Source organism: Carcharhinus amblyrhynchos, chromosome X (assembly GCF_965287045.1).
Source record: "Carcharhinus amblyrhynchos chromosome X, sCarAmb.v2.hapA, whole genome shotgun sequence".
NCBI lineage: Eukaryota > Metazoa > Chordata > Chondrichthyes > Carcharhiniformes > Carcharhinidae > Carcharhinus > Carcharhinus amblyrhynchos.
Genome location: NC_137359.1, coordinates 4,939,979 through 5,084,157, shown reverse-complemented (window position 1 = coordinate 5,084,157; position 144,179 = coordinate 4,939,979). Strand labels below are relative to the sequence as shown.

The 144,179-nt window shown below is 43.2% G+C and overlaps 2 protein-coding genes across 6 annotated transcripts; one reads left to right on the top strand and one right to left on the bottom strand.

Annotated features, from left to right (window-relative positions):
• Positions 1-64,617: 64,617 nt before the first annotated feature.
• cdk4 (cyclin dependent kinase 4) lies at positions 64,618-112,918 on the top strand. 5 transcript variants are annotated; one of them, XM_080218123.1, is made up of 8 exons: positions 64,618-64,850; positions 81,960-82,217; positions 85,581-85,716; positions 87,477-87,644; positions 88,128-88,237; positions 91,701-91,751; positions 92,389-92,524; positions 93,585-101,344. In XM_080218123.1, the coding sequence occupies exons 2-8, from the start codon at positions 82,000-82,002 to the stop codon at positions 93,672-93,674; spliced, it is 909 nt and encodes a 302-aa protein (XP_080074249.1). In that variant the 5' UTR covers positions 64,618-64,850; positions 81,960-81,999; the 3' UTR covers positions 93,675-101,344. The 5 variants fall into 5 exon arrangements, with proteins under 5 accessions (XP_080074249.1, XP_080074252.1, XP_080074253.1 ...); XM_080218125.1 differs by lacking the exon at positions 64,618-64,850 and adding an exon at positions 65,930-66,243; XM_080218124.1 differs by lacking the exon at positions 64,618-64,850 and adding an exon at positions 66,282-67,639.
• LOC145362067 (tetraspanin-31-like) lies at positions 101,276-119,032 on the bottom strand. Its single transcript, XM_080218128.1, has 6 exons — positions 117,876-119,032; positions 112,927-113,094; positions 111,799-111,879; positions 106,531-106,671; positions 105,494-105,601; positions 101,276-105,146 (listed from the first exon to the last, which is right to left on the bottom strand). The coding sequence occupies exons 1-6, from the start codon at positions 117,936-117,938 to the stop codon at positions 105,072-105,074; spliced, it is 636 nt and encodes a 211-aa protein (XP_080074254.1). The 5' UTR covers positions 117,939-119,032; the 3' UTR covers positions 101,276-105,071.
• Positions 119,033-144,179: the final 25,147 nt, after the last annotated feature.

The following is a 144,179-nucleotide window of genomic DNA, read 5'->3' as shown; positions in this document are numbered from 1 at the left end:
ACCTAAGATTTAGACTCCATTGCCAAAGCCAGGAGAAAGGCAAAGCATTTCATAGTTAATGACAGCCTTCTGAAGGCGAGCTAAATATTGCAAATTTGGTGTGACGCTTGATGATACTCTTCGAGATAGGTTGGTATGTGGACTCTGGAATGAAGCTATTCAAAGAAACCTGCTCACTGAAGGAACATTGACCTTGAAATCAGCAGTAGATATTGCAATGTCAGTGGAGCTGGCTGCAAAAGAGGCTTGACTGATAGGAGCTGGGGCAAAGATCCACAAAATGGAGACCACTAGAAAAAATCCATAAAACTACAAGCATGTCACTGGGGTTGCAGGATCATTGATATCTAAGAAAATCCATCATCAAAAACTAAAGCATCTGCCATTGAAACCATCAAATGTTATCCTACAGACATACACAGAAGAGGTTGTCACTAAAAGGATATATTAGAATAAAAGTGGAAGTGAATGCACAGTCAGTAGAGTTGCCTCTTCATGTTGACTATGGGAACTTTCCTGCTTTATTCGGTAGACCATGGTTGGGAAAAAATAAACTCAACTGGGGAGCTGGAAATCAAATGGTCAATAACAAGACTGACCTGTAACAAAGTACATTTGAAAATACACTGGACTCAATGACAGGAGTTGAATCCAACTCAAAATTAAGCCAAACACTACGCCAAAATATCTAAATGAATAGTACCATAGGCCATCAGACCAAAAGTCAAAGAAGAACTAGAACAATTAGTCCAAACGGGAGTCATTGAACCAGTTACTACAAGTGATTGGGTGACATCAATAGTGCCTGTACTAAAACCTGATGGCTCAGTAAGAATATGTGGAGATTTCAAGACAACGATTCACCCAGTATTGTGCACTGCTCAATATCCACTACCATTAATTGAAGACTTATTTGCTGGACTATCTGGAGGTCAGAAATTCAGTAAAATAGATCTATCATAAACATACTTACAAATTAATGTGGCTGAAAGTTTACAACCGCTACTCACTATCATGACACACAAAGGTGTGTTTTGATATTGGAGACTGCCATTTGGGATAACGTGCACACCTGCTCTATTTCATAGATGTGGCGATGCCAGTGTTAGACTGGGGTAAACACAGTAAGAAGTCTCACAACACCAGGTTAAAGTCCAACAGGTTTATTTGGTAGTAAAAGTCACTAGCTTTCAGTGCGCTGCTCCTTCGTCAGGTAAGTATACAGAACTCCCACTTACCTAATGAAGGGGCAGCGCTCTGAAAGCTAGTGGCTTTTGCTACCAAATAAACCCATCGGTCTTTAACCTGGTGTTGTGAGACTTCTTACTACTTCAGAGATCCATGGATCAAATTCGAATGGGCAAAATGGGGTACAGTATTATGTAGATGATATGCACATCACAGGTTCAAGTGTAGAAGAGCACTTGAAGAACCTGGAAGCTAAATTGGAACATCTGTCAAACATAGGCTGCAATCTTACCATTTCGCCCCACCAGCCGATGGCAAGCTGGTATGATCGTGAAAGTGCTGAGAAATCAGGTTTACGTCCGATTTCTCGCCTCTCACGATCTTACCAAGACTGGATATGTGGCAAGACTTGATTTCAACATTTATATTCAATTTAAATCAGAATATTACAAATGAGCCCGGGATGCAATCATCTGGGATTACTTGCCTCTGTGGCCTCACTGGTGAAGGTCCTCACCAGCGAGGATCACACATGGTCCCCATCAACAAGGACCAGATGTGATGGCCTCACCGGGTGGATCAGAGGACATTGAGGCCCCCCCCTCCCCCCACCCTCTGGGAGGTCAAGGGCAGAAGGGCAGTATAAGCCTGGCACCCTGGCACCCACTGGGCACAGAGCAGTGCCAAGATGGCAGGGCCTGAGCAGGATGAGACCAACTGAGGGGGGTGCTTATAGGGGATGGGGTGATCAGGGGGAGCACTGCCTACTCTGCAACTGTGATCAGGTGGGGCGGGGATGCTGCACGCTCAGCAACTGTGATCGGGGTGGGAGGAAGCTGCACACCCTGCAAATGCAATTGGGGGGGAAGCTGCAGACTCTGCAACCACACTGAGTGGGGGGGGAGGGAAACGCTGCACACTCTGCAACCGCGATCAGGTGGGAGGGAGGGGGAATGATACACACACTGCAAACGTAACCAGGGGGATGCTACATGCTCTGCAACTGCGATTGGTGGGTGGTGGGGGGGGGGGGACATTGTGCGCTCTGCAACTGCGATTGACGGGATGCTCTATACCCGGTAATTAGCCAGTCTGCACCCGGGAGGAGTGGCAATCGGCCATTGAGGCCAGCAGTATCTGGGGGAGGCAGCGATTGATAGATCTCTTTGTTCACAGAATTCAGAGATCTGCACATGCGCAATGGTGCCCTCTGCTGCAATCTGCTGCCTTTCCGTGAACTTAGCCCTCTCCCCCTGCAGATGGGAAACAGATCTTGCAGTTTTATTTTCACAGAGATAAGATTCGATTTTTTACTCACCCAGTAAAACAGCACAATTCTCTCTCGTTTTCATGCTCTTTCAGCACTTACTTTTTTTTTGGTAAGATCATCCCCATAATGTTCAGGTCAAAATGGAAAAGCGTAACTTTCAATACATCCATAAACCACTTGGGTCGCATCATTGATAAAGATGACTTGCGTAAGGAATCAAAAAAAATGGTGAGTGTCTGGAACAAGCTGCCAGAGGTAGTAGTAGAAGCAGATACAATTTTGTCTTTTAAAAAGTGTTACATAGGTAAGTTGGCAACGCTATTAAAGCCATTACACACTTTGCAATGTGTCAAACTGGAATGGCACTGAAAAAAAGGTGAAAGAGTGTACAAAGAGGTAAAAGAAATCTTAAAGAAGTCAGAACAGTTGGTCCACTTCAATCCTAAGCTTAAATTACCTATTTGGCTTGCAACGCATCACCCTTTGAGGTAGGCACAGTCGCTTCGCACATAATGCCCTTGGGAGAAGAGCAACTGAAAGCCTTCACTTCACATATTCTTACTGGCACAGAAACAAATTGCACTCATCTGGAAAAAGAAGCTTTGAGTATTATGTTTGGAGTAAGAAAATTTCATCACAACATTTATGGGCCTCATTTTAAACTTTTGATGGATCATTGACTGTTGATGACAATCTTCAGGCTGTATAAAGATATTTCTTCTTTAGCAGGGCATAGGTTTAAGGTGAGAGGGAAGAGGTATAAAAGGGCCAATTTTTTCACACAGCAGGTGGTGAGTGTCTGGAACAAGCTGCCAGAGGTAGTGGTAGAAGCAGATACAATTTTGTCTTTTAAAAAGTGTTACATAGGTAAGTTGGCTATAGAGGGATATGGGCCAAATGTGGGCAATTGGGACTAGCTTAGTCATTAAAAAAAAGGCATGGACAAGTTGGGCCAAAGGACCTGTTTCCATGCTGTAGACCTCTGACTCTATGACTCTATGAGCAATTAGTACGTTACACAGATGGGCTGGAATTCTCCCAAACTAATTCTAAGTGTCGAATTCACGTGGAAGCTGAAGTAATTTACACTGTCTTTTTCAGTGGGAGTTCAGAGAAGAATCTCCCACATTCTGTGCACTTCAGAGGCCACTAACGTATATATCATCAAAAACCAGTGGGTGGGGCCTATCCCCGCTGGACAGGCTGAAATCAGCGTGCTGAATGGGTCACTGCATGTGCACTGATCTGTCAGCGCTGAGATTGGCACACGCATGTAGCCCCGCACTGACAGCCTCCTGATTGCTGGCCAGCTCGATCACTGGCCAGCCTTGCAGCCCACTCCCCCCCCCCCAATCATTGGTCCTCCATCCTCCTACGGCCCAATCACTGCAACGCCCCCACTCCCCCACAACCATTCCCGGGCCCAGTCCCAACCTCCCCTCCCAGCCTGCCCCGATCTCCAGCCACCCCCCCGACAGTTAACCACGTCCTCCGCAGTGCCAACTGCCCCAGCAGGCTGACCCTCCTCCCCACCCCAGCCTGCCCCAATTGCTGGCCTCCTTTCCTCTTCAACCAATCCTGACTGCAGAGAGGCACCCCCACCGATCACTCCCTAAGCCCCACCACCATCAGGCACTGCCCCATGTCCGTTGGGCAATGCAAGGATGCCCTGGGCATTGGCACTTTGCCCCTTGGGCAATGCTGGGGGCACAGGCTGGAAGTGCTAGGGTGCCAATGCCCAGGTGCAACCCCCCAGCACCCGACTCTTTGGGGAGCCCCAATTGCCCCCCCCCCCCTTCACTCCAGCGGGGTCAGGTCAACAGCTCCCCGCAAGCGGGAAGCTACTATAATACCCGTTGGAGTGAACCACTCTATCGCGGGGAGGGAGAGACTAGCAAGCCCAGCGACTTCAGTCTCGGGCCCACTAATTGCATGTAACTCACATGCAAAATAAGATTAAAATTACTTCTGCGCTTCCCTTCCAATTTCTGGCAAGAAGCAGACAAGAGAGAAATCCAGCGCTGGGAGATGCTATTGTGATGGGAACATGTGTGCAAATCCCGCATATTGCGCGCTGTGAGATTCTCCCAGCCTGCTAAAAATTAGTGCAGTGGGATGGGAGAATCCCGGCCATGATCTTTGATATTATTGGCACACACCTACAGTATTGAATATCATCAATCAGAACAACATGCAAATATTGATGCTTTGACAAGATTGTCATTACAAATCAAACAAGAACTTCAAGAAAATTTCATCAACATTCTATATTTCTCACAAGTGAATATTGTACCTTTGACTTCATCTCAACTTCAGAGATGCACAAGAGCCGATCCAGTGATAGGATATGGTCCTAAAAGGAATGATGACAGAAGTATATTGTAAGAACCCAGACCTCAAGCCTCACATCACAAGCAGACTTGAGTTGACAGTCCAGAGCAGAGTTTTATGATGGGGAATCCGAGTGATTATTCCTCTGAGCCTCTGTGGAAGAATCCTTGAACACGAGGGACATCCAGGTAGAGTAAGAATGAAGGAACTGCCATGTAGCTATTTTTGGTGGCCAGGATTAGATGCACAAATTGAAAAGCGACTGGGGCAATGTCAGTCCTGTGCAAAACTAAGAAACACTGCACCACTACAAACCTTACATCTGTGGGAATGGCCAAAACAGCCATGGCAGAGGGTACACATCAATTATACTGGTCCAATAGAAGGACAGGTGTCCCTAGTAATTGTAGATGCACATTCTAAATGACCGGAACTAGTGATCATGAAATTCACAACCGCAGAACAGACTATTGAGAAGCTGAATGAAATACTTGCTAGATTTGGTAGACCTGAGCAAATCATAAGTGACAATAGGACACAGTTCACTTTAGAGGAGTCTGAAGACTACTTGAAAGGAAATGGTGTCCAACACATCAAGTCGGCTCCGTACCATCGATCTACAGATAGATTGGCCAAACGACTCATCCAGTCACTCAAACACTCAATCAAGGCATCATAGGACCAAGGTACATTATCAAGACAAATAAACAGCTTCTTGATATCAAACAGGAACACTGCACACACAACACAGAGTTTACCAGTGATGCTGCTTTTAAAAAGAAAGCTAAGAACAAAGTTTGACCTTTTGATACCACCTGATATTTCAGAGTGTTGAACAACACCAAAGAACACAGATTGCTTGGAGGGAACAGAACTCTAAAAAGAGAATATTTACTCAGGGGAATGAGAACTAGCAAGAAGCTGCAGTATTAGTGAAAAATGCTATTCTGGCGTTATCCTAGCAAAAACAGGTCCAATATTGTACACAGTACAGATGGATGATGACAGAGTTCGGTGACATCATACTGACCAGATACTAGCCTCAGAGAGTGAAATCACTAAAGCTTAACAAGAAATACTTATATTGGAAATGCTAAGTAATGATGCTTTTGAACAGAGACTAACCACAGAGACAAAACCAGATTCTGTTTCTGAAGAATCTTCAACACCAAAATAGTGTCACATGAGGAATTACCAACAGAAGGAAAACAGGACACTTCAAAGGTCTTGAGTAGCCAAATTCCAGAGTGTCGAGTACAACCTAAAAGAAATAGATGTCCACCTGAGAGATTGTCTTATTAATTCTATACATGGGAAATAATGATGCAAAATAATATATCTAATGTTTAATTGGGTCTGTTGTTGGAACATTAAGAAAAGTTGTCATTTGCGGACTAAAGACATGAAGTATTTAAAATGGTTGCATTTGTGCTGGTATAACATCACTTGACTTGTAGTGACGTAAGCAGAGGGATTCATAGGGTTTTGAGGCTCTTCCATCTTGAACCTGGATAAACCTGCATTGTGTTTGACTTAAACACACAGTGTGGCACCTCATTACTTTTCTCTTCGCTGTAATTCCCAGTCAATTTGTAATAGTGCTGCACCTCTGTCTGTAGATGTGGGTGTGATAACCACCATGAGGTCCAGGGGAAATCATTGATTGATCTCCGAGATGCTTGCTGAGTTTGAGTTCCCCTGGTAACAGGCAGTGGTCTGCCCATCTGAAACTCGTTAACTGAGTCTTTTATAAGGCAGGGCCAGGATTGAGCCTGCTGAACTGTAGTCCCAGGCAGGGACTAGTGTATGTACACCATGGTAGTAGTTTTACTTTGCATTCTGGAATAAACTATGTTCCTTTCCAGTCAGGCTTCCTGAGTCATTGCATTGGCAATGAGGAACAAGAAATATTTCGAATAGCCTTGCCTTTCAATGAACCCGGTATGACAGTGACGGGGAGATATTGAAAATGCTGCTGTTTGGGAAACTGAAAATTTATAATGCAGGTGTGGCGGATTGGTCCCAGTATGCCAAAAGAATGAGATATTTCTTCCAGGCAAACAGGAGAGAAGGGGGCAACTAGCAAAAAGTCACCCTCCTGACTGCTTGTGGGGCCCCAACTCCCAGTATCATAAATAGTTTAACCTACCTGGCAGCCCCAAATTCAAAATCTTTTGACAAATTGGTAGATATGGTATCGGACCACTACAACCCTAAACCACTGGTTGTATTGCTATACTACAGATTTAACACGGCAACTAAACTCTCTGGGGAACCAGTCACTGAATTCTTGATGCGACTGTGAAAATTGGTGGAACCCCCTGAGTATGGGTCAGCATTTCCAGAAATATTAAGGAATGGTTTAATATGTGGAATTAATAATATTGTGACCCAAAGGAAACTACTGACTGAATCAACTCTGGGCCTCAAGAAAGCCATTGAGCTGGTCCTTCCCTGTGAACCGTGGAAAAAGGGGCCCAAGAGCTTCAGGGTCCCACAGATGGTCCCATCCTCAGCCTTGGATGATCCCTATATCGCAGAACCAAGTCCCAAGCAGATAACGCTGGCATCTCCCATTTGCTGCGAAGAAAGGGTGATTGAAGTTGGAGGCCACGAGATTCCAGAACTAGATAGGGAGTCTCTCCACTATACAGTGAGGAGCAAGCACATCTATGCTGCACCCGTAATCGCAGGGTCTTCTAAACAGGCAAAACCTGTACTGCCCAGGCCAAAGGGCAAAGCCACCTCAGAACAGTGTGTTACAAATTAACCAGCCTGAGAATGAGGAATTGATGCAGCTAAACTGCATTGCCGCACCTAAAGTGACTCCAATCCAGATTAAACTCCATGTAAATGGCCATCCCCTAGACATGGAGGTGGACACAGGAGCTGCTGTATCTATTATTGGGGAGCAAACCTTTAGGCAACTCCAATTGGGCATCTTGCCTTTAACTGCGGGACACCAAGGCTAGATTGGGGGCATACACTGGAGAGCTTTACGTATTGTTGGGACCATTGTAACCTTAGTTACACACGGGCAGCAGACAACCCAACTACCCCTAATAGTGGTACAACAACCAGGGCTCAGCCTCTTGGGAAGGGACTAGCTACAGAAAATCTGCCTGGATTGGCAACAGATCTTTAAAATGGATACTGGCAATTTATACAAAGTCATTGGAAAGTATCCCCAGGTGTTCTAAAGAGGGCTTGAGAAGATTGGAGGTTCTGGGGCCAAGGTCTACATGGACCCAGAGGCAGAACCTGAATATTTCAAGACATGATCGGTCCCCTGTGCCCTGTGTGCCAAAGTAGAGGCTGAATTGGAATGTCTAGAGGAACATGGCATTATATACCCAGTATAATTTGCTGAATGGGCCACGCCAGTATTCCCAGTTTTAAAACCTGACAGTTCGGTCCATCTCTGCGGGGATTTTAAATTGACAGTCAACAGAGCCTCCCAATTAGACAAATACCCTATGCCACACATAGAAAACTTGTATGTAAAGCTGGCTGTGGGTGAAATATCTTCCAACTTAGACATGAGTGATGCCTACCTCTAATTGGAGCTTGAAGTATCATCTAGAAAGAATGTTACCATAAATACTCACAAAGGCCTGTTTGAGTACACTCGTTTGCCCTTTGAGGTGTCTTCAGCTTGCATCATTTTTCAAAGAGTGATGGAGAACATCCTTCAAGGGATGCCCAGAGCGGCAGGCTCTCTGGATGACATTTTAATCTCAGGAACTACTGCAAAGGAACTTTTGGCTTTACGGCTTTTTTCTGATGCTGGCATCCAATTAAAAAGGGAAAAATGTATGTTCCAGGTCACCGAGGTAACATACCTCAGGTACAGAATTGACAAGGATGGATTACACCCTGTTGAAGAGAAAGTGAAGGCCACAAAAGGGGCTCCAACTCCAAAAAGCACAACGGAGTTGAAGCTTTTCCCAGGTCTCATAAGCTACTACGGAAAATTATCCTGAACTTGGCAACCCTACCGACATCCCTCCACATACTGTTAAAAGAAAATCAGAATTGGTCGTGACAGATGCCACAAGAGAAAGCTTTTGCAAACATCAAGCAATAATCACTGTCAACAAATATACTAGCCCATTATGACCCCTTGACACCACTCATTGGGTAGGATTTTACGGCCTCGCACGTCCTGAAACCATAAAATCCTGCCCAAGGTCAACGGACCTTTCCATTGTGCCCCATGCCTGCTCTGATTCCTGTGGCAGGTGGGGTGGTAAAATTCTGGCCATTGTAACCTGCGATGCCTCCCCCTATCAGTTAGGAATGGTATGTTCACACCGGTTGGCATGATGGAACAGAATGTTGTATCACATATGCGTCACGAACCCTGGTGGATACAGAGGGGAGATATGCCCAGATCAAAAAGGAAAGTTTGCCATTCTGTCACAGTGAGAAAGCTCCACCATTACATCTACAGTCAGTACTTCACCAGAGAGACTGATCACAAACCCCTGTTGAGCCTCTTCAAAGAAGAAAAGGTGATTTCTCTCATTGCATCAGCCTGGTTCCAATTATGGGCACTGATATTAAGTGCTGATGAATATACCTTAGAACATCATCCAGGGAGACGTATAGATGTTTTGAGTCTCCTGCCGCTACCCACCAGTCTAACTTCTCCTCCGAAGATGAATGAAGTTTTCATGACCCTGAACTTCATGGACCAGTATCCGCCAACCAAATCCAGGTCTGGACTCAAAAGGATCCTACACTGGCGAAACCACATCACATTGTCTTAAGTGGTAAGCTATAAGTGCATCTTATGGAGGATTTGAAACCTTATCTCTCTAAAGATCAGGAAGTATAGAAGACAGCATCATTTTTGTGGGGCGCCTGGGTGCTTGTCCTGTATCCAGCCCAGCGACCAATACTTCAAGAGTTGCACAATGGCCACCCAGGAATTTCTCTGCGGTGAAAATGCTCACAAGGAGCTTGGTCTGGTGACAACAATGATGTCAATGATATGGCAGAAACAATGATATCAAAAACCTTGTCAAGTGGTGCAAAACCTGCCAGGAAAACCTGAAGACCCCACTAGCAGTGTCGTTGCATCCTTGGGAATGGCTGGGGAGACCCTGGGTGTGAGTACATGCAAACTTCGCTGGGGCATTTATAGGCTCCATGTTTTTAATTCTCATCGACGCTCATTCAAAATGGATCGACATGCACCAGATGGCCTCTACTACCTCTTACAATACCATAGAGAAACCCTGTCAGTCTTTTAGTACGCATGGTGTATCTGAAGTTCTTGTGACAGTCAACGGGACCCCACTTAGCAGTGGGGAGATTCAGACCTTCATAAGTATGAAGGGAATAAGACACATCTGCACGGCACCTTACCACCTGTCCTCAAATGGCCTGGCTGAGTGGGCAGTCCAAACACTCAAAAGTGACATGAAGAATCGAACTACAGGCTCTCTAGAAACAAAACTCATATGCTTCCTTTTTAAATATAGTACTATGCCGCATATGACAACGGGAATAGCTCCAGCGGAGCTATTGATATGCTGACGTCTTCAGACTCGGCTGAGCCTGACGTTCACAAATTTGGCTGGCAATGTTGAGTTAAAACAAGAAGCCCAGTAAAAAGGCCATGATGGTCAGAGACAAGATAAAGACTTCAAACCGAGAGATACGTTCCACGTGAGGAACGTCAACGACAGTTCTCCATGGATCCCAGGAATAATTCTCGAGAAAACAGGACCAGTGTCTAATAAGGTAAAAACCAGGGAGATTCCTTAAAGAAGCATGTGGATTACTTCCATCACAGGGATCCCTCCACAGAGGCAACTGTTTCTAAGAACATGCCACCATCAGAGTCCTTCACACTGGCCTATGGACGGGAAACTCTGCCCTCTGAAAATTCACAAGTCAGTCCCCTGAGCGATGAAGATTCTGGCTCGGACATGGACACAGAGGTGGCGGACACTCAGCCAAAGGTTGCACCAAGTTCGAACCCACTGTAGTGGCCCTTTGATGCTCTTCGCAGAAAAGGTGTTTACCTATCCATTACATGTTCCCCCCCACAACTGGATCCTACAAGCAATGGAGATGAGCCCATGGGCAAAGAGATGGAGAAGGCCCCAGCGTTGTGGGAGCAAGGAGGAGTCCTCGGACCTGGGGGTTGGGGTCAGAGGGTGTAGGTGACAGGTAACAGTAACCCTTGGTAACAGGCAGCTGGAACTCATTACCTGAGCCTTTCATAGGGAGCACTGGTATCTACACCATGGTACTTTGCATTCTGTGATAAACTATGTTCCTTTCCAGTAGGGCTTCTGAATCATTATGGTGGGTATGTTGCATAAAACATTTCTCACTCAATTGTTCTGTTAACATCCCTCTATAAATTTCAGATTCTCATTGGGGCATAGTAGATCTAAGTAAATATCGAATCAGCAGGCATCTCTATGATTTTAATAGTACTGTATTTAAACCATGTTGTATCTGCCCTTGGAGTATTCGAGATTGACACCAAGTACAAAAAAGGAAAGTCAGGAATGTCGCCCCGATCCTGGTCAGAATACAATTTCACCAGAAAAATCAAGAAAATGGTTTTGAATGCTGGACAAAAGACACTTGGTGCATTGTTGGAGAAACTCAAAAGAGAATCCATTTCCACTCCAGCCTCCTATGCAGTTGCTGTGATGAGATTACCCATTTTGTGCCAAATTATGGACAATCCTGTTCTGTGAACTCAGATCTTGTGGGACCTTGGCTGTGAATGAGACTGTCTGGTTCCATTTCACTTTGGACCTCAGTGAGCTGTTGGGGTAGATTTTTATCCTCTCTGTCAAAATTGATTGGATCTCAGGTCCCAGAGTGGTAAGAGCTGACTTTAGTTCATTGCACCATGACAGCAACTTCCTGAGGGAATCGCCGTTTCCTAAGTTTTAATTACATGGGGGGGCTGGGATTCTGCTTCTGAGGTCTCGAGATGTATTTTGGAATTGTGCATTATGGGGGAATAAACCATGGGTTAATACTCAAAGCTTAAAAAGAAAGTTGAAATGTATGTTTTCACACAAAAGATAGAGTTTATCATGATTAGTGTTATTGAAGCCAAATCTGATCATTTAAGCAAGAATTAAAGAGACCCTTGAAAAAGAACAAAATATACAAAAGTACAGTGAAAGATCAGGGAATGGGATTAGTGTGATGGACTGAGTGCCTCCTTCCAAGCTGAAAATGTACAATCCAAGGATCCCATGATACTATGTGAAGAAAACATAAGAACATAATAACATAAGAAATAGGAGCAGGAGTGGGCCATCTAGCCCTTCGAGCCGCCCCGCCATTCAATAAGATCATGGCTGATCTGAAGTGGATCAGTTCCACTTTCCCGCTCTGTCCCCTTAATTCCCTTGTCTATCATAAACCTATCTACCCGTGACTTAAATATATTCAGTGAGGTAGCCTCCACCACTTCAACGGGCAGAGAATTCTGCAGATTCACCACCCTTTGAGTGAAGAAGTTCCTCCTCAAGTCCGATCTAAACTGCACCCCCCTTATCTTGAGGCTGTGCCCTCTAGTCCTGCTATCCTTTCTAAGCGGGAAGAATCTCTCCACCTCTACCCTATCCATCCCCTTCATTATCTTATACGTCTCTATAAGATCCCCCCTCATCCTTCTAAACTCCAGCGAGTACAGACCCAGTCTATTTAGTCTCTCTTCATAGTCCAATCCCCTCATCTCCGGGATCAGCCTAGTGAACCTTCTCTGCACTCCCTCCAAGGCCAAAATATCTTTGCGCAAGTGCGGCGACCAAAACTGCACACAGTACTCCAGCTGCGGCCTCACCAGTGCCCTGTACAGTTGCAGCAAGACCTCCCTGCTTTTATATTCTATTCCCCTCGCTATAAAGGCCAGCATTCCATTCGCCTTCTTGATCACCTGCTGCACCTGCAGACTGGGTTTTTGCAACTCATGCACAAGGACCCCCAGGTCCCTCTGCACCGTAGCATGCTGCAGCTTTTCGCCCTTTAAATAATAATCCCTCCTACTATTATTTCTGCCAAAGTGGATAACCTCACACTTGCTGACATTGTACTCCATCTGCCAGGTCCTCGCCCACTCGCTCAGCCTATCCAGATCTCTCTGCAGACTTTCCACACCCTCTGCGCAATTTGCTTTTCCACTTATGTTTGTGTCATCAGCAAATTTCGTCACCCTACACTCAGCCCCCTCCCCCAGATCATCTATATAAATGGTAAACAGCTGAGGCCCCAGCACCGATCCCTGGGGCACTCCACTAGTCACCAACCGCCAATCAGAATAGCACCCATTGATTCCAACTCTCTGCCTCCTATTAGACAACCAATCCTCAATCCACGGTAACACCTTATCCCCAACTCCATGCACCCTAACCTTCTGAAGCAACCTTTTGCGAGGCACTTTATCAAATGCCTTTTGAAAATCTAGAAACACCACATCTACTGGTTCCCCTCTGTCTACCGCACTAGTCACATCCTCATAGAAATCCAATAAATTCGTCAAACACGACTTCCCCTTAACGAATCCGTGCTGCATCTGCTCTATCAAACCATTCCTTTCCAGGTGCCTCGCTATTCTTTGATGACGGATTCAAGCATTTTTCCAACTACAGACATTAAACTAACTGGCCTATAATTCCCTGCCTTTTGTCTGCTACCTTTTTTAAACAGCGGTGTAACATTAGCCATTTTCCAATTTTCCGGCACTTCTCCGGAATACAGCAAATTTTGGTAAATAATCACAAAGGCATCCACTATCACCTCTGCCATTTCCTTCAGAACCCTGGGATGCATTCCATTCGGTCCTGGGGACTTGTCCACCATCAGTCCCGTTAGTCTATCAAGCACTACCTCTCTAGTGACAGTAATCACATTCAGGCCCTCAACTCCTACCATCCTTCTATCTTTAATATCCAGCAAACTATTTGCGTCCTCCTCCGTGAAGACCGAGGCAAAAAACTTATTTAAGGCCTCAGCCATTTCCTCATCTCCCACTACTAAATCCCCCCTCTCATCCTCTTAGGGTCCAACATTCACTCTAGCCAGCCTCCTCCTCTTTATATATTTGTAAAAACTCTTACTGTCCTTTTTTATATTAAAAAAAAGTCCCAGAGTCCTGGCCAAGCTTCCTCCCTCAACCAACACCCCAGAAAGTAGATTGCCTGTTCATTCATTTCATTGCTGACTGTCACATCTGCCTAAAAAAACAGCTACTGCACACCAAAATAATTTGTTGTCTATGAAGTACCTTCTAAGAGACATGATGAGACCCAATGTAATTGCCACTTCCTTTTTTCCTCTGATTAAATAAAAAAACAGCCTGCTTGATCAGCACCCCATTCACTACCTTAAATATTCACTCCCTCCATCAACGATGCACAGTGGCAGCAGTGTGTACCATTTACAAGATGACCTACCTACAGCAACTCGTGAAGTTTCTTTCAAGTGCACCTTCCAAACCCACGACCTTTACATCCTTGAAGGACAAGAGCATCAGATGCATGAGAACACCACCAGCTACAGATTCCTCCTCCAATTCGCACACCAGCCTGACTTGAAATTATATCACCGTTCCTTCACTGGATCAAAATCTTGGAAGTCCTTCCGTAACAGCACTGTGGGTTACCTACAGCACATAGGCTGCAGCAGTTCAAGAAAGCAATTTACCACAACCTTCTCAAGGGCAATTAGGAATGGGCACTAAATACTGGTCTAGCCACTGATTCTCACGTGCCATGAATGATTTTTTTAAAATCCAGAAAAACAAGGTAGTTTGGAGGAGCAAGGCTTCTTGTTGGGACATGGGATTACCAGCGATCTCAGATGTGGAACTAGGCCATAAAGGGTGAGGATGAAGATTTGGAAGTTGATATGCTAGAGAACAGGGAACCACTGAAGATTGGAAAGGAAAGTGGGAAATGCATATGCAAAACCTACTGCCTTATGACTGGCCCATCATTGGCCTAGTGATGATGCCAAGCTGTTCTAGTTCTTCTCCTCCTCCAAAAAGTCTTTGCAAAACACATTTTCTCCTTTAAAGCAGGAGGCAATGAGGGTTAATACACCCTTTTAATTCCAGCAGACATCTCAAAGCACTGGAGAAATACCACCAGTGGTGCCTTTGCAAGACCCTCCATATCTGATGAGAAGAAAGACAGCTCAACAGCAGCATCCTCTCCCAAGCCACTGGGCACATTGCCCAGTATCGAGGTACAAATCATTCAAAACCAGCTCCACTGGGTGAGACATGTCATTCGTATGCCCGACACTAGACTTCTGAATCAGTTGCTCTACATGGAATTCCCAGGATGACACTGGAAAAGCTTTAGGGATGTCCTCAAAGCATCCCTGGAGAGATCAAACATTCCCGCCAACCATGGGGGACCCTGGTCTTTAACCAACCAAAATGGAGAAGGCTGAATCAGAAAGGAGCTGAACAGATTGAGAAACTTAATCAGGATTGTGCAGAGGCACGTTAAGGCATCAGAGAGGGTACACAAACCTCCAAACAACTAACCTACCCAACCCACTAAGCACCACCTACATGTGGCAGAGTCTGCAGACCGCACATTGGGCTCACCAGCCATTTCAGAACCATCAAACCAGAGTGGAAGCAAATCATCCTCAATCCCAAGGGACAGCCTGAGAAGAAGATTCTGCACACTGTGCAGAAAAGCAGATGAAAATCACCTGTGACTGAGGCACAATTATAGTAATTAGTTATAAAATGTTATTTGTTGCTTCTGTACATTTATTTTAAGCTCAATGAATGAAGTGGTAATAAATGCACTGGAGTCTAGACACAGCACCTCTGCTGTGAATAATGTGCCTAATTACAATATGTGTTGCCCAGCTGTCCCAAAGTACGTGGGTGGAAATGTATTGCTGTGTAGATTCTTTTTAAAGTGTTTAAAGTAGAGTTGATGTTCAAAATGCCCAAACAGCTATTCATTAGGAAAATGTAGGAATAGCTGTTCTAGCAGCAACAGAACCAAATAGAAATGAATATTAAATATGAGCAAAAGGATCTCATGGTTTAGCTGATAGATACATTGCCCAGGTTGGAACTGAAGCTTGAAGTGCAGGGAGGGCCCAATTCATAGAAATCCTACAGTGCAGAAAGAGGCTATTCAGCCCATCAAGTCTGCACCAACCACAATCCCACCCAAGCCCTACCCCCATTATCTCTGCACATTTACCCACTAATCCCTCTAACCTATGTATCTCAGGACACTAGGGGCAATTTTAGCATGGCCAATCAACCTAACCGACATATCTTTGGACTGTGGGAGGAAACCAGAGCACCCAGAGGAAACCCACGAAGACATGAGGAGAATGTGCAAACTCCACACAGATAGAGACCCAAGCCAGGAATCGAACCAGGTCCCTGGAGCTGTGAAGCAGCAGTGCTAACCACTGTGCTGCCGTGCCGCCCTAATTCCTGGTCCATTGCCTATTAGCTCCTGTTGTCATGGAACCACTTTGGCTCCCTGTTCAGCAACATCTCAAGTTTATAATTCTCACCCTTCTTTTCAAGTCCCTCCATGACCTGCCCCCTCCCTATCCCTGTAATCTCCTCCAGCCTTATAACCCTATTAGATTTCAGCAATCCTCCATTTTGAACCTCTTGAGCATCTCAGATTTCTATTGCTGCACCGTTGACAGTCGTGCCTTCAGCTGCCTGGACCCCTAAGCTCTGGAATTCCTTCCCTAAACCTCTCTCTCCTCCTCCGCGGTAGACAGAGGGGAACCGGTGGATGTGGTGTTTCTCGATTTTCAAAAGGCGTTTCATAAGGTGCCTCATAAAAGGTTGCTTCAGAAGGTTAGGGTGCATGGAGTTGGGGGTAGGGTGTTAGCGTGGATAGAGGATTGGCTGTCTAATAGGAGGCAGAGAGTTGGTATCAATGGGTGCTATTCTGATTGGCGGTTGGTGACTAGTGGAGTGCCCCAGAGATCGGTGCTGGGGCCTCAGCTATTTACCATTTATATAGATGATCTGGAGGAGGGGGCTGAGTGTAAGGTGACAAAACTTGCTGATGACACAAACATAAGTGGAAAAGCAAATTGCGCAGAGGGTGTGGAAAGTCTGCAGAGGGATCTGGATAGGCTGAGTGAGTGGGCGAGGACCTGGCAGATGGAGTACAATGTTAGCAAGTGTGAGGTTATCCACTTTGGCAGAAATAATAGTAGGAGGGATTACTATTTAAAGGGTGAAATGCTGCAGCATGCAACGGTGCAGAGGGACCTGGGGGTCCTTGTGCATGAGTTGCAAAAACCCAGTCTGCAGGTGCAGCTGGTGATCAAGAAGGCAAATGGGATGTTGGCCTTTATAGCGAGGGGGATAGAATATAAAAGCAGGGAGGTCTTGCTGCAACTGTACAGGGCACTGGTGAGGCCGCAGCTGCAGTTTTGGTCGCCGCACTTGCGCAAGGATATTTTGGACTTGGAGGGAGTGCAGAGGAGGTTCACTAGGCTGATATCAGAGATGAGGGGGTTGGACCATGAAGAGAGACTAAATAGACTGGATCTGTACTCGTTGGAGTTTAGAAGGATGAGGGGGGATCTTATAGAGACGTATAAGATAATGAAATGGATGGATAGGGTAGAGGTAGAGAGATTCTTCCCATTTAGAAAGGATAGCAGGACCAGAGGGCACAGCCTCAAGATAAGGGGGGGGCCAGTTTAGAACGGAGTTGAGGAGGAACTTCTTCACTCAAAGGGTGGTGAATCTGTGGAATTCTCTGCCCGTTAAAGTGGTGGAGGCTACCTCGCCGAATATATTTAAGTCACGGGTAGATAGGTTTTTGACAGACAAGGGAATTAAGGGTTACGGGGAGAGAGCGGGAAAGTGGAACTGATCCACTTCAGATCAGCCATGATCTTATTGAATGGCGGGGCAGGCTCGAAGGGCTAGATGGCCTACTCCTGCTCCTATTTCTTATGTTCTTATGTTTAAGACACTGCCTTAAACGATCTCTTTGACCAAGCTTTTGGTCACCTGTTTTAAAATCTCCTTATCTGCCTCTGTATCAAATTTTCTTTGCTAATCACTTTCATGAGGCATCTCGGGATGTTGTACTATGTGAAAGGTGCCATATGTGACAATTGTTGACATTGTTGATGCATTATTGATCCCAATGGGGCGGTGGTGACTATACAGTGATGGTCAGAATTGTGTCCGCCATTCTGGTACTCTGCCTTTGATTGCGCCATTTGCAGAATTAGAGAACAGGGCCTGCAAGAGCAGGCTTTTTCTGATGTGGTGTGCAAGCATATCCATGGTGCCCCCACCAAAGACCCACAGAAACACTAGCGGTAGCTGGTTGGCATGGAAAAGTAGGAGGGATGGCAAGGCAATCTGAGTGGCAATGTGAACTCATGACAAAGGGGGTTTCCTCAACCAATCCCACCTCACAGTCAATTAACAATGCACTTGGAGTAAAGATAGATTTAAAAACTTTGTTAATAAATTTTAATTTGATGTGCCAGTAAGATACAGTGAGTCAAAATTCCCACAACCTTCTCCCTGCTATGCTCATGTCTGGTATCACAATGCATTCCACTTTCCTTTGTTTTGAGATTTAGTTGAAATACTGAGGTGAGGGAAGCCACATGATGACTAAACCAAATGTAGTCTTTGGTTCCAGCATTGATAAATTGATGCATGACAACGTGCCATGGACATGAATCCAATAAAGCGATCAAGACAGACATAAATCAGTCAACAACAGTACACAAGATGGAGCACAGCAATTTCAAAACCAAACAGGGAGAGAGGGAAGCAAAGACACAGAGAAAAGAAATTACTGACAATCTCTTGTAAAATCTCTTTTAACACTGCACCAAGATGACCTCTAGAAAGTTGCTCAGCTGTAGCCCAGGTGAGAATAGAACTACAATGAAAACTGTTGCCATGCAAGAGATTGTAAAAGGGTCCCTCAAATCTCCTTGAACCATCTCTTCAACCATACCCACATACCAGGCTCTGCCCCTGTTCTGGATGGACATGTCTAGCCTAATCCCAGAATACTTCAGGACATGGCCCTGAAAATAGTAGATCTATTGGTGGTTATTTTCCAAAATTGGATTCTTGACTGGTTCCTATAGATTGGAGGGTAGCTAATGTAAGTCCACTATTCAAAAAGGGAAGTGGAGTGAAAACAGGGAACTACAGACCAGTGAGCTTAACATCAGTATTAGGGAAGTTGCTAGAGTCTATTACCAAGGATTTCATAACTTGGAAGGCAGTGATAGAATCAGACAAAGTCAGCATGGATTTACAAAAGGGAAATCATGCTTGACAAATCGATTGGAATTCTTTGAGGATGTAACAAGTAGAGTTGACCGAGGAGAACCAGTGGATGTGGTTTATTTAGACTTTCAGAACGCTTTTGACAAGGTCTCATATACATACTCCTATGTAAAGTTAAAGCACATGGGATTGCAGATAATGTCTTGAGATGGATAGAAAGCTGGTTAGCAGATAGGAAGCAAAAAGTTGGCATAAATGTGTCTTTTTCTGATTGGTATTCAGTGAGTGACTAGTGGGGTTCTGCAGGGATCTGTGCTAGGGCCCGAACTGTTCACATTATATATTAATGATTTGGAAGAGGAATTGAATATATTTTTTCCAACTTTGTTGATGATATAAAGTTAGGTGGGAGGGTGAGCTGTGAGGAGGATGCAGAGATGCTTCAGTGATTTGGACAGGCTGAGGTGTGGGTATCTACATGGCAGATGCAGTATAATGTGGATAAATGTGAGATTATCCACTTTGATAGCAATAATAGGAAGACAGATTATTACTTAATGGGTGTAAGTTGAGAGTCATGGATACTCAGCGAGACCTTGGTGTCCTTGTGCATCAGTCGCTGAAATTAAGTGTGCAGGTACAGCAGGCAATAAAGAAGGCAAATGGTATGTTGGCCTTCATAGCAAGAAAATTTGAGTTTAGGGAGAGGGATGTTTTGTTGCAATTGTATAGGGTGTTGGTGAGGTGTTGGTGGAGTTATTGTGCCGTTTTGGTGTCCTTATCTGAGGAAGGATGTCCTTGCTATAGAGAGAGTACAGTGAAGGTTTACCAGGCCAATTCCTGGGATGGCAGGTCTGTCATATGAGGAGAGACCAAGTTGGTTAGGGTTATATTCACTGGAGTTTCGAAGAGTGAGAGGGGATCTCATAGAAACTTATAAAATTCTAACAGGGTTAGACAGGGTGGATTCAGAAAGAATGGTGGGGGAGTCCAGAATTAGGGGTCATAGTTTGAGGATAAGGGGTAAACTTATAAAATTCTAACAGGGTTAGACAAGGTAGATTCAGAAAGAATGTTCCCCATGGTGGGGAGAGTCCAGAACTAGGGGTCATAGTTTGAGGATGAGGGGTAAACCTTTTAGAACTGAGGTGAGGAGAAATTTCTTCACCCAGAGGGTAGTGAATGTGTGGAATTCATAATCACAGAATGTAGTTGAGGCCAAAACGTCTGATTTCAAAAATAAATTAGACATACCTTAGAGATAAAGAGATCAAGGGATATGAGAGGAAGGGGAAATCAGGATATTGAATTCGATGATCAGCCATGATCAGAATGAATGGTGGAGCAGGCTTAAAGGGCCAGATGGCCTATTCCTGCTTCTAGTTTCTATATGTTTCTAATAAGAAAGGCTTCTGTTGTACCAGGCTATTGGCATACACTTAATTCCATGGAATTCCATAGTTATTGCTATAGATGCTTGTACCAGTTAAGCTAACTAACCCTAATCCTGACTCATTTACCTTTGATGTGGAGAGGCCGGCATTTACCTTTGCCATTTCTGAATGAGATCAAAGCTTTAGGAAAGGATTGTTTGACATAAGAAAAGGTTGTTAAAGAACATTTTTAAAGAACAACCTACATCACGGCAAAGCCACATAATGTTATTTTAATTTGCACTTACAATGGTTATTGGGAGTGATCAGAAGGATCTGCTCAAAGTTGTCCTGTTACAGTCATCTTTGAAACAGATCGTATGAGTATATTCAAGTCTGTACAGATCTAATTACATCAGCCGTCTTTTATACAGATCTAATCAAATGGGTATATTCAATTCTGTACAGATCTAATCACGTTCCTCAATACAATGGATTTCCTACCTTGTTACCCATTAGGTCTTTACCAGATTACAATTACACCCATAATTAGATTATTTATGTGGTTGGAGCTTTTTTTCCCCAGAGCATTCCATTCTTTCTGTGCCTTCATTTTATTCAAGTCATGCTATCCTCTCTAACCCTTGTCAAGCCATGCTAACCCATATTTTCTGAGTTAATCCTTTACTTATAATCTACTTTCTCGAAGTAAACTAGTCACATTGAATAGGAGGGAGAGAAATATCTGTCTTTGTCCATGAAAACTCACTGCAAAGGAATAATTGGAAGAAATTCTGTGAGTTAAAATAACCTTTTCCTTGTTTTCTCAATCCTGAAGGTGTTGTACTCTGGAGTTACATCAAGTCTATAGGTCATTCAGCCCCTCTGCTCTGTGCTGATGTTTTTGCTCCACATGAGCCCCCTCCCACCTCCCACTTCATCTCACTGCCCATCACCATCTCTTTCTATTTCTCTCTTCCTCATGAGTTTATCCCTTAAATGTATCAACACCATTCACCTCAACCACAGTGGAACAAGTCCCACCTTCTCACTACTCTCTGTGTAAAGAAGTTTCTCATGAATTCCCCTATTGGATTTGTTGATGGCCATTTTATGTTTATGGCTCTTAATTTTGTTCTTTCCACAAATGAAAATATCTTTTATACACTTACCTTATCAAACCCCTTCATTATTGTACTACATTAAAGTAAAAGTAAAGTTTATTTATTAGTCTCAAGTAGGCTTACATTAACACTGCACTGAAGTTACTGTAAAAATCCCCGAGTCGCCACACTCCGGCACCTGTTCGGGTACATGGAAGGAGCATTTAGCATGGCCAATACACCTAACTAGCACGTCTTTCGGATGTGGGAGGAAACCAGAGCACCCGGAGGAAACCCACACAGACACGGGGAGAACACGCAAACTCCACAAAGATAGTGACCCAAGCTGGGAATTGAACCGGGTACCTGGCACTGTGAGACAGTAGTGCTAACCACTGTGCCACTGTGCCCTGAGCCTTCTTTTTTTTCAAGAAAAGAGCCCAGTCTGCTCCACCTTTCAGTACATTGCAGAAGCACTTGTTGCATTGGCACATTAGATTACATGAGAACAGAGGGATTTCAATCCTCCTAGAAGTCACAATACAACGATAATTTTTAAAAGTTCATTCATGGAAGGTAGGCATCACTGACTGGGCCAGCATTTGTTGCTCATTCCAAATTGCCATTGAACTGAGGAGCTTGTTTGGCCAATTTAGAAGGCTTTTTTTGAAGAGTCAACCACACTGCTGTAGCTCTGGATTCACACGTAGTCCAGACCAGGTAAGGACGACAGATTTTCTTCCCTGAAAGGGGATTAGTGAACCAAATAAGTCTTTATGACAATCGACAGTGGTTTCATGGTAATCATTTGCCTTTTAACTCCAGATCTTTATTGAATTCAAATTTTACCATTTGCAGTGTTGGGATTCAAACCGGGGTCCCAGAACATTAACCAAAGTCCGGTGACAATACCACCATGCCATGCCTCCCCTAATGAAGCTGCTAACTAATTATACTGATCAATTGCTATCAGTTAGTCTACAACAGATCCGGGCATGAAGTGGGAAAAACCCCAGTGGTGGAGAGCTTTGGGTATCATAGGTCCAAAGTGACCTGATCTCCCCAAGCATGCTACATTCACCACATGTCATGTCACAAATTGTTCATACTGGATCCAAAAAGAGTGATTTGTTAACAACACAGACTCAATATCTCAAGTCCTGCAATGATTTTTCTCATGAAGGCATGGAACAACATTGAGTAGGACATCCTCAACTGGGCCGAATCTAACATGCCTACATGCATGTCAATCCTGGCTGATCTTTCATTCTTCTTCACCTGAGGTAACTGAGATCCATCAAAGAACCTCAACTGCAGCCCTGGCTGAAAATGACTAACTCTGCAAAGAGCAGGGATTGAACTTGGAGCTTTCTGCTCTTTTTGACTGGGTACCACGGCAAGCAGCACAAAGCCTCTGAAGAAGTTGTGAATGGGCTTTCTTATTAGTTTGTGCTGGACCCTGTTAAGTAGCTTCCGAGACTGGAGAGCAATGAAGAAGAAAGTGTTTCAGCGGAATGAAGGACTGTGTAGGTCAATGAGAGCAATATCATCACTTTATTAATTTCCCACAACTCATGACTAATCACCTGAAGCATCATTTCACATCCTTCATTGCATGCATTTCACCTACCAATTAACGCTCCCAATACTAAAAGCACTTCATTTATTTTTCACAAATCACATTTCCAAAGGGACACAAATCTCAGCAGCATGCTTTAAAAATGAAATACGAGGGTCTTCTTTTGAGTCGAGATGAACCAGGGTTTTGTATTTGTGTCGAGATGAACCAGGGTTTTGTATTTGAGTCGAGATGAACCAGGGTTTTGTATTTATGTCGAGATGAACCAGCGTTTTGTATTTGTGTCGAGGTGAACCAGCGTTTTGTATTTGTGTCGAGGTGAACCAGGGTTTTGTATTTGAGTCGAGGTGAACCAGGGTTTTGTATTTGAGTCGAGGTGAAACAGTGTTTTGTATTTGTGTCGAGGTGAACCAGGGTTTTGTATTTGAGTCGAGGTGAACCAGGGTTTTGTATTTCTGTCAAGGTGAACCAGGGTTTTGTATTTGTGTCGAGATGAACCAGGGTTTTGTATTTGAGTCGAGGTGAACCAGGGTTTTGTATTTGTGTCGAGGTGAACCAGGGTTTTGGATATGTGTCGAGATGAACCAGGGTTTTGTAGTTGAATCGAGGTGAACCAGTGTTTTGTATTTGAGTCGAGGTGAACCAGGGTTTTGTATTTGTGTCGAGGTGAACCAGGGTTTTGTATTTGTGTCGAGGTGAACCAGGGTTTTGTATTTGAGTCGAGGTGAACCAGGGTTTTGTATTTGTGTCGAGGTGAACCAGGGTTTTGTATTTGAGTCGAGGTGAACCAGGGTTTTGTATTTGAGTCGAGGTGAACCTGGGTTTTGTATTTGATTCGAGATGAACCAGGGTTTTGTATTTGAGTCGAGATGAACCAGGGTTTTGTATTTGTGTCGAGATGAACTAGGGTTTTGTATTTGAGTCGAGGTGAACCAGGGTTTTGTATTTGTGTCGAGATGAACCAGGGTTTTGTATTTAAGTCGAGATGAACCAGGGTTTTGTATCTGAGTCGATGTGAACCAGGGTTTTGTATTTGAGTCGAGGTGAACCAGGGTTTTGTATTTGAGTCGAGATGAACCAGGGTTTTGCATTTGAGTCGAGGTGAACCAGGGTTTTGTATTTGTGTCGAGGTGAACCAGGGTTTTGTATTTGAGTCGAGGTGAACCAGGGTTTTGTATTTGAGTCGAGGTGAACCACGGTTTTGTATTTGAGTCGAGGTGAACCAGGGTTTTGTATTTGAGTCGAGGTGAACCAGGGTTTTGTATTTGTGTCGAGGTGAACCAGGGTTTTGTATTTGAGTCGAGGTGAACCAGGGTTTTGTATTTGAGTCGAGGTGAACCAGGGTTTTGTATTTGTGTCGAGATGAACCAGGGTATTGTATTTGAGTCGAGGTGAACCAGGGTTTTGTATTTGAGTCGAGGTGAACCAGGGTTTTGTATTTGAGTCGAGGTGAACCAGGGTTTTGTATTTGAGTCGAGGGGAACCAGGGTTTTGTATTTGAGTCGAGGTGAACCAGGGTTTTGTATTTGAGTCGAGGTGAACCAGGGTTTTGTATTTGTGTCGAGGTGAACCAGGGTTTTGTATTTGGGTCGAGGTGAACCAGGGTTTTGTATTTGTGTCGAGGTGAACCAGGGTTTTGTATTTGTGTCGAGGTGAACCAGGGTTTTGTATTTGTGTCGAGGTGAACCAGGGTTTTGTATTTGATTCGAGATGAACCAGGGTTTTGTATTTGAGTCGAGATGAACCAGGGTTTTGTATTTGTGTCGAGATGAACCAGGGTTTTGTATTTGAGTCGAGGTGAACCAGGGTTTTGGATTTGTGTCGAGATGAACCAGGGTTTTGTAGTTGAGTCGAGGTGAACCAGTGTTTTGTATTTGAGTCGAGGTGAACCAGGGTTTTGTATTTGTGTCGAGGTGAACCAGGGTTTTGTATTTGTGTCGAGATGAACCAGGGTTTTGTATTTGAGTCGAGGTGAACCAGGGTTTTGTATTTGAGTCGAGGTGAACCAGGGTTTTGTATTTGAGTCGAGGTGAACCAGGGTTTTGTATTTGTGTCAAGGTGAACCAGGGTTTTGTATTTGAGTCGAGGTGAACCAGGGTTTTGTATTTGAGTCGAGGTGAACCAGGGTTTTGTATTTGTGTCGAAGTGAACCAGGGTTTTGTATTTGAGTCGAGGTGAACCAGGGTTTTGTATTGGTGTCGAGGTGAACCAGGGTTTGTATTTGAGTCGAGGTGAACCAGGGTTTTGTATTTGAGTCGAGGTGAACCAGGGTTTTGTATTTGAGTCGAGGTGAACCAGGGTTTTGTATTTGTGTCGAGGTGAACCAGGGTTTTGTATTTGAGTCGAGGTGAACCAGGGTTTTGTATTTGAGTCGAGGTGAACCAGGGTTTTGTATTTGTGTCGAGGTGAACCAGGGTTTTGTATTTGAGTCGAGATGAACCAGGGTTTTGTATTTGAGTCGAGATGAACCAGGGTTTTGTATTTGAGTCGAGGTGAACCAGGGTTTTGTATTTGTGTCGAGGTGAACCAGGGTTTTGTATTTGTGTCGAGATGAACCAGGGTTTTGTATTTGTGTCGAGATGAACCAGGGTTTTGTATTTGAGTCGAGGTGAACCAGGGTTTTGTATTTGAGTCGAGGTGAACCAGGGTTTTGTATTTGAGTCGAGATGAACCAGGGTTTTGTATTTGAGTCGAGATGAACCAGGGTTTTGTATTTGTGTCGAGGTGAACCAGGGTTTTGTATTTGTGTCGAGGTGAACCAGGGTTTTGTATTTGAGTCGAGGTGAACCAGGGTTTTGTATTTGAGTCGAGGTGAACCAGCGTTTTGTATTTGAGTCGAGGTGAACCAGGGTTTTGTGTTTGAGTAGAGATGAACCAGGGTTTTGCATTTGAGTCGAGATGAACCAGGGTTTTGTATTTGAGTCGAGGTGAACCAGGGTTTTGTATTTGTGTCGAGGTGAACCAGGGTTTTGTATTTGTTCGAGGTGAACCTGGGTTTTGTATTTGAGTCGAGGTGAACCAGGGTTTTGTGTTTGAGTAGAGATGAACCAGGGTTTGGCATTTGAGTCGAGATGAACCAGGGTTTTGTATTTGAGTCGAGGTGAACCAGGGTTTTGTATTTGTGTCGAGGTGAACCAGGGTTTTGTATTTGAGTCGAGGTGAACCTGGGTTTTGTATTTGAGTCGAGGTGAACCAGGGTTTTGTGTTTGAGTAGAGATGAACCAGGGTTTGGCATTTGAGTCGAGATGAACCAGGGTTTTGTATTTGAGTCGAGGTGAACCAGGGTTTTGCATTTGTGTCGAGGTGAACCAGGGTTTTGTATTTGTTCGAGGTGAACCAGGGTTTTGTACTTGTGTCGAGGTGAACCAGGGTTTTGTATTTGAGTCGAGGTGAACCAGGGTTTTGCATTTGTGTCGAGGTGAACCAGGGTTTTGTATTTGTTCGAGGTGAACCAGGGTTTTGTATTTGAGTCGAGGTGAACCAGGGTTTTGTGTTTGAGTAGAGATGAACCAGGGTTTGGCATTTGAGTCGAGATGAACCAGGGTTTTGTATTTGAGTCGAGGTGAACCAGGGTTTTGTATTTGTGTCGAGGTGAACCAGGGTTTTGTATTTGAGTCGAGGTGAACCTGGGTTTTGTATTTGAGTCGAGGTGAACCAGGGTTTTGTGTTTGAGTAGAGATGAACCAGGGTTTGGCATTTGAGTCGAGATGAACCAGGGTTTTGTATTTGAGTCGAGGTGAACCAGGGTTTTGCATTTGTGTCGAGGTGAACCAGGGTTTTGTATTTGTTCGAGGTGAACCAGGGTTTTGTATTTGAGTTGAGGTGAACCAGGGTTTTGTATTTGTGTCGAGGTGAACCAGGGTTTTGTATTTGAGTCGAGGTGAACCACGGTATTGTATTTGTGTCGAGGTGAACCAGGGTTTTGTATTTGTGTCGAGGTGAACCAGGGTTTTGTATTTGTCTTGAGGTGAACCAGGGTTTTGTATTTGTGTCGAGGTGATCCAGGGTTTTGTATTTGTGTCGAGGTGAACCAGGGTTTTGTATTTGTGACGAGCTGAACCAGGGTTTTGTATTTGTGTCGAGATGAACCAGGGTTTTGTATTTGAGTCGAGGTGAACCAGGGTTTTGTATTTGAGTCGAGGTGAACCAGGGTTTTGTATTTGAGTCGAGATGAACCAGGGTTTTGTATTTGAGTCGAGATGAACCAGGGTTTTGTATTTGTGTCGAGGTGAACCAGGGTTTTGTATTTGTGTCGAGGTGAACCAGGGTTTTGTATTTGAGTCGAGGTGAACCAGGGTTTTGTATTTGAGTCGAGGTGAACCAGCGTTTTGTATTTGAGTCGAGGTGAACCAGGGTTTTGTGTTTGAGTAGAGATGAACCAGGGTTTTGCATTTGAGTCGAGATGAACCAGGGTTTTGTATTTGAGTCGAGGTGAACCAGGGTTTTGTATTTGTGTCGAGGTGAACCAGGGTTTTGTATTTGTTCGAGGTGAACCTGGGTTTTGTATTTGAGTCGAGGTGAACCAGGGTTTTGTGTTTGAGTAGAGATGAACCAGGGTTTGGCATTTGAGTCGAGATGAACCAGGGTTTTGTATTTGAGTCGAGGTGAACCAGGGTTTTGTATTTGTGTCGAGGTGAACCAGGGTTTTGTATTTGAGTCGAGGTGAACCTGGGTTTTGTATTTGAGTCGAGGTGAACCAGGGTTTTGTGTTTGAGTAGAGATGAACCAGGGTTTGGCATTTGAGTCGAGATGAACCAGGGTTTTGTATTTGAGTCGAGGTGAACCAGGGTTTTGCATTTGTGTCGAGGTGAACCAGGGTTTTGTATTTGTTCGAGGTGAACCAGGGTTTTGTACTTGTGTCGAGGTGAACCAGGGTTTTGTATTTGAGTCGAGGTGAACCAGGGTTTTGCATTTGTGTCGAGGTGAACCAGGGTTTTGTATTTGTTCGAGGTGAACCAGGGTTTTGTATTTGAGTCGAGGTGAACCAGGGTTTTGTGTTTGAGTAGAGATGAACCAGGGTTTGGCATTTGAGTCGAGATGAACCAGGGTTTTGTATTTGAGTCGAGGTGAACCAGGGTTTTGTATTTGTGTCGAGGTGAACCAGGGTTTTGTATTTGAGTCGAGGTGAACCTGGGTTTTGTATTTGAGTCGAGGTGAACCAGGGTTTTGTGTTTGAGTAGAGATGAACCAGGGTTTGGCATTTGAGTCGAGATGAACCAGGGTTTTGTATTTGAGTCGAGGTGAACCAGGGTTTTGCATTTGTGTCGAGGTGAACCAGGGTTTTGTATTTGTTCGAGGTGAACCAGGGTTTTGTATTTGAGTTGAGGTGAACCAGGGTTTTGTATTTGTGTCGAGGTGAACCAGGGTTTTGTATTTGAGTCGAGGTGAACCACGGTATTGTATTTGTGTCGAGGTGAACCAGGGTTTTGTATTTGTGTCGAGGTGAACCAGGGTTTTGTATTTGTCTTGAGGTGAACCAGGGTTTTGTATTTGTGTCGAGGTGATCCAGGGTTTTGTATTTGTGTCGAGGTGAACCAGGGTTTTGTATTTGTGACGAGCTGAACCAGGATTTTGTATTTGTGTCGTGATGAACATGGGTTTTGTATTTGAGTCGAGGTGAACCAGGGTTTTGTATTTGTGTCGAGGTGAACCAGGGTTTTGTATTTGAGTCGAGGTGAACCAGGATTTTGTTTTGGAGTCGAGGAGAACCAGGGTTTTGTATTTGTGTCGAAGTGAACCAGGGTTTTGTCTTAGAGTCGAGATGAACCAGGATTTTGTATTTGAGTGGAGGTGAACCAGGGTTTTGTATTTGTGTCGACGTGAACCAGGGTTTTGTATTTGAGTCGAGGTGAACCAGGGTTTTGTATTTGTGTCGAGGTGAACCAGGGTTTTGTATTTGAGTCGAGATGAACCAGGGTTTTGTATTTGAGTCGAGGTGAACCAGGGTTTTGTATTTGAGTCGAGGTGAACCAGGGTTTTGTATTTGTGTCGAGATGAACCAGGGTTTTGTATTTGTCTCGAAGTGAACCAGGGTTTTGTATTTGTGTCGAGGTGAACCAGGGTTTTGTATTTGTGTCGAGGTGAACCAGGGTTGTGTATTTGAGTCGAGGTGAACCAGGGTTTTGTATTTGAGTCGAGGTGAACCAGGTTTTTGTATTTCTGTCGAGGTGAACCAGGGTTTTGTATTTGAGTCGTGGCGAACCAGCGTTTTGTATTTGTGTCGAGATGAACCAGGGTTTTGTATTTGAGTCGAGATGAACCAGGATTTTGTATTTGAGTCGAGGTGAACCAGGGTTTTGTATTTGTGTCGAGGTGAACAAGGGTTTTGTATTTGTGTCGAGGTGAACCAGGGTTTTGTATTTGTGTCGAGATGAACCAGGGTTTTGTACTTGAGTTGAGATGAACCAGGATTTTGTATTTGAGTCGAGGTGAACCAGGGTTTTGTATTTGAGTCGAGGTGAACCAGGGTTTTGTATTTGAGTCGAGGTGAACCAGGGTTTTGTATTTGAGTCGAGGTGAACCAGGGTTTTGTATTTGAGTCGAGGTGAACCAGGGTTTTGTATTTGTGTCGAGGTGAATCAGGGTTTTGTATTTGAGTCGAGGTGAACCAGGGTATTGTATTTGAGTCGACGTGAACCAGGGTTTTGTATTTGAGTCGAGGTGAACCAGGGTATTGTATTTGAGTCGAGGTGAACCAGGGTATTGTATTTGAGTCGAGGTGAACCAGGGTTTTGTATTTGAGTCAAGGTGAACCAGGGCTTTGTATTTGAGTCGAGGTGAACCAGGGTTTTGTATTTGAGTCGAGGTGAACCAGGGTTTTGTATTGGAGTCGAGGTGAACCAGGGTTTTGTATTTGAGTCGAGATGAACCAGGGTTTTGTATTTGTGATGAGGTGAACCAGGATTTTGTATTTGAGTCGAGGTGAACCAGTGTTTTGTATTTGAGTCGAGGTGAACCACGGTTTTGTATTTCAGTCGAGGTGAACCAGGGTTTTGTTTTTGTGTCGAGATGAACCAGCGTTTTGTATTTGAGTCGAGATGACCCAGCGTTTTGTATTTGTGTCGAGATGAACCAGGGTTTTGTTTTTGAGTCGAGATGAACCAGGATTTTGTATTTGAGTCGAGGTGAACCAGGGTTTTGTATTTGAGTCGAGGGGAACCAGGGTTTTGTAGTTGAGTCGAGGTGAACAAGCGTTTTGTATTTGAGTCGAGATGAACCAGGGTTTTGTATTTCAGTCGAGATGAACCAGGGTTTTGTATTTGAGTCGAGATGAACCAGGGTGTTGTATTTGAGTCGATGTGAACCAAGGTTTTGTATTTGGGTCGAGGTGAACCAGGGTTTTGTATTTGAGTCGAGGTAAACCAGGGTTTTGTATTTGTGTCGAGGTGAACCAGGGTTTTGTATTTGAGTCGAGGTGAACCAGGGTTTTGTATTTGTGTCGAGGTGAACCAGGGTTTTGTATTTGTGTCGAGATGAACCAGCGTTTTGTATTTGTGTCGAGGTGAACCAGGGTTTTGTATTTGAGTCGAGGTTAACCAGGGTTTTGTATTTGAGTCGAGGTGAACCAGGGTTTTGTATCTGAGTCGATGTGAACCAGGGTTTTGTATCTGAGTCGATGTGAACCAGGGTTTTGTATTTGTGTCGAGGTGAACCAGTGTTTTGTATTTGAGTCGAGGTGAACCAGGGTTTTGTATTTGTGTCGAAGTGAACCAGGGTTTTGTATTTGAGTCGAGGTGAACCAGGGTTTTGTATTTGAGTCGAGGTGAACCAGGGTTTTGTAGTTGAGTCGAGGTGAACCAGGGTTTTGTATTTGTGTCGAGGTGAACCAGGGTTTTGTATTTGTGTCGAGATGAACCAGGGTTTTGTATTTGTGTCGAGATGAACCAGGGTTTTGTATTTGAGTCGAGGTGAACCAGGGTTTTGTATTTGAGTCGAGGTGAACCAGGGTTTTGTATTTGAGTCGAGATGAACCAGGGTTTTGTATTTGAGTCGAGATGAACCAGGGTTTTGTATTTGTGTCGAGGTGAACCAGGGTTTTGTATTTGTGTCGAGGTGAACCAGGGTTTTGTATTTGAGTCGAGGTGAACCAGGGTTTTGTATTTGAGTCGAGGTGAACCAGCGTTTTGTATTTGAGTCGAGGTGAACCAGGGTTTTGTGTTTGAGTAGAGATGAACCAGGGTTTTGCATTTGAGTCGAGATGAACCAGGGTTTTGTATTTGAGTCGAGGTGAACCAGGGTTTTGCATTTGTGTCGAGGTGAACCAGGGTTTTGTATTTGTTCGAGGTGAACCTGGGTTTTGTATTTGAGTCGAGGTGAACCAGGGTTTTGTATTTGAGTCGAGGTGAACCAGGGTTTTGTATTTGAGTAGAGATGAACCAGGGTTTGGCATTTGAGTCGAGATGAACGAGGGATTTGTATTTGAGTCGAGGTGAACCAGGGTTTTGTATTTGTGTCGAGGTGAACCAGGGTTTTGTATTTGAGTCGAGGTGAACCTGGGTTTTGTATTTGAGTCGAGGTGAACCAGGGTTTTGTGTTTGAGTAGAGATGAACCAGGGTTTGGCATTTGAGTCGAGATGAACCAGGGTTTTGTATTTGAGTCGAGGTGAACCAGGGTTTTGCATTTGTGTCGAGGTGAACCAGGGTTTTGTATTTGTTCGAGGTGAACCAGGGTTTTGTACTTGTGTCGAGGTGAACCAGGGTTTTGTATTTGAGTCGAGGTGAACCAGGGTTTTGTATTTGAGTCGAGGTGAACCACGGTATTGTATTTGTGTCGAGGTGAACCAGGGTTTTGTATTTGAGTCGAGGTGATCCAGGGTTTTGTATTTGTGTCGAGGTGAACCAGGGTTTTGTATTTGTGACGAGCTGAACCAGGATTTTGTATTTGTGTCGTGATGAACATGGGTTTTGTATTTGAGTCGAGGTGAACCAGGGTTTTGTATTTGTGTCGAGGTGAACCAGGGTTTTGTATTTGAGTCGAGATGAACCAGGGTTTTTTATTTGAGTCGAGGTGAACCAGGGTTTGTATTTGAGTCGAGGTGAATCAGGGTTTTGTATTTGAGTCGAGGTGAACCAGGGTTTTGTATTTGAGTCGAGGTCAACCAGGGTTTTGTATTTGTGTCGAGGTGAACCAGGGGTTTGTATTTGTGTCGAGATGCACCAGGGTTTTGTATTTGAGTCGAGATGAACCAGGGTTTTGTATTTGTGTCGAGGTGAAGCAGGGTTTTGTATTTGAGTCGAGGTGAACCAGGGTTTTGTATTTGTGACGAGGTGAACCAGGATTTTGTATTTGAGTCGAGGTGAACCAGTGTTTTGTATTTGAGTCGAGGCGAACCACGGTTTTGTATTTGTGACGAGGTGAACCAGGATTTTGTTTTGGAGTCGAGGAGAACCAGGGTTTTGTATTTGTGTCGAAGTGAACCAGGGTTTTGTCTTAGAGTCGAGATGAACCAGGGTTTTGTATTTGAGTGGAGGTGAACCAGGGTTTTGTATTTGTGTCGAGGTGAACCAGGGTTTTGTATTTGAGTCGAGGTGAACCAGGGTTTTGTATTTGTGTCGAGGTGAACCAGGGTTTTGTATTTGAGTCGAGATGAACCAGGGTTTTGTATTTGTGTCGAGATGAACCAGGGTTTTGTATTTGTGTCGAGATGAACCAGGGTTTTGTATTTGAGTCGAGGTGAACCAGGGTTTTGGATTTGTGTCGAGATGAACCAGGGTTTTGTAGTTGAGTCGAGGTGAACCAGTGTTTTGTATTTGAGTCGAGGTGAACCAGGGTTTTGTATTTGTGTCGAGGTGAACCAGGGTTTTGTATTTGTGTCGAGATGAACCAGGGTTTTGTATTTGAGTCGAGGTGAACCAGGGTTTTGTATTTGAGTCGAGGTGAACCAGGGTTTTGTATTTGAGTCGAGGTGAACCAGGGTTTTGTATTTGTGTCAAGGTGAACCAGGGTTTTGTATTTGAGTCGAGGTGAACCAGGGTTTTGTATTTGAGTCGAGGTGAACCAGGGTTTTGTATTTGTGTCGAAGTGAACCAGGGTTTTGTATTTGAGTCGAGGTGAACCAGGGTTTTGTATTGGTGTCGAGGTGAACCAGGGTTTGTATTTGAGTCGAGGTGAACCAGGGTTTTGTATTTGAGTTGAGGTGAACCAGGGTTTTGTATTTGAGTCGAGGTGAACCAGGGTTTTGTATTTGTGTCGAGGTGAACCAGGGTTTTGTATTTGAGTCGAGGTGAACCAGGGTTTTGTATTTGAGTCGAGGTGAACCAGGGTTTTGTATTTGTGTCGAGGTGAACCAGGGTTTTGTATTTGAGTCGAGATGAACCAGGGTTTTGTATTTGAGTCGAGATGAACCAGGGTTTTGTATTTGAGTCGAGGTGAACCAGGGTTTTGTATTTGTGTCGAGGTGAACCAGGGTTTTGTATTTGTGTCGAGATGAACCAGGGTTTTGTATTTGTGTCGAGATGAACCAGGGTTTTGTATTTGAGTCGAGGTGAACCAGGGTTTTGTATTTGAGTCGAGGTGAACCAGGGTTTTGTATTTGAGTCGAGATGAACCAGGGTTTTGTATTTGAGTCGAGATGAACCAGGGTTTTGTATTTGTGTCGAGGTGAACCAGGGTTTTGTATTTGTGTCGAGGTGAACCAGGGTTTTGTATTTGAGTCGAGGTGAACCAGGGTTTTGTATTTGAGTCGAGGTGAACCAGCGTTTTGTATTTGAGTCGAGGTGAACCAGGGTTTTGTGTTTGAGTAGAGATGAACCAGGGTTTTGCATTTGAGTCGAGATGAACCAGGGTTTTGTATTTGAGTCGAGGTGAACCAGGGTTTTGCATTTGTGTCGAGGTGAACCAGGGTTTTGTATTTGTTCGAGGTGAACCTGGGTTTTGTATTTGAGTCGAGGTGAACCAGGGTTTTGTGTTTGAGTAGAGATGAACCAGGGTTTGGCATTTGAGTCGAGATGAACCAGGGTTTTGTATTTGAGTCGAGGTGAACCAGGGTTTTGTATTTGTGTCGAGGTGAACCAGGGTTTTGTATTTGAGTCGAGGTGAACCTGGGTTTTGTATTTGAGTCGAGGTGAACCAGGGTTTTGTGTTTGAGTAGAGATGAACCAGGGTTTGGCATTTGAGTCGAGATGAACCAGGGTTTTGTATTTGAGTCGAGGTGAACCAGGGTTTTGCATTTGTGTCGAGGTGAACCAGGGTTTTGTATTTGTTCGAGGTGAACCAGGGTTTTGTACTTGTGTCGAGGTGAACCAGGGTTTTGTATTTGAGTCGAGGTGAACCAGGGTTTTGCATTTGTGTCGAGGTGAACCAGGGTTTTGTATTTGTTCGAGGTGAACCAGGGTTTTGTATTTGAGTCGAGGTGAACCAGGGTTTTGTGTTTGAGTAGAGATGAACCAGGGTTTGGCATTTGAGTCGAGATGAACCAGGGTTTTGTATTTGAGTCGAGGTGAACCAGGGTTTTGTATTTGTGTCGAGGTGAACCAGGGTTTTGTATTTGAGTCGAGGTGAACCTGGGTTTTGTATTTGAGTCGAGGTGAACCAGGGTTTTGTGTTTGAGTAGAGATGAACCAGGGTTTGGCATTTGAGTCGAGATGAACCAGGGTTTTGTATTTGAGTCGAGGTGAACCAGGGTTTTGCATTTGTGTCGAGGTGAACCAGGGTTTTGTATTTGTTCGAGGTGAACCAGGGTTTTGTATTTGAGTTGAGGTGAACCAGGGTTTTGTATTTGTGTCGAGGTGAACCAGGGTTTTGTATTTGTGTCGAGGTGAACCAGGGTTTTGTATTTGAGTCGAGGTGAACCACGGTATTGTATTTGTGTCGAGGTGAACCAGGGTTTTGTATTTGTGTCGAGGTGAACCAGGGTTTTGTATTTGTCTTGAGGTGAACCAGGGTTTTGTATTTGTGTCGAGGTGATCCAGGGTTTTGTATTTGTGTCGAGGTGAACCAGGGTTTTGTATTTGTGACGAGCTGAACCAGGATTTTGTATTTGTGTCGTGATGAACATGGGTTTTGTATTTGAGTCGAGGTGAACCAGGGTTTTGTATTTGTGTCGAGGTGAACCAGGGTTTTGTATTTGAGTCGAGGTGAACCAGGATTTTGTTTTGGAGTCGAGGAGAACCAGGGTTTTGTATTTGTGTCGAAGTGAACCAGGGTTTTGTCTTAGAGTCGAGATGAACCAGGATTTTGTATTTGAGTGGAAGTGAACCAGGGTTTTGTATTTGTGTCGACGTGAACCAGGGTTTTGTATTTGAGTCGAGGTGAACCAGGGTTTTGTATTTGTGTCGAGGTGAACCAGGGTTTTGTATTTGAGTCGAGATGAACCAGGGTTTTGTATTTGAGTCGAGGTGAACCAGGGTTTTGTATTTGAGTCGAGGTGAACCAGGGTTTTGTATTTGTGTCGAGATGAACCAGGGTTTTGTATTTGTCTCGAAGTGAACCAGGGTTTTGTATTTGTGTCGAGGTGAACCAGGGTTTTGTATTTGTGTCGAGGTGAACCAGGGTTGTGTATTTGAGTCGAGGTGAACCAGGGTTTTGTATTTGAGTCGAGGTGAACCAGGGTTTTGTATTTGTGTCGAGGTGAACCAGGGTTTTGTATTTGAGTCGTGGCGAACCAGCGTTTTGTATTTGTGTCGAGATGAACCAGGGTTTTGTATTTGAGTCGAGATGAACCAGGATTTTGTATTTGAGTCGAGGTGAACCAGGGTTTTGTATTTGTGTCGAGGTGAACAAGGGTTTTGTATTTGTGTCGAGGTGAACCAGGGTTTTGTATTTGTGTCGAGATGAACCAGGGTTTTGTACTTGAGTTGAGATGAACCAGGATTTTGTATTTGAGTCGAGGTGAACCAGGGTTTTGTATTTGAGTCGAGGTGAACCAGGGTTTTGTAATTGAGTCGAGGGGAACCAGGGTTTTGTATTTGTGTCGAGGTGAACCAGGGTTTTGTATTTGAGTCGAGGTGAACCAGGGTTTTGTATTTGAGTCGAGGTGAACCAGGGTTTTGTATTTGTGTCGAGGTGAACCAGGGTTTTGTATTTGAGTCGAGGTGAACCAGGGTTTTGTATTTGAGTCGAGGTGAACCAGGGTTTTGTATTTGTGTCGAGGTGAATCAGGGTTTTGTATTTGAGTCGAGGTGAACCAGGGTATTGTATTTGAGTCGACGTGAACCAGGGTTTTGTATTTGAGTCGAGGTGAACCAGGGTATTGTATTTGAGTCGAGGTGAACCAGGGTATTGTATTTGAGTCGAGGTGAACCAGGGTTTTGTATGTGAGTCAAGGTGAACCAGGGCTTTGTATTTGAGTCGAGGTGAACCAGGGTTTTGTATTTGAGTCGAGGTGAACCAGGGTTTTGTATTGGAGTCGAGGTGAACCAGGGTTTTGTATTTGAGTCGAGGTGAACCAGGGTTTTCTATTTGTGTCGAGGTGAACCAGGGTTTTGTATTTGAGTCGAGATGAACCAGGGTTTTGTATTTGTGACGAGGTGAACCAGGATTTTGTATTTGAGTCGAGGTGAACCAGTGTTTTGTATTTGAGTCGAGGTGAACCACGGTTTTGTATTTCAGTCGAGGTGAACCAGGGTTTTGTTTTTGTGTCGAGATGAACCAGCGTTTTGTATTTGAGTCGAGATGACCCAGCGTTTTGTATTTGTGTCGAGATGAACCAGGGTTTTGTTTTTGAGTCGAGATGAACCAGGATTTTGTATTTGAGTCGAGGTGAACCAGGGTTTTGTATTTGAGTCGAGGGGAACCAGGGTTTTGTAGTTGAGTCGAGGTGAACAAGCGTTTTGTATTTGAGTCGAGATGAACCAGGGTTTTGTATTTCAGTCGAGATGAACCAGGGTTTTGTATTTGAGTCGAGATGAACCAGGGTGTTGTATTTGAGTCGATGTGAACCAAGGTTTTGTATTTGGGTCGAGGTGAACCAGGGTTTTGTATTTGAGTCGAGGTAAACCAGGGTTTTGTATTTCTGTCGAGGTGAACCAGGGTTTTGTATTTGAGTCGAGGTGAACCAGGGTTTTGTATTTGTGTCGAGGTGAACCAGGGTTTTGTATTTGTGTCGAGATGAACCAGCGTTTTGTATTTGTGTCGAGGTGAACCAGGGTTTTGTATTTGAGTCGAGGTTAACCAGGGTTTTGTATTTGAGTCGAGGTGAACCAGGGTTTTGTATCTGAGTCGATGTGAACCAGGGTTTTGTATCTGAGTCGATGTGAACCAGGGTTTTGTATTTGTGTCGAGGTGAACCAGTGTTTTGTATTTGAGTCGAGGTGAACCAGGGTTTTGTATTTGTGTCGAAGTGAACCAGGGTTTTGTATTTGAGTCGAGGTGAACCAGGGTTTTGTATTTGAGTCGAGGTGAACCAGGGTTTTGTAGTTGAGTCGAGGTGAACCAGGGTTTTGTATTTGTGTCGAGGTGAACCAGGGTTTTGTATTTGTGTCGAGATGAACCAGGGTTTTGTATTTGTGTCGAGATGAACCAGGGTTTTGTATTTGAGTCGAGGTGAACCAGGGTTTTGTATTTGAGTCGAGGTGAACCAGGGTTTTGTATTTGAGTCGAGATGAACCAGGGTTTTGTATTTGAGTCGAGATGAACCAGGGTTTTGTATTTGTGTCGAGGTGAACCAGGGTTTTGTATTTGTGTCGAGGTGAACCAGGGTTTTGTATTTGAGTCGAGGTGAACCAGGGTTTTGTATTTGAGTCGAGGTGAACCAGCGTTTTGTATTTGAGTCGAGGTGAACCAGGGTTTTGTGTTTGAGTAGAGATGAACCAGGGTTTTGCATTTGAGTCGAGATGAACCAGGGTTTTGTATTTGAGTCGAGGTGAACCAGGGTTTTGCATTTGTGTCGAGGTGAACCAGGGTTTTGTATTTGTTCGAGGTGAACCTGGGTTTTGTATTTGAGTCGAGGTGAACCAGGGTTTTGTATTTGAGTCGAGGTGAACCAGGGTTTTGTATTTGAGTAGAGATGAACCAGGGTTTGGCATTTGAGTCGAGATGAACGAGGGATTTGTATTTGAGTCGAGGTGAACCAGGGTTTTGTATTTGTGTCGAGGTGAACCAGGGTTTTGTATTTGAGTCGAGGTGAACCAGGGTTTTGTGTTTGAGTAGAGATGAACCAGGGTTTGGCATTTGAGTCGAGATGAACCAGGGTTTTGTATTTGAGTCGAGGTGAACCAGGGTTTTGCATTTGTGTCGAGGTGAACCAGGGTTTTGTATTTGTTCGAGGTGAACCAGGGTTTTGTACTTGTGTCGAGGTGAACCAGGGTTTTGTATTTGAGTCGAGGTGAACCAGCGTTTTGTATTTGAGTCGAGGTGAACCACGGTATTGTATTTGTGTCGAGGTGAACCAGGGTTTTGTATTTGAGTCGAGGTGATCCAGGGTTTTGTATTTGTGTCGAGGTGAACCAGGGTTTTGTATTTGTGACGAGCTGAACCAGGATTTTGTATTTGTGTCGTGATGAACATGGGTTTTGTATTTGAGTCGAGGTGAACCAGGGTTTTGTATTTGTGTCGAGGTGAACCAGGGTTTTGTATTTGAGTCGAGATGAACCAGGGTTTTTTATTTGAGTCGAGGTGAACCAGGGTTTGTATTTGAGTCGAGGTGAATCAGGGTTTTGTATTTGAGTCGAGGTGAACCAGGGTTTTGTATTTGAGTCGAGGTCAACCAGGGTTTTGTATTTGTGTCGAGGTGAACCAGGGGTTTGTATTTGTGTCGAGATGCACCAGGGTTTTGTATTTGAGTCGAGATGAACCAGGGTTTTGTATTTGTGTCGAGGTGAAGCAGGGTTTTGTATTTGAGTCGAGGTGAACCAGGGTTTTGTATTTGTGACGAGGTGAACCAGGATTTTGTATTTGAGTCGAGGTGAACCAGTGTTTTGTATTTGAGTCGAGGCGAACCACGGTTTTGTATTTGTGACGAGGTGAACCACGATTTTGTTTTGGAGTCGAGGAGAACCAGGGTTTTGTATTTGTGTCGAAGTGAACCAGGGTTTTGTCTTAGAGTCGAGATGAACCAGGGTTTTGTATTTGAGTGGAGGTGAACCAGGGTTTTGTATTTGTGTCGAGGTGAACCAGGGTTTTGTATTTGAGTCGAGGTGAACCAGGGTTTTGTATTTGTGTCGAGGTGAACCAGGGTTTTGTATTTGAGTCGAGATGAACCAGGGTTTTGTATTTGAGTCGAGGTGAACCAGGGTTTTGTATTTGAGTCGAGGTGAACCAGGGTTTTGTATTTGTGTCGAGATGAACCAGGGTTTTGTATTTGTCTCGAAGTGAACCAGGGTTTTGTATTTGTGTCGAGGTGAACCAGGGTTTTGTATTTGTGTCGAGGTGAACCAGGGTTGTGTATTTGAGTCGAGGTGAACCAGGGTTTTGTATTTGAGTCGAGGTGAACCAGGGTTTTGTATTTGTGTCGAGGTGAACCAAGGTTTTGTATTTGAGTCGTAGCGAACCAGCGTTTTGTATTTGTGTCGAGATGAACCAGGGTTTTGTATTTGAGTCGAGATGAACCAGGATTTTGTATTTGAGTCGAGGTGAACCAGGGTTTTGTATTTGAGTCGAGGTGAACAAGGGTTTTGTATTTGTGTCGAGGTGAACCAGGGTTTTGTATTTGTGTCGAGATGAACCAGGGTTTTGTACTTGAGTTGAGATGAACCAGGATTTTGTATTTGAGTCGAGGTGAACCAGGGTTTTGTATTTGAGTCGAGGTGAACCAGGGTTTTGTATTTGAGTCGAGGTGAACCAGGGTTTTGTATTTGAGTCGAGGTGAACCAGGGTTTTGTATTTGAGTCGAGGTGAACCAGGGTTTTGTATTTGTGTCGAGGTGAATCAGGGTTTTGTATTTGAGTCGAGGTGAACCAGGGTATTGTATTTGAGTCGACGTGAACCAGGGTTTTGTATTTGAGTCGAGGTGAACCAGGGTATTGTATTTGAGTCGAGGTGAACCAGGGTATTGTATTTGAGTCGAGGTGAACCAGGGTTTTGTATTTGAGTCGAGGTGAACCAGGGCTTTGTATTTGAGTCGAGGTGAACCAGGGTTTTGTATTTGAGTCGAGGTGAACCAGGGTTTTGTATTGGAGTCGAGGTGAACCAGGGTTTTGTATTTGAGTCGAGGTGAACCAGGGTTTTCTATTTGTGTCGAGGTGAACCAGGGTTTTGTATTTGAGTCGAGATGAACCAGGGTTTTGTATTTGAGTCGAGGTGAACCAAGGTTTTGTATTTGAGTCGAGGTGAACCAGGGTTTTGTATCTGAGTCGATGTGAACCAGGGTTTTGTATTTGTGTCGAGATGAACCAGGGTTTTGTATTTATGTCGAGGTGAACCAGGGTTTTGTATTTGTGTCGAGGTGAACCAGGGTTTTGTATTTGAGTCGAGGTGAACCAGGGTTTTGTATTTGTGTCGAAGTGAACCAGGGTTTTGTATTTGAGTCGAGATGAACCAGGGTTTTGTATTTGAGTCGAGGTGAACCAGGGTTTTGTATTTGTGTCGAGGTGAACCAGTGTTTTGTATTTGAGTCGAGGCGAACCACGGTTTTGTATTTGTGACGAGGTGAACCAGGATTTTGTATTTGTGTCGAGGTGAACCAGGGTTTTGTATTTGTGTCGAGGTGAACCAGGGTTTTGTATTTGAGTCGAGGTGAACCAGGGTTTTGTATTTGAGTCGAGGTGAACCAGGGTTTTGTATTTGTGTCGAGGTGAACCAGGGTTTTGTATTTGTGTCGAGGTGAACCAGGGTTTTGTATTTGAGTCGAGGTGAACCAGGGTTTTGTATTTGAGTCGAGATGAGCCAGGGTTTTGTATTTGAGTGAAGGTGAACCAGGGTTTTGTATTTGTGTCGAGGTGAACCAGGGTTTTGTATTTGAGTCGAGGTGAACCAGGGTTTTGTATTTGTGTCGAGGTGAACCAGGGTTTTGTATTTGAGTCGAAATTAACCAGCGTTTTGTATTTGTGTCGAGGTGAACCAGGGTTTTGTATTTGAGTCGAGATGAACCAGGGTTTTGTATTTGAGTCGAGGTGAACCAGGGTTTTGTATTTGAGTCGAGGTGAACCAGGGTTTTGTATTTGTGTCGAGATGAACCAGGGTTTTGTATTTGTGTCGAGGTGAAGCAGCGTTTTGTATTTGTGTCGAGATGAACCAGGGTTTTGTATTTGAGTCGAGATGAACCAGGATATTGTATTTGAGTCGAGGTGAACCAGGGTTTTGTATTTGAGTCGAGGTGAACCAGGGTTTTATATTTGAGTCGAGATGAACCAGGATTTTGTATTTGAGTCGAGGTGAACCAGGGTTTTGTATTTGTGTCGAGATGAACCAGGGTTTTGTATTTGAGTCGAGATGAACAGGCATTTTGTATTTGAGTCCAGGTGAACCAGGGTTTTGTATTTGAGTCGAGGTGAACCAGGGTTTTGTATTTGAGTCGAGGTGAACCAGGGATTTGTATTTGAGTCGAGGTGAACCAGGATTTTGTATTTGTGTCGAGGTGAACCAGGGTTTTGTATTTGAGTCGAGATGAACCAGGGTTTTGTATTTGAGTCGAGGTGAACCAGGGTTTTGTATTTGTGTCGAGGTGAACCAGGGTTTTGTATTTGAGTCGAGGTGAACCAGGGTTTTGTCTTTGAGTCGAGGTGAACCAGGGTTTTGTATTTGAGTCGATGTGAACCAGGGTTTTGTATTTGTGTCGAGGTGAACCAGGGTTTTGTATTTGAGTCGAGGTGAACCAGGGTTTTGTATTTGTGTCGAGGTGAACCAGGGTTTTGTATTTGAGTCGAGGTTAACCAGGGTTTTGTAGTTGAGTCGAGGTGAACCAGGGTTTTGTATTTGTGTCAAGGTGAACCAGGGTTTTGTATTTGTGTCGAGATGAACCAGCGTTTTGTATTTGTGTCGAGGTGAACCAGGGTTTTGTATTTGAGTCGAGGTTAACCAGGGTTTTGTATTTGAGTCGAGGTGAACCAGGGTTTTGTATTTGAGTCGAGGTGAACCAGGGTTTTGTATTTGAGTCGAGGAGAACCAGGGTTTTGTATTTGAGTCGAGGTGAACCAGGGTTTTGTATTTGTGTCGAGGTGAATCAGGGTTTTGTATTTGAGTCGAGGTGAACCAGGGTGTTGTATTTGAGTCGAGGTGAACCAGGGTTTTGTATTTGAGTCGAGGTGAACCAGGGTTTTGTATTTGAGTCAAGGTGAACCAGGGTTTTGTATTTGAGTCGAGGTGAACCAGGGTTTTGTATTTGAGTCGAGGTGAACCAGGGTTTTGTATCTGAGTCGATGTGAACCAGGGTTTTGTATTTGTGTCGAGGTGAACCAGGGTTTTGTATTTGAGTCGAGGTGAACCAGGGTTTTGTATTTGTGTCGAAGTGAACCAGGGTTTTGTATTTGAGTCGAGGTGAACCAGGGTTTTGTATTTGTGACGAGGTGAACCAGGATTTTGTACTTGAGTCGAGGTGAACTAGTGTTTTGTATTTGAGTCGAGGCGAACCACGGTTTTGTATTTGTGTCAAGGTGAACCAGGGTTTTGTATTTGTGTCGAGATGAACCAGCGTTTTGTATTTGTGTCGAGGTTGTCCAGGGTTTTGTATTTGAGTCGAGGTTAACCAGGGTTTTGTATTTGTGTCGAGGTGAACCAGGGTTTTGTATTTGTGTCGAGGTGAACCAGGGTATTGTATTTGAGTCGAGGTGAACCAGGGTGTTGTATTTGAGTCGAGGTGAACCAGGGTTTTGTATTTGAGTCGAGGTGAACCAGGGTTTTGTATTTGAGTCAAGGTGAACCAGGGTTTTGTATTTGAGTCGAGGTGAACCAGGGTTTTGTATTTGAGTTGAGATGAACCAGGGTTTTGTATTTGTGTGGAGGTGAACCAGGGTTTTGTATTTGAGTCGAGGTGAACCAGGGTTTTGTATTTGAGTTGAGGTGAACCAGGGTTTTGTATTTGAGTCGAGATGAACCAGGGTTTTGTATTTGTGTCGAGGTGAACCAGGGTTTTGTATTTGAGTCAAGATGGTGTGTGTTCTTATTGTGTTTTTGCTCCCGGATATGAATAATAATCACAGCTTTGGTTTGCAAAGATCAGAACTGATTGGGAGCGATTCTCCCAAAAAAGTTCTTTGTGCTGAATTGGCGGGAAAACTGGTGTAAATGATGATTGGTTTTTCAGTGGGAGTTCAGACTCAAATCTCCCACACCCTGTGAAATGCAAAATATGAATTATAGTCGTGAATATTATTGAAAGCTCGGGAGTTTGGGGCCCATTCAGACCAGAGTCTGACAGTTTCAGAACTCTGTGCAGTGGCCCCGCACTGTCAGCCTGCACTTTGCTGGGCAGCTCGATCGCTGGGCAGCCCAGGACCCCTGCACTGCTACCCCTCCTCCCACCCCACCCTCAGCACGATTGCAGCCCCCATGACCATTCTCGGGCCAGCCCCAAACACCCCCCTTGTCCTGGATCACCCCTGGGCATGGTCACTTTGCCCTTTGGGCAGTGCCAGGGTGCCCATGCCCAGGGGCCACCACTGCCCCCCTTCACCACTGACCGAGCCCCTAGGGGACCCTGATTGTCCCCCCCTTCACTTCAACGGGGTCATCCTGCTCGTTCTCCCAGCCGATTTCTGGCGCTGCGCAGATGCCGGCGAAAATCCGGGCTTGGCAGGTGCAATCGTGCAAATTGGTCAACACGTGATCTCCTGGCCTGTAATGCTAATAAATTAGCGCAGAGGGATGGGATAATCACCCCCATTGTTCAATTTTGCTATGCTGCCTGATTCAAAAGAAGAACCAGATTGAACTGATTCTGTCCACTTCAATCTCTATTGCAGCTATGAAACCTGTGCCCAAATACATATTAGTTCCTAGATATGTAGTTCCTGGCTATTTATGGATATGTAGATATAATACAGCAATATATAACATCTCTCTCTCTTTGAAATGTAACGCCAATAGCAATATAACGCTTCCAGTCATTAACATTTACGTTATGATGGCTATGAAGGCCACAGATATATCCAAGGTGTAGACTGTCTTGTTGTATGCTGCGGGTGCTGCCCTTTTCTTTGGTTCACAATGAAGGGTCTTTGGTGATGTGAAACTACTGACTGGCTGAATTACTACGAGGAATAATTGGCGACAAAGCAAATTATTTTTCTCCACCTCTTCCTCCAGATGACATCTGAAAGTGAAGAACTAGTCACTAAGAAAAAGCCATTATGCCTCTTTTCAGAAAACTTGAACCCTATGATGAGCTTTGGGTGCGATTATTCTGGATTTGGCTGGTAGAGCACCATCTTCTGGTGGGATGTCATCTCTGCACTCTTCCAATTCTGGTCTCTTGCTCTGATTTTCATCATTCCGTAAAAAGTCTGACAACACCAGGCTTAAGCCCAACCGATTTATTTGATGGACTTAAACCTGGCGTTGTCAGACTTTTTACTAGGTTTACCCCAGTCCAACGCCGGCATATCCACATCATGACATTAATCATTCCACCATTGGCAGATGTGCCTTCAGCTGCCTGGACCCTAAGCTTTAGAATTCCTTCCCTAAACCTCCCTACTCCCCTCTCTGTTCCTCAAACTTAAAATCTGTCCCTTTGACCAAGCTTTTAAGTCAACTGGCCTCATATTTTGTTCTGTGACACCGTGGCACAGTAGTTATAACTGCTGCCTCACAGTACCAGGGACCTGGGTTTGATTCTGGTTTTGGCTGACTGTGTGGAGTTTGCACATTTTCCCTGTGTCTGTGTGGGTTTCCTCCAGGCACTCTGGCTTCCTCCCACACTCCAAAGGTGTGCAGGTGGATTGGCCATGGTAAATTGCCCCTTAGTGTCCAAAGATGTATAACTTAGGTGGATTAACCATAGTGAATGCACAGGGTTATGGGGATAGCGTGGAAGGGAGGGGAGGGAACACATGGTGCAGACTCAATGGGCAGGATGACCTCTTTCTGTACTGTAGAGATTCTATGATTCCATGATAACACTCTGGGAAAATGACTTGAAAGCGTTTACTATGTTAAAGGTGCTATATAAATCCAAATTATTATTGTTAATAACTACCAGACTTAGGAGGAGATAAATAGGATCAATGGTTGAAATCTGAACACCTGTGGATGCTAAATAAATACAGAATTACATTCAGCTGCAATTGCCTAATACCTTTCAAAAATTACCCTTAAAATCCACATAGGAAGGCTGGACATTTAACTGAGGGACTGAAGGCCAGACGGCAGCTGTGGAACTGTAACCCAGTAAATTGAAGAGGGGGGAAGAGATGCTAAAGAAAGCAATGCTCTGTGGGTTCTCAATGCAATATGTCAACGTCACAGAGCGACATCCTGTCATTATCCTTAATTACCGAAGAAAACTGCCTCCCCTCTGTAATTTACACACAGAAAGAAGCAGCTATCTATAGCACAACCTTTACAAACAAGGATCTTTTCTCCTTGGTTCATTGTTAATGGGTTTCTGTACAAAACGCCAGCTCTGATTACAAATGTAACGCCGCCTGTCAGAGAGGAATGATTTTGGACTGGGGGCGGGGAGGGGGGGGCCGCTCCGTCCCGGTTTAGAAAACAACAGATTCTTTCTTCACGCTGGGTTTCTCTTGTCAGTAATTGGTGGAAACGGGAAGCTGTGACTTGCAGGTCAATTTGGTCATGTAGATTAATAATTGAAAGGTATTAGACTGGAGATGGTAAGGCTGCACTTCGCTTCGAAAGGAAGTGCAAGATCAGTAATTCACTAGCATCTGCCCGGATGACTAGCGATGAATATGTTGTCTTGTGAATGAATCAGCAATACATTGGCTTCTTTGGTCACGTTTGCCTCTATTTTGTTACCCCCTTCCCGTTAACTTCCTGGCCAAAACTCCAAACGGTCAGATAAAAGCAAAATATGTCAGCTGCTGGAGATTTCTAAAATAAAATCAAAAAACGCTGGAAAAACTCGGCAATTCTGGCAGTATCTGTAAAGAGAGAAAAAGTGAGTTAACTGGCGCGATTTTCCCAAAGAAATTCTAAGTACACGATGGGAGGGAAAACAAGAGGTTCCGGAAATGAATTTACAGCACTCTGTACAACAGAGAAAGGTCAGATGATTCACGCCGGATGGGGAGAGGGCGGGGTTTAATCGGTCATTTGGCATGCGCTCATCAGTTGACATTTTCTTCCCGCACCCACAATAGGACATCGGCTCCAACCAAGCCGGCACTTCAACCCCCCGCAATGGTCTTCCCCATTCCCCCCCCCCCACCCCATGGCCGTCCCAGCCTCTGATGGCCAGCCCTGACGTCTGATCGCTGGCCCCACATCAGCTCCTACCCCCAGCCCTCCAATGTAGACCCCGCCCTTCCCTCACCTCTTACCCCTCCTCCCCCTGTTCTGGTTCTGACCCGTCTGCCCCCATGAGACCTCACCTCCTTGGCACTGCCCAGTGTTGGGTGAGCACTGCCAGGCTGATGGTGCCAGGCTGGCACGGAGGCCTCAATGGTCTCCAGTCCCACCAGTGAGGCCATCATATCAGGTCTCGATTGCTGGGAACCAAATGTGATCCCCACTAATGGGAACCTTCACCAACGATCGGAAATCCAAGTGAGCCTGGACAATTGCATCCCAGACTCGCTAAATGGATTTAAATGACCTCATGAATATTGTAATCAGCCTCATGTCATTCCCCAACACATCAGAAAAAAATGGCCCAGTTTTTGGTCTCCTGCTTAAATTTCCTGCCCTGCTACGTTAGTCAACCAGCGTAGCAGAGCGGGCAAGGTGGGAAAATCATGCCCAACATTTCAATTTCAATGTGACTCTTTGGAACTGGGGAGAGGCAGAAATGTGATGGGGCTTATGCTGTTGAGAAAGGGGGAGGGTCAGGTGAGGCTGTAAAGTGCCCAGTTGGTAGATGAGGTGCAGTTCCTCAAACTTGCGTTATCCATGCAAGGTGGTGTGTTCTGGATCACTGAGTCTGAGTTGCTGCTTTTACATGCATGTTATAGTCCAAAGCCATGGATAGTGATGATTGAGGCTCCAACTTTCTTTGCATCACATGGTTAACCAGGTTGTTACTGCCTGTCGTTTTGGAATGATTTGCATGTGGATAATCAACCTGTTTGACCGTGTTATGAATGCACCTTTCTTGGCCATTAAGTCCTGCAGTGAGACTTGAACTCAGGCTTAACGGTGCAAAGCTTCCCTGTAGAACCTGGCCCAAGCCTCTGCTCAGGAGTGTAAATCAGACAGAAATTGACATGAGCCTCATAAAGATATTAGGACAGGTGACCGAAAGCTTGGTCAAAGAGGTAGATTTAAGGGGTGCCTTAAAGGAGGAGAGACAGACAGACAGACAGGTTTAGGGAGGGAATTCCAGAGCTTAGAGCCCAGGCAGATGAAGTCATGATGTCAATGGTGAAGTGATTAACATAACAGCTGGTTAAGAGTCTAGAATTGGAGAAATTCAAAGATCTCGGAGGGTTGTAGGACTGAAGGAGGTTACAGAGATTAGCAGGAGTGAGATGGCAGTGAGGGGAGGTGGGATGTGTAGATTTGAACATGAGGCATGAGGATGAGAATTTTACATCCACATAACTGATTGATTTGCAACCAACCAATATAAACAATTCACCACATGTTTAAACCCATGCAGCGGGATTGTCGTCGGTACAGACTCAATGGCCGAATGGTCTCCTTCTGAATGTAGGGATTCTATGATTCTAATGCATGGACTGGTACTTCTACATGATAGTAAGTCGAGGTTAAAATCAATGCCAGACTCAAAGTTCTCGGTGTCTTTAGGTTGGCATTAATATACATCAGTTTTCATTTCATTTTTCTTCTTACGCCATTGACAATAAATGTAATATAGTTTAACAATAAGTTGCATGCAAGAGACCTTGCTAAGCAGCATTTCTATAGCTCTTTCTCCCGAGGGCAGACATCAGCTCCTGCCATCTGTGAGCTATCCCTGAGGCAGAGAAGACCTTGTTGCATGGGGATTTCAGCATTTCCTAATGATGACCAATATTTCAAAGGTATAATTTCTTCCCCCCTCCCAATGGTGATTAATTCTAAAATATCTGATGTTTTTGCCTTCTCTCCCCACTCCCACCTACAAATCAAAGCTTGCGTGATGTGAAGCCTTCGGAAAACACTCAAGGCTGTTGATTAGAAAATAGCAACATGCGTGTAATTTAGACTACATTCTGCAAGATGAGAAAGTTGGAAACTGTTTTGCTGACTTCTCAAGGCTATGTATTGTTGCAGAGTGATCCCAGGACAGTTATCATTTAAAGAAGTAAAGCATCATAACATAATGTTTGCAAACCTTTGGGGAGAGATTCAATTTCTGAGATGCGGTGGGGTTTTTGGGGTCTGTGGGAGTGTACCCGTATCTAGAAGGGTTCCCTGGGAATGTGTCAGTAATTTATAGATGTTCCTCTTGAGTGTGTCAGTCTTTAGAGGGGGTCCTGAAGAGTACATCAGCATTAACAGGGAACCCTCAGGAATGTGTCAGTATTTACAGGGGTCCTGGGAGTGTGTTAGTAATTAAATAGGATCTGTGGGTGTGTGTGATTATTTACAGGATGTCAGTGGGAGTGTGTAACTACAAAGAGTGTGTTAGTATTTACAGAGAGTCTGTGGGTGTGTGTCAGTATCTGTGAGGGAGTTGTAGGAGTGTGTCAGTATTTACTAGGATCCCTGGGAGTTTGTTTGTATTTAGTGGGGAATCTAGGGAGCATGTCAGTACATAGAGAGGATCTCCGGGAGTGTGCTAATATTTAGAGGCGATCTCTAGGACTGTGTCAGTATTTAAAGGGGGTTCCAGTTTGCAGTACTTGTCTTTTTGTCACCAAAAAAATGGTCTAAAGGCCTGAAAGAGCATCATGAGCACACCACTGAACTTGGGCCTATTCAGCACCCAGCCTGAAAGCCACCCCCGCAATTACTGATTGGAGCTTTTGCCCCTCATTTTCTTGATTGTGATTTTGTAGCCAAAATGCACAAGGTGAAGAAAACAATCTGTTTGTTCACCCATATCTCTTCTTGTTATTCAGTATATCCACGCAAGAGCATTGGCTTATGCCATTGGGCAAAGTGTTTGAAATATTTAACTGCACTGAATGGACAAAATTTAAGAACAGTTTCCAGGAGTACAATACCAAGCTAATCATCCTGCCAGAGGAAAGCTCTGAATACACCTCCTGCACTGCGACAATCTGAAGCTTTAATCCACAGTAGTTTCTTTTGAAGTGTAATTTTTGTTTTGAGATAGGTCCATCTTGTGGTGCATTGTTCTTTTCCTGTGTTGTTTCTTATTTGTTTTGCCTTTGTGCCAGGTTCTGTTTCTTTATTTATTTCTCATCAGCCCAGTACTTGTGTACTGGCTGTTTTGCAGTCCATTCTCAGCTGAGCACTACAAGTTTTGAGATGTTAGGTTTTAAGTAGTGATTTATCCCGACTTGCACCAAGTCCTGTTGAGCCATCATGCCTATGTCCCCTGACTTACACTGGCTTCCAGTCCAGCAACACCTCAATTTTTAGAACTCTCCTTCTTGTTTTAAAACACTTTCAGATGAAACACCTAACTGAGGCCCCATCTACCCTTTCACCTGGACATAAATGACACACTGCTCTATTTCAAAGAAGAGCAGAAAATTCTCCCTGATGATTTGGGACAGATGTTTATTTGTTAATCAACACCTAAAAGCAGACATCTGGTCATTGGTACATTGCTGTTTTTGGGAACTTGCTGTTCGCAAACTGGCTACTGTACTGCAAAATACAGTCTATTTTTCCTGGGGAAATTCAATGTGCCTCTTTAATTAGTGCTTAAATACAGTAAGAGTGCATTGGCCCAGAGAAAAACTGTGAGGTGTGTGTGTTTATGTAATGTTTGTATCTCAGAGTAAATCATCAAACTGGAGATCAAATCAGCCAAATTGAATTACATCAAGAGATGCAATAAAGACATCCAAAGGTTCAGTAACTTGGAGGTATAATCATTATTTTCCACTAGTGTCAACTGTGATTCAGTGGGTAGCACTATCACTGCTGAGTCAGAGAATTGTGGCTTCAAATCTCAGTCCCGAAACCTGAGCATAAAATCCAAACTGATGCACTCAGTGTAATACTGATGGTGTGCTGCACTGTTTGAGAGTCTACCCTCTGTATTAGATGTTAGACTGGTGCTCTGTCTTCTCAGGTAGGTGTAAAAGACTCAGTGGCACTATTTAAGAGAGCAGGGGTTATGTGAATTAATTTGAAGTACAGTCGCTGTTATTAGGTAGGAAATACAGCAGCTAGTTTGCACACAGTAGAGTCCAATAGACAGTTCATGTGCAAATGACCAACTCATCTGTGTTGGTTGAGGGATGATAGTTGGCCCCAGGATATTGCCCTGCTCATCTTCAAACAGTGCCCATGGCCTGCTTACATCCACTCAAACCGACAGCTCTGTATTGAATTGAATGTTTGAAATTAGAGAGTCTTTCAGAATTCTTCAAAGAGGGATGGTGAAGACATACAGCTCCCGTAGATTGGGGAGAAAATGAATGTAATGGCTGTATAATATTATTTCTATCAGATTTAGAATAGTAGTTGGGAACTGTTTATTGTTCTCTATCACTTGAGGAGTTGAGTAAGCTGAATGACTATTGTAAAAATACATTGGCTGGAATTCTCCAATCCGCCCGCCACTGGAATTTTAGTGGACGATTGTGGAGAATGTGAAATGCCATTGACGATCGGGCGGGAATTTCTGGCTTTTAGACCAGCACAACTGGAGAATTCCGCCCATTGTGTGTCACAGCTCCTGCTCACTTATTCTCTTAACTGTCAGGAAGTTTGAGACAAATCAATCTAGTTTCTTCTACCATACAGCTATTCTATCAGCTTTTGAATCTATTGAGGCTGGTTGCGGGGGGTAGGGGGGAGGGTCAGATGAGTGCACAGGATAAAACTAATAGTTTAAATAAGCTGAATAGCATTTTTGATGTCAGCTGTAGCTCCATGGGTAGCACTTTTGCCTTTGAGTCAGAATGCCATGGGTTCAGATCTATGCTGACACCTCAATGCAATATTGAGGATGTGCTGTCCTGTCGGAGGTGCCTTTTGGATGAGATTTTATTTCAAGGCCCTGTCTGCCCACTCTGGGATATGTAAAAGATCTTGGAACACTTTTCAAAAAACAACAGTGTTCCCCTCATGTTCTAAATAATACTTATCCCTAAACCTGTATCCCCCCAAAAAAAAGGATAATTTGGTAATTATTACACTGGTGTTTATGGAAGCTTGTTGTCGACAAATTTGCTGCCATGTTTCCTACATTAGAACAGTGGCTACATTTTAACAGGACTTCATTGCCTGTAAAATGTTTTGTGATGTCCTGAAGTCATGAAAGCTTCAATTTTCTCCCCTCAATCGCTATGCATGCTTGGAATTAACTTGATATTATTCTCTTTATGAAATATGGAAACAGTCAGAAACACAGAAAACATAAAGTATTTAGAATTAAAAAGAGTAAAGAAATTATGAGAAAGTAACAACTTGGATTGTACTCAGGTGCACCAGGGCTATTGTTTTTGGTGTCTGGTTGAATTCCGTTATCACAGAGTAATGATCCAATGACAATACCATGAGTGACAGTATGGGAAATATTAAAGGTATGATGTGTTCCAAATGGAAGGTTCTATTCTACACCACTGGCGTTAAAACTTTGTAATAGGATATTCAACAGTGGACAAAATCACTGCCCAAATGCTTCATGAATTATAGCTTGTAAAAATAAAGACCAGCTTTGACAGTATAGGGCTGACTGCAGAACTCTGCAATGAAAGAATGATGTATGGTCAGTGAACTACATCAACCATCACATTTCCTAATGCTCAGACTTATTGAGCCAGAACCATTTTAAAGAATATTTTCTGATGAAGGGTTCCACTGGATGAATTACTTTACAGAATCTCAGACAGGATGTTATTTATGGAGCCTGGCAAGCAAGGGTGTGAATTTGTTTAACGGGCACATATACTGTCATAGGCATTTTGTGATGGAGCACTTGAGTGTGACAATTCATTTGAACTGTCTGAAGAAGAGGCTGAGCCACTTACTACCTCAGAATGAAATGTTGTACATCTCACCACTTCAGTGTATTGAAAATGCTGGGTAGTGGCCTTCGGTATGCTGAAACTGACAGGGGAAATATCTTCAACCCTGTGAAACTGATGAGAAACATCTTCAACATTGAACCTCGCAAGAGAAACATCTTCAACACTGTGAAACTGACAGGTAGAACACCTGCAATGTGCTGAAGGTCACAAGTTGAATATCTTCAGTCTACTTAGGTCGGGTGTGAATGCACCATGCTAATAGGGCAGGAAAGTGCAGGAAGTGACCACAACAGTTAGCTAAGTCCTGGGATATGTTAATTCTTGGCCTCATAACAATATTCCAGGACAGAATCCTGCCCAAACCAAGAGGCAATGATAAGAAACAAGTGGGATTTTGGATGGCAGAAGGCCGCCATTGGGTACCCAAATATAGTCTAATTAAATTTCATCTATTTAGAATAATGGTGGATTACAAAAAGAATCTGCAGTTCAATAGCATAGCGAAAGTGCCAAGGTACGTCAGAGGAGTGTTATCAAACAAAATTTGACACGAGGGGAATTGAAAACAGATGAGAATTTTAAAATCAAGGTGTTGCTTAACTGGATGCTGTAGAGGTCAGAGGTGAATGGGACTTGGTACAAATTAGGACACGTGCAGCAGATCTTTGGATAAACTTATGTTTATAGAAGATGAAAGATGTGAAGCTGGCCAGGTGTGTGTTGAATAGTTAAATAGTGTGTTAATAGTCCAGGTTAGGGCATGGATAAGGCTTTCAGCAGCAGATGAAATGAGGCTGGCTCAAAGTTGGCCAATGTCATGGAGGTGGAAACAGGCAGTTTTAGCGATGACATGGATATGTGGTCAGAAGTTCATCTTGGGATCAAATACAACATCAAGGTTGTGAACAGTCTGGTTCAGCCTCAGAAAATTGCCAAGGAGTGAATGGAGTTGGTTTACCTTTTATGATACTGATCAGGAATATTCCCTGTTCTGTTGCTATTGGTCAAGTTATTGCCCATTGATGTTAGTTCTCAGAGCAATAGTAGAAGGTGTTTTCTCACAAAAAATGATCTTCAGGCAAAAATAGGTCTTCAAGTCTTAGGAAGAAATGTTCTTCAATAACATAAAGTTAATTGCAAAATGCTTAATGAGCGAGAGAAGGAAAAGAGAAAAGACTTACATTCATTTAGCACCCTTCATAACCAGAGGATATTCAAAGAGCTTTACAGCCAACCCAGTCTGCACTGAAGTCAGCTCACTATTGTACTGCAGGAAGGGCATTAGCCAATTTGCACACAGCAAACTCCCATAAACAGCATTGTGATAATTGTCAGATAATTTGACTTCTATGATTTTGTAACTCTGCTGCTGTTCTTTGAAATGGTGCCATGGGATCTTCTTTGTCTGCTTGAGAGGGCATTTGAAAGACAACACAGCACCTCTGACAGTCACTCAGTGCTGCACTGGAGTCTCAGCCCTGACTTTTGTGCTCCAGTCTCTGGAGATCACTGTATGATTTCCTTGGTGAATTTTTCTCAGCCCATATCATCTTCTTCAATTACTTTCCTTGCTCAGACCTTCCACAACCAGAGGAAATGGATTATTTCTATTAACTCTTCAAACTCTTTTAATCATTTTTAACACCTCAATCAGATTACTCCTTAATCTTCTATACTTGAGAGAGCAAAAGCCTAGACTATGCAACCTCAAAATTTAAATGGGTACTGGGGAGAAAATAAAGCACTTTTATTACAAAAGAAAGCAGAGGTTTAATAGCCTTTGGGATATTCTACTGGCATCTTGTATGAAAATGATTGATGTCCTCAAATGACTCACGACACACAAGTGAACAAGCGTGACTGTGTCCCTTTCATCCACTGCTCCGCTTAGCCCCATCACTCAAGGGCTGTCAGCTTTAGATTGGATACATTTGTGCCCAGTTGTTCTGCCTTGATAACAAATACTGTGGTCCAAAGTGTGCAGCCAATGACTCCAGACTGGATCAGTCTATTGGTGTATGTTTTGTATTAGCAATTCATGAATGTTGGATATGGTAATAATAGCTGTCTCAGCACTAACAGCTCAATTTGTGCAAATTGTGTTCTGGCATTTTACATATTTTGTTTTGGTTTATGTGATAACTCCCATGAGATCAATGGGGAATCATTGATTGATCTCCCTGTGGGATTTGCTGTGCCATGCCCAGCTGAAACTCATTACCTGTAGTCCCAGGCAGGGACGAGTGCGTGTACACCATGGTAGTGGTTTTACTTTGCATTTTGTAATAAACTATGTTCCTTTCCCTGATGAGGAACAAGAAAAGTTTCGGATAACCTTGCCTTTCAATGAACCTGGCATGACAATGACAGGGGGATATTGAAAACGCTGTTGTTTGGGAAACTGGAAATTTATAATGCAGGTGTGGAGGATTGGTCCCAGTACGCTGAAAGAATGAGATATTTCTTCCAGACAAACAGGAGAGAAGGGAGCAACTAGCAAAGGATCATTCTCCTGACTGCTTGTGGATCCCCAACTTTCAGCATCATAAATAGTTTAACCTACCTGGCAGCGCCAGTTCCAAAATCTTTTGACAAATTGGTAGATATGGTATCGGACCACTACAACCCTAAACCACCGGTTGTATTGCTATACTACAGATTTAACACGGCAACTAAACTCTCTGGGGAACCAGTCACTGAATTCTTGATGCGACTGTGGAAATTGGTGGAACCCCCTGAGTATGGGTCAGCATTTCCAGAAATATTAAGGAATGGTTTAATATGTGGAATTAATAATATTGTGACCCAAAGGAAACTACTGACTGAATCAACTCTGGGCCTCAAGAAAGCCATTGAGCTGGTCCTTCCCTGTGAACCGTGGAAAAAGGGGCCCAAGAGCTTCAGGGTCCCACAGATGGTCCCATCCTCAGCCTTGGATGATCCCTATATCGCAGAACCAAGTCCCCAGCAGATAACGCTGGCATCTCCCATTTGCTGCGAAGAAAGGGTGATTGAAGTTGGAGGCCACGAGATTCCAGAACTAGATAGGGAGTCTCTCCACTATACAGTGAGGAGCAAGCACATCTATGCTGCACCCGTAATCGCAGGGTCTTCTAAACAGGCAAAACCTGTACTGCCCAGGCCAAAGGGCAAAGCCACCTCAGAACAGTGTGTTACAAATTAACCAGCCTGAGAATGAGGAATTGATGCAGCTAAACTGCATTGCCGCACCTAAAGTGACTCCAATCCAGATTAAACTCCATGTAAATGGCCATCCCCTAGACATGGAGGTGGACACAGGAGCTGCTGTATCTATTATTGGGGAGCAAACCTTTAGGCAACTCCAGTTGGGCATCTTGCCTTTAACTGCAGGACACCAAGGCTAGATTGGGGGCATACACTGGAGAGCTTTACATATTGTTGGGACCATTGTAACCTTAGTTACACATGGGCAGCAGACAACCCAACTACCCCTAATAGTGGTACAAGGACCAGGGCCCAGCCTCTTGGGAAAGCTACAGAAGATCCACCTGGATTGACGACAGATCATTAAAATGGGTATTGGCAATGTGATGCTACTGTGCCTTTAAGAAATGTATTTTTCTCTGCAGTTATAAGCAGCTTTGTTTTCTACATTGTAGCACCAGCTGCCTGATTCGATGCCCTTTAATTGCTGTTTAAATGGTTTAAATGGGGTTTTGTGGTTTACTCTGGGCCTAGTGCACTTTCAGGGCGTTTATGACATTTGTTGTGGGCAAAATGATTGAAACGTCAGGTAGGACAGTTTTTTTCTCTCCTAAGATTTTACTTTCAGTTTTGGCTGCTGGCTAGTTAGAAGGTGTTTGAACTTCAGTGTTCTTTCTCTCTCCCTGGGGTTTTGGGAAGCTGTTCTAACTTTGAGCTTGTTTCTGTTGTACGTCAAGAAAGCTGCAGAATCCCACAAAACGTGAGCAAAAGAGGTTCCTGTGCTAATCCCAAAAAGAATGTTTGTTTATGGGGTTTGTTTGGTTGGAACAGTGCATTTAATTGTTAAGGTTTATACAACATAGAGTGATAGAAGTTGCAGCATGGAAACAGGCCCTTTGGCCCAACTTGTCCATGCCAACCTTTTTACTTTAAACCCTTAAACTAATCCCAATTGCCCGCATTTGGCCCATATCCCTCTATACCCATCTTACCCATGTAATGATCTAAATGCTTTTTAAAAGGCAAAATTGTACCTGCCTCTACTACAACCTCTGGCAGCTTGCTCCAGGCACTCACCACCCTCTAAAAATTGCCCTTCTGGACACTTTTGTATCTCTCCTCTCTCACCTTAAACCTATGCCCTCTAGTTTTAGACTCCCCTACCTTTGGGGAAAAGATATTGACTATCTAGCTGATCTGTGCCCCTCATTATTTTATAGACCTCGATAAGGTCACCCCTCAGCCTCCTACGCTCCAGAGAAAAAAGTCCCAGTCTATTCAGCCTCTCCTTACAACTCAAACCATCAAGTCCCGGTAGCATCCTACATCATACTTGTTTTTTTCCTTCTTGTTCATAAAAACTATTGCTAATTTTCTTTCTATATGTTAACTGTATTTTATTTAAAATAAACTTTGTTTGAGAAAAGCTCCCTAGTGGGTCATTTAAATCATACCTGCAGTGAAGCATCTTATGCTCACCCTAGTCAAATTCAAATTGCAAAATTTATTGTCTAGGCTGACTTCATAAAACACCTTGAAGTTTCTGACCTGGATTATAACAGCAATTTATACAAAGTCATTGGGAAGTATCCCGAGGCACTCCAAGAATGCCTCAGGAACATTAGAGGTGCTAGGGCCAAGTTCTATGTGGACCCAGAGCCCAACTTAAATACTTCAAGGCACGACTGATCCCCTATGCCCTACGTGCCAAAGCAGAGGCCAAATTGGAATGTCTAGAGGAATTTGGCATCATACACCCAGTACAATTTGCTGAATGGGCCGTACCAGTGGTCCCAGTTTTAAAACCTGACAATTCAGTCTGTCTCTGTGGGGATTATAATCTGACAGTCAACACACTTAGACAGATAACATATGCCACGCATGGAAGACTTGTATGCAAAGCTGGCTGGGGGTCACAATCTGGGGCTTGTGCCATTTGTCAAAGGGTGATGGAGAACATCCTTTAGGGAAGTCCAGAGTGGCAGTCTATCTGGATGACATTTTAATCTCAGGAACTACTGCAAAGGAACATTTGGAAAGTTTGGAGGAGCTCTTATGGCTTTTTCTGATGCTGGTGTCTGATTAAAAAGGAAAAATGTGTCTTCCAGGTCAACAAGGTAACGTATTTCGGGTACAGAATTGCCAAGAATGGATTACAGCCCATCAAAGAGAGGGTGAAGGCCATAAAAGGGGCTCTGACTCCGAGGATCACAACTTTCCAAGGTCTCATAAGTTACTACGGAAAGTTGATCCTGAACTTGGCGACCCTGCTGACATCCCTCCATGTAGTGTTAAAGAACAATCAGAAACAGTCAGAGAAAACCTTTGCAAACGTCAAACAACAATTGTTGTCAACAAATATAGTAGCTCATTGTGAACCCCCCCCCTCCCAAGACCATTCATTGTAACCTGTGGCGCCTCCCCCATGGGATGTATTATTGCAGCATTGGCACAATGGGACAGAACATTGAATCACATATGCATCACGAACCCTGGCAGATTCAGAAAGGAAGTATGCCCTAATCAAATAAGAAGGTTTGGCTATGGTGTTGAGGTGAAAAAGTTCCACCAGTATATCTCCGGTTGGCACTTCACCGGAGAGACAGATCACAAACCTCTGTTGAGCGTCTTTAAGGAAGACAAGGTGATTTCTCTCATTGCATCAGCCTGGTTCCAATTATGGGCACTGCTGTTAGGTGCTGATGAATATACCTTAGAATATCATCCAGGGAGACATATAACCAACATGCTTTGAATCTCCTGCCGCTACCCACCAGTCTAACTTCTCCTCCAAAGATGAATGAAGTTTTCATGACCCTGAATTTCATGGACCAGTATCCGCCAACCAAATCCAGGTTTGGACTCAAAAAGATCCTACGCTGGCGAAACCACATCACATTGTCTTAAGTGGTAAGCTACAAGTGCATCTTATGGAGGATTTGAAACCTTATCTCTCTAAAGATCAGGAGTTGAGTATAGAAGACAGCATCATCTTGTGGGGAGCCTGGGTGCTTGTCCTGTATCCAGCCCAGCGACCAATACTTCAAGAATTGCTCAATGGCCACCCAGGAATTTCGTTAAGATGAAAATGCTCACTAGGAGCTTGGTCTGGTGACCTGGTGGAAACAATGATATCAAAAACCTGGTCAAGTGGTGCCAAACCTGCCAGGAAAACCTGAAGACCCCACTAGCAGTGTCGTTGCATCCTTGGGAATGGCTGGGGAGATCCTGGGTGTGAGTACATGCAAACTTCGCTGGGCCATTTATAGGCTCCATGTTTTTAATTCTCATCGACGCTCATTCAAAATGGATCGACATGCACCAGATGGCTTCTACTACCTCTTACAATACCATAGAGAAACCCTGTCAGTCTTTTAGTACGCATGGTGTATCTGAGGTTCTTGTGACAGACAATGGGACCCCATTTACTAGTGGAGATTTTCAGACCTTCGTAAGTCGAACAGTAAGGCACATCTGCATGGCAGCCTACCACCCGTCCTCAGGCTGAGCAGGCGGTCCAGACACTCAAAAATGGCATGAAGAAGAAACGTTGGGGAACACTTCAGTGGTCACGGGCATTCGGCCTCTGATTTTCGGGTAAGCGTTCTCTAAGGTGGCCTTATGACACACGACAGCGCAGAGTCGCTGAGCAGAGACTGATAGCCAAGTTCCACACACGTGAGGATGGCCTCAACCGGGATCTTGGGTTCATGTCGCACTATCTGTAACCCCCATGACTTGCCTGGGCTTGCAAAATCTCACTAACTGTCCTGGCTGGATACAATACACATCTCTTTAACCTGTTCTTAACCCTGTCTCCACTCACATTGTCTGTACCTTTAAGATTTGATTACCTGTAAAGACTCGCATTCCAACCATTATTTTGTAAATTGAGTTTGTGTCTTTATATGCCCTGATGGTGAACAGAACTCCCACTCACCGCAGCACTCTGAAAGCTAGTGACTTTTGCTACCAAATAAACCTGTTGGACTTTAGCCTAGTGTTGTGAGACTTCTTACTATGAAGAAAATAACCACAGGTTCTGTAGAAGCAAAGCTCGCATGTTTCCTTTTTAAATATGGGACTATGCTGCACATGACGACAGGAATAGCTCTGGCGAAACTATCAATCGGTTGACGCCTTTGGACTAGGCTTAGCTGACATTCCCAAACTTGGCTGGCAACATGGAGTTAAAAGAAGAAGCCCAGATAAAGAGGCCATGATGGTTCAAGACAAGATAGAGACTTCAAACTGGGAGATATGTTCCATGTGAGGATCTTCAGCGACAGCTCTCTGTGGATCCCAGGAGTAATTCTCAAGAAAGCAGGACCAGTATCTTATCAGGTGAAAACCTGGGAGAAAACAATAAAGAAGCACCTGGATCACCTCCGTCACAGGGGTCCCTCCGCAGAGATAACCGTTTTGATGGATGTATTACTGTCGGCGTTCTTCACACCGGCTTGTGGATGGGAAACTCTGCTCTTTAAAAATCCAGTCCTCTGGATGGTGGAGTTTCTGGCTCGAATATGAAGACACAGCCAGCAGACACCCAGTTAGAGGTCGCCACCGAAGATGAACCCACTGTAGTGGCTCTTTGATGCTCTTCACAGAAGAGGTGTTTACCTATCCATTACAAACCCCCCAACCACACCCTACCAGCAATGGAGATGAAGCCATGGGCCAGGAGACAGAAAAGGCCCCATCATCATGGGAGTGAGGGGGAACCATTGAATTCGAGGTGGAGGCATGTGATAACCCCGACAAGATCCATGGGGAATCACTGATTGATCTCCTTGTGAGGCTTATTCAGTATGAGTTCCCTTGGTAACTAGCCTACCCAGCTGGAACTCGACTGGGCCTGCTGAAATGTTGTCCCAGGTAGGGACCTAGTGTGTGTTCTTGGCATTCTGTTCCTCTCTATGTTCCTTTCTAGTTGGGTTTTTGGAATCATTACAGTTTATAGATTTAAATGGCAATGATTGTCTTATTACAATAATTCACCAGCATGTTAGTGAATGGACATTTGGACAAAGCTACATGCAATCAGCTTTGTTTTTACTTTTTCTTTATTTTCACAATTTTCTAAGTTCTCTTTTAATGTTGCCTGTAGCTCAGTAGGTGACACTTTTTCCCCAAAGTCAAAAAATTGTGAGTTCAAGTTCCATTCCAACACAAAAATTAAAGTTAGCACTTCAATGCAGTACTGAGGGAGTGCTGTCCTGTTGGAGGTGTTGCCTTTTGAATGAGATGTTAAACTGAGGACTCGTATGCGTCTCAAGATCAGAAAGCGTTTTAAAGAAGAACAGGAGAGTTAGCCCTGTGTTCTGGCCAACATTTATTGCTCAATCAACATTACAGAAATAGATTACCTGGTGTCATGTGAGTGTACCTTTAAGAAAGTTTTTTTGTAAAAATCATGCAGCTTACAGCTACAGCGATATCATTGTGGGGTGGAACTAAGCTGTGGCACTCAGGTGATAGAGCTTTCAGTTTTGTTTGTGGCAGTCAAGGGATAGGGGTTTTTCCCTTTGGGTTTTTAGTTTTGTTTTGGGAAGCAGTTTGGCAGCAAGCTAAGAAGCAGTCTCTTTCCTTCCCTGATTTTTTCTCTTTGTTTGGGTCTGCCTTGAAGAAGCTGTGTTTTGGGAAACAGATTCAACTACAACCTCTTCCGAGATTCTTCACAAGAGATTGTCAGCGTTCAAACCAGGAGCTGGGATTCTTGTAACAAGTGGGCATTAATCTATGCTGTATTGTACTTATTTGGAGGGTTTTGTGTATTGGATGTGGCTTTGGTTGGAACACAATAGAGATATTCCTTAAGGGTTACACATTATCGTGATTGTTGTGTTTTTCTTTGTAATTGTTAAAAGTTCTTGCTAATTGTCTTACTATACATGTCAACAATATTCTTAATTAAACTTTGTTTTTGATAAAAGCTCCTTGTGGGTCAGTTGAATCACACCTGGAGTGAAACCGCTCATGCTCATCCTGGCCAAATTCATCGTAAAACATTACAGGTCAGGTGAGCTTCATAGAACAACTTGAAGTATCTAATCTGACTTGTAACACTGGTGCAAAATTGGCTGTTGTGTTTCCTACATTACAACAGTGACTATAGTTCAAAAGTACTTAATTGGTTGTAAAGTGCTTTGGGACATCCTGTGGTTGTGAAAGGTGCTGTATAAATGCAAGCTTTTAAAAATTTCATCTTCAAGAATGACCTTGACTTACTCTTCCTTCCACTTCAGAAGATCATGGGGTCAAGCCTCCATATAATTGAGATTGACAATTTTGTCTGATTTTGCTCCTGTGAAGTGCTATGTACCATTATAGATGCTACATAAATGCAAGTTGCTGTGGGCATATCAGTGTAGTACTGAGGGAATGCAACATCATCGGAGATGTTGGCTGGAACTTTCCGGCTGTTCAAATCAATGGGAGATTCTGATCCCCCTGATGGAGCACCCCTGCCCTCGCCCCCCCAAACTTGGATTTCACGGTGGTGGGAGGTACATTCAACAAGAAACCCTATTGACAATGGCAGGACCAGGAGATCCTGCCACAGCAAGGCATGCGGTGGGTTGTGTGGAAAGTCCCATCAACTGTATTTCAGATGAGGCCTTACACTGAGCTGCTGGTCATGATTTAAAGAAGGGCAGGGAAAGTTCTCCCTGATCCTGTCAACAGTTGTCCCTCAACTAGCACCACCACCACTGGTCAATTGGTTCCCATTGCTGTTGGTGGGACCTTATTGCATGCCATTGATCTTCTGCATTTGTATCTGAACAGCAGTGACTGCACTGTAAAAATAATGTGGAATGTCAGTAGCACAGTGGTTAGCACTGCTGCCTCACAGAGTAACTGTCTGTGAGAAGTTGGCACGTTCTCCCTGTGTCTGTGTGGGTTTCTTCCAAGTGCTCCAGTTTTCTCCCACACTCCAAAGATGTGTGGGTTGGCAATGGTAAATTGCCCCTTAGTGTCAGGGGATTAGCAGGATAAATATGTCGGGTTACAGGGATAGGGTCTAGGTGGGATTGTTATTGGTGCAGGCTCGATGGGCCAAATGGCCTTCTTCTGCACTGTAGGATTCTATGTCTCAAAGATGTGACAGGTGCTATATAAATACAAGTTTTTCTTTTTCTTCCCACAAGTAGAACTAATAGAAACACGTCTAAAATGTAAATTAGATACCAAAATATGCTTTATTTTCCTTTTAGCGATAAACAAGATGTCAGAGATCACCTGAGAGGCAATGAATTCCCGATACGCGGTGCTGGTGTGGTGTGTGATTGTTTGCTGTAGATTTCCATTTGACAACATTTAATGTTATTTGTGGGTACAGTGTCATTAAAATGTCATGTGGGGAGGGGTATCCTGCTCATGTTTAATGAGAATGACCTCCTATACATCACCAATTTCCTTTTCTCCAACAATGGTGACTGTGTCTAGCCACCTAGGCCCTAAGCTCTGGAATTCCCTCCCTAAGCATCTCAATGTCACTTTCCTCCTTTAAGATACCCTGTAAAGCTTATCTCTTCAATCAGGGTTTTGGGTCACCTTCATTCTCACTTCACATGGCTCAGTGTCAATTTTCATCTGATAATGCACCTGTTAAGACCTTGGGATGTTTTTGTACACTAAAGGTGCTATATAAATGCAAGTTATTTTTGGTGGCTCCTCTGTTCAACAAAGGCAGAAAAATTCTTCCCATGTTCCACTACAGAGGTGAGGAATACAGTGAGAGCGGATCTAATGAGCCCAGATCCACATGAACAATCAACCTGAGACAGGGCCCTGCATCCACAAATATCACTTTGAATAGGCAAATGTATATTAGAGCAGTGTTTTGGGGAAAAAAGTCCACTTCAGATGGCTTGGTGTTGGGGAAAAAAATTGCTTGGCAAAATTTTTGTAGAAAGTGAGATCATTTTTGACGCAATGGTTATCAAGTGAGAGGATGATATTTTAATATCAGGATTTACACCACTGCATTGTGCTTTGACAAAGGGTCATCTGGACTCAAAACGTCAGCTCTTTTTTCCTTACAGATACTGCCAGACCTGCTGAGATTTTCTCCTATGGTTTCAGATTCCAGCATCCACAGTAATTTGCTTTTATACTGCATTGTGCTTGGTTGATAACCTTGTTTGCTGTGAGTCGGAGTTGAAGTTTATCACAGAATCACACAGTGCAGAACAGGTCCTTTGAGTCTGCACTGATGTGAGAAATACCTATCCAACTACCTAATCCCATCTACCAGCACTTGGCCTATAGCCTTGAATGTTAAGACATATCAAGTGCTCATCCAGCTACTTTTTAAAAGATGTGAGGCAACCCACCTCCACCACCCTCCTAGGCAGCACATTCCAGACCATCACCTTGAACTTGTGTCCCCTGTGACTGACCCTTCAACTAAGAGGGACTGCTGCTCCTTATCCACCTTGTCCATGCCCCTTATAATCCAGACTGACATTCCTGCTGCAAGGAGTGCTGCACTGTCAGAGGTGCTGTTTTAAAGCAAAGCAAAGTTTATTTATTAGTCACAAGGAGGCTTAAATTAACACTGCAATGAAGTTACTGTGAAAATCCCCTAGTCGCCACGCTCCAGCATCTGTTTGGGTACACTGAGTGAGAATTTAGCATGGCCAATGCACCTAACCAGCATATCTTTGGAGTGTGGGAGGAAACTGGAACACCCGGAGGAAACCCACACAGACACGAGGAGAATGTGCAAACTCCACACAGACAGTGACCCAAGAGGGGAATTGAACCTGGGCCCCTGGCACTGTGAGAACCACTGTGCTGTCCCGATGAGACAAACCAAGTACTTCCTCATAGGTGGGTGTAAAAATCCTACTAAACTATTCAAAGATAAGCAGGGTAAATTCTCCCCAGTGTCCTGGGAGGGAAAGAAGCAAATGGAATGGTCAGTATCTCATTGTCCTACTAGAACTTTGCTGTGTGCAATTTTGTTGCTGTATGTTATAACAGACTTGCAATTCATTATGTGAAGTTTTTTTTTCCGCTTGGCATATCGATTCTGTTTTTCTTCTGAATGAAAATGGTTGCCCGCATAAAACAACCTCCTCAAGCTTTCCAGAAGCTGCGAATGACGACAATTATAACTGTTTTTCACCAATCAGCGCAGGAGGATGGAAAAACAGCGGCAACTAGCCAGCCAGTCACTCGCCACGAATTGGATTCCACCAATAAGCGATAGCAGAAAGGAGCCAAATTCTCCTGTCAATCATGGCAGGCGGAAGGACAATACTTAGAAGAGTTAGGACTGACCTCATGTGACTGTAACTAAAAAAACTTTTCCGTTCTAGCAGATTGTAATTAATTAAAAGCACATTTTAAATGTTTATTGATTGCGAACAATTGTGAAAAATCTACATAGCCCATGAACTTGAAAGAGTATGATTTTTATTGAGTGATTTTTTTCCTTCCGGAAATCCTGGAAAACTTCAGTGGAAGCTTATTGTGTATTGTAAGTATCTTGTTGGCGTTTGCAATTTAATTACAAAGTCAGACTGCATTTGAAAGGCGAACGGGGCCGATTTGATCGCTGGGGAGTGATTTCTAAATGGCCAACACAGCGAGTCTGCGCTTCCAAGAGGGAAAGGAAGCGTGTTGATTTTCATTGAAAATATGGTGGAAAACTTCGTTACGATAGTGAATTGTAACCTTTACTGAGTACTGTTTATATTTTAAAAGAATCCTCGCTCCTTTTGCAGTGCTTTAAGAATCTATAAATGGATGACAAAAGGATTGCTTAATGCTGCCACGTGCGAAAGGATTTATCGATTTAATTTGATGGAAAATAAACCGAGGGTTTAATCCCACTTTTTAATTCTCTGGTCGAATGTATTCCTCTTATTTCCTCACCCAAACCAGAGATGTTCCTCTCTCTCCCTCCATTTAGTTTTAACCCTCCCAGAGTTTGTAACTCCGGGTTAGTAATTAGTTATAAGACTAGCAGCGTAGATTGAATTTATCTTAACATTATCATTCGAGGTTGCAGTGATTCCCCTAGTTTCTTTCCACACGAACCGGGAACTCAGAACAGTTCTGGGTTTTGTTAGAGGGGACTGTGTTTTGGCAATGGGCAAGATGGCAGCAATGAATGTGTGCGCTTTCCCCCCCCATCAGTAATCGCTCTTCGGATCTGCCACTGCTTTCAATAACAAGTCGCTATTTGAAGGTTGTGCTGCTAAAGTTTTTTAACCAGAAATGTGTTTTTTTGTATTTCAAAGATCGTTGTGATTCGATGGAGGGAAGGGTGGGTGGGTAGCACTCTTGTATAATAGCGTCTGAAGAAAGGGTACATTAGGCATTAGGGAGTGGGCTGGAAGCTGCTTCAGCGAGAGGATCTTAAGCAGACCGGGCGATCGATCAGATTCCGAGCAGTGGGAAAGGGAAAGATGGACCTGGAGGCGACGAGATTAAATTCGTGTCGAGTGAATTTGAAATCATGGCCTGGAGGGGGTGGTAGAGGTGGAGCAGTGATTGGGGGTGGCGGATTTTTCATTGAGCGGCCACGAAACAGTTAAAGGAGGCCATCAACAGAGCTGCAGGAAATCGCCAGAATTGTTGCTGTCCTGTCTAGTAAAGGCCTACAGTTGGAGCGAGGGGCGGACAGTAGCTTTTTCTCCAGGGCGGATAGCAATTGTACAGAAGTTGGGAAGCATAGAAATTTGTAGGAGACGAGGATGTGATTGGCGAGAACCCCATAGCGTTGACCTTAAAAACTTTGGAAGTCGAAAAACCACGTAATGACCAGGTTAAGGGTGACTAGTGTTCGGGGCTTCAAGGTCGCGGAGGGTGCATATTCTGGTGGCTTTTAAAATCATTGCCACTCCAAGTGAAAGATCCCAGAGTGGGTGAGTTAACAAGGGGATGTGTTGTACAATTTATTGTTTCTGATTTTAAAAAAAATCATAAGTGGCACAGTAGTTAGCACTGCTGTTTCCGTGCTAGGGACCTGGGTTCAATTCTGGCCTCTTGTCACTGTGTGGAGTTTGCAAATTCTCCGTGGGTTTCCTCCGGGTGCTCCAGCTTCCTCCCACAGTCCAAAGATGTGTGGGTCAGGTTGATTGGCCATGCTATATTGCCCCTTGTGTCAGGGGATTAGCAGGGTAAATATGTGGGGTTATGGGAATAGGGCCTGGGTGGAATTGTGGTCAGTGCAGACTTGATGGGCCGAATGACGACCTTCTACACTGTAGGGATTCTATAATGGGAGGGAGGAAGACAAAGGAAACTAAGCGAGCAAAAATGAAGAGGCAGTAGTATTGCCCATAAAGTTTATTCATTATTCACAAGGCTTACATTAACACTGCAGTGAAGTTATTGTGAAATTCCCATGGTTGTTGGTGGCCAGGCCAGCATTTGTCCATCCCTAATTGCCCTTTTTGAAGGTGATGGTGAGCTGCCACCTTGAACAGCTGCAGTCCTTGAGGTGTAGGTGCACCCGCAGTGCTGTTAGGAAGGGAGTTCCAGCATTTTGATCTAGTGATAGAGAAGGAACTCATTTCCAAGTCAGGATGGTGAGTGGCTTGAAGGAGAACTTTGGAAAGTGCACTCTCACGTGCCTTGGTGATAGCTGCAGTTCATCTTATAGATGGTACCCACTGACGCCACTGTGTATTTGCAGCGGAGGAGTTTGTGGATGGGCTGGCAATCAATCAGATTGCTTTGTCCTGGATGGTGTCAAGCTTTGTTGTTGGAGCACTCATCGAAGCAAGGGGAGAGTATTCCATCTTGCAACTAACATATGCCTTGCAGATGGTGGATAGGCTTTGGGGATTCGGGAGTGAGTTAATCTCTGTAGGATGCCTAGCCTCCAACCCGCTCTTGTAGCCACAGTATTTCTCGTTCAGTTTTTGGTCAGTGACCTCTGGATGCTGATGCAGGGGAGATTCGGCCTTGGTAATATCATAGTGATGATTAGATTCTCTCTTTCTGGAAATGGTTATTGCCCCATGCTTGTGATGCTGATGTTACTTGCAACTTGTCAACCCAAGCCTGGATAGTGTCTGGGTTTGCTGCATTTGGACATGGACTGCTTCAGTATCTGAGGAGTCACAAATGGTGCTGAACATTGTGCAATCATCTGTGAACATTCCCACTTCAGACCTTGTGATGGAGGGAAGGTCATTTGATGAAACAGCTGAAAATGGTTGCGACTAGGACACTAACCTGAGGAACTTGTGCAGTGACATCCTGGAGTTGAGATGACTGACCTCCAACAACCACAACCATCAACCTTTGTGCCAGGTACGATTTTAACCAGTGAAGAGTTTGTCCCCTGATTCCCATTGACTCCAGTTTTGCTAGGGCTCCTTTGATGCCACACTTGGTCACGTGCTGCCTTGAAGTCAAGGGCAGTTACTCTCACCTCATCTCTGGAATTCAGCTGTTCTGTCCATGTTTGAACTAAGGTTATAATGAGGTCAGGAGCTGAGTGACCCTGGCAAAACTCAAACTGAGCGTCAGTGAGCAGGTGCTGCTTGATAACACAGTTGATGACCTGTTCCATCACTATTGATGATTGAGAGTAGACTGATGAGGTGGTAATTTGTTGGGTTGGATTTGTCCTGCTTTTTGTGTACAGTACATACTTGGGCAATTTTCCACATTACCAGCTAGATGCCAGTGTTGTAGCTGTACTGGAATGCCTTTACATAAGGAAGGTCCTTTTTTTTTGAGCTGTTTTCACCTTGCTGTCAGAGCCGAGAACTAGGGTGGGGTGGTCTCAATATAATGGATTGACCGTTTAGAACTGGGATGAGAGACTTTTTCTTTGCTCCAGAGGGTTGCAAATCTTTGGAACTGTTGGGCTCTTCCAAGTACTTTCAAAAGCAGCTTTGCCACTGACCAACTGGGCATTAATATTCCTGGCTGCAGGTAGGGTTGGCATTCAACCGTTTGGTACAGTAACCTTGGTGCAAAACCCAGGATGAATGGGGTAACATGGCATTTTCATGAAGTGCATTTCTGACCACAGATTCTGCCATTTTGTTTGTGATTGCTAGGCAAATTGCTAGTTCCTTCCATGCAAGTTACAGGATAACTTTTTAAATGTAAAATTCACTCTGTCCCCCTGCCCTGTTTATTTCACTTTTCACATCACCCTAAATGAGAAAGATCTCAGTGCCAATCAGATATGACTTTTTTTTTGCTCGGTGGACGTTTGCTGCAAGTACTTTGAGCTTATATTGGGTTTTATTTGATTAAAACAGAGATTCTGTCTTTGTGTTGGAGCAGTTCATTTTTGTCAGTTATATTTTACATGTTTGCTTTGGTGTGTTACTTGAAGCTGTCTGATCCACAATCTCCCACCCTAGATTTTTCCAGGACTTATCAGGAGGAGTTCACTCAGGCTGTAACTTAAAGTGAGGCAGGGGGAGAGAGAAAGTGAAAGAAGAGCAAGAATGTTAATTTTAACTCAGCCTAATTATGAATCAGCTGACCTCTAGTTTTGAGTTGCCCATTTGACCTAGCTGAATCATGAGATTAATTGCAAGCGTGTTGAACTCTTTTTCTTTGACAAGGAAGTGAGAAATGCAAGCAAAAAAACTCAATCGTTTGGAAATACTCAGCAGGTCTGACAGCAAGAGATAACATGCCAGGTTGACGACCATTCATTTTTGTAGTGTGATAATGACCAGATAATCTGTTTACATGATGAATCTCTGGATTGGGACTTGAACCCACAGAGCTGATATCATTGCCTCAAAGGCATGAGCTGAACTTAATGGCTCTGAATGTTTCCTGTGTTAACTGACCTGTGCCTACCCTCCAACAGGATTAAAAATTATTTATGATAGACAAAGGTCCTTTGGGTCCAATTCATTCCAAAAATGTGTAGGTTAGGTGGATTAGCTATGGTAAATGCACAGGGTTATGGGAATGGGCGGGGGGGGGTGGTGGCGTGGATTCGGAGCCTGGGTAAGATGCTCTTCCGGAGAGTTGGGGCGGTCTTCATGGGCCAAATGGTTGCCTTCAGTACCGTAAGGATACTATGGTACATTTCATGTTTGACCTGCATGCGTCTCTTCCAATCCCTCTACTTTATCTTGCTCACGTCACCATATCCTTTTATTCCTTTCTCCTTTGTGTTTATCCAGCTTCCCCCTTAAATATATTGATATTATTCATCTTAACCATGTGTGGTGGTAGCGAATTCCACGTTCTCACCATTCTCTGAATAAAGAAGTTTCCCTTATTGAATTTATTTGTGACTATCCTGTCTTGTGTTAATGGCCCCCTAGTTCCGATTGTCTGTAAATGAAATCATCGTCTCTACGTATAAGCAAGCCTTTTCATAATTTTGGAGGGGAGCCAAACTGTAGGACTTTGATCTGTTGAATTTAAATTTGGCTGATGACTCAGGAGGGTGATGATGCCAGAAAATAGGCAGTGTTGCTTGCAGCTTTGATGCTGTGTTCTGGCTAATCTCAGCATGCACATAATAGTTCTGGAGAAATCAAAACAAATACTTAACTAGCAATTTCTGTTTTTCTTAAATTATATCTTAATTTTGAGCAGAGCGAGCCAATGCAGCTTTCATGCATCTTCTGGCAATGTACAGTTAATGCTGGTGATGTGGAGTTGCTGGCGTTGGACTGGGGTAGGCACAGTAAGTAGTCTCTCTCAACACCAGGTTAAAGTCCAACAGGGAAACCTGTTTGGACTTTAACCTGCAATTGATAATGGAACAGATGTGCCTGTTGCCATAGAGATGGCATTGGTTGCTGCACGTGAGGTTCATTTTTTTAACGTAAAAACCTGAAATCTTTGTTTGAAAAGATAAGTTGAGGGTAATGGGGCTAATAGTTCTTGAGCTGGCACAAATGATGGGCTGAATGCTTTCTTCTGTGCTGTATTGTATGATTCTAACTTGGAACCTGCAAAAGAATTTAAGCCATTTTCAGCAGCGTTTCATTTTTTTAACTGCTGCCACCACATCTGAGAGTTACCTGGAGAGTGAAATTGTTTCTGAATCTTGTACTTATCCAACAGTTGAAAACTTAGTTATAATATCACTGTAAACCAATGCAGCCTGTGATGTGACAATGAAATATAAGAGAGATTAGAATTTACATAATACATAGCCTTTGGATGTTGCAAAGCCCTTTGCAGCCAGTGAAGTACTTTTGAAGTGTACTGCAGGAAATGCGGCAGGATCAATCTGCACAGCAAAATCTCTTGAGCAGCAATTTAATTATGACCGGGTAATCTGTTTTTATGATTATGGGATAAATATTGGTCCCAAGACACCAGGGATAACTTCTGTGTACCTCTTTGAAACAATGTTGCGGAATCTTTGCCCACCCTAGAAGGCTGGGATGGGGAGTGCTCACGTTAATGTTGCCTTCAAAAGACAGCATCTCGTGCAGGCAGCAGGTGTTTCCAAATGATTAGTGTTCTTGAAGTGCGTCTTGTCGTGAGAGGAGGAGACAGAATATAAACTGGCCTTAAGCTCCTCACAGCTTCCATTTTTTTAGGGCCTGTTCCTGTGCTGTAATTTTCCTTGAAAGAACCCCTTAAAAGAACAGTCGGGCGGCATGGTTGGTGCAGGCTTGGAGGGCTGAAGAACTGTTCCTGTGCTGTAATTTTCTTTGTTCTTCTAGCCAGACCGTCTGGCCAAATTCTGCAGCCTTGCCCACAGTGTCTGTTCCTTTTATGCAACTGTTTATTTTTCTCTGCGTATTATTGGCAGTAGGGTGGAGCAGCTCTTTAGTCACTAAGATAATCGACTTGTGTGATTCTGCAACCTTCTCCAGCTTTGTGTCCCACCCGAGTATCTCCATTTTTCAAGTTGTTGCCTCTATAAACTCTCCTCTCTCTCTCCCCCTATCACTAATGACAGATCTCTTGGCCATTTTAACCCCCACCTCCCCCAAAACAAACTTTGTTCCTGGTTATTTCTTTTACAAGGGGTGACCTGAAATGCCTTAATATGCTTGCATTCTTTAAGGTGATTGGATTGCCTGCCTAAACAATGAGATCACCTCTCATTTTTATAAACTGTAAAGAATACTGGCCCTGTTCTCCTCAATTCCTTTTTTAAATAGGGTAATCCTGCTATCCCTGGGATTAGTCTGGTGAACCATTGTTCCATTCCCTCTATTGCCAGTATATGTCTCTTTGGCTAAGGAGATCAGAACTGCACACAATACAAGTGTGATCTCATCCCAGGTTCTATATAACTGCAACAAGATATCCTTATTCCTATATCCAAATTCACTTGCAATAAAGGCTTCTATTTGCCTTTCTAATGGCTTGTTGCATCTGTACCACAGCAGATGGTGAAATTTGATTTCAATAAAAAATATCCAGAATTAAATCTAATGATGACCATGAAACCATTTTTTTGTTGTAAAAAGCTATTTGGTTCATAATGTCCTTTTAGGGAAGGAAATCTGCTGTCCTTACCTGGTCTGACCTATATGTGATTCCAGAGCCACAGCAATGTGGTTGACTTATAAATGCTTTCTGAAATGGGGGCCAGTTTAGGGGTGGTCAATAAGTGCTGGTCTGGCCAGCGATATCCACGTCCTATAAAATGAATTTTAACCACTAGTATTCAGTGACTTATGATAAAGCACCAGGATCCTTTTGGATATCAACACTTCCCAACTCTATCCATTTTAAAAAATACTGAGTTTGTTTTTCCCTACCGAAGTGGAGAACTTCACATTTTTTCCACACTATATTCCATCTGCCACGTTCTTGCCCACTCATCCTTGAAGCCTCTTTGCATCATCCTCACAGCTCGTTTCCTAATTAGTTTAGTGTCATCAGCAAACTTGGCTGTGGGGATGAATTATTATATTTCCAAGTCATTGATGCAGATTGTGAATAGCTGGGGCCCAGACACTGATCCTTGTATGCCCCATTAGTTACAGCCAGCCAACCTGAGAGTGACTCATTTATCCTCACTGTATTTGGTTGTGAAATGGTTAAACAAACAAATGCCAGTATGTTTATCTTCCTTTCTCTCTTTCTACCCCACCACCACCAATCCTATGTGCTCTTATTTTTCCTAGTGCTCTCTTATGTGAGACCTTAATAGCCTTTTGAAAATCCAGATTCACTAAATCCACTGGTTCCCCTTTATCTATCCAGCTATAACATCCTCAAAATATTCCACCTAGCATGCCAATGATGTTTTCCCTTTCATAAATCCAAGTGTCCAATTATCACTTCCTTTATAATCCAGATTCTCTTTTCTCTCTTCTTCCCCCCCCCCCCCCCCCCCCCCCAACATGCACAGTATTTGTTTAGCTTCTCTCTCATTTCCTTTTTATCCATTACACAATTTCCATTCTCAGCCCGTAAAGGGCACACATTTTGTTTTTAACCTCTCCTTTCTGCATACCCAGAGAAGCTTTTACAGTCTTTGTTCCTTGCTAATTTATATTTTCTCTCTATCAATGTTTGGTTCTCTGTTACTGAATGATAAAATGCTCCCAATCCTGAGGCTTACTTTTATGATCTAATAGAATTCCTAACTTGCTAGCCATAGTTAGATCACTTTTCCTGCTTGCTTTTTGTACCTTAAATGTATTCTTTGAATGCTAACCATTGCTTGTCTATCACTGTGGTAACTTGACCACAGAAATGTAGTCGAGCACATTTGTGATATTTGATTATCTTTTGAAATACAGTACAGAATGGACTCCGAACTGGAGGCAGCTAGTTTCACAGGCTCCTTGTGGTTGCAATAGAACACTACAGCACAAACAGGCCCTTCGGCCCACGAGTTGCGCCGATCACATCAACACCTACCAATCCGTAGACCTATCTATAACCCCCAAACCCATTAAATCCCATATACTCATCCAGAAGTCTTTTAAAAGACCCCAGCGAGTTCGCCTCCACCACCACTGACGGCAGCCGATTCCATTCACTCACCACCCTCTGAGTGAAAAACTTACCCCTAACATCACTTCTGTACTTGCCTCCCTGCACCTTAAACCTGTGTCCTCTCGTAGCAACCATTTCAGCCCTGGGAAATAGCCTCTGAGAATCCACCCTATCTATTCCTCTCAACATTTTATAAACTTCTATCAGGTCGCCTCTCAACCTTCGTCTCTCCAGGGAAAAGAATCCCAGCTCACTCAACCTAACTTCATAAGGCATGCCTCCCAGTCCAGGCAACATCCTTGTAAATCTCCTCTGTACCCTTTCAATAGCTTCTACGTCCTTCCTATAGTGAGGCAACCAGAACTGCGCACTGTACTCCAAGTGAGGCCTGACAAGGGTCTTATAAAGTTGCAGCATTACCTCCCGACTCCTAAACTCAATCCCTTGATTAATGAAGGCCAGTACACCATACGCCTTCTTGACCACATCCTCCACCTGCGAGGCTGATTTAAGAGTCCTGTGGACCCGGACCCCAAGATCCTTCTGCTCTTCAACGCTACTAAGACTCCTGCCCTTGATAGTGTACTCGTTCATCCCATTGGTTCTGCCAAAATTGACGACTACCCATTTACCCGCGTTGAAGTCCATCTGCCACTTCTCCGCCCAGTCCTGCATCCTATTTATGTCCTGCTGCAACTTCTGACATCCTTCCAGACCATCCACAACACCACCGACCTTCGTGTCATCGGCGAACTTACTAACCCATCCCTCCACTTCCTCATCCAGGTCATTTATGAAAATGACAAACAGCAAGGGTCCTAGATCAGATCCCTGGGGCACTCCACTGGTGACTGACCTCCATTCAGAAAAAGACCCATCCGCAACCACTCTCTGCCTTCTGCAGGCAAGCCAGTTCTGGATCCACAAGGCCAAAGGCCCTTGGATCCCATGCCCTCTCACCTTCTCAGGAAGTCTTGCATGGGGGACCTTATCAAACGCCTTGCTGAAGTCCATGTACACCACATCCACTGCATTTCCTTCGTCAATGTGTTCAGTCACATTTTCGAAGAACTCAACTAGGCTCGTAAGGCACGACCTGCCCTCGACAAAACCATGCTGACTATTCCTGATCATGTCAAACCTCTCCAAATGCTCGTAAATCTTGTCCCTCAGAAGCCTCTCCATCAGCTTACCAACCACTGAGGTCAGACTCACCGGTTGGTAATTTCCCGGGCTATCTCTGTTCCCGTTCTTGAAAATAGGAACCACATCTGCAATCCTCCAATCTTCCGGAACCTCTCCTGTCTCCATTGACGACGCAAAGATCATCGCCAGGGGCTCTGCAATCACTTCCCTCACCTCCCACAGTATCCTGGGGTACATCCCGTCTGGTCCCGGCAACTTATCTACTTGATAAAATTCAAAAGTTCTAACACATCCTCCTCCTTAATATCCACATACTCAATCTTTTCCATCTGCTGCAAATCCGTAGCAAAATCTCCCAGATCAGCTTCCACCGTGAATACTGAGGCAAAGTACTCATTAAGCACCTCTGCCATTTCTTCTGGTTCCACACAGACCTTTCCCCCTTCACCTTTTATAGGTCCTATCCCTTCTCTTCTCATCCTTTTACTTTTCACATATTTATAGAAGGCCTTGGGATTCTCCTTAATCTTACCCGCCAAGGTCTTCTCATGACCCCTTCTGGCTCTCCTAATTTCCCTTTTAAGCTCCTTTCTACAGTCCTTATACTCCTCAAGATCCTTAACCTCTCCTAGTTCCCTGAACCTTTTGTACACCTTCCCTTTCCTCCTGACTAGGTTCACCACAGCCTTCGTGCACCACGGTTCCCGCGACCTACCAAAACCCCCTTGTCTCATCGGAACGTTGTCATGCAGAGCTCCAGACAAACATTCCTTGAATATCCGCCACCTTCCTTCGGTACTTTTCCCTAAGAACACCTCCTTCCAGTTTATTTGTCCAAGTAACTTCCTGACTTCTTCATATCTCCCCTTACTCCAGACAAACACCTTCCTAGCCTGCCTGATCCTATCTCGTTCCAATGCAATTGTGAAGGAGATAGAATTATGATCATCATTCCCAAGATGCTCTCCTACCGAGAGATCCATCACCTGCCCTGGTTCATTTGCCAGTACCAGGTCAAGTACAGCCTCTCCTCTCGTAGGCTTATCCACGTACTGTGTCAGGAAACCTTCCTGAACATACCTAACAAACTCCTCCCCATCCAAACCCCTTACCCTTGGGATATTCCAGTCGATGTTTGGGAAGTTGAAGTCTCCCATCACGACAACTCTGTTATTAAAACATCTCTCCAGAATCTGTTTCCCTATCTGCACTTCAACCTCCCTGTCACTATTGGGTGGCCTATAGAATACACCCAGCAAAGTTTTCGACCCTTTGCTGTTCCTAACTTCCACCCACAGAGATTCTGTAGATAGTCCCTCCACGGCATCCTCCTTCTCTACAGCCATGACACTGTCCCTGATCAACAGTGCCACTCCTCCACCTCTTTTGCCTCCCTCCCTGTCCTTCCTGAAGCATCTGAATCCTGGCACCTGAAGTACCCAGCCCTGTCCCTGAGACATCCAAGTCTCCGTAATGGCCACCACATCACATTCCCAAGCAGCAATCCACACCCTAAGCTCATCTACCTTATTCACTACACTCCTGGCGTTAAAATAGATACACTTCAGCCCCTCAGTCTGGGCATTTCCCTTCTCCACCCCCTGTCTAACCTCCCTCTCATACTGCCTGCAGTCCTTCCCTACCTGGGAGCTAACCTCCTCCGTCCCAGTCTCCCCATCACAATTCCCAGAAAAGCCCACGTTACTGATGTCACTCAGGCATGCTCATATCCATATACATTTGAGGAGGAACTTCTTCACTCAAAGGGTGGTGAATCTCTGGAATTCTCTGCCCGTTGAAGTGGTGGAGGCTGCCTCGCTAAATATTTTTAAGAAGCGGGTTGATGGGTTCTTGATAAGAGAGGGGATTAAGGGTTATGGGGAGAGGGCGGGAAAGTGGAACTGAGCCACAACAGATCAGCCATGATCTTATTGAATGGCGGGGCAGGCTCGAAAGGCTAGATGGCCTACTCCTGCTCCTATTTCTTATGTTCTTATGTTCTTATAGCACTTGGAAACATCATGAAACTCGTGGTTCAACTATACATCAGACTTTCGGGAGCTTTGCAACTGTGCTGTGACCTGTGTAGTGCCACTGGTGACTCAGTAGACAGAGGCTTATTTTGGTGGAGCTGGACTTGGGATTGTTAGGGACCAGCTCAGATATGTTATGAAGTTGACCTAGACATCAACTTTTTTGATTTTGGTATTAGGGTGAGCATAAGGTGTTTCACCAGGTATGATTTCAACTGATCCATGCTCTTATTAAACTTTATTTTTAACAATGCAGATAAAATGTAACAGAATTAGCATAACCTTTACCAATTTAAATACTTAAACATGGCAAAGTATAATTTTTTTAAACAGCTATCCATCTCTACGGTTCCAATTTAATCAGTACCCTATAGACTGAACACATTCAGAACCAGTTAGCACCAAAAACAGATGTGCCCCCATGGATGTTAGATTTCCATTCTTTTAAAACCTCTGGACAGAGATCAAGACAGACCTCTGTCCCTCATACTCTCATCTCAAGAGAGAGATCCACCCCCAAACAACAGAATCTCAAGGAGATTTATTTCCTGGCAGATTCCAGTCTCCAAATCCAGAGAGGAAAAGAGGCCCTGCTTTCCAAACTCCAAGCAGCACCCACGCTTAATTTCTGTGTAAGCCTAGCTCCATCCAGTTATGATTGTTCTGTCAATCAACCTGATCAAGTCTGAATCTGCAAAACACTAAACAGCAGAACAGCAATAGTCCAGATTAAAACAAACATTCTAGCAATTAGGAGCAGATATGTTGCTGCAGTGACAATGCGGTGTTGCTGGATACAGACCTAGCGGCACTGGTGTATTAAAACCAAAGATTCTTAAACCACTTTTTGGTTGAGAATAACCCGAGGCAGCAGTCGTTGATTACTGCAAAAATTCCTTGCATAGACGGTAATTTTAGATTGAAATGTCTCTCCTTCCCACTCTCTTGCTTTGACATTGGACGTAGCTGATACAGGTGAGTTGAATTCCCAGCTGCTAAGAGTCCAGTAGTTGTTTGTGGGGTGATATGATATTGGAGCCAGAACCATGAGAGCTTGGTCCCTAAAATATCACCTGCCATTCTCCCCGATTCTCCAGCTTGCTCTGCTAAAGTATTTGAAGCTGGATCAAAAGGTGCTGTCAGCACATGGCATATTCTATTCCTTTGCATAAACTCTTGGAACAAATCACTTGTAAATGTCGTACCATTATCAGAAACGAGAAAATCTGATAAACCATGAGTTGCAAAAGCAAAAACTTGGCATAGCTTTTCTATTACAGTGGGCAGATGTGTACTTCTAACCATTTTGAAATATGGGTCTATGATGGCTAAAAACATACGAGCCATGAAAAGTCCTGCAATCAGGCCACTCCCATGGATGGAGTGGTGCTGGTGCCACCATCTTGTTGATATGACATGTCAGAATAGGATTTCACCTTTATTCCCCCAAGCCATGATCCACATTAGGGTCACAAAACATAACGACCTGGCTAAACTCTTCACTCAGGTTTCTCCCAAATGAAACTTGAACTTCATGCAAAACTTGTGAATGACAAGGGGGTTGGGTGACCTCTTGGGACCCCCAAAGGATGCAACCACTTTTTGCATTTGGTCTCAACAGGCCAGCCCAGCATAAGGAATCTCTCCATCTCCAGTGTCCCCAGCATCTCGGGTGTCAGTCTCCATTAAATTTGATTCACTCCACATGATATCAAGAAATGGTTGGAGGCACTGGATGCTGCAAAGGCAGTGGGTCCTGATAACATTCTGGCATTGGTACTGAAGACTTCAGAACTTGCTGCTCCCCTAAGCCAAGCTCTTCCAGTATAGTTACAACACTGGCATCTACTTGCCAATGTGGTATACTGTCCAGTTATGCCCAGTACACACTGCATAGGACAAATCCAACCCAGCCAATTACCACTCAATCAATCTACTCTCAATCAGCAGTAAAGCGATGGGCCATCAACAGCACCATCGAGCAGCACCTGTTCAGTGATGCCCAGTTTGGGTTTTGCCAGGGTCATTCAGCTCCTGACCTCACTACAGCCTTGGGTCAGACATAGACAAAAGAGCTGAATAGTGAGGTGAGAGTGACGGGCTTCATTCGACCGAGTGTGATATCAAGGAGTCCTAGCAAAACCTAGAATCAAATGGGTATTGCAGGTAAACCCTCTGCTGGTTGGTCATACCTGGTACATAGTTGGTTGTGGAGGGTTAGTCATCTTGGCTCTAGGACATCTCTGCAGGAGTCCCTCAGGACAGTGTCCTGAACACAACCATCAGCTACTTCATCAGTGGGGTTAGAAGTGGAGATGTTCACCGATTGCGCAAATGTTCAGCACCATTTGCATCTCCTCAAATACTGAAGCAGTCCATGTTCAAATCCAACAAGATCTAGACAATTTCCAGGCTTGGGCAAGGAACACTCGCGCCATACAAACAAAGTCGGAACAGCTTTCCAAAACACCAGGGTCTCTAGGCAAGCCACCAACAGCAGATTTTCTCCCCCGGCCCAAAGGCTTTCTTTCTGATGACCAGCAAAATTTCCAAAACCTGAGAGAGACTTTTCAGCTTGATGCCCCCTTCTAAAACTAAAACTCATCACCTGACCTGCCAACCATTTTTTCCCTTAACAATACAGAGTCGTAAACGTAAACAAATAAACTCCCATTTAAGAAGCAATAAAAGGACATCTCCAGTCAGGCTGGCAACATAATGAAAAAAAACAGCTGAAGCCAAAAAGGCCTGCTTACAACTACAGAAAAACTTTAGGAAAAAGCCCCTTAATGGTGCACCAATGTCACACCTGGATGAGTGCAGCTCAAGAAACTTGACAACTGCAGGACAAAGCAACCTGCTTGATTGGTACCACACCCACTCCCCCCCTCCAGTGATGCTCAGTAGCAGCAATGTATACTATCCACAAGATGCACTGCAACAATTCACCAAAGATCCTTAGCACCTTCTATGACCGCTTCCATCTAGAAGGGCAAAGGCAGCAGATATATGGAAACACCACCACCTGCAGCTTCCCCTCTGAGCCACTCACCATCCTGATTTGGAAATATATTGCCATTCCTTCGCTGTCATTGGATCAAAATCCTGGAATTTCCTCCCTAACAACATTGTGGGTCAACCCCTAGCGCACAAACTGCAGCTTTTCAAGAAGGCAGCTCACCACCACCACCACCTCAAGGGCTACTAGGGATGGGCAGTAAATGCTGGCCAGCCAGCGATGCCCATGTCCCATGAGTGAATTTAAAAAAAAAACCTGGGGGGTGGAACAGGATGGTGGTCTGTCTGTCGCTAGAGAATTTGAAAGTGTCTCGAGCAAGAAAATTGATTCTGAAGGAAATCATATCTTGGATGGCATATCTGGTAAAGGAAGACCAGTCAATGCATCTGTATTTGCATTGTCCTTTGTCTTCCCTGTTCTGTTCATGTTGTCAGCTTACTAATATAACTTTGCATGAACCTGGTGTGATATCCTCACTGAGGCCATGGGAGGAATACACTTGGGATTCACTGAAAAAACTCAGTGGCTTGTGGGCAATATATATAGTGAATGAACAACCATAAGGGTACTGATGAAACTGTTACAGCAAAGATGGTGGCTAGGCACACCTTGTCTAACCGCGATTATCCCTCCTCTGCTGTTGTCAGTATACGTGATGCAAAACCAATGGATTTTTCTGACTCGTACTCCCATCAATGAGAGTCTTGCTGCAACACCTTGCGGTCAGGTATCGCATGACAGAATGAGTTATCTGTCTTGATCAAAGTGAACCAGCAGATTAGCTGCTTGTAACAGTGCATTCGGGTCCTTGAAAGCTTACTATAACAACCATCATACCTTTTCTAATGTAGCCTCCCAGTCTACCTCTGCCAGCTTGCCCTTCATACCTTTGTAGTTTCCTTTGTTTAGTACAAAGACCCTAGTTTTGGATTGAACTATATCACTTTGAAACTTAATGTAAAATTGGATGGCACAGTGGTTGACGCTGTTGCCTCTCGGCACCAGGGACCCGGCTTCAGTTCCGGCCTTGGGTCACTGTCTGTGTAGAGTTTGCACGTTCTCCCATAATCCAAAGATGTGTGGGTTAGGTAGATAGAATGGTCATGCTAAATTGCCCCTGTCAGGGGGGCTAGCTAGGGTAGGTATGTGGGGTTATGGGAATAGGGCTGGGTGGGATTGTGGTCAGTGCAGACTTGACGAGCCAAATGACTGCCTTCTGCACTGTAGAGATTCTATGAATTATGTTATGGTCGCTCTTGCCTAAAGGCTCCTTTACAATGAGGTTATTAATTAGCCCTTTCTCGTTACAATACGTGGTCTTAAAAAATGTTCTCTAGTTTTGTTCCTCAATATTTTTCTAGAAAACCATTGTATGTGCATTCCAGGAATTTGTTGTCTTCAACATTGGTGTTAGTTGTGTTTTACGCAGTCAATAGATTGAAGTCCCCCATGATTGCTGTGGTTTCATGTCACATGCATCTCTTTCCTGATTATACCACATCCTACATTACCACTATTGTCGTGGCTTATAAAAAACATGGGTTTGTTGCCCCTTGCTGTTGCATGGCTACACCAAAACTTATTCTGCATCTTGATCTTCTGATCTAAGATCCTCTCTCACTAATGTACTGATTCCATCCTTTATTAAGTGTGCTACCTTTTGTTTTAACCTGTCCTTCCTAAATGCTGAATATCCTTGAACTTTCAGTTCCCAGCCTTGATAACTTTGCAACCACCCCTCTAATGGCAATTACTTCTATTTGGGCTGTCAATTGATCTGCATTATTACAAATGCTGTGTATGTTCAGACTTATTGCCTTTAATCTAGCCTTGCTATTTTCACAATCTCTAGCTTAACTGCTGGCACACTTAGTTTGTACGCTCTGTCCCTTCCTGCCACATTCTGATGATAATTCCTCTTGTAAACTATTACAGAGAAGGTTATAACATCAACCCCAACCATTTTAGCTTTCAAGCCCTTTCTGCTGTCCTAGTTAAACTGGTCTCAGCACAGTTGAAGTGAAGGCATTCTAATTGTGGTTGATTCTTAAAGCTCCTTCTGAAATGGCATTGTAAGCCACTCAGTTCATGGGCAATAAATGCTGGCCTGCTAGCAATACTCATGTCGCATGAATGAAAAAGAAACTGAGATATTGGCATGGCTGGCATTTACATTCTTAATTCATACTTGAAAAGGTGGTGGTGAGCCACTGTCTTGATCGCTCAGGTCTGTGGTGAAGGGCTCCCACACTGATGAGAGAGAAGGAGTTCCATGATTTTGACCCAGTGGTGATGAAGGAAATGCTAATATATTTAGATTAGGATGGTGTGTGAAGCTTGGATGGGAGCTTGCAGATGGTGGCATTCCCTTGTGCATGTTGCCTTGTCCTTCTAGCTATTCAAGATTGTTGGTTTGGGGCCTGTTGTGAATAATAGGTGTTTGAGCATTATCCTGGCAAGTGACTGCGAAAAGTGAAAGTAGGCCTGTTTTATTGTTTTAAATGCTTTTTTTTTTCTCTTCCAGGTGATAGTGAGGAGGTGAAAGGCCTGTGCTTGGTGGGACAATGGAGCAGAGTTCCGTCACTGAATATGAGCCGGTGGCAGAGATTGGAGGAGGAGCCTATGGCACTGTCTATAAGGCACGAGACTCGCGGAGTGGGAAATTTGTCGCTTTGAAAAATGTGCGGGTCCAGAGGGATGAAGATGGTCTGCCACCATCAACCGTGAGGGAAGTGGCCCTCCTGAAGCGGTTGGAGCACTTTGATCATCCCAACATTGTGAGGTGGGGGTGCTTGGACTTCGACCCTGGGTTTGGTCTTTGTGGGTCTGATGGATGCCACCTTGCTGTGCCTTTGGATCGTTGTGGCTGTTGCAGGGAGGGAGCAGTGGTGCTGTATGGGGAGGGGTTTGCCTGATGGAAGGATATTCCACTGAGTAGATTTTACACTTTTTCTTCAGTGAGTAGCACACTTTCCACTCAGATTGCAGGTTAGGATCCCACTGGAGATTTTGAACACAAGTCTAGGCTGATATTCCCAGTGCAGCACTGAAGGAGCATTGCACTGTCATAAGTGTTGCCTTTCCAATGGGGTGCTCAACTGAGGCTCCGTCTACCCCTTGGGTGGATGTAAAAGATCCATTGGCTGCTATTTTGAAAAAGATCTATCCCCAAAGTCCTGCACTGCGTGGTAAGATGCCATGAGGTAATGCCTCTTACGCTGCTAGATTCTGGGTGATTTCTTAAGTTAGGTGGACAACCTGTTGGGATGGAGGTGAGGTGGTGTCTTTAATTCTTGAGACGGCATGTCAACAAAAGCTGAAGCAGCTTCCTTTAAAATCAGCTGCAAGATTTTAAGGACATAACATGGAAGAGAAGGTTATATCGTGGTCAACTTTGGAATTGAGTAGACAAACAGCAGAGTTGCCTGTCCATGTGATCTGTGCAACTTTACAACTCTATTGTGGTTGGAGAAGTTAAAGCTTAACTGGAGTGCTGTCAGCCGATTGGTTGATGTCAAAACAGACATGCAGCACCACCTGGATTGTATTTGGGTCCATTGTTGTGTGCTGATCAATTTCTGGGTTATCAAGTGGTCAGAAATACATCCAAATTGATCCTTCACAAGCACAGTTACAGATGAACGTAGCCACTGAATATTAACCATTGCTTACCATTGTTACTCATTAAAGGTCTTTTTTGTTATAAAAGATTGTCTTTTGGAATAACATCCACACCAGTGCTACCCCAGAGGTTGATAGATCAGACTTTGAGTGGTCTCTTTGGTGTCGCGTTACCTGGATGTTCTAGTTACAGGATTCAGTGAACAAGAACACTTGAATAATTTGGAAGCAACATTGAAACGTCTTCAACCACGTGGTCTGTGTATCAAGAAAGAAAGCTGTGACTTTTATCGGGCCTCAGTCCAGTACTTGGGTCACGTTATTGATAGTAAAGACCTACATAAAACACCTAGGAAGATGAATGCTATTTTAGAAGCACCATATCTGATAAACGTGACACAGTTGAGGTCCTGTGGCAGATTTGTTCCTAACTTGGCTATATTACTGAAACCATTGCATACTTTACTGTGTGAAACAGTCACGGGGATTGGACGGCAGAATGTGAGACTTTGTAGTTGTTTGAAGTATTGGTTCATTTTAATCCAAAACTACCATTACTGCTTACTTGCAATGCTTCACATCTTATGCCTTTGGGAGTAGAATGACTTTTTTTTTCTTTGCACGCTCAGACTAATGCTGAATTTAACTGCTCTTCTAGAAAAAGAAGCATAGAGTATATAAGGTGCGCAATGGTTTCATCACTATTTAGATAGTCATCATTCTAGACTGGTCATAGATGCTTCACTATTATTTTTGGGCCGTATAAAGGCATACCATAGTTAGCTGCTAGTCGATTACAAAGATCATCATTGATCTTAACTGCACACTCCTGCTAAAAGTATCATCAATCAGATGCTGACCATCCTTGCCTTTTAACCTATTGAGCAGATGCCACCAACTAGTTTTACTTTTTTTTTGCTAGTAAATCATAAGTCCGTGATAGCTTCTCAAGTTCAGAGACATGTATCAGAAATGATCTAATGATAGGGAAGGTGATGGATATGGTATTGAAAGAAATTGTAGCTGGAACATGTCCACATCTTGGTTTGAAACTATGGGTGGGATTTTACGGCCTCATTTGTCCCAAAACTGTAAAATCCTGAGTGAGGTCAACGGACACTTCCTTTGCCTGCTCTGATTCCCGTGGCAGGCGAGGTGGTAAAATTCTGGCACGTGTCAAAAAAACTTGTTGACCATCCAAGGTGGGTGTCTTTCATGGGCATTCCAAGTGATCGTTCCTTCTAGTCTGCATGTTCTTGAACAACTATACGAAGGACGTTCTGGTATAGTCCAAACGAAGGAATTAGCAAGTTATTTTTGGTGGCCGAACCTGGATACTCAGATTGAAGAAAAGGTGTGATGGTGTCAATACTGTGCATGAAGAAATACACCATGTCTCCTTTACATTCTTGAGGTGGCCTGAAATGCTATGGCAACAACTGCATGTAGATTTTGCCAGTCTGTTTGAGAGTTACATGTTCTTTAATCGTTGATGCACACTCAGTGGCCAGAAGTTATCGTGAGATCTACTACATTAAACCATCGAATAACTTGAGAAAATATTTGCAAGATTTGATAAAACCAAAACAGATTGTTAACGATAATAGTTCACTTTGTAAGAATTTGCAGAGTATCTCAGTATTCAACATACAAACTCCACATCTTGTCCATCAACCAGTGGATTAGCTGAAACATTCGAACAATCCTTGAAATGTTCTTTAAAGGTTTCAAAAAGTACAAGGTTTGTTATCACTTTGTGTGAAAAGCTCTTTGACATCTTGTAGAAGCCCTGAACTACTCAAGTTGAGAACTGTTTTATTTATTACCTCATGAAATTTGAAAGCATCAACAATCATCTCCAGTTGCTAGATGAGAAGTGAAGGTAAAACCACACTCAATTTAATGTGGGGTTCGAGTGTAAGCGTGTAATTATGTCACAAGTAAGAAATGAGTACCAGCCGTAGTTTTCATGAAAACAGGTCCAATTTCTTTCACTGTTCAAACCAACTAGTTCGGTAATGCCACGCTGATCTATTGTTGTCATCTCAAAATTACTTCTCAGTACTAACTTTAGTCCTCTGGAAGACCTGATAATATCTTGGCTACTATACCACGTGAGAATGATGCAGAATCACTTCCCAGAAAAGTCAGTTCTGAATCATACTTAAGGATAAGAAGAGCCAAATTCCAGGACGTCGTATGCAAGGAAAAGATGAATGGATGTCATCCTGATTGACTTTCTTCTTGACTGTGTATAGTGACTAATGCATCATTATTAATCCTATGTATAACGTCATAGTAATTTGTTTTCATGACCACACGAGGGGGAAGAGAAGTTATTTAAAAGGGTTGCAGGTTGCTTTAAGAGCTGATGATGTGATTTGGTGCTGTCATTAAGGTGTTGCACAGCCAGCTGTTTTACTTTTTGGTTTGTACTCTGTTGTTAAAACATTACAGGGATTGACCTTGTTATATCGCGTTCCCTGGTCTGACAGTGATTGTCTGTCTTTCCATGTTGCTGCAGGTTATTTGATGTGTGTGCAACAGTGAGGGCAGACCGAGAAACCAAAGTCACTCTGGTGTTTGAGCATGTTGACCAGGACCTGAAAACCTATCTGGAGAAGGCTCCATCGCCAGGTCTACCAGCAGAGACTGTGAAGGTAAAGAACGTTTCAAGGCAGATCTGCTGCTCTCCCAACTGACCGACCTGCCATTGACTGAAAAAAAAGGCTGTGATTGGTGTGCCTGCCATTGATTCTCATTGCGTCATAGATGGCAGTGAGGACCTTGACAAAAACTTACTGTCTGAATTAGTGTTGAGTTCAGAGAATACATTTTGTATCTCTGCTGAAACTTGTCTTCATGTAATTTGGCTTGAAATAGAATTGACTTTATATGCAAGTCAAAAACTCCCAGCCCCTCTCTAAGGTAATGTGAAGTACAAACAGAAAATGCTGGCGATGCACAGTTGACATCTGTGACAAGTAAAGACAAGTTACCTATGCTTCTTTCTAGTTCAGCAAAGCCTGGATTTCAAAATTATCATCCTTGTCGGAGGTGTGGTAGATTGTGAGGAAGGGTGTCGAAGTTTGCAGGGTGACTTGGACAGGTTGCAGAGCTGGGCCGCGAGGTGGCGGATGGAGTTTAATGCGGAGAAGTGTGAGGTAATCCATTTCGGTAGGAATAACAGATGTGTTGAGTATAGGGCTAACGGGAGGACTTTGAATAGAGTGGAGGAGCAGAGGGATCTAGGTGTATGTGTACATAGATCCCTGAAAGTTGGGAATCAAGTAGATAAGGTAGTTAAGAAGGCGTACGGTGTCTTGGCGTTTATTGGTAGGGGGATTGAATTTAGGAGTCGCAGCGTCATGTTGCAACTGTACACAACTCTGGTGCGGCCGCACTTGGAGTACTGTGTGCAGTTCTGGTCCCCACATTACAGGAAGGATGTGGAGGCTTTGGAGAGGGTGCAGAGGAGGTTTACCAGGATGTTGCCTGGTATGCAGGGGAGGTCCTATGAGGAGAGACTGAGGGATTTGGGGTTGTTTTCACTGGAAAGAAGGCGGCTAAGAGGGGATCTTATAGAAACATATAAGATGATTAGAGGTTTAGATAGGGTGGATGGTGATAGCCTGTTTCCTCGGATGGAGAAATCTAGCACGAGGGGGGCATGGCTTTAAATTAAGGGGGGGTAGTTATAGGACGGATGTCAGGGGCAGGTTCTTTACCCAGAGGGTGGTGAGGGACTGGAATGCCCTGCCTGCTGCAGTTGTAAATGCGCCTAGTTTGGGGGCGTTTAAGAGATTGGTGGATAGGTTTATGGACGAAAAGGGATTGGTTTAGATTAGTGGGTCAATGTTTTTTTTTAAAAAATAAGACTGGTCGGCGCAACATTGTGGGCCGAAGGGCCTGTTCCGCGCTGTTATGTTCTATGTTGTGTTCAAATCACTCCATGGCCTTGCACCTTTCTATCTCTGTAATCTCCAACTCCCGCATCCCTTTACGATCCCTGCACTTCTTCAATTCTGGCCTCCTTGTGTATTCTCTGATCCATCACCACTATCGTTGACAACTGCCCGGGCCTTAAACTCTGAAATTCTCTGCCCCTTTTTAGGATACCACTTGAAACCTCTTGACTTTAGCTTTTAGTCACTTTCCTTAATATCTCCTTGTGTGACTGTTAAATACTGTTTGATAATTGCTCCTGTGAAACATCTTGATTTTTATCATGGTATGGGCACTACGTAAAATGCAAGTTGTTTGTGACCTTGTGGATGTGAACCCTATGCTCTGTCTTGTTTTACCTAAACATCCTTCACGAGCCCTGGATGTGTGTGGTTTGAGGGGGTGGAAGTGGATTTGTGTTCAGCCCCTATATACAACTTCTCCTAATGGAATTGCCATTCTTATTTTTGGGCAGGATTTGATGAACCAGTTGCTGAAAGGCCTGGCGTTCCTTCATTCCCACAATGTGGTGCACCGCGACCTGAAACCAGAAAACATTCTGGTGACCAGCCGGGGACAGGTGAAGCTGGCTGACTTTGGCCTGGCTCGTATCTACAGCTGTCAGATGGCCCTCACTCCAGTGGTAAGCACAAGGCTGCAGTTGAAGCTTGTTGTAAGCCATGTGGAGGGGGTAACTTGGATGCTGGAAGAGGCGAATTGGTACTGGGGGCATATGGACCAGGGAAGTCACCAATTCAAATCCTACTTCCAGGCTGGGTGAAATGGTCCTGGTGGCAATTGGGTTGCTGGTTGGTGTGCCTCAACTGGGATTCAATTGGATGGCTCTTTCAAAGAACCAGCACCGGCACAATTGACTTGAATGGCTTCCTTCTGTGCTGTACTGTTTGATACTTGCTGCCCGTATTCCTCAATAGCCTTGCCCAATTTTTTTAAAAAAAATCTATGAATCTCGGTCTTAAACTCCAATTCACCCTCCATATCTGCAGCCTTTCGAAGAGAGGGTTGGGAAAAGAGTAGGAGAAGATTGTATTGAGAATCCTAAATGACGCCATAACTCTTGTTACTTTTATGCTTGATTGCAATCTGATGTGTATGACTCCACCAGGTGGTGACCCTCTGGTACCGTGCCCCGGAGGTACTATTGCAGGCAACGTACGCCACTCCTGTTGACTTATGGAGCACAGGCTGTATCTTTGCTGAGATGTTTCGACGAAGGTTAGTACTGAACAAAACCTGTTTCTCAAAAGATAGAGCCACGGAGTGTAGTGTTCTTCAAGACAGTTTATGATACAGATCCAGCTGGTTTATTTACTGATGCAAACTAGAGATTATAACCATGGTGCTGATGTTCCAGTTCAATATTTTCCTGGTACTAGAGAAATGATGGCTTCAGAATTTCCCACCTTTTATGGGTAGCTTTTTTTTAAAAAAGAAAGTTCGTATTCTACCTCTTTCCTCTGAGCTGTCACACAGTATCACAGCTGGATTTCTGGATCCCGTCACTATACAGTGACTTCCCGGAGAGTTGAATTATATCCTTTGGAATTCAGTTAATGCATCACACATGATTGATTCCTGAGTGAGGTGACTGTGCCTTGGACAGCTGTGGGCTTTTACCCTACAAAGGGAGCAGATGAGTGAGTGGATTTGGAGGGGACCAAAATGGGTTGGGGAGATTCCCAGTTAAAGCCAGGTCAAATGTCATAGTTTTAGCTCGTGTCTCGCAATTGTGCAACTGTCTCCCCAAACTGGATAACTCCGAATTATGCAGACTAAAGGGTTTGGAATTTTGTGTATTTTATGTTTTGAATTTTGCTTGCAGATTCTTTTGAAGTGGGTAAGTACTTTAATTTTTATTTTAGATCTGTTGCTTGGGTTAACTAAAGAAATTAACAATGCGTTTGTGCAGTGTGGCACAGTTGGACCGATGAATGTCAATTTTGTATCATCCTTTTTCTTTTCTCCAGTCAAGCTAGAAAGAATCCATATACCATGGCTCCAGTGTATTAAGTGGGCTACTTGCAGAGCCTCTTTTTATTTTAGTGTGACTGGAGGAGAAGCCTTGCATAATTCTGTTGCTGCCATCCAGAAATGACTGCTATCTAGAAAAGCATAGTTTGAATTTCTATACTACACCAGTCCTTGGCAGATTTACATTTGAGAGGATATGTGTTGAGAATTAAGTGTGCCTTCCATTGCTGCTGCTCCAGTGGGCTTGTAATCTCAAAAGTTGAGTATTGAGGGAAGTCTGAATTTCATGACATTGTCATTCTATTGCATTAGGTGCTATAGATTCATAGATGCTGTCAATTATTTCAGTACAATCTGGAAATTTTGGTAGGGTCTCTTGCTTGGGAGAAATGCAGCAAATAATATGTTTTAAAAAGTAGCTTAGCCATAGAACTCATGCCCAGGCTTCTTTCAAGATGATGCTTTGAACTAATCTGTTACTTGTTTAATTAAAGTTTATGTATTAGTCACAAATAAAGCTTGCATTAACACTGCAATGAAGTTATTGTGAAATTCCCCTAATTGCCACAGTTCAGCACCTGTTTGGGTCAATGCACCTAACCAATGGAGGAGCCAAGTCAGCCAATTCAAACACTCTCGACTATTTTCCCATCCCGCCTGTCATGGGAATCATAGCAGATGGGCGGGACATAGACCATGCAAAGGCTTATTGGTCTTGGGCAGTATTTTCTGACCTTGGCGCAAGCGTGGCTGGATAATCCTGCCCTTAATCTTGGTGTGAATTTTATTCACCTGTCTGTCAGATTTGACTTCTACCTTTTAGTGTGCAATTATTTAAAATCCAAATTATTGGGGCTTTCAATTTATCAGCTTTATTTATTGTAAAGTTTTTTTAAAATCTGGAACTTATCAAAGAATTTCCAATAGTATTAGCAAAAAGTATTTGGAGGGGGAGTTTAACACTGCCAGACAAGCTGGGCCACCTCCCTGACTCAGCATGAAGTTGTGTACGGGAGCCACAGAGAGACAACCTGCCTTAGGCATTCTCCTGGCAGACATTGAAGGGTAGTTTTCAGTTTGTACCAGTTTTGAAACTTGTTCTTGTATATGTATGGCGTGTTGTGGCCTGTCCCTATGTACAAACCAGGGACCGCAACTGAATTCTGCATGACTTGCAGACTTTTGTATTTACCCTTAGCAACAAGCACAGTAGCAGCTGTTGTCTGTGTGCATCTTAAAGTGACATGGCTTCATTTGAGGGAGATTTTTTTTATCTTTCCTACAAATTAAAGGACTCGTTAGTGTAGTTTTAATCCTTTTGCCTTTTTGTGCCAATCATATATATGACTGTCTTTAACTAATATCTTTTTCCATTGGTTCAACTTAGTCAAGTTGTCTGACTGCATGCTCTCTGATTTTTCACATTGTGTTTACAACAGCTTGCACTTAGTGTTCAGGCTCCTTTTACTCTGCCTCAACACTACATAATCTAAACCTCCAACTAGAATGATGTGCTGCACCAGCGTGAATGCTTTTCATTTTCTTCATCCTGTAGTTTTATTCATTGAAATGTGGGTGTTACTGGCAGAGCCAGCATTTATTGCCCTTGAAGATGATTTCTTGAATTTGCCTCCTTGAACCACTGCAGTCCATGTGGTGCAGGTATGTTGACAGTGCTGTTAGGGGATTCCAAGTTTCTGACCCCGTGACAAGTGAAGGAACAGATGATTTATTTCTAAGTCTGGTGTTTGACTGGGTGGTGTTCGTATGTGCCTGCTGCCTTTATCCTTCTAGGTAGTGGAAGTGCTGTCAAAGGAAGCTTGGCAAGTTGCTGCATTGCATTTTGCAGATCTCTTAAACCACCACATTGTGCTTCATTGCCTTGGAGGCAACTATTTGCTGTGCCATCCATCTAGGACCTGGCTGTTCCTTCACTTGGGATACTCCACACCCAACAGTGAAGTCTTGCATGGGATTTGAACACAGGTTTCCTCTAATCCAGCTGCTGCTGCCCCCCCCCCCCCACCTTTTCCCTCAGCAGAGTTATTGAGATCTGTCCTGAATAAAGGTTGAACAGAGCTTCCATATAGGCAAGCAGGTTGCATGTCTCTCCCCAACAGCACTGAGATGAACCTTTTTTTATTGAGTGTAAGTCTTTCTTTTGTTCCTTTTTACGCTGGTTATATTGGTAGCACTCTCCTCGAGTCAGAAGGGTTCAAGTTCCACTCCAGGACTTGAGCACAAAAATCAATGTTGATACTCCAGTGAAGTGTTGACGGAGTGTTCAACTGTTGGAGATGCTGTCTTTTGGATGAGATATTAAACCAAGACCTTGTCCACTAGAGGGAAGGCCTAAAAGCACTATTTTGATGAGCAAGGGGAGTTATCCTCTGTCCAAACCAATGTTACTGACAAAACAGATTATCTGGTCTTATCACATTGCTTTTTGTGAGAGCTTGCCTTGCGCAAATTGGCTGCTGCATTGCAACAATGATTGGACCCCAAAAGTACATTATTGGCTATAAAGTGCTTTGGGGTGTCATGTGATCATGAAATGCGCTAAATAAATGCACGTCCTTTTTTCCTCTAACTCTTTCTCCAAAAGTGGTTCACGTCTTGGAGATTTCTTACTGTGAATGGAGGTATGTTGAACCAGTGAGGTTTTAGTATTCGAATGAAGTGTAACTAACTGACTGTCTTTTTGCAGGCCCTTGTTTTGTGGGAAATCGGAAGCTGACCAACTAGGAAAGATTTTTGAGTAAGTGTATTTCATCTGTACCAGTGGATTTCCAATTCCACAGTGAGTGGGGCCCCAGACTAGGCTGAGGTTTGTCCTGGGGTGCATAGTGCAACTCGGGGTGGAGGGGGCGGGGGGAAGCTCTGGGAAAGGGGAAGCCAAAGATTTCAGGCTTGATAGAGAAAGGTAGCACTAACGTGTATGGAAAATGGCTGAAATATTTTAACTTGTTGAGTTTGTGATCTTTTGGCCAATAGTTATCGCTTAATCAACATCCCAACATAGAGTCTTGTCATTAACTTGTTGCTTGCTGTGCGCAAAATTAGCTGCTGCATTTCCTATATTGCAACAAAGACTACATTTCAGAAGTGCGTCATTGACTGTAAAGTGCCTTGAGATGTCCTGAGGTTATGAAAGGCGCTGAATATATGCAAGTCTTTTTTTGTTTTGACTGATTAGTGGTTTGGTCCCCTTGCACCTCATTCGTTGCTGGCCCTAATTGATGAAAGATTTCTGACCAATGACCTCTGAGAAAATTGGTGCACTGCATTGGCTAAAGGCGCAAATCTTCTATTATAATTGAATCTTCTAGTTGTTCCTGGTTTTAGCGTGGCTGTTCGACACTGGTAATTGAGAATGGGAACTTCTCTGCTTTCAGCATGACTGGACTCCCAGCAGAGGAAGACTGGCCAGAAGATGTGCCGCTTCCACGAAGCGCATTCACCAACCGGCCTCCGCAGTCGGTCAAGTCCTATATACCTGAAATCGATGACTTGGGAGCAGAGCTGCTACTGGTAAGGTAGTTTCTTAGGCAGAATAGCTGCAAATTCTCAATTTAAGAATGGCATGCTAGGACCTGAAGAGTAGGAGCCCAGAGGCTTACAATTTTTTTAAAACTTCAATTGACTGGCAATTCTTGCCTCAAAGTAGCTGCATTCTGTGTCCCAGAAAGTAGACCATGAGAGGGTTGATGTCTGACTCGATTGTCAAACTACAGTCTGATTCCGTCACTGCCATCCCCTCTCTGACCTGTTTTTTTTTAGCATTACGTCTTTGACTGCTTGTGTATTCTCTTGTTTAGAGGAGGAGCAGTTGGTATAAAGGTCAGTCGTGATATTGTGTACAAGACTACCTCAATATCCAAAGGGTTCAGTCTTGTATAAAACTTGTCTGTAGGTTGTCACAAAATAAATCACAGCCCCCGGCCCCCCCTTACACACAATTTGAGGCTGAAAAGTCAAGTTTCTCCAATTAGTCTGTACGCCTCAGTCTTTTGACACAAAGAATAAGCCCTAAGATGCTTCTCCTGAACTGCTGCCAGGGTTGAATGTTGCCAGTTTGTCCTGGTGACTCCTTTGTTGCTATCTAACCGGAGCACTGAAGAGTTGGAGCATAGCTCCCTCCAATTTATGCTTTGCTTCTTGGCTAGTTTTCTTCCATATTCACATGGTTGCTGGATGTGCTCATCTGAGAGGTTGAATGGTTGCCCTTCATCAAGCTGACAGTTCTGGTTGCTGGTTTTCCAAGCTGACTAATCCCAGTGAGGATCAGACTATGTTGGAAAGACCCAGCAGGTCCACCAGCTGTGGAACGAGAAGGCGTGGGGGGCGGCATTGACTCTTCAGTGTTCTTTGAAATTAGTATAGCAAGCCTCGCCATTATTAGTAAGTACAACTAGGGGTTGGCAATAAATATCAACCTTGCCGATGACACTCTCAGAGAATGATTCATTTTTTTTTGAGAAAGTGACCTGCATACTGTTTAATTACAAAATAGTTTAATGTGACATCAGAAAGGTATGTTTATTAAACTGAATATTTAGAAACTCACTGACATTTTGTTTTTTCTTCTCAGGAGTTACTGGCATTTAGCCCTTATAAAAGAATCTCGGCCTTCAACGCCCTGCAACATCCTTATTTCCAAGGCCAAAGTCCCACAGTTTAAGACTAGTGACCTGTGGTGGGGGAAAAAAAAAGCTGCCTGTGCCTTTGCCTGCAAGCCACCACCTGGGTGCTACTGTTACAACTGTCCTACCAATGTGCACAGCTGGGGGGAGGGAGGGGGAGGGTGGGTGTGCAGAAAACCAAACATTAACCAACTTGTTTGTCACAATTTGGGAAATATCTTTCTTTCCCTTGTGTTGACTTGTAAGGCTCTTGTTCCTTTGGGCAAAGGAAGTGGAGCTTGGAATGTGTCATTGGGTAGTTTGAGGCAGTTCTTGCAGCACTGGATTGCAGTTCTCAGCCATTTGGAATGAGGTCACTTTTGCTCCTTCAGCTCTCTGCGTGGTGTTATCTTCTTGATAAATCCCAATTTGCCCTCTGTTCACATGGTAAAACTACAACTGGTACTGAATGTGAGCAGAAGGAGTTTGGTGCCATTGGAAGAGATACTTATCTGCTGCCTTCCTTGCTTCCATTTCTCTCCCACCCCTGACCTGTTCTCCACTCTCTGCAATTGGTAGGTTGCATCATCTCTGGCATGGCTCTAGACAATGACACTTACTTCCTAAACTGACAGTTTCCATACCAAGAGGAACTAAAGATTTTAACGCCAAGATTACACGTTGCTTCACACTGCCTGGCAGTAATTCTTCTGTCTCCCCTAGTCACCATTTAACTATTCATTGAACTTCTTAAAGGAGCCGTACCCCATAATTCCTGAGTGTTTTGATATTTAATATCGTGGTTGACTTCTGGATGCTTCAAACACTTTACAATCAATGAAGAACTTTTGGTGTGTGGTGACTGTTGTAATGTAGGGGAAATAGCAGCCAGTTTGCGCAAGCAAGCACCCACAAACCAAAATGTGATAAATGACCAGATCATCTGTTTTTAGGGATTGATTGAGGGATAAATAGTGAGGATACCAGGGAGAACTCTCCTGCTGCTTTTCCAATTGTGCCATGGGATTCTTGCAGCCAGGCAGGGCCTTTGTTAAATACTTCATCTAAAAGATGGAACCTCAGGCAATATGATGTTCCATCAGTACTGCACTGGAGTGTTGGCCTAGATTTTGTGCTTATGCCTCTGGAACAGGGTTTGAACCCACAACCTTTTGACAACTCCAAGGTAGGATGAGGCACAGAAGTACCTCTGCAGCTGCTGACAGGTGACAAACAGGGTTTTCCATACAAATCTGTCTCCTCTGTGTTCTAATATTGTTTTCCTGGCTGAGCTACCTCTGTGCAGCCTGTCCTGAAACATGGGAAGACTAGCAGATTTGTGGCTAGCTCAGTCTGCCGTCCAACTCTTCACATCCAGCTCTTGTGCAGCAAGAAGCATGTTCGCCAAATGTAGTCGCAAGGTGGTTAATGGAGCTGGAAGTATTTGATTATCAAAAGATTCACTCAATTGTTTTATATTTTCCCCATGTCAAGTAATTGACTTGCTCCATGATTGTAGAACTGTGCAATATAGAGTTAAATTCTAACGCACAAACCTCCTTGCCTACTTTTTACTGGTGCATGGGAGCTGTGGTTTGGGGCAGATGAAGACACCCATTTGTAGTACTGAATGTCAGATACTGTTCCAGCCACTGTATCAGTCTGAAATAAAGACTCATTCCACACATTGAGTAAACCACAGACTGGCCTTCAATGGGGAAAATGCACAATTCAGAATCTGGCAAAGAAAGTCAGAGTGCCCCAAGCTAATGCAAAACTTGGCTCTTTTGTGTTGCTGCAATTTCTGCACATGCTGGATTGCATTTGGAATGGAGGAAAGAGATTGACCTGCATAATAGCCTGGGTAGAGTAAGTGTGACAATTCCCCATGTGCTGTCATTGTGTTATATCTACAATCTGCCTCAAGTGTCAAAATGTTCCTCTGGGCAAAAATCTTCCAGAATACCACAAAACCTGCCATTCTAGGATGAATTGCTGAAACTGGCCGTGAGAGTGTTACTGGCAGATTTTTTTTTCTTGACTAATCTGCAAAAACTAAGTACAAATGTTAGCTGTAATTTTCCACTTGACTCACCCCTGGCCTATAGGTGGTTCTAATGTGATTTTTGATCCATTACGTCTCTGTTTCAGGTTGAGAAATTGACCCGAAATGAATTGGTTGCAAACCTGTTGGCAAAGTATGCAGTCTAGAGTCCATTACATGTAGTGTGTGTATATGTTCTTCCCTTTTTTTCTTAGTACAATTTTCTGTTAGTGCACAGACAGGTGAAGTAACTTGTTACTGAAGCTGGCAGTTTTTGTTCAAAAACTTGCTTCCTAAACGGCAGCAATAAGGAAGTCACTTCATTCAGTTACACAAGTAATTTTGGACAGTCATTCTTTATTTAGACATGTCTCACTGTCCAAATTTAGAATAAACAAAACTGGCTGTCCAGATACCAAAAGAGAAAATGCTGGAAAATTTCAGCAGGTCTGGCTGTATCTGTAAGGAGAGAAAAGAGCTGATGTTTTGTCAAAGCTCTGCCTGGCTATCCAGATAGTCCAAATGTTGCTTTCATAAATTTCTGCTTAAATGGTTATTTCAATCTCCTTCCAGTTGTGCAATACCGAATATTCGCTAAATGTGGGAAAGGATCGTAAATTGGATCCAACATTAAATTAGATTTAGGATCCTGATGCTCAAGTCTGTTTATTGGATTCAGAATATTGAAATAGTTTATGTTGTAATGGTCATCTGGCCCTAGAGGGCCTCAGAATGCTTTGTGAAGTTTAATATATTGACAGTTGGTAGTGCCATCCTCATTTTTATTCATGTCACTTGAATCTCTTTTGGTGCTGATCAGTTGGAATGCAACTGTCTGTACATTTTAGTACATGACCAGATCTAATGCTGTTGTTTGTAGCAGGCAGTAATTTGTTTTACAGCAAGGAATGGTCTTCATTTCTCACAAAGCAGTTCATGTTAATCATTGGTGGCAGTAAAATACTGTCATGGGTTGGGGCTTCCGTTCTCTGTCTATAATGACAGATTAATTAGACCTGTTGCTCGCTTCAAACCTGTCTGCGCCCACTCCCACCTCTGTCTTTACTGGGATTGATCCCTGGGAATGAGGCCAGAGAGTGGTAGTCTTTGAATGCCATCTTCCAGTTGGCTATGTGGATAATTATGACTGATTTAAGCCTGCGATTAAAATATTAGGTTGGCCTTCACCTGGGGTATGGTATAATATGAACATACAACTAGGAACAGGAGTAGGCCTGATCACACAGTAAAATGCTCATTACTGAGTGATTTGATCGGCCAAATGGCCTCCTGTGCCATAATGACACTTTAATTCTAGATTATGGTTGTCTACTGGAGGCAAGTTGTTAGGTAAAACTGATGTGATAAAATGGACTGTGTATTTGTGTGTGAAAGCTTGATTAACGTTGGGAGTATAGTATAACAAATGGGATTTACTATTTATAAATATTGCAGTTGATTTAAACCTGCTGTTCTTAAATTACCCACAAAGCTGAATGGACCCTTTTTGGTGCCTTTGATACATGGAGGAAACGATGGATGAGATCTTCTGGTCTCTCCCACCCAAGGCCCAGAAATTCCCACCTGAGACCAACAGACTTTTTAATGGTCCATTAAATTGTCCATCCTGCCTGTGACGGTTACCACGTGGGGGAGGTCAGAAAATTTGCCCCAACATGCCTCTATTCTGTAAAGTGAATAGATATATAAACAGAAGCTGCTGGAAACACTCAGGTCTGGCAGCATCAGTGGCGGGGAAAAGAGTTAACATTAATGTAACCGTAACAGCTTTTGGAGAGGGGGTAGTTTCAGGTTTCTCTTGCCCCTGAATGGCCTGTCTGTAATGTTCTTGTCCCCCTGCCATTTTGTACTCCCTCTTGCAACCACTTATGAAGATAAGGCACGAATGTTGGTGGATCACTTTTACCTGCAAAGGCTCTTTATCTTCAGGAGGTGGAAAAAGTGTGCTTGTGACAGTTGCAAAAGTTGCATTCTACACCAGTATGATTGTAAAAGCAAAGCTTGTCCTTTAGTAACACAAGCTACCCAATCATTATGGAAAGCCATACATATATCTGTAATTAATGCTTGGAGAGGCAGTATTCATTGTTTTATCACTTGGTGTTACATTATTTAAATACACTACACTCTGCAATATAATAAGACTGTGTTGGTGTCAGTTTGAAATAAAGTTCTCTTGCAATCTGTTGGTTGAGATTTTAAAGCACGGAAATGTAATCAGTGACCAGATTAGGTGAAGTTAGGTGCTGAACAAACATTAAATTACGAGCGTTCCATTAAGTCCCAGAATAAGACTACTGGAAACGTTAAGCACATTCTATACAATTTACAAATGAGTGTCCTTGTACGCAATGAGAAAGGAAGGATAGATATAAGCAACAATTTGTAGTTAGTCCTATTTTCAAAGTTGGGTGGGTCTATGAATAGGGAATTACTAGTTCCCAGTTCTTTCAACACCCTCAAAAAAAATTCCTGCCTTTTATGAAAGGCATTATCTTGAATGCTATCATGTTGAAGATAGTTTTTATTACTGTACAATATTAGAATAAAATGAAAGACTTGGTAATAATGGAAACAATCCTTTTTTGTTTGAAACTTGAGTGCTACCTTGTCTGCTTAAAATATTTGAAGGCCGCTTAATTCAGAGGTGATAGAATAATGTGGTGTTTAGGTATCTAGTGTGGAAATGTAGCAGTGTCTCTTCAGAATAGACTAGTTTGAACTTTGAAACAAAGAACAGAAAATGTTGGAAAATCTCAGCAGCATCTGTGGAGAGAATAGAGCTAACGTTTTGGGTCTGGATGCCCCTTCATCAGAGCCAAGAGCAAAGAAAAATAAGGGATTTATACTGAGGGGGTTTGGGAAGGGTGGGGTGGTGGGTGGGGGCTGTAATTGGACAAAGGAAATGTAAATAACTTAATGCTAAAATTGTCCATTAAATGATCAGAATGTGAATGACACAACAGAGATGCTGATGGTTAAGGGACTGCCTGAGGAATGTGGCTGTTGCCCTGAAAAGTTTGGGGATGGTGGAGGGAGTGTGCAGGATAAATGTGATGAAAAGAAATGGAAGTGTGGAAGGGAGAGTTCACACTATGAAGTTCCCAATTGGAAGCACAATATTTTGCTTTTATCCTAGTTTGAGCTTTCCTGTTTTTAAATGCAAGTTTGGCCCTTGTGGTTATTGCTTTGGTTGAGGTTCTTCTGTCTCCATTTTGATCCAGTTGCCAAGCTGCTACCCTGAGGGGGGACTTCTGCCTAAGCTGAGAGGTGACTTGGCTTGGCTTGACTTGCTCTCCACCTCTCTGCAAGAAACACCTGGCCTCCAGTGTTTACCCCATATTCGATGATATTCAGAGAAGTTACATACCTCCAAGTTAGCGGTTTGAATGCCTGATGCTACTGAGTGGCTGCAGAATGTACTAGTGGTCATGGCGTTCAGGTACTTGGCTTGTTTTAGTTTGTCACAACTCAACCTAGCTCTGATTAGTGGCTCTAATTGCTCTGGATGGCTGGCCCAACTGGAGTAGCCTAGGAGTAACTGATAGCCCTAAGTCCACTGTTCAGCCAAAAAAATGTATTTCTTGGTAATGTAATTTCCTGCTTGTCCTTTTTTATTGTCGTCTTACCCATCCTCTTTCACTGATTTAAGCATAATTGGCAGTGTTAAATGGGACTGCAATAACAAGTTTAAAATAGATAGCACCTATGGTGATTACATATTAGTCAGTTGCAATGGTAATTTGCACTTTGACATGTATATTGTAGTCTGCAGCTTTGGATAGTGATGGTAGTTTCCAACTTTTTACATGGCTGACCAGGAACCTCTCTCTGCTGCCTGCTGTGGGTATACTGGAAGGATTTGCAAGTTAATACTTGATTGATTTTTGGTCATGAATGCAGCTTTCTTGGCCATTCAGTCCTGCAGTGGGACTCTATACCTGAAGCTTCTGGCTCGGAGACAGGGACGTGACGCGCTGCACCACAAGATCTCTGACCGCTATACTTAACCCACTATACATAATAAAAAAAGTAGAATGCACTTAGCATATTTGCAAATCTCGTATTGACCTGGTTGTTTTGACCATTGGAGGTCAGCTATTTTGGAGTCTGGCATTCAATCAGCTCTGTACACTGTCAGTGATGTAACTGTCAATATTTTTTAAATGTCTGTATTCCAGCCACCTCTGAGTGATAGGCCAGATATGCAGCAGAGTGGCACGTGTTGAAGGGAGACATATCTACTTAACACGTCCCTATATCTCAATTGCCTTTTATATGGGTTTGAAGTTACAGAAGCAAGTAGTGTAGATTCTGGAAATGTGAAATAAAACTGATGTTGGAAATACTCCAGGCTGCAGCAACTGTGGAGATAAAGCACTAATGTTTTCAGGTGGCTTTTTTTTTTCATGAACACGGGAAAAGGTTAGATGTGCCAGGCAGAGAAAGGCGAGGAAGGAAAAATAAGAAAAGAGGTCTGTGGTTGAGTGGAAGGCTGACGTGATTAGTGATGATGGTAAAGGTAAAAGAAGGTACTGGAACAAATGAAGAAACAAGGATGATGGGTCTAAAGGAGGATGTGAATGAAAGAATCTACACCAGCTGCTCTCATCACCAAATGGGGCACATCAAATTCTGAAGGCTGCGACGTGCCCAGTTGAGGTGCTGTGATAAAGTTGCTACCTCTTCAAAGGTGCTAGAAATTGTTCCACTTGCATTGGAGTATGGACCTTGCGTTAATTTTGTTTTTGCTATTTTACACCTATACCAATGTTACATGCTATGCAGTATATTAAGACTGTATAATTAAACTATCCAAGGAATTTCATCCAAATGGAGATTAAAATAGCACTGTTCCAAAATTAACTAGGCTTTGGGGGTTTTGGACTGCTAGAGTGTTACAGTCAGTATTTTGTAACTTATTCAGCCAGGAAAGCAATTTTAATTTTGTCTAAAGAATGTTTTGTAACTTTACAGTTAATGTATAGATCTAATATTATGTTGTCTATACATAATTGCCAGTTTCTTTCTGGAGTAAAGTCAACTTATCTGTTCATTGTTGAAACTAAGTGGAAACTTTGAAAAACATGGGTGCAGAGGTTTTCTTGTTAACTTGAACATTGTTGGTTTGATACGGTTTTGCAATTTCCTTTGCTGATGTTGAGTACCCACTTCTTACCTACCATGAGTGGTGAGCTTGCCATCTGCTACGTTACAAAACAAAATCACAGCATCAACCTGTAGTAGATCATACATATGATCTAAGAGCCATATCCTTTTAATCTTTTCCAAGCTGACAGTGGGGAATCTCTGAATTAAAATATGGAAACTAAGTTTAAAATTGTTTTGAAGTTCTAGCAGACTGAGTTGTTTTTCAGAAGTTGAAATAAACACCCTTCTCCATTTTCTTTAAATGACATGATTCCCTGAACTTGCTCTTTGCCAAGTCTCAAAGCCTTGTAGCCTTTTTTCCTCTTGGGAAATTCCAGACTTGAGGTATGGAATGGTGGAATCTATATTTGTGCTTCTAATGTCCCATATTGCATGGTGCCTCTTTTGACTGCCACATGCTACAAAGTATTGACAAGAGTATTATTCATTAGTGAAGCATTTATTGCAAAAGTTTGTTTTCACTTTTTATACAATAAAACACTTTAATGTAAATTTGTGTTGGTCTGAACCTCTGAAATTATGCTGGAATAGAAGACAGCCAAACCTTTGAGCAGAATCAGCCAAGAAAACTTAGTTTCCCCATAATCATTGAAAATGCATAAGGGTTGTCCCAAGAAAACAATATTTCTGAACATGTTGCTTAGTGCTATTACAAATTCCAAGTTTGAAGTACATCCAAATTAATATGCTGTCAATCCTAATAACATAGGGCAGATACTTGCTTCTGCAGGTCAAAAGAACCAGCAGCCACTGCGCCTACTACCTGTGCTTCCAGAACCACCACCAAGCAATTGCCTGATCTATTACTAACCATGATGTGGAGATGCTGGTGTTTGGACTGGGATAAACACAGTAAAAAGTCTGACAACACAGCTTTAAGTCCAACTGATTTATTTGATAGTAAACTCACAAGCTTGAGGTTTACCTCTTCGTCAGGTGCATGAAGAGTTCACCAGACAAAGAGGTAAACCTCAAGCTTGAGTTTAATATCAAATAAATCGGTTGGACTTAAACCTGGTGTTGTCAGACTTCTTACTGAGTTGGCAAAAGAAAATTCACCCTCTTCTTTCTCTCACCCTCACTCCCCCCTAAAATGCCAGAAAGGTCTCCAAAAATGTGGAATCATTGTCAACCAACCTAACATAACTCATGGCCAACATAATATCCCAACCATCTCTTATGCCCCCTGCTGGATTCTCTCCATTGCTACATATCTCTGCTAGAGACAATGCTTTCAATTATTAAAAAAATCAGTACACCACTATCTCACCCAGTATATTGTCTTTACAAAATGCAATGAGGAAAATCTGCCCAAATCCAAAATATTTTGAAACCAGAGATGACAGCCCAGCTCTGGATTTGGGCTGGGGGAGATTTTCAATATATGCATTTGAATCTCAAGCAAACACCTTTTCCTTCCAAGGCAGCAGTTCCACTTTTGACAAAAAAAATAGAGATGTAGCCTGGGTCATATGGCAGCACAGTGGTTAGCATTGCTGCCTCACAGCACCAGGGTTCAATTCCCAGCTTGGGTCACTGTCTGTGGAGTCTGCATATTCTCCCCATGGGTGCTCCAGTTTCCTCCAAAGATGTGTGGGTTAGGTGGATTGGCCATTCTAAATTGCCCCCTACTGCCAGGGGGCCTAGCTAGGGTAAAGGCATGGGGATAGGGCCTGGGTGGGATTGTGGTTGGTGCAGACTTAATGGGCCAAATTGTGGCCTCCTGCACTGTACAGAATCTAATGAATATTCAAAAGATCAAGTTTTTTTTTTAAATCAGAAAATATTCTTGTGCAAACTGTTCAAGCATTTAATGTATAATTTCATTACTAAAATAGTACAGAATACCCATGTGGATTTGGGACACCCATGGAATTTGTACACATTGAATGGAGGCTTAATGATTAATACTAGTTTGGTTTATTTTTAAAAATTAATTCTCAATTTACTGCCCATCTTGAGTTGCAGTAGGTAGAGGTGGCTTCCCTTATGAACTGCTGTATGTAGCACCATATGGCCTGCTTAACCACTGCCAAAGTCTTATAAATCAGAGGCCTCACCAAGGAAGACGGCAGCTTTCCATCCCTAAAACGTACATTAGGGATCCAGTTTTTTTTAAAGTGACAAATAGCTGTGGTCACTTTTACAGAAAATTTGATATTTAAAAAAACTAAATTCAGGTTCACTCATAACTACTATAGTGAGCTATAACTACCATGGTGAGATTAATAGCCCAAGTTTCTAGATTACTCATTCAGCAACATAACCATAATGGTTACTATAACTACACAAAATTAAAGGAGTATTAACATTCATTCTTCCACACCATCCAATTAAAAAGCCAACAGGGTGCTTGCTAAACAGCATGTAACAATGTGCACGTGAATTCAAATGGTACTGTACACCTAATTAGCACAGGTCTTTTTTATACCACTGATGCTTGCATAGATCTAGCTTGCAGTGGAGTTACTTGTATAATTCCTGTTGTAATCATTTCCCACTCTTCATGGTGGCAATTCTCACATCTGTTTAGGTTGGCAACATCACATCCTGCTCTTTAACTTCCATTGTATAGTTAGCAAAATTGAGTCAGAGTTGCTTTTTCACTGATGAACCTTCAACATTATTTTTGCATGAACAAGTCATCAATATTCAAAATCTGAAGCCTTAAACTCTTGATTAGCTTCCTTTCTACTCCCAACAGTTCATTGGAAAAGAAAATTAAAAATATTCACAAAGGGGTTATTAGTTTTAACTGAGAAAATGAAAGCAGACCTATGCTAATTGAGCAGGTTCTGATGCAGCAGTTTGGTGATTGCATTTATCTACTTGAGGTATGGACATCATATCCATATACATTGGTGGGACATCATGTGAAGCGAGGAGAAGGTAGTAGACACTTCCCAACCAGGATTTTGGACTGGATGGTCATGTTTATTAGCTCAATTACAGTGTAGGGTCCTTATAATACTAATGCTGCAGTTTGTTCATAACTTGAGCAAAGACATTCATCCATCCCCTTGCTTTCTAGTTGTGGAGCACAGCTCTATACAAAGGAAGGAGACAGTATAGCCTCAATTTTAACAAAATTAAAACATGGCTCCATACATCTTGAGAACACTCCCTTAAACAATTCAGAAGAATGACAAAAATCTAACTATTATGATACATCACATTTCAGTGGTGCCAGCATGACTATATTTTAAACAGTGAAGCCAAACAGTTGATGATGGACATAAGCCATTATGACAGTCTGAACCAGGACTTGAAAAAATTCTTCAGTTATACTCTTTCCCTCCCTCTGCCTACAGCCACCTCCCCTCCCCTCCCCCCCCCAAAAAAAAAATTAAAGGCATTCTGCTCACTTACAGTTACCAGATTAAGTGGTACTACAACTTGCAGCTATCTCACAGGCAAGTTAGCAGAGAAGTTCAACTCCTAGGGTTGGTCAGGTATGAAGCACCAACCAGAGCATACATGGATAAGATAGGAAGTTGGCTATATGTTAGTCAAAGCAGAAGCTAAAGAAGTGTCCTGTGGAATTACAGGCAGGAATTGAGCTAATACCTTCATTACCACACCATAGCAGTGGCACAGAAGCTGCACATAATTGTGAATTTGAAATCAGTACAGCTGCTCCTACTGATTACCTGTTACCAACAGGTTTAAACTTATGATTGTGACAAGTGTTCCTTGTAAAAGTTATCTGTAAAATAAAAAAGGCTCTTTCAATCAATTAAAACCTTTATTTAAAAGGAAGTTTTTCTCCTTGCCTCCCCAATTTCCCCCCTCCATTAACAAGCCTAAAAACTTTAATAGTAGCTATAATTATGCATTATTAGTCTGGCAAATCAATTGCATGTCATGAAGAAACAGCAAGCTCTGGACTAATTTTAAAAATTATTTCAAAGCTTGCACACATTTTTCAAGTTCTGGTTCTTACACAAATGTAGCCATATAACCAGGAGCTTCACATCAAGGATGGAGCATTTAGTTAGCACAGTCCAAACATCACTGAGTCTCATCAGCCGTGGCATCACAATAATTCATGCAGTCTGGCCAATTTGCTCCATCCCATCATGCATTAGTGAAGCTAAGTGGACATTCTTCTTCTGCCTTCTGTACCCATGTGAGCTTTGAAAATAATCCCTGGGAAAGGTATTTTTTGACTAGCAGCTAGAGGATACAACGGTCATGAGTGCAGAGAAAGGGGAGGGTTCTACAAAAAGGCACTAGGGTTTGCTCGAGGGTCCTTCTGGTTCCTAAATCTCATAGCTAGCCAAACTCCAAGGATCTGGGGAGAAAAAACACAAAAGAAGATGAATATACCTACATGTTTTCCCCCACCCCTCCCCCAGTATATCGTATAACACTCATGTACATAAAAATTCACTGACTATTGACATAATTATCTAAAAACAATAGACATCCCAGAGTAATTATTTGGCAATAACCTGATCAATAGGTTCAGATCATATCTAACTTTAGAGAGCAAACAATCATCCACACGTTGAAATGAGAGGATATTGTAACATTTATAATCACTCCAGGATATATTTTTGTTATGAATTTCACAGGGGGTGACCACTCACCACTAATGCCGATGATTAAGGAATTACAATGCAACACAACAAACCTTACCTCAGTAAAGCTGAAGAAAAGTCCCACTCCACCCAGGATCCTCAGAGCCTGCCCAGAATGCGTTAGCATGACATTGCCACAGCTTTTACAACCAGTTGTTTTGCAGGACTGTCATAGAAAAATTTAATTAGACGCACACCATTTGGAAGGCAAACTTAAAATACTTTCACCAAGCAAGAAAGATTTAACATTTAGTTTCTAATTGCTTCACTGAATTGCATAAAAGGTAGCAAGTTGCATAGAAAAGCCCATTTTAACTTATGGGTTGGGGGAGATTTGGGGAAATTTAATGCTCTCTTTTTGTTCACATGATTCTCCCATCAATGCATTTTGTCAAAGGGGATAGTCCTGAGGATGATTGATCTTTCTAATCTTGCCTTCTCCCACCCCACTTTTCACCACCAGCATCAAAAGTGAAATCTGACTCAAACTTATAACCATTCCCAAGCTGGGGCAGCGATGTATTTACTTCTAAACAGGTAATTTTAAATAAGGACTCAATTCATAGAATCCCTACACTGCAGGAGGCTATTCGGCCCATCAAATCTGCACCAACAAAGCATCTTACCCATGCCCTATCCCGATAACTCCACATATTTACCCCGCTAATCTCCCTAACCTACACATCTTGGGACGCTAAGAGGTAATTCTTTAGCATAGCCAATCCACCTAACCAGCACATCTATGGGAAGAAACTGGAACACTCAGGAAACCGATACAGACACAAGCTCCACAGATGGTGACCCAAGGCTGAAATTGAACCCGGGTCTCTGGTGCTGTGAGGTAGCAATGCTAACCACTGTGCCATCCCATTGGAACTTGATGTCACATTTCTGACTACAAATAGGTTGCTAGGGTGCAATAAAGGTCCATTTGCTGGAACTTCTATGGAACAAGTATGTACCAGATAATAAAGGTACAGCATTAAAGGTACATAAGTATGTACCTTTAATGCTGTTATGTACCTTTAATGCTGTCCAGGGAACTGCTGCATGCCTTTATACAATACCAATAATCCTACAAGAGAAATTACTCACAACTTTACATAATGAATAATCAGTTGCGTAGATGGCAGCATTCTCTGTATCATTCATAAATCCACAGCAATTCAGCTGGAGTTCCAGATCTTGTCTGGTTGTATTTGACATTCTGTTCCAGGTCAACTTTAGCAGATGCTCCTAAACAATAATAAAACAGAAAATCAATGTGTCACAACACACTGACTTCGACCGAGTATTTTCTGAAGTTTACTATGCTTTCCTTTAGCATAGCAGCATTCCAAATGGGTGGGATGGATTGTCAATGAGGTTAGCTACAAAGATTGGGCTTCAGTTCACAACCAGTGTTTGGAGTGATGGAATTTTTTTCCCTAATGTCATGTTAACTTTTTGTGGAAACTCATTTCAGGAGAGATGTGATTTTGGGTATTAACAGCACTAATTTCTCCTCTGGATCAGGAGGGCATAGCAAGAGAGAGACAGAGTACTTTATCTCTGGATCCCAGTTTGAGCCCATTAATCAAGCTTAATCTGGCTAAGTTTTCAAAACTGCTAATTTCTGATAAAGATGAATCTCTGTTTAATGCCTTAACATTCAGGTCCCATTGCCATGTGGAATTATGATGTTGTGGTGATAACAGAGACCTGGCTCAAGGAAGGGCAGGACTGGGTGTTAAATATTCTTGGGTACAAGGCATTCAGAAAAGGAGGGGGGAGGTGGTATTAGTTAAGGAGAGCATTGCAGTGTTGGAGAAAGAGGATGTCCCAGGAGGGATCAAGGTCAGAATCTGGTTAGAACTCAGGAACAAAAATGGTGCATGCAATCATCTTGCTCGGTGTAGTATATAGGATTGCCAACAACTGGGAAGGATGTAGAGGAACAAATTTAGCAGGGGAATTTACAGAGGTGGAAACATTATAGAGTAGTTATTAAGGGGGACTCAAATTATCCTGCCTCTATTCTAGTCTATATTTCGGTAAAGGGCAGAGAAAGGCAAGTGTTCCTAGATTGTGTTCAAGAAAGTTTTCTACAGTAGTATGTATCCAGTCCAACAAGAAAAGGGCAACTGCTGAACCTGATTCTTGAAAATGAGATGGGCCAGGTACATTAAGTGTCAGTGGGGGAACATTGAGGAGACAGTGATCATTGTATTGTAAGATTTACGATGGCAGTAGAAAAGCACAACAGGCAATCCAGAGTAAGAAGAATTAGTGGGAGAGAGCTCACTTCAAAGGGGCAAGAGTTGAGCTGGGCTGGATAGACTGGAACCAAAGGTGGTTGGGAATAACTGTAACTGTACAATAGGCTACCGTCAAAATGAAATGGTTCAGACACAATCAAGGTATATTCCCTCAAAATGGAAAAGGTAGGGCAAACAAATCCAGAGCTCCCTGGATGAAAAAGGAAACAGAAATTAAGATAAAGAAGAAAGTCTGCTTATGACAGATGTCAGGTAGAAAATACAATTGTGAACCAAGAGAAATTCAGAATGTTCAATGGGGCGATGAAAAAAACATATTAGAAAAATGTAGAGGGATTGTGAGAAAAGACTGGCAGGCAACATAAAAGGGAATCCCAAAGTCTTGTCTGGACATATAAATAGTAAATGGGCGATAAGAGGAGTAGGGCCCATTAGGAAAAGGTAATTTACACATGGAGGCAGGAAGTGTGGCTGAAGTATTAAATGTAAACTTTGCATCAGCCTTTACCAAAGAGGGTGGATGCTGTCCAGGCCATGGTAACAGAGGAGGAAATTCTGTCGCTAGAAGTGTTCAGAATTGATTTGGAGAAAGTGTTGGGTAGATTGTCAGTACTTAAAGCGGACAAGGCACCGAGATGCACCCAACAATACTGAAGGAGGTGATTGTGGGAATTACAGAGGCACTGGCCATAATCTTTCAGTCTTCCCTAAACTCAGGAGGCGCCAGAGGACTAGAAAATTGCAGACATTGTACCCTTGTTCAAAAATGGCTGTAAGGATAAGTCCAACAATTACAGAGCTATGGTGGGGAAGTTTCACAAAACAATTATTTGGGATAGAATTAGTAGTCACATGGGAAAATGTTGATTACAAAGAGCCAGCATGGATTTCTAAAAGGGAAATTGTTTAATTAACATGCTGGAGTTTTTTGGAGACAACAGAAAGGGCTAATAAAGGGCAATGCTGTTGATGTGGTGTACATGGATTTCCGACAGTCAACATACTGACAACACAACAGGTGTTTTTGATTAAAGAAAGCATCACAGCCGTACTGAGGGGGGATATATCTGAGGGTTCGCCCACTGAATCTACATGGGTAGAACTGAGAAATAAGGAGGAGGAAATCACTTTGATAGTGTTGTACTTTAGGCCCCCAAACAGTCAGTGGGAAATTGAGGAACAAAAATGTCAGGAGATTACAGATAGCTCCAAGAAAAATAGGGTGGTAATAGTGAGGCATTTTAACTTTCCCAACATTGACTGGGACAGTCATAGTGTTAGGGGCTTGGACGGAGAGAAATTAGTTGAGTGTATTCAGGAGGAATTTCTCATTCAATATGTGAATGGCCCGACTAGAGAGAGGGCAAAACTTGACCTCCTCTTGGGAAATAAGGAAGGGCAGGTGACAGAAGCGTTAGTGAGGGATCACTTTGGGACCAGTGATCATAATTCCATTAGGTTAAGATAGCTACAAAGAATGATAGGTCTGGTCCAAAAGTTAAAATTCTAAATTGGGGCAAGGCCAATTTTGATGGTATCAGGCAGGAACTTTCAAAAGTTAATGGGGGAGCCTGTGGGAAGGCAAAGGGGCATCTGGTAAGTGGGAGACTTTCAAAAGTGTGATAACCAGGGTTTAGGGTAAACACATTAAGTGAAGGGCAAGGCTGGTAGAAGTAGGGAACCCTGAATGACTTAGGATATTGTGGCCCTGATCAAGAAGATGAAGGAGGCACATGACATGCATAGGCAGCTGGGGTCAAGTGAATCCCTTGAAGAGTATAGAGGGTGTAGGAGTAGAGTTAAAAGATAAATCAGGAGGGCAAAAAGGGGACATGTGATTGCTTTGGCAGATAAGGCAAAGGAGAATCCAAAGAGCTTCTACAAATACATAAAGGGCAAAAGAGCAACAAAGAAGATAGTAGGGGTCTTAAGGATCAACAAGGTCATCTATGTGCGAATCCACAGGAGATGGGTGAGATCCTAAATGAATATTTCTCATCAGTATTTACTGTTGAGAAAAGCATGGCTGTTAGGGGAAATAAATAGTGATATCTTGAGGTGTGTACGTATTACAGAAAAGGAGGTGCTGGAAGTCTTAAAGCACACCAAGGTAGATAAATCCCTGGGACCTGCTGAAGTGTCCAAGGACGTTGTGGGAGTCTAGGGAGGAAATTGCAGGTCCCCTTGCAGAGATATTTGAATCATTGGCAGCCACAAGTGAGGTGCCTGAAGATCGGGTGGCAATTTCCTCAAGGAGGGTTGCAGGGAAAAGCCGGGGAACTACAGACCGGTGAGCCTAATTTCTGTTGTCAGAAGTTATTCTGAGAGACAGGATCTACAGGCATTTAGAGAGGCAGTGACTGATTAGGGACAGTCAGCATGGCTTTGTGAGTGGAAAATCATGTCTCACAAATTTAATTGTGTTTTTTTAGAAGGTATAACCAAGAAGGTAGATGAGGGCAGTGTAGTTGAGGTTGTCTACATGGACTTTAGCAAAATCTTTGACAAGGTCCTGCATGGTAGGTTGTTGCATAACATTGAATCTCACAGGATCCAGTGTGAGGTAGCAAATTAGATACAAAATTGACTCGATGACAGAAAGCAGTTGTTGAGGGTTGTTTTTCAAACTGGAGGCCTGTGACCAGCGGTGTGCCTCAGGGATTAGTGCTGGGTATTTGTCATTCATAATAATGATTTGGATGAGAATTTAGGAGGCATGGTTAGCAGATTTGCAGATGACACTAACATTGATGGCATCGTGGACAGTGAAGGTTATCTAGGATTGCAACGGGATCTTGATCAATTGTGCCAGTGGGGTGATGAATAACAGCCACAGCTATAGCCAGTATAGCTCAGGTCTCATTCAAAAGCACTGAAATCTATTCAAACATGTCCAATTGGCAAGTGCCTCTATTCTGACAGTAGATCTTTTATGATTGCCTTTGGGATCTGTGCAAAAAGGTTATAAGAGGAGCATTTTAAAGAGGTTTGCAATAATTGAAGGTGTGTTTAAATTTAAAACCACACACTTGGAGACAGTGGCATACTAAAGGGTCTTAACCTGATACAGCAAAAGAAACAATTGCCAACACAAAATGGAATTTGTGATTGCATTATATCAGCTAGTTATACTGATTTAATCACTTATAGCCTCAAGAGGAATCCATCTTTATTTCCTTGAATACCTGTAACAAGTAAAGATGAATTAAATATTTAGTTAACCAATGTTACAATCTTGGTGGTTTATCATGAAATAAGCCTACCTGCACAGTTTGAATTTTCAAATATCAAATTAGTAAAATTCATCAGATTAGGTGCAAGATATAATGCTATTCCATAAATTGAGCTATTATCGAAGCCAGCAATTGTAATTTCACATTTTCATTGGATAATCCGAGTGTACGCGCACATCAGTTCAAAAATGCATCAGTCAGTCCTGAGCAACAAAGACCAGAAAGGTCTCTGAGCTACCCCGTTCCATGTCCTAGGTTCGCTGCTCTCAGGTAGGGCAAAGGTACAAGTGCTACAGCTGTTCTCTGCCTCTGGATTAGAAAGGGGTTTCCTTGTTCACAAAATCTCCCAATGATTCCTACTGATGCAAGTCAGTATTTGACAAGGACAAGCACAGAACTTAGTTTCTAGAAGTAGTTCAGGTTGGGGAGAGTAAAGTGCTCCTAACGGCAATCTCGATTCCAAAATAGCCTGTAGTGCATGGGGTGTGAACTTAGACCCATTTTGTAGTAAATGCAGGTGAGTAAATATAATTGAAAGGGTCAGAAAACATCTTGGACGCTCTAAAAAACAGAAGATGCTGGAAACACTCAGCAAGTCAGGCTGCATCTGGAGAGAGAGAGTAAGGTTGGTAATTTTTGCCATATCTCAACATTGAATGTTGTGCTGAGGATTGTGCAGAAACACACCATGCATTTAAAACAGTTTTTATAAAGTAGGAACTAGATCATTGCATCTAGGACAAGCAGTAGGTTCAAGAGATAGGTGTCTGGACTTGCTGAGCTTCCTACATCATATTCATCATTTGCAACAGGCTAGGCCTTTGTCAAGGGGCAAGCACAATTGAGTTGTAGTGACATGCAGTAAAATGTACCTGTTGACTGCGGTTCAGAGCTAGACACGAGCAGGAGACTCCAAACTGAATCACAAAGACCAAGAATAAAATAACCATGTACTGGAGTGAAAGCAAAGTCAAGGAAACAAGGAGGAAAAAATCAAAATAAGACTTATAGGATGTATATTGTATTTCTAAAGATTTCTCAGAGCTCAGTTCTAATATTTTCTTCTGATGACATTTTCAGCTTATGAACACTTGTCTATTGTTTTCACTTTTGTCTCTATAGCAAATACTCTCAAGTAAGACAGAACACAGATTCAATGCAGAGCAAAGGCTTTCACCACAGTGTGTCAACATTGTGCCTTAAACTGAAGCTTCAGAAAAAAGACACTAAAGCTCCCCCATGCCACCCCAATAATTGGATTGGTACTACCCCAATCTATTACAGTTAGCATAAGAGATTTCAATGTGCAGTGACACTGTGATACATCTCAAGAGTCCTTCCCCTAAAAACTTTGCCTGTTCTACCACAGGCAATTTAATGTCTGCTCATGTATTTCATTTGGTAAATTGATCATTTAAACATATCCATATAATTAACTTACGTGCCATTTTATCAGCAGGTGTGAATATTGTTCCAGCATTCTGAAACTGTTCCAATCAGTGCAGCTAGAAATACTGTCCCAAAGGTTTGCAAGGAGACCATGTACAACGTGAATATTTCATCCATCTCTTGTACTGCATGTTACCAAAATCCTAATAATGGCAGACATAGCCTCAGTAACATGCTCTGTTCCAGGGCCTATTTTTGACACTGAGAGGATGCCTCTGACAAGTGCGTATGAAACATGATGATTGTTTCTCAGTTTATTCACGCAGCATGCGACTCACAAAGGCTGCTCCCATCATTGGGCTCAGGATTACTGGCATCAGAATAATCAGCCTGATTTTTAATTCAAATACAGCTTTGGGTCTTTTTGGCCAGAAGATTTAAAGCAAGCTTCAGTATGATTCTTTTCAGTTATCCTTAAGGATTTTTGCTGCATTTTTCTTTTCCCAAAGTCCTAGGACTGGGACATCAACCTAATTGGTTACAGATGGAAGAATACCTTACAAGAGTCATACTCTGTTTTTAGAAGACCAGTTAAATCAATGAAAGGATACAAAGAACAGCATGACCTGATGGTGATTGACTGCTCCAATAAGTCCGACAACAGCAATAAGAAGCAGGAAGACACCCACAGCAATGACTCCACCAATGACGTTTATACTGGAAACAATGCCGCAACTTTTACCCCATGCTGCTACTCCAATAAGTAACAGCCCAACCAGCTGCAAGAGAAACAAGAATAACAGTCATATCCATACCTTGGTGATTAACGTTACTCTGGAATAGTACAAGTATATTAAAGAGAAAGAACAAATGCCTCACATCCTCAAGATTTCCCAAAGCATTTTATAACCACAACTACCTTTTTGCTGTTCAGTCACTGGTTATGTAGTTAAATGAAGGTGGGGGTGGGGGGTGGGGGGTGTGGGGGGGGGTAAAGAGTGGGATCACAACCAAGTACATTCTCATCAGACATCTGCACAACACTTTTCAGCAGGAGTCACTGGACTGTGTAAGAACTCACTCATGCAAGGCACCGAGGCCAGTAACGGTGCCCCTAACCACCAACAGCTCAGCACAAAAGCAGTAATTGAATCTGAGATTTTCCTGATCTGTATTATCCAGTTCTAATTGAGGCACTAAGGGAGGTCTGCCCCATTCCCTTTCATATTTAATTGCATTGTGTTCTTTTTTTCCCCATTATGCATGGTAGCATCAGAAGTTCTTTAGTTCTCTTCCAAACCTTTTCAGTGAACTCTGCTCATTTCTCAGATACTCTACAAGGTTCCTTCGGATATTGGTGTTAAAGGCTCCATATAATTGCAGATTGTTGTTGTATGACTAGAACAAAGATATTATCCTTTGCTCCTGTCACTATGTTAGCTACGTGGCTAATAAGATGCAAATACCAAAGATCACCATGTTGCATAAGTTGATCAGGCAAAGGTTAATGTCTCACAAGTAGTTAGATAACATTCAAACTTAATCAATGTTAGAGTTGCTTTAGCATGTCAGTTAGAATAGAATAATTAATTGCTTATTAGATCTTGTCATTTTGACTTTTTTTTGCAAAACTTATCTCCACATATCTATAAACTCTCCTCTCCACCCCTCTTGGCTTTGCCATCTCCAATGGTCACAACTCCCATGGTCTTTATCACAGACAAGACAACTGTATCCCTCATCACCCTGCCACCTTCCAACCCATGTCCAGCCCTGGGCCAAAAACCCACTTTACACTTACAACTGTTAGCCAAATCCCAACTGCCTTGACCTGGCCCTCTGTTCACCACAATACTTGTGCAGCTATCAATTTGCCCTTGCAAATTCCTGGTCTGCCACAGCCTCCAATTTTAAATTCTCATCAGAGTGCCTCCTCCTCTCTGTCACATCCTCAAGGCCAACAACCACACAGCCCCATACTGTTCTTCTAATTGGCTTATCACCATCCCTTGCCCAATCTTGCAACTGGTGGCTGTACTTTCAGCCGCTTAGGCACTGCAATGGAGAATTTCCTTCTTAAACTGCTCTTCTGCCTTAACAAACCCACCTCTTCTACCAAGCTTTTGTTCAGCTCTCTCAAAATCTCCTCTGGCATTTTTGTCAAGTTAAATCTCTGAACTGCCTTGAAATGGTCTTCAATCTCAAAGGAGGTATGGAAATGAAAATAGTTGTTACCATGACTGAATTAAGTCTATTTTCAGGTGAGTACTAAATGGCCAAGATTGTCACTTAAACTTTGAGCAATAAAGCCACCTGCAGAAGGGTCATTTAGATCTGAAAAGTTAAATCTTGTTTCTCACCAGACTTGTTGAGTTTATCCAACATTTTTTTGTTCACATTTAAGGCCATCTGAAAGCTGGTTTGTGGTTACAAATTATTTACCCGAATTCAGACTGGTTCTGAAGGTCTGGGAGCATTCAAAGATATTCATGTTTATACAGACATCACAGCAAACTCCCCCTGTTTGCATATATGTTAATGAGGCAGCATGGTGGCAAGCAATGCTGCCTCACAGCTTCAGGGACCCAACTTTGATTCCTGGCTTGGGTCACTGTCAGTGCAGTCTGCATATTCTCCCCATGTCTGCGGGGGTTTCCTCCGGGTGCTCCGGTTTCCTCCCGCAGTCCAAAAGACGTGCTGGTTAGGTGCATTGGCCATGATAAATTCTCCCTCAGTGTACCTGAACAGGCGCCAGAGTGTGGTGACTACAGGATTTTCACAGTAACTTCATTGCAGTCTACTTGTCACACTAATAAAATAAGCTTTAAACTTAATGCTAATGTAACACATTTGCACCATGATAAGTCCTTTGCTTTCGTCAAAAATGCAGCAGTCCTCCATTGGTATGAACCCATGGCTCAAAAATAACACAATGTACAAATTGTTGAATGTAACAAATTCCACAATTCAAAAGAATGACATAAAATGTACAGCACAGAAACATTACTTTTTTTTAAAAAAAGAAAATCGAGTCTTTTTTTTATATAATTATGCACCGGCTTGACATGAAGAGGAAGCAGTCAGCTGTATTATTCTACAGCTTTCTCTTGAGAGAGAGGATGCAACGACAACACAAAGTTAGGCAAAATGTTCAGTGACTCTATACTGCCAAATGGTACCTCTGGAATCTTTAATTTCACATCAAGATCTTAACAGAGTTTCTCCACAGGTACGGAACTTTTGATTTGGAAATAAAAATACACAGATCTTCGAATATAGTTAATTCCACAATTCCGAACAGAAAGGAAATGTCCTTCCTGGCCACGTCTTCCAATTCATGCCTGCCTTCCCCCCACCGTGAAAGAAAGCTGCAATGAAACCAAGCAGCCAATAGGTTGTCACCAACAACATTATGCTTTCATCAGAATAACAGATTTGAAGCAACATTTGACCGAATCATCCAAATACAAAAAAATTGAAATCAATATTTAGAGGTTAGGTACTATAATGGGCATAGGATGACTTGGAGCATCATGACCTGCATCACAAAGCAATCATCATAGCATTCAAATACAGAATGCAAGAACAGAGCTCAGTTTATTATTTTAACTTTTCTATTTTAATCACAGACTGTAAAATACCACATTCAGAATACAGTTAAAAAGCTAAAATTCAATTTAAAACAAGGCGCTGTAGATTTAAAACAAGGTGCTGTAGCTGAGCTTGGAGCCCAGTGGATTTACCGTGAACAAATCACACACTTTTCTTTAGCATCACTGAAAGCAGCAGCCATTCTACTGAAAGTATGTAACTATAATCTTCGATGCTCCAAACAGCATGGCAACGACGTGGTATTATTGCTGGACTAGCAATCCAGAGATCCAGAGTAATGCTCAGGGGACCTGGGTTCAAATCTCATCATAGCAGATGGTGAAATCTGAATTCAATAAAAAAATGGAATTCCAAGTCTAATGATGACCATTGCAGATTTTCATTGAATCTGATTCACTAATGTTTTTTAAGGAAGGAAATCTTACCTAGTTTGGCCTACATTTAACTTCAGATCCACAGTAATGTGGTTGATTCTCTAAAACACTCTCTGAAATGCACTCAGTTCAAGGACAATTAGGGATGGGCAATAAATGCTGCTAAGTGATGGAATAGTTTACAGTCACTATGGTGTTATTATAGTGACTGTAAACTATTCGATTACGAGAAACACCACAGATCATCTGATATCCACATCTGAAATTTCAACAGGGGTCACTAGATAATGATTGGCAAGCTGACTTTTCCCTTCCTAACCCATGGACAGAGATGAATTTCAGCACTCCTACCACTGCCTCAGTTGAGATGAGCCAATTCAGCACAGCAGGGGCAGAGATGACAGTCTCCCCTCAGTTAGCTCCTCACCAAATAAATTTGCTGAGCTGTCAAAAGATGCAGGTTCCATGGTGTTTTACCACTTCAGGATAGTCCCAGGCCTTTCAGCAATGCAGGTTGTCAACAGATAAGGCATCCTAGCTCATCAGGTTGACTCTTCAGAGTCATAAATGAAATGCATATAAAAGCTACATTCTTTATCATCTCCACAAACCATAAATACCCAATGCATCAACAGAAGTACTGAACCAGATATTAGAAAATCAAACTATTGGATACAATTATTGATTTAACTTCTGTTTGTATTTTCTGACTGCATTTTGTATTTTGATTGTATTTTGTATTTTCTATTTTCTATCAGTGCCTATCATAACACGGAAAGCACCACAAACATTTTCTTACTACAGAACGACAATGATTCCACTTTAAAAGTGCTGTATTGGATGTGAAGTTCTGGGATCTGCTCGGGTTGAGATATGCGCTACAAAAATGTCACAGGTCTTGTAACAAATGCATCCAAGGATATAAAGGGAAGTTACAATGGTAATTCTAAGTACTGGCCATAATCTCCAATCCTCCTTGTATAGGGGCTGGAGGGAGAGTGCCAGATGATTAGAGAATTGGAAATGTTCAAAAAAGGGTGAGAGGATTAACTGTGTTGGGAACGTTTTCAGAAACAGTAGTCCGGGACAAAGTTAGCAGCTACTTGGACGAAGGTGCATCAATCAAGGAAAGCCAGAATGGATATATGAAGGGAGAAACCATCCTCATTGGCACAAAGGTTAAGAGCCAGAGGACACTGATTTAAGGTAAATGGTAAAGAACCAAAAACAACCAGGTTAAAATATTTTTAAAAGCTGGACCATAATGTCGTGAGTCAACCGGGGCATTCAAAGGAAATAGGATAACTACGGAGAGAAACAGGGCTACCAGGAAAACGAGTGGGGACGACGTGTGTTGCTCTTGCAGAAAACCAGCATGGACTGAATGGCCCATTTGTGTGCTGTAAATGTTCTGTGACTGTATGTCTTTCTTGTTGGTGTTCGTCAGTGAGTTTGGGACGGAAGGTTGCTGCGCATGCTCCCAGTACCGGGTTGAGATTGTTCCACACAGGAGCCGCCTCAGAGCCCGAGATCGCGCCGGCTTCGCACAGGGTCCCAGTACCCACTCCACTTACTATGTACACCACATTTAAAGCGATGAGTGCATTCTTGGAACAGGTGAATCCGCCGCACACCATTTTGACTGCTGCCTGTATCTATTCCTTCCTTCCCTCAGCCAGCTACCAGTGTCCCTTAGGCCCCACTTCCACCGTCACCCACGACACAGGGTAAGCCCCACCCCTCTAAGCTCATTGGTGCCACGGTAATCCCTGTGATAGTCACTCCGAGCTCTGATTGGCTAACCTCTCTGTTAATCATCCAGACCGAATAAAACTCGCTTTTGTTCCCGCCTTATCAATGCTCCTTCGCTGATTGGTCAACTTCTTCCGATAACGACGGAATATCTGGCGGGACCTGCCAATACTCTGGTCACCAATTGGCTATCCTGACTGTCAATCACGTTGCAGTCCGATGGTCAAATTTTGTCAACATCGACTCGCCATTTAATAAACTGCTGGTGGGACGGAAAGAAGTTGTCATGTGCGCAGAGAAGTGGGTTCAATTAATTAAATGACCTAGTTTTGATGATAGACCCTGCCCCAAACATTAAGCTATATTTTTCAATTGTTTTCCTGACTGTATTTAGTATTTTCTATCAGTGCCAATCATTACATGGAAAGCACCACAAATGTTTTCTTAATGTAGTCTGCCAGAAACATTTCTACCCACGCTAACCCTTAGACAATTTGACAGAAATGGGATCAAATTAAAATTTGTATATATCTCATTTAAGGGTTCTAGGAGAGTGAGGGGTCACCTGGTAACGGCCTTTAAGATTATGAAAGGTTTCGATTGGATAGATGGAGAGAAAATGTTTCCACTCACATACGAATTAAGAGCAGAAGTAAACAAATTTAGCCCTTCAAGCCTGCCCCACCATTCAGTCAGATCATGGCTGATCTCTCCCTGGTCTCAAATCCACCTTCCATCTGTTCCCCTGTAATCCCTTTTTTATCAAAAATAAATCAATCTCCTTGAAATATTTATAGGGCAGCGAGTTCCACAAACTCACCACCCTCTATGAGAAGACCTCATCTCAGTTTTCTGATATCCCCTCACTTGTTGGGAGATACCAGAACCAGTGGGCAATAAATGTAAGATACTGTAACAGCAAAATACTGCAGGGGCTGGAGATCTGAAATAAAACATAAAGAGCTGCAAAAACTCAACCGGTCTGGCAGCACCTGGGGATTGTGAAATAGTTATACGGTAAAATATAAGCTAGTCGCTGATAAATCAGGGGCGTGGAATTCAGAAGAAGCTTCTTCCCCACAGAGTGGGGAGAATGTGGGACATATTCCCACAGGGAGTGCAGTCGATAATATAGATGCTTTTAAGAGGATAGCTGGATAAACAAACGAGGGAGAAAGGAATAGAAGGATGTGTTGACAGCATGAGAGAAGAGGTTAATATTGGGCATACACTAATTTGGCTGAATGACCTGTTTATGTGCTGTTAATTTTATGTAATTTTTTTGTAATTCTATGAAAAGATCCCCATATATAATCCTCAGTGAAAAAAACAAAAGATAATTGCTGTGCATCAAACAGAATTAAAGTTGTGCCCTGCACATGGTGGTAAATGTGAGTATCTGTTGTTTTCAAATCGGTTTGCACCCATGTTAAGTTCCAGGGGAAGATTGTCTGTAAAGTGGCAAATCCTGAACTTAATAGCTCTTACCAAGTAAATTGTGCCCACCTAATCATTGGTAACCTCAGCAAAAGTACCGAGACAGATAATAAGGACATAGGGATCTAGGAAGAACATACTGAGACAGATTAATAAGAACATAGGGAGCTAGGAAGAAAGTACTAAGACAGACTAATAAGGACAAAGGGAACTAGGAAGAAAGTTAAGAAATTGGACCTCAAAGGTAGTGATCTCAGGATTACTACCAGTGCCACTTGCCAGTCAGAATAGAAATGGCAGCAAGATATATCAGATGACTACGTGGCTGGAGAGATGGTATTAGGGAGCGGGGTGGGGTGTTCAGATTCCTGGGGCATTGGGGCTGGTTCTGGGAAAGTGGGACCTGTACAAATTGGATGAGTTACATTTGGGCAGGACGGGGACTGAAGTCCTTGGGGGACTGTTTTCTAGAGTGGTTGGGGAGGGTTTAAACTAATATGCCGGGGGGTGGGATCCTCTGTAGGGAGTCAGAGAAGGAGGGAGCAAAGACAAAAACAAAAGGTAGAAAAGGGAATAAGAAGTGATAGGCAGAAAAACCAAGGATAAAGTTCAAACAGGGCTATAGAAAAAAATATTGGGAGTGAGACAAACAATATTAAAAGGACAAGCTTAAAGGCTCTGTACCTTAATGCACGGAGCATTTGCAATAAAGTCGATGAGCTAATCACACAGATAGATGTAAACAGGTAAAATATAGTTGGGATTATGGAGACATGACTGCAGGGTGACCAGGGATGGGAATTGAATGTCCCAGGGTATTTAATATTTAGGAAGGACAGGCATAAAGGAAAAGGTGGTGGAGTGGCACTGTTGGTTAAAGAGGAAATTGTCACAACAGTGAGAAAGGATATTAGCTCTAACAACGTGGAGTCTGTATGGGGAGAGTTGAGAAATACCAAGGGGCAAAAAACATTAGTGTCATATGTAGACCCCAAACTGCAGTGGATGTTGGGAATGGTAGTAAACACAAAATTAGAGATGTGTGTGATAAGGGAATATCGGTGATCATGGGTGCAATAAAGCCGATGAACTAATCGCGCAGATAGATGTAAACAGGTACAATATAGTTGGGGTTACGGAGACACGACTGCAGGGTGACCAGGGATGGGAATTGAATATCCCAGGGTATTTAAAAGTTAGGAAGGACAGGCATAAAGGAAAAGGTGGTGGAGTGGCACTGTTGGGTAAAGAGGAAATTATCAGTGAGAAAGGATATTAGCTGTAACAACGCGGAGTCTGTATGGGTAGAGTTGAGAAATACCAAGGGGCAAAAAACATCAGTGGGTATCATATATAGACCCCAAACTGCAGTGGTGATGTTGGGAATGGTAGTAAACACAAAATTAGAGATGTGTGTGATAAGGGAATATCGGTGATCATAGCTGATTTTAATCTGCACATAGATTGGGCAAATCAAATTAGCCACAATACTGTAGAGGAAGAACTCCTGGAGTGTATACAGGATGGTTTTCTTGACCAATATGTGGAGGAACTAACTAGAGAGCAGGCCATTTTAGACTGGGTACTGTGTAATGAAAAGGGAATCATTGCCAATCTAGCTGTACAAGACCCCTTGGGGATGAGCGACCATAACACGATAGAATTTTTTATCAAGATGGAGAGTAAAGTAGTTGATTCGGAGACTAGGGTGCTGAATATTAATAAACTATGAGGATATGAGGCGTGAGTTGGCCTTGATAGATTGGGGAGAGTTACTTGATAGTATGGGTAAGAGGGCCAATCCATGGATTACAAAGAAAATTAGAGAGAGTATCTAAGGAAGAAGCATAGAGATTGGCCAAGAAAAATAATAAGTCTGAGGATTGGGAGCAGTTTAGAATTCAACAAAGAAGGACCAAGGGATTGATTAAGAAGGGGAAAATACACTACGAAAGTAAGCTTGCAGGGAACGTAAAGACTGATGTTAGGGGTAAGTTTTTCACTCAGAGGGTGGTGAGTGAATGGAATCGGCTGCCGTCAGTGGTGGTGGAGGCGAACTCGCTGGGGTCTTTTAAAAGACTTCTGGATGAGTATATGGGGTTTTATGGGATTGGGGGTTATAGATAGGTGTTGATGTGATCGGCGCAACTCGTGGGCCGAAGGGCCTGTTTGTGCTGTAGCGTTCTATGTTCTATGTTCTACTAAGAGTTTCTATAGATAAATGAAGAAAAAGAGGTTGATGAAGACAAATGTAGGGCCCCTACAGAACGAAACGGGGGAATAAGAACATAATAAGAACATAAGAAATAGGAGCAGGAGTAGGCCATCCAGCCCTTCGAGCCTGTATAACAGGGGACAAAGAAATGGCTGAGCAACTGAATACCTACTTTGGTTCTGTCTTCACAAAAGAGGACCCAAATCAGATGCTAGAAATGTTGGAGAATGCAAGATTTAGTGAGGGAGAAGAACTGAGGGACATCAATATTAGTAGAGAAATGGTGCTGGGAAAATTGATGGGATTGAAGGTGGATAAATCCCCAGGGCCTGATAATTTACATCCCAGAGTACTTAAGGAAGTGACTGTAGAAATAGTGGATGCATTGGTGGTCATCTTCCAGGATTCTATAGACTGGGGAACAATCCCTATAGATTGGAAGGTAGCGAGTGTCGCTCCAATATTCAAAAAGGGAGGTAGAGAGAAAACAGGGAATTATAGACCAGTAAGCTTAACATCGGTAATGGGGAAAATTCTCAAATCCGTTATCAATGTTTTCAGCCACCATTTTGTGTCAGTACCAGATACTTCTAGTGTCCCAAATTGAGGTTTAAATAAAATAAAAATTCCAGACTTCACAATAACATTATTAAATGTACCCATCAAATAGTCTTTTCAGTCTTTTTATGCCATTATTAAAGATTCTACTTGAAGGTCTCAGCTTATAGAACATAGAACACTACAGCACAAACAGGCCCTTCGGCCCACGAGTTGCGCCGATCACATCAACACCTACCAATCTATAGACCTATCTATAACCCCCAATCCCATAAAACCCCATATACTCATCCAGAAGTCTTTTAAAAGACCCCAGCGAGTTCGCCTCCACCACCACTGATGGCAGCCGATTCCATTCACTCACCACCCTCTGAGTGAAAAACTTACCCCTAACATCACTTCTGTACTTTCCTCCCCGCACCTTAAATCTGTGTCCTCTCGTAGCGACCATTTCAACCTGGGGAAATAGCCTCTGAGAATCCACCCTATCTATTCCTCTCAACATTTTATAAACTTCTATCAGGTCGCCTCTCAACCTTCGTCTCTCCAGGGAGAAGAGTCCCAGCTCCCTCAACCTAACTTCATAAGGCATGCCTCCCAGTCCAGGCAACATCCTTGTAAATCTCCTCTGCACCCTCTCAATAGCTTCTACGTCTTTCCTATAGTGAGGCGACCAGAACTGCGCACAGTACTCCAAACGAGGCCTGACAAGGGTCTTATAAAGTTGCAGCATTACCTCCCGACTCCTAAACTCAATCCCTCGATTAATGAAGGCCAGTACACCATACGCCTTCTTGACCACCTCCTCCACCTGCGAGGCCGATTTAAGAGTCCTATGGACCCGGACCCCAAGATCCTTCTGCTCTTCAACACTACTAAGACTCCTGCCCTTGATAGTGTACTCGTTCATCCCGTTGGTTCTGCCAAAATGGACGACTACACATTTATCCGCATTGAAGTCCATCTGCCACTTCTCCGCCCAGTCCTGCATCCTATTTATGTCCTGCTGCAACTTTTGACATCCTTCCAGACCATCCACAACACCACCGACCTTCGTGTCATCAGCGAACTTACTTACCCATCCCTCCACTTCCTCATCCACGTCATTTATGAAAATGACAAACAGCAAGGGTCCTAGAACAGATCCCTGGGGTACTCCACTGGTGACCGACCTCCATTCAGAAAAAGACCCATCCACAACCACTCTCTGCCTTCTGCAGGCAAGCCAGTTCTGGATCCACAAGGCCAAAGGCCCTTGGATCCCATGCCCTCTCACCTTCTCAAGAATTCTTGCATGGGGGACCTTATCAAATGTCTTGCTGAAGTCCATGTACACCACGTCCACGGCACTTCCTTCGTCAATGTGTTCAGTCACATTTTCGAAGAACTCAACTAGGCTCGTAAGGCACGACCTGCCCTTGACAAATCCATGCTGACTATTCCTGATCATGTCAAACCTCTCCAAATGCTCGTAAATCTTGTCCCTCAGAAGCCTCTCCACCAGCTTACCAACCACTGAGGTCAGACTCACCGGTCGGTAATTTCCCGGGCTATCTCTGTTCCCTTTCTTGAAAATAGGAACTACATCTGCAATCCTCCAATCTTCCGGAACCTCTCCCGTCTCCATTGACAACGCAAAGATCATCGCCAGGGGCTCTGCAATCACTTCCCTCGCCTCCCACAGTATCCTGGGGTACATCCCATCTGGTCCCGGCGACTTATCTATCTTGATAGAATTTAAAAGTTCTAACACATCCTCCACCTTAATATCCACAAACTCAATCTTTTCCATCTGCTGCAAATCCGTAGCAAAATCTCCCAGATCAGCTTCCACCGTGAATACTGAGGCAAAGTACTCATTAAGCACCTCTGCCATTTCTTCTGGTTCCACACAGACCTTTCCCCCTTCACCTTTTATAGGTCCTATCCCTTCTCTTCTCATCCTTTTACCTTTCACATATTTATAGAAGGCCTTGGGATTCTCCTTAATCTTACCCGCCAAGGTCTTCTCATGACCCCTTCTGGCTCTCCTAATTTCCCTTTTAAGCTCCTTTCTACAGTCCTTATACTCCTCAAGATCCTTAACCTCTCCTAGTTCCCTGAACCTTTTGTACACCTTCCCTTTCCTCCTGACTAGGTTCAACACAGCCTTCGTGCACCACGGTTCCCGCGACCTACCAAAACCCCCTTGTCTCATCAGAACGTTGTCATGCAGAGCTCCAGACAAACATTCCTTGAATATCTGCCACCTTCCTTCGGTACTTTTCCCTAAGAACGCCTCCTTCCAGTTTATTTGTCCAAGTAACTTCCTGACTTCTTCATATCTCCCCTTACTCCAGACAAACACCTTCCTAGCCTGCCTGATCCTATCTTGTTCCAATGCAATTGTGAAGGAGATAGAATTATGGTCACCATTCCCAAGATGCTCTCCTACCGAGAGATCCATCACCTGCCCTGGTTCATTCGCCAGTACCAGGTCAAGTACAGCCTCTCCCCTCGTAGGCTTATCCACATACTGTGTCAGGAAACCTTCCTGAACACACCTAACAAACTCCTCCCCATCCAAACCCCTTACCCTAGGGATATTCCAGTCGATGTTTGGGAAATTGAAGTCTCCCATCACGACAACTCTGTTATTAATACATCTCTCCAGAATCTGTTTCCCTATCTGCACTTCAACTTCCCTGTCACTATTGGGCGGCCTATAGAATACACCCAGCAAAGTTTTTGACCCTTTGCTGTTCCTAACTTCCACCCACAGAGACTCTGTAGATAGTCCCTCCATGGCATCCTCTTTCTCTGCAGCCATGACACTGTCCCTGATCAACAGTGCCACTCCACCACCTCTTCTGCCACCCTCCCTGTCCTTCCTGAAGCATCTGAAACCTGGCACCTGAAGTACCCAGTCCTGTCCCTGAGACATCCAAGTCTCCGTAATGGCCACCACATCACATTCCCAAAGGTTTGTGCTTGGACTTTATATTTTCAACTGAAACTGTGATTTTTAACTGAATTTGGATAGCCCATTCTGAGCATCTGCAGTTTATCAAGTTTCTCATAATGCATCCATGCCATTCTTGACTCACACTTTCTGTATGGTTTTCATAATTGTGAATAGTAAGAGGAAAGATTGCAGCAGCTTTACTGAAGATACTAAGGTGAAATTTATATTGAGGTTTTTCACTGTGAGAAATAGGTAGGTGATAGTGCTTGAGGGAGAATGAGTTACAGAGGCTTAAAGGGAAGTGACAGATATGGCGTCGAGTGAACAGTTCAAAGGGAAAAAGAATACATTGATAAGTGTAATGTGCGGTAGAAAGGGTTTTAGGTAATGAGTAATCTGAAGATAAAGGGCTACAGATGCAAAAGGCTGGGGAGGAAATAAGAGGTGTTTGGGAAGGGAAGTTACTGAGGGCCATATTTTCCCTGCAACCATCACCCCAGATGCAGCCATTGGACAAGGAGTAGGAACTCTCAGGTGAGGCAGCAGTCAGTGCCTCACCACCTGACTTTTCTGACACTCTCTTGCCCAACTTTGAGTGGGATTGTGAGATTCTGCAGCCTGTACTGCAGAGAAACTGCTTCAAACTGTATGTTTCCCAGGTTACACCAATTCTATTGAAATTTCTCAATAATTATTATGCAAAATCAGGGTAGAATATCTGCCTTGAAATAGAGTTTGAAATCCATGACTGTATCTTGGTCTGATTATCCTTGGCCTTCTAACCCCATTTTACCTGAAGTGTATGCATTGTTTACCCTCCCTGAGTGCATTGTTACAAGAGGTCATACAATAGTTAGATATAAAAAAAGTTTCCTTTAATCTGAATTTACCAGAGCTAGTCCGACGAACAGACTTTGATGGATAGGCAGTTAATAAGTACATTACACATGCACAAGAACCCTGCATCTGTATAAGCTGCCAGCACATTTGGGATTGGAAATATTAATATGACTATTATTCCACTGTTTCGGGGAAATGTTCACATATGTGAAAATGAGATTTAAGTTAAATGCAAACCAAATGATTTTTTAGCATATAACTATGGGTACTTCTGTTTTTTGTGGTTGCAAGAAAAGTCAGCAATTCAAACAGCAATATGACCTTCAAGAAGTAGAAATTGCAAATGCTGTAAGTCTGAAATAGAAGCACAAAATGTTTATTCCTGTGCACTATTGTTAGCAGTATCCTTTTCCAGGGTGCCTTTTGGAGATGCCCTAGCCAACTCATCAGCTAGTGGGGGAACATTCATGAGTCCAAAATTCAATTACTAATCATCTACGAACACACTTTCAAGTTCTGATACCATATTGACCTCATCTCCTGAATTGGTTGATTGTACTGAGACTGGATAGCTGCTTTATTGGTCAAAAGGGCTCTCAATCGCCATATTTAATGTCGTTATGTTTTTATTTTTTCATGGGATGTGGTTGTTGCTGGCTAGACCAGCATTTATTGCCCATTACCCTAATTTCCTTTGAGAAGGTAGTGGTGAACCATCTTCTTGAACTGCTGCAGTCCATGTGGTGTACGTACATCCACGGTACTCTTAGGGCAGGATTTTGACCCAGCAGCAGAGAAGGAATGGAGGTATGGTTCCAAAGTCAAGATGGCGTATGGCTCAGAAAGGAACTTGGTGATGTTTCCATTCATCTGCTGCCCTTGTCCTTCTACGTGTTAAAGGTTGCAGATTTAGAAACTGCTGTTGATAGAGCCTTGGTGAGTTGCTGCAGTGCATCTTGTAATTGGTACACACTGTTGCCACTGAGCACCTGTGGTGGAGGGAGTAAATGGTCTCAGGTGGTGAATGGGATATCAATCAAGTGGGCTGCTTTGACCTGGATGATATCGAGATTCTCAGTGCTGTTGGAGCTGCATTTGTCCAGGCAAGTGGTGAGTATTACATCACACTTCTGACTTGTGCGCTGTAGATGGTGGACAGGCTTTGGGACATTAGGAGGTGAGTTACTCTCTGCAGAATTCCCAGCTTCTGACCTGCTCTTGTAGCCACAGTTACAGGTAAAGTCACTATAGCCCCAGGTGACCATAGGCTGTGACTGGTGGTGATTTAACTTGAGGATCATCACACTTCAGGTGAGAGGCAAACTTGAAAAGGTGGGCCTCCATGGATAACCTCAAGTCAGTACAGGAACTGAACTCATGCTGTTGGGATGTTCTGCATCACTAACCAGCTGTCCAGCCAATTGAACTAAACTGACCCCCAGTAAGCACAGTATTTATATGGCTGTTCCAGTTAAGTTTGTGGTCAGTGGTGACCCCCAGGATTATATCCTCCTAGGATTATACAAATTGAGAGAGAGAGAGACCCCCCTCCCCCACCTCCTGGGCCTTGAAGAGTTGGAGTTACTCTATTATTCTGATGGAGCTGTGTTCCAATGAATGACTTGCTTGTGTAACCTATAAGAATAAGCTAAAATAGACTGCAAAAAGTATTAAGAACATATAAACTCTCCAGGACGAGTTTTGTAAACAAACCATGATTTGCCTCTCGCGAGTGATGGGATCCTCCAATTACTGGAGTTTGTTAATTTGAAAGAAAAAAATATATTCATAATTCTTCCTGTGGTCACTTATTTACTATTTTGACTAAGAAACTAAAATATAATTCATTCTGGCAATGGTTGGATTTCCATCTGAAGAAAGCTGTATCCAGGAGGTCAGGGTGGAAGTCTTAATTTACTTTCAAAATTCCCCAAACTGTTCACAAAAAGATACATGTGCCTGTAAATTGAAACCCTTAAAATGGGTAATGGCTACATAGTCAACCATAACTAAGAGTTGGAAGCTACACTGCTATTGATTCACTTACCTGAAACATGATATGCAGATGCTGGTTTTGGATTGGGGTGGGCACAGTAATATCGCCAAGCAGAGACTGATAGCCAAGTTCCGCAGACATGAGGCCTCAACTGGGATCTTGGGTTCATGTCACACTACGTGTAACCCCCACCATTTGGCCTGGGCTTGCAAAATCTCACTAACTGTCCTGGTTTGAGACAATTTACGCCTCTTTAACCTGTACTTAACCCTCTCTCCACTCACATTGTCTGTACCTGTAAAGACTTGATTACCTGTAAAGACTCACATTCCAGCCATTATCTTGTAAATTAAGTCTGTGTCTATATGTGCCCTGTTTGTGAACTCAACCCTCTACTCACCTGATGAAGGAGCAGCGTTCCAAAAGCTCGTGCTACCAAATAAATCTGTTGGACTTTAACCTGGTGTTGTAAGACTTCTTACTGAACCTGAAACATAGTTTCATTGGCAATGTCCGAATAGCAATGAAAATTGGAGCAGAAGAATAAAATTGGAAGTCAGTCCAATATTGATTAGGTTTCAAAACTGCACTTTTCCTTTTATTTCTTTCTGCTAGAATCTGGAGAAAAAGCACACATTAAATCTTGCAGTTTTTGATGTCCGGTCTCAGGAGTCTCTTCTATCTCGCCTGTAAATACAAGATTTGCTTATGGTTTCTGTTTCAGTCAGCTAAAAAATTTGACCTTGTGCTCAACCGATGGCTTCAGGCGTCCTTTTGGATTATATTTTCTTAAGGTTCTCCAAAGAATTGGAAACACATAAAGAAGCCGCTGAAATGTAACTGCATGGAGACCACATCACCTAACAGTTAATGTTGATTACTGATAAAGTGGCCCAGTAGATGTAGCTCTTTGACAAATAATCAGTCTTGTCACTTCTCTTGGATGCTACATAATCAAGGAGAAGATTCAGTTGACTCATTTAAAATAAATATAAACATCACATTGAATGCACAATACTTTGTCCTGGTACTTTTAGCAAGTATTGAGTAAGCTGGTCTTGTTGGATTGTAGAAATTTGGAGTTTCTATTTATTAAAGTAAGAAAACCTCTATTTTAATTTTAATTTACAGTTAAGTGTGTTGAGCTATCCTGACTGCAAAATGCAGATGTTCTTCCTCACACTCAATACGGATGCGTGAGGAAAAATCAGCGAAAAAATGTCATGTCTTCTCCTTGTATCTGCTGCTGTGGTTAATTCTGCACAGTGAATACATTTTATCATTCAGAAGCCTAGGTAGAATGGAGCAGCGCTATGTAGCACCTTATTGCGACTCCCAAGTGCTTCACCTACAATTAATTACTTTGAAGAGAAAGCAAGTTTAGCAGCTAACCGTATACTAGGTCCCACAAACAAGATTCTGCTGGAACTCCATAATCTTGGCAACAGCCATATTGATCTTCATGTAAGCTCTTAAGTGGCAAAGTGTTTGACCTCTGAAGCTTATTTTTGAGAGGAGAAGGGAAGGGTGAACTGAAATATAAAATAAGCTTTGTATCAAAATAATGAAGCCTCTTTCCTTAAATCTACAGAGAGCCAAATCTCCCCAATTCTACCGATTTGAGCTGTGATGATATCAGGAAATACAGAAAGAATTTGCATTTGTGTAGCACATTTCTCAATCTCAGGGCATCCCAGAGTGCTTTACAGCCAGTAAAATACTTTCGAAGCATTGGTGCTTACAGTAGGCAGTGGTTCTTCTTGCTTCCTGAGATGTGCAGTATAGAAACTAAAGAGAAATGTATTCACTATCTTTCACTGTTGGAAATGCAGCAGCCAGTTTGCACCTAGCAATCTTCCACAAATGAGAAATATGATCAGATAATTTGTTTTATGATGTTAATTGAGGGATAAGTATTGGCTAGGGGACTGGGAGAACTCCCCTGCTCCTCTTTGAATAGTGCCATGGGATCTTTTCTGCTCACTTGAGAGGGCAGATGGAATCTCTATTTAACATCTTAGGTGAAAGCTGGCATCTCCAACAGTGCAGCGTTTCCTCAGTATTGCACTGAAGAGATGCCTATGCCGAGATGTGTGTTGTGAATGCAACTATAGAACTAACCATTTTCTTTAGTTATAGTATAACTTATGGAGGTTAAGTTAGGTACTCCCCATACACTCTATCAAGCCTGAAAGGCAGTAAATACCATGCTTGTTGGACTGTTGCATTCCAGCTAAAGCTAATAGAGTGAGATCCATTTACAAGATAATTACACAGAAGCAGAAGTACACAGCAAGTTACTGATAATGTATTGAATTGATCCACAAGGAAATAAAATATCCTCAGGATATATTTCTTACAGTCCAATAATCTACTGGACCTCTGGAGCAAGCTATAGACTTCCAAGACATACAGTTGAACATATGCGAGATGGTAATCTTCAGCCTTTTCTACTGGTTGCGGAACTCTCTAGTTCTCAGACTTCGACAAAGACATCTACTGGGATATCGCTTAAAACTCAGAGTTACTGTGTAAATATGTTGACCTTGTCTTTGTGGGACATTAAAGACTACTTTTACCATTATCAGTTGTGACAGAGGGGCTATAACTGAAGCTTTTAATGTTTTTGGATGCTGACAGAATTGTTCTATACTGCTCTGTATTGTTTCTACTTTGCCTTTCTGACCTTTTAGTTTAATATTGGGTCTTTCAATCCAACACAAACTTCCAAATGTTTCAAGAGTTTTTTTAAATTGCACAACTTCTGCAATTTAAAGATAAACATTGATTTTTAAAGTCCAAAATCATTAGCTGCTTGACTAGAATTTTTATGATGCCTCCATAAAGTCTCAGCCTTGCCCTGGTTATCTATTTACTCAAATTGAACTGTGAGCACAATTTTCTCAAGGCCAGGTTTTGAAACACTTACCATCAATTTTATTGACTGGTACCAGCACATCGATTTTCTCCACCCCCACACACACTTAGATGTGTTCCATCAAGGCAATGGTACCAAGCCATTGGTAGTGAAAATAGAGCTACTGTCTCAAATATGATGTGTGGCAAAGGGACACCTCCAGTGGGAAATAGGAAAGAAAACCAAAATTTGCTACTGGGTGGAAAATGTCCCTACAGAATCTTCATAAAGTATTCTTGAGAATCTGACACTGATAACCATTAATGGTGTACTGTCGCCCTCTAGTGCTCCCTATTAGAAAAGATTGTTCGTGTTGGTGCTTTGGTTAAAATTTAGACCAATTAAACCAAAGAAAATGCAATATTATTTTATCTTTCTCCTATTTATTCTTCCTATTTCAATTTCCAAATTTTAAAAAACCTTATTTTTTAGTGTTGCCCAAACCATTGTTCCCTCCCTTGACTTCTTTCCTAAATTTCTCAACCCAAGTACAGTAATATCCTGCAAAATGGACCTTCACCCAGGTTTTTGAACCAATTTAGCAAATACTGCCATTCAGTCTGACTAGAATCTTCCCATTTGTTTACAAGATCATCAGACTACCCAAGAACCTAGCACAAGACCTGTATCACCTATTGTGCATATTGTACTGGGAGAGAGGAAAAGGGAGGGATTTGTTTTGCCTTGTGGAAGGGTTACAGTTGAGTCACTGAGGGTAAGATTCAATTTCAGGGCAAAAAAAATGGGCAGTAAGACTGAGACATTTGAAGCCTAGCTTATAAATGATGTATATGAAAGGATAATATTATGGAAAAGAGGATCAGTAATTGGTTGCTATGGCCAAAGACAAAATATTTATTTCAGGCATTGGTGCTTACAGTAGGCAGTGGTGCTTCTTGCTTCCTGAGAAGTGCAGTATATAAACTAAAGAGAAACATATTCACTATCTTTCACTTATTCAGATAAACTGAGGGAGGAACAACTTGAATTTGTGAAGCTGGTCAGCTGACTTTACAGCCAGGTTTAAACACAGGATCAAAACAAGATCAAGTGCTAGAGATACGCTGCAGGTAAGTCAGCATCTAAAGAGGGAAGAGATGGATTAACATTTTTGGTTAAGACTGACATTCCACACTTTTTATTTTAAAAACGCAGAATGCAGCATAAAAGGAAAATAGCAGCAAGACAAGAAATGTCAATGGGAGGCCATCACAATGATGGCAATTAGCCTGAGGATGCAAAATCGACCAGATTTGTAGAAGACCTTCCAGGTTTTCCAGGTTTGGAATGAGCAGATGGAATGCCCACCCTGCTATGGATTGGTAAGATTCCCTCCAGATTGCAAAATTCAGGCATTAACCTTAAATTCATTGATTGAATGTTTTTGTCTGAAATACTTTTGCATTGAACAATTTGAAAAATACATATGATCCACACTGAAGACCTCATTTTAGCATTTTTATCTGCAAAATTTACATATTTACATGATTCATGGTACATATTGGATCACACAGCATTGTACACATTGTACATAATCATCAGTGCTGTTAAGTAGAAAGAAACAATTTGCACTTGTATCTCTGCATCATATCTTTCAGAATGTTTCAAAGCATTTCACATTGAAAGGATTACATTGTGAAGTCACTGTTTTATGGGTAATCATGACGGTTATACAGCAACTTGTTAGCTGACAAAAGTCAGTGCAAACCAGATCACCACCATAGCCCCCACCCCCTTCCTTTCCTTCAGTGCTGCAACTATCTTAGCCCTACTGAGGGGAAGATACCAAGCCTGACACTTGGAGGTGGGAGACGAAAGAATTTGCCAGCATTAACTTAGCAAGAGGGGAGGGCAAGTTCCAACCTGAATTGGGATAGCAGAGAAGAACGCCAGTTTGAATCTGGGCAGGAAGAGGAATACCAGCTTGAAGTCTTCCCTGCTGCCATCAGACTTTTGAATGGACCCACTTCACATTAAGTTGATCTTTTTTTACACCCTAGCTATAACTGTAACAGTACATTCTGCACTTTCTCCTTTCCTTCTCTATTAACAGTATACTTTGTCTGTATAACACGCAAGAAACAATACTTTTCACTGCATCCCAGTACATGTGACAATAATAAATCAAATCAAATCAAAGTAGGACGGGCAGTGGGGTGGTGGAAGATCAGTGCCAGTTTTCCAAGGGAGATGGAAAAAGAGTACTACGCTGAAAGAGAAGAGGAGTGGTAAGCTGAATTGAGAGGAAAATAAGAACTTGACCATGGACCTTTGTCATTACATATTTGGAGAGGAGTAGATCCCATAGAAATGTTGGGGACCTTGGATGTTTTGATTTGTATGTCATGAATATAAGCTAGAAATAGCAATGTAGAATATTGCAGAAATATTAGGAGGGAGATTAGGCAAATTCTTATACTAATTTTCTTGAACCCATGGGAACACATCTGTATGGCATGGTATATAGGGCGGCATGGTAGCACAGTGGTTAGCACTGCTGCTTCACAGCTCCAGGGTTCTGGGTTCGATTCCTGGCTCGGGTCACTGTCTGTGTGGAGATTGCACATTCTCCTCGTGTCTGTGTGGGTTTCCTCTGGGTACTCCGGTTTCCTCCCACAGTCCAAAAATGTGCGGGTTAGGTTGATTGGCTATGCTAAGAAATTGCCTCTTAGTGTCTAGGGATGCGTAGGTTAGAGGGATTCGTGGGTATAATATGTAAGGATATGGGGATAGGTCCTGGGTGGGATTGTGTTCGGTGCAGACTCGATGGGCCGAAGGGCCTCTTTCTGCACTGCAGGGTACTATGATTCTAGTATCTCCCAACTGATGACAGAAACTACTCTCTAGGTTTGAACCTCTGCCATCGCACAGTGGCTCTACACTGTCACTTGGTCCCATGTGTTGACTTGCCAACCTTTGCCTTGCCTTTCTGTACCCCACTTATTTGAAAATCCTTGAAATCATAATGTGGGTTTTCACACTGATTCACTTCACCATCACCTCTATCAAAAGCACTCCTGCCTCTATGTTGTCTGGAAGCTGGTCTTGGATGAGCCAACCTTTCTCCAATTAAATAGAAGCATAGCCAAACCATTGTTTTCAATGGAGAAGTGGTGGTGGTGGACTAGTAATCCATGGTAATGCTCTGGGGACCAGGGTTCAAATCCCACCATACGTGGAATTTAAATGGAATAAAACATTGTCGATTGTCGTAAAAACCCACGAATGCCCCTTAGGGAAGGAAACCTGCTATCTTTACCTGACTTCAGCAATGTGGCTGACTCTTAAATGGCCTAGCAAGCCACTCAGTTGTATCCAACTATTACAAAGAAAACAAAAACAGAAGAAAACACCAACAGGACAGAGCCAGCAGAGATGCCTGGAAGTAGTGTACAGTTAGGATGGAGCCAACCCTGGACCTGCTGAAGTCTCATGGCACCAGATGAAACATGATTACCACGTATGCCCCCTTCCTCTCCTGAGCTGATGAATCAGTACTTCTCCACATTGAACACCAGTTGGAGGAAGCACTGAGGGGAGCAAGGGTCTCTGGATGGGGGACTTCAACGTCTATCACCAAGACTGGCTTATTATTACAACCATAGACCCGAGCTGGCCAGGTCCTAAAGGATATAACTGCTGGACTGAGTCTGTAGCAAATAGTGGGGAATCCCAACAAGAGGGAAAAACCAACCAGCTAACCGCAGATGCATGACAGTATCAGTAGGAATAACCACCACACAGTTCTGAAGGTACTGCGAAGGCTATGGGCCCTGACAATTTTCTGGTAATAGTATTGAGGACTTGTGCTTCAGAACTTGCCACATCCCTAGCCAAGCTGTTCTGGCTGTTCTACCCAGCAATGTGGAAGATTGGTATGTCTTGCACACAAAAGGTACGTCAAACCCAAACCAGCCAGTTACTGCCTCTTGATCATCAGTAAAGTGATGGAAGAGGTCATCGATAGCACTATCAAGTGGAACTTACTCAGCAATAACTACTCACTGACGCTTGATTCCTGACCTCATTACAGCTCTGGTTCAAACATGGACAAAAGAGCTGAACTCTTTTCAGTGTGCAGGTGCACAGTGTGCAGGTGCAGTGAGAGTGACAGCCCTTAACATCAAGGCAGCATTTGATGGATCAAGGAGCCCAAGGAAAACCGGAGTCACTGGTCATCAGATGAGTTTGTGATGGGAGCGGATACAGGAGTTAAAAGCTCACTCAGAGTCGTGGATTGAGGATTGGTTATCTAACAGGAAGCAGAGAGTTGGAATAAATGGGTGCTTTTCTGGTTGGCAGTTGGTGACCAGTGGAGTGCCGCAGGGATCGGTGCTGAGGCCTCAACTGTTTACCATTTACATAGACGATCTGGAGGAGGGGGCTGGGTGTAGGGTGACGAAATTTGCTGATGACACGAAGATGAGTGGGAAAGTGAATTGCATGGAAGGCGTGGAAAGTCTGCAGAGAGATCTGGATAGGCTGAGTGAGTGGGCGAGGACCTGGCAGATGGAGCATAATGTTAGCAAGTGTGAGATTATCCACTTTGGTAGAAATAATAGTAGGACGGAATATTATTTAAAGGGTGAAAAGTTGCAGCATGCTACAGTGCAGAGGGACCTGGGGGTCCTTGTGCACAAATCGCAAAAACCCAGTCTGCAGGTGCAGCAGGTGATCAGGAAGGTGAATGGAATGTTAGCCTTTATAGTGAGGGGGATAGAATATAAAAGCAGGGAGGTCTTGCTGCAACTTTGGGTTTTGGAAGGTCGCGGGAGCCGTGGTGCATGAAGGTTGTGGTGAACCTGGTCAGGAAGAAAAGAAAGGCGTATAAAAGGTTCAGAGAGCTAGGAGATGTTAAGGATCAGAGGAGTATAAGGCTTGTAGAAAGGAGCTTAAAAAGGAAATTAGGAGAGCCAGAAGGGGACATGAGAAGGCCTTGGCGGGTAAGATTAAGGAGAATCCCAAGGCGTTCTACAAATATGTGAAAAGTAAAAGGATGAGAAGAGAAGGGATAGGACCTATAAAAGGTGAAGGGGGAAAAGTCTGTGTGGAACCGGAAGAAATGGCAGAGGTGCTTAATGAGTACTTTGCCTCGGTATTCACGGTGGAAAGTGATCTGGGAGGTTGTACTACAGGTTTGCGGCGGACTGAAAAGATTGAGTATGTGGATATTAAGAAAGAGGATGTGTTGCAACTTTTAAATTCTATCTAAGTCGCCAGGACCGGATGGGATGTATCCCAGCTTACTGTGGGAGGTGAGGGAAGTGATTGCAGAGCCCCTGGCGATGATCTTTGCATCGTCGATGGAGACAGGAGAGGTTCCGGAGGATTGGAGGATTGCAGATGTGGTTCCTATTTTCAAGAAAGGGAACAGGGATAGCCCGGGAAATTACCGACCGGTGAGTCTGACCTCAGTGGTTGGTAAGTTGATGGAGAGGATTCTGAGGGACAAGATTTATGAGCATTTAGAAAAGTTTAGAATGATCAGGAATAGTCAGCACGGCTTTGTCAAGGGCAGGTCGTGCCTTATGAGCCTAGTTGAGATCAGCCATGATCTTATTGAATGGCGGGGCAGGCTCGAAGGGCTAGATGGCCTACTTCTGCTCCTATTTCTTATGTTCTTATGTTCTTTGAAAATGTGACTGAACACATTGACAAAGGAAGAGCAGTGGACGTGGTTTACATGGACTTCAGCAAGGCGTTTGATAAGGTCCCCCATGCAAGACTTCTTGAGAAGGTGAGAGGGCATGGGATCCAAGGGCCTTTGGCCTTGTGGATCCTGAACTGGCTTGCCTGCAGAAGGCAGAGAGTGGTTGTGGATGGGTCTTTTTCTGCATGGAGGTCGGTCACCAGTGGAGTGCCCCAGGGATCTGTTCTAGGACCCTTGCTGTTTGTCATTTTCATAAATGACCTGGATGAGGAAGTGGAGGGATGGGTTAGTAAGTTCGCCGACGATACGAAGGTTGGTGGTGTTGTGGACAGTCTGGAGGGATGTCAGAAGTTGCAGCGTGACATAGATAGGATGCAGGACTGGGCGGAGAAGTGACAGATGGACTTCAACGTGGATAAATGTGTAGTGGTCCATTTTGGCAGGACCAACGGGATGCAGGAGTACAATATCAAGGGTAGGAGTCTTAGCTGGGTTGAGGAGCAGAAGGATCTTGGGGTCCGGGTCCATAGGACTCTTAAATCGGCCTCGCAGGTCGAGGATGTGGTCAAGAAGGCGTATGGTGTACTGGCCTTCATTAATCGAGGGATTGAGTTTAGGAGTCGGGAGGTAATGCTGCAACTTTATAAGACCCTTGTCAGACCCCACTTGGAGTACTGTGCGCAGTTCTGGTTGCCTCACTACAGGAAGGATGTGGAAGCTATTGAGATGGTGCAGAGGAGATTTACAAGGATGTTGCCTGGATTGGGAGGCATGCCTTATGAAGATAGGTTGAGGGAGCTAGGTCTCTTCTCCCTGGAGAGATGAAGGTTGAGAGGCGACCTGATAGAGGTTTATAAAATGTTGAGAGGAATAGATAGGGTGGATTCTCGGAGGCTATTTCCCAGGGCTGAAATGGTCGCTATGAGAGGACACAGATTTAAGGTGCTGGGAAGCAAGTACAAAGGAGATGTTAGGGGAAAGTTTTTCACTCAGAGGGTGGTGAGTGAGTGGAATCGGCTGCCGTCGGTGGTGGTGGAGGCGAAGTCACTGGGGTCTTTTAAAAGACTTCTGGATGAGTATATGGGATTTAATGGGATTGGGAGTTACAAATAGTTCTATGGCTTGGTAGGTATGGATGTGATCAGCGCAACTTGTGGGCCGAAGGGCCTGTTTGTGCTGTAGTGTTCTATGTTCTATGTTCCTGTACAGGGCACTGGTGAGGCTGCAGCTGGAGTACTGTGTGCAGTTTTGGTCCCCTTATTTGCAAAAGGATATATTGGCCTTGGAGGGAGTACAGAGAAGGTTCACCAGGCTAATACTGGAGATGAGGGGGTTAGTTTATGAGGAGAGATTAAATAGACTGGGCCTGAACTCGTTGGAGTTTAGAAGGCTGAGGGGGGATCTTATAGAGACTTACAAGATAATGAAGGGGATGGATAGGGTAGAGGTAGAGAGATTCTTCCCGCTCAGAAAGGAAACCAGATCTAGAGGGCACAGCCTCAAAATAAGGGGAGGGGGCAGTTTATAGAACATAGAACTTAGAACAGTACAGCACAGTACAGGCCCTTTGGCCCTCAATGTTATGCCAAGCTATGTCTAAACCCAAGACCAAGCTATCCCACTCCCTATCATTCTGGTGTGCTCCATGTGCCTATCCAATAACTGCTTGAAAGTTCCTAAAGTGTCCGACTATCACAGCAGGCAGTGTATTCCACAGCCCAACCACTAAACTAAAACAATTGAAACTCTATACAGTAGTAAGGAGAACTTGGCAAGGTTTAGATGCAAGTTAACAGCTCAGTTAGTGATTCAATTACATAAATGTTGGAGCACTCTGATTTAAATCCTTGGCTGTGTTGCATTCAGGCTCACCATAAGCCTACTGTGTATATGTGTGAATAAGGATGGCAGGCTTCCTTCTTTCAAGGACATCAATAAATAAATTGGGAAAATACAGGACACAATATATATATATTCTTGTTGATAGGATTGTTGAGCTAAATAGCCTTTTGTTATTTATTTCATATCATCAAAAACCTTCGAAGAAAGTCATAGTCATAAAAAAGGTTTATCACATAATTCATAATAAATCATCGCTGGTACAGTATTAGGACACTTGTTTGAAGGCAGTAATTTCTTTTTCATGTAAAATTGTGATATAAAGCGATGCATCAAATAACATGGGAATCTGAAGAAAGGAACTTCCTTATGCACCTTCCCTCTCATGTTTAGAACAGAGTTGAGGAGGAACTTCTTCACTCAAAGGGTGGTGAATCTCTGGAATTCTCTGCCCATTGAAGTGGTGGAGGCTGCCTCGCTAAATATATTTAAGTCACGGGTAGATAGGTTTCTGATAGACAGGGGAATTAAGGGTTATGGAGAGAGAGCGGGAAAGTGGAACTGATCCACTTAAGATCAGCCGTGATCTTATTGAATGGCGGGGCAGGCTCGAGGGGCTAGATGGCCCACTCCTGCTCCTATTTCTTATGTTCTTATGTTCTTATGAAAGTAAGCCAAAGTTTTGAAATGTTTGTAATAAATTGACATTTTAAAACTGATCCATCACCAGCAGCCCCCACAACAGGTGAATCACTGTTTGGAGTCATACCTGGCACAAAGCAAGGTGGTTGTAGTGGTTGGAGCTCAAACATCTCAGTTCCAAGCCATCACTGCAGGAGTTTCTCAGAGTCGTATCCCATTTTCAGTTGCTTCATAAATGACCTTCCTTCCATCAGAAGATCAGAAATGGGAATGTTTGCTGATGATTGCACAATGATTGCACCATTCGCAACTCCTCAGATACTTAAGCAGTCCATCTCCATCTGCAGGAAGGCCTGGCCAATATCCAAGCTTGGGCTCACAAGTGGCAAGTAACATTCATGCCACGCAAGGCAATGAGCATCTCCAACAATGAATCTAACCATCGCCCTTTGATGTTCAGTGGCATTACCATCGCTGAATTCCAACCCTATCAACATCCCGGGGGTTACCATTGACCAGAAGCTGAACTGGACTCGCCAAATAAATACTGTGGCTACAAGAGCAGGTCAGAGGCTGGGAATCCTGTGGTGAGTAACTTATCTCCTGACTTCCCAAAGCCTGTCCACCATTTACAAGGCACAAGTCAGAAGTGTGATGGAGTTCTCTCCACTTGACTGGTTGAGTGCAGCTCCAACAACACTCAAGAAATTCAACACCATCCAGGACAAAGCAGCTCACTTAGTTGGCACCCCATCCACGTTCACTCCCTCCACCCCGACACACTGCAGGAACTCCCTAAGGCTCCTTCGGCAACACCTTCCAAACCCACAACTTCTATCATCTAGAAGGACAAGGGCAGCAGACACATGAGAACACCACCACCTGCAAATTCCCCTCCAAGTCTCTCACCATCCTGATTTGGAAATATATTCGCCATTCCATCACTATTGTTGGGCAAAATCCTGGAATTCCCTTCCTAACAGCACTGTGTACCTACAGCTCAGGGACTGAGCAGTTCAAGAAGGCAGCTCACCACCATATTCTCAAGGGCAACTCAGGATGGGCAATGGATGCTCTGTTCCCTCACCACTGGTTTCATCTTTCTCCTTGACCACTGTCTTCACCTGAACTAGATATTTCAAAACATAAACAGAAAATCTCAGCAGGTTTGGCAGCATCTGTGGAGAGAGAACAGAGCTAAAGTTTCGAGTCAAGGTTGATTCTTTGTCAGAACTAAAGAGAACCGGAAATAGGATGAGATTTATACTTTTGAAGGGGGATTGGTGGTGATGGTCCAATTTTAAAATGTTTATTTATTATAAACATTACAAAACTTTGGCTTACCTTCTGATTCTGAGGGAACTTTCAACCTGTGCATCCATTTCCATCACAAAGACTGGCCACTTCCATGATTGGAACATATTTTGTCTCCAGCCCATCAGCCTCTTGAGATGCTGATCCATGTCACATTCAGACTTGACTATTTCAGTGCTCTCCTGGCTAGTCTGTTACCTTTCACCTACTTTAACTTGAGCTTGTGCAAAACTATGCTCTTCATATTCTAACTTGTACCAAATCCTATTCATCCAGCACCACTGTGCTTGCAAACCTCCATTGGCTCCTGGTCCAGCAACACAATTTCACAATTCTTGTCCTTGTGTTCACATCCCTCCATGGCTTTGCCCCCTCCCTAGCTCTTCAAGAACCTTTTACAAATTCTCCATTCCTCTAATTGTGGTATTTTGTGCATCCCCCACTTCCTTCAGCTTGCCATTGGTGGCCGTGCCTTCTGTCATACAGGCCCTAAGCTTTGGAATTCCCTCCATAACCCTTTCTAATTCAGCTTCTTAATATCTATCTTTTTGACTAAACATGTGGTATTCTGTACTAATGTCTGCCCTAGCCAGTGTCAATTTTTGTCTGTAAAACACCATGGGATGTTTTTACTCTGTTAAAGCCACTATATAAATGCAAATTGTATTGCTGGTGAGTCCTGCATGTAAAATTTCAGTCTCCCACCCATGTCTCAGGATTGAGATCATGCATATCTATATATTGTGCCAACATATCATAAGCTACCTTAGTCCTCTGTTCTTTCAACCTTGGCAAAAGCTGATAATGGATTAGAATGCTTTCCAAGCATTTCTAAAAGCTTTTGGAAATGTCCCTCCCTTTAATTACCCCCTTTCTGTTAAACTTCACTTGTGCACTATTTTCAGTTCCTACTTTAAGTGCACTTTCTGCATCTGAACTTGTGGAAATAACTGTGAAAAATTTGGAGGGAATCTTAGTGCTTTCAAATGATATTCTGAAGGATTAGCTCTGACTGTCATTTCAAACGGTATTACTTCGTATTCACCAGCACCATGTGGTCTATGAAGTTGTCCACGTGTTTCATTTTGTAGGATTTTAAAAAAATGTATTGCAAAAGCCAGCAATCTGAAATAAGAGGATTAACTCGTGGAGACCAAATATCTTCCAATCAATTACTTCCATTACAGTTATCTGGCCTTTTCTGATATTTGTTATGGTTCACTGAGTATGTGCCAAGTGGCTTCTGTGTCACAGCAATGCAAAATGAGCAGCATGCAAACAAGTTATAGCACCTGATTTTACCATCAAGTTGCGCCCGTTTTCAGGTGTGAAAACTTGGTAAAGTTGGGCATGAGGCGAGTAGTGTGATCCATGCCCGTCTCCACGCCGGTTCCCCCTTTACCAAGGCCCAAAAATGGCCGCTTGCATGCATTTAAATTGACTTAATGGGCTGCACATCCAACCTTACCGGCACTTCTCCCCCTTGATCCTGCGTTTGCCCATCCAGAATCGATGTGAAACAGACATGCTCCACAAAAGTCTGATTCGGGCACTCCAGTTAGCGAGGAGGTAAGTGCTGAGCGTCCGACGGCTCTCTGCTTGAGATCAGTGGGGAGGAAGGTGGGGAGGTCCGGTACCACTCTGTCTGAGATCAGTGGGGGGAAACAGGAAAGTTCGCTGTCACTCTGTCTGAGATTGGTGGGGGGGTGAAGTCGGGGGAGGTCTGGGTGGTAGAGGGGTTGGGGAGATAAGGGGGTCAGTAGTGTTGTAGAGGTAGGGCAATGTCTGGGGGCCAGGGGGAGCCATAATCCAGTCCAGGAGGGATGTGGCAGGGGAGCAGCATTCTATCATTTTTCTGTGTATGTGCAGTTGGAGGTGCTGATTGGAGCTGCAGGATTAAGCCCCACCCACAGGCTTCTGCAGCGTGATTCGAAATCACTGATATTTTTGCAGGCAGAGTGCGTGTGGGGGCGTTTTAGGCCCATTCTGAGGGAATGGGCCTAAAAGTCAGAACTGAAACACTCCCAGTTTCAAGCCTGCCCAGCACTTAGAATCAAAATAGTAAAATAGGGCCCTTAGTGTCTGCTTTAGTTCGATTGATAGTACTATCTCCTCTGACTCAGAAGGTCATGGATTTAAGCCGCATTTCAGACACTTGAGCACAATTCAGGCTGATATTCCCAGTGCAATATTGAGGGAGTGCCTTGCAGATGAGACATTAAACCAAGTCTCCATCAGCCCTCACTGGAATGTGAAAGTTCCCATGAATTTTTCTGAAGAGCAGGAAAGCTCTCCCCAGTGTCCTGGCCAACATTTATCTCAACCAACATCACACACATCACAAAAACAGATTATCTGGTCACTTATTTTGTTACTATTGTGGAAGTTTGTTGCACACAATATATTTGCATGTTTCCAATTAAGAACAGTGTGTTCACTTCAAAAGTACTTCATTGGTTGTAAAGTGCTTTAGGATGTCCTGAGATTGTGCAAGAATCTATATAAATACCAGTCTTTTGTACAATTTTTACACATTTATTCTGGTACTCCCAAACTGTTCGAAGGGCAGCAAGTGTGGTACTGAGACAGAGGCCAAGACTGGGATTGACTGTTGAATAACTCACTGATCTAATGCCAGATTGTGGAATGAGCGAGGAAGCAAAAAACCACTTTCACTTATTGGGGTGCTTTTCAAACAATGGGACTGGGGCCATAGCACTAAATTCTAACTAAGTAACTAATGCACTTGGAATATAGTGTTCAATTCTGGTCGCCACACTACCAGAAGGATGTGAAGGCTTTGGAGAGGGTACAGAAAAGATTTACCAGGAGGTTGCCTGGTATGGAGGGCATTAGCTATGAGGAGAGGTTGGAGAAACTTGGTTTGTTCTCATTGGAACAATAGAGGTTGAGGGGCAACCTGATAGAAGTCTACAACATTATAAGAGGCATGGACAGAGTGGATAGTCAGAAGCTGATAGAGGTTTATAAAATGTTGAGAGGAATGGATAGGGTGGATTCTCAGAGGCTATTTCCCCGGGTTGAAATGGTCACTACGAGAGGACACAGATTTAAGGTGCGGGGAGGAAAGTACAGAAGTGATGTTAGGGGTAAGTTTTTCACTCAGAGGGTGGTGAGTGAGTGGAATCGGCTGCCGTCAGTGGTGGTGGAGGCGAACTCGCTGGGGTCTTTTAAAAGACTTCTGGATGAGTATATGGGGTTTTATGGGATTGGGGGTTATAGATAGGTGTTGATGTGATCGGCGCAACTCGTGGGCCGAAGGGCCTGTTTGTGCTGTAGTGTTCTATGTTCTAAGCTTTTTCCCAGGGTGGAAGAGTCAATTACTAGGGGCCATAGGTTTAAGATGCGAGGGGCAAGGTTTAAAGGAGATGTATGAGGCAGATTTTTTACACAGTACTGGGTGCCTGGAACTCGCTGCCAGGGGAGGTAGTGGAAGTGGATACGGTAGTGACTTTTAAAGGCCGTCTTGACAAGTACATGAATAGGATGGGAATAGAGGGATACGGTTCCCAGAAGGGTAGAGGGTTTTAGTTAAGTCGGCAGCATGGTCAGTGCAGGCTTGGAGGGCCAAAGGGCCTGTTCCTGTGATGTCATTTTCTTTGTTCTTTGTTATTTGTAAAGATTGTACTTCAGAGGAAACTAGTTCAGCATTTAAAAGGAAACTAATACTTGCAGGTCCTGTTGTGGCTCAGACTATGATTATAATTATTAACCAAGTCTGTGCCATTGAAGACACATAAGAACATAAGAAAT

What these genes read in the sequence shown, in the direction of transcription:
- cdk4 (XM_080218123.1), top strand. Translation starts at nt 82,000, where the DNA reads ATGGAGCAGAGTTCCGTCACTGAATATGAGCCGGTGGCAGAGATTGGA. An exon ending in GATCATCCCAACATTGTGAG is followed by an intron (nt 82,218 to 85,580) that starts GTGGGGGTGCTT and finishes ATGTTGCTGCAG; the next exon opens with GTTATTTGATGTGTGTGCAA. An exon ending in CAACTAGGAAAGATTTTTGA is followed by an intron (nt 91,752 to 92,388) that starts GTAAGTGTATTT and finishes CTCTGCTTTCAG; the next exon opens with CATGACTGGACTCCCAGCAG.
- LOC145362067 (XM_080218128.1), bottom strand. Translation starts at nt 117,938, where the DNA reads ATGGTGTGCGGCGGATTCACCTGTTCCAAGAATGCACTCATCGCTTTA. An exon ending in ATCAGGTCATGCTGTTCTTT is followed by an intron (nt 111,880 to 112,926) that starts GTATCCTTTCAT and finishes CTTTCACTCCAG; the next exon opens with TACATGGTTATTTTATTCTT. An exon ending in TTTTCTTCAGCTTTACTGAG is followed by an intron (nt 105,147 to 105,493) that starts GTAAGGTTTGTT and finishes TTTTCTCCCCAG; the next exon opens with ATCCTTGGAGTTTGGCTAGC.